Below are 144179 nucleotides of genomic sequence, written 5' to 3' on the forward strand. Positions count from 1 at the left end.
GTGTGATTATGCAATACGAAGAAAACCCATTGTGATGCCTCTGACAGTTGAATAGCATGTTAGCACTGTTTAGTGTTGCTTCATAATTCAGTGAGCACAGTTGGCTGGCTGGTTTGCAATGCACAGTGATGCCACCAGTACAGATTCAGTTGAGGTCACCATGAAGACTCTGTCTTCTCAGTCTCACCTATTGCCTGTGGTGTGCTGACCCTTAGGTTAAACTCACCACCCATTCTCCCTCTCCAACAACAGAGCACTCTCTGGTCAGATGCATGTCATTTATACCTGCCCCACGTGAGCTCCTTTATATCATGTTACCCTGTCGATTTAACCTTCCATTGTGGGATATTTAAGAACAGCTTTCAGCTTTATTTTACTTGTCTTTCAACAGCAATTTTACTGACTATTAAATAGACAGTTAGAATTATGTGTAATTTTACATCAGAAAGTTGTACAATGTTGATAAATTACAGAGGGCAGTGCCAGGCCTTTGTTTTTGAGGGCTATGTAGGCACAGAGACAAGAGACTCAGCACTCACATGTAATGCTATTTTTCACAAATACACTCACCCAATATAAAGCCTTAAATGTCAGTAAATATTATAAATAGTTATGAGGTCAAAGGACTGTATAGTTGGATTCTCGATTTGGGTTTCAACACCACGGGGAAATGCATACTTGTAAATTTTGCACTAAGCAGTTAAAATTAATGTGCCTGCAAACTTGTAAGTATTCCTTCAGCCGTACAGATTTTGATCAGGTACGAATGCTAAAGGGCAGCATTTTCCAAACACCCAAGCCCACGAGCACAAATAGGATTATGTTGCCTGGCTTTGAAGGCCAGCTTGTTAGGTCATGGGCCTGCAGTTCAGACACCCTTGTGTTGTAGTTTTGTTAATAAAATCTCCAAGCAGCTGTGTGCACCACCAAGCTCATCCTTGCTCTCTTGCTCTCCTCTTGTTACACCTGTCGACTGCACTCCTGTTCCCACGTGTCGAGACCCCTGCTCCCCTCTGTGTTTTCCACCTTGCAAACAATATTTGTTGGTGACCTGGGATCAAAGCATTTGACACCTTTAAATCTCCCTGGGGAGTCAATTAACTGAGGGTCCTTGTGCCTTCATCACCTCTCCATATAGTTTATAGTTTAGGGCAGTCACAGGAGCGGAATGCATTACAGCTTCCTGTCATTTCCTCGACTTCTGCTGTAGGCATCCACCAAGCTGATCAGACCCGTAATTGCTGGTACATAATTCATCCCAAAATATAGCCAACATTGACTTTATAGTTTTATAACTTACAGAGTGTTTCTAATGTAATAAATCTGCCAGAATTAAGATAAAAGGGGAGTGGGGGGGGGTGAAGGGAGTGAGTTGTGGGATTGGCAATTGCTGGCAAATGGCATTGAGGACAAGGATGATGGAAAATGCTTAGAATGCAACCATTCCCGATTGCAAAGTACTGCAAGATGTGGAGTTCAAACGAAAAAGGTAAAGTCACTACAGCCCCACCAAACCATAGGGCTGGTCTCTCATTAGAGAGAGAGATGACTGGTGGTTGTTTAATCTGAGGACTACCATGCCTCAGGCAAGGGGAGAGTTTGAGAAGGAGAATCCATTGTGGTTACCTCAGCCAGTGTGGGAATTGAACCCACACTATTGGTGTTTCTCTCTGTAGAGAATAGCCCAAGTGTGTTAGGTAAGTATTTCTGCTATTTTGAGAGTTTTGGTGTTGCTGGAGTTAAGGTTGGCGACAAAGCCACCCTTAGCGATAAACTGAATGTAGTAATATGTAATTCGGTTCATGTCAAAACCATTTCTTTCTTTGTCCGCCTTTCTCCTCCTAAACAATGATGAAGTATCCAACATCTTATTCTATCCTATAATTTCTGTAATGGAAGCTTTAATGGAGGGAAGGAAAGCACTGTCCTCAGTCAATATCCCACATCCATCTGAGCAAGAAGTGAGTGACACCATCCAGGGCAAGCAGCCCACTTAATTGGCACCACATCCACAAACATTCACTCCCTTCATCATAGACCCTCAGTAGCAGCATTCTGTACTGCCTACGAGTTGGACTGCAAAATTCACCAAGCCTCCTTAGACAGCACCTTCCAAACCCATGACTACTTCCATCTAGAAGAACAAGGGAAGCAGATACATGGGAAGACCACCACTTGTAATTTCCCCTGCAAGCCACTCACCATCCTGACTTGGAAATATGTCACCGTTCCTTCGCTGTTGCTGGGTCAAAATCCTGGGACCCCTTGGATTGAAGGCAGGAAGTCATATGGTGAAACGTCCAGGAATGCCTTCAACCACAACTGGCTACATTAGCCGAGATACTGTTGGAAGGCCCAGTTAAACTCTATCCCATATACCATTATTTATGTGGGAGGTGAAAAATCTATAAGAAGCCCCTTTTTTTTTTAGTTAAACCAACTTCTCAGGTCATAAATTGGGAAGGGGGTCCAGATCTAACTCTTTATGAACTATTATCATTCACCTTTGTAGCAAAGCTGTCACACAGTGTTGCATACATAGCTCTCCTCTTGGACAGGCATGTTGTTATTTTCAATCTATCAGTAAGCTTCTTTCAGATTTCTTGCTGATAATCACATTCTGTCTATGCTGCTGCCTTCTCATCTGTTCCATTTGCCTGCAGTCTATCCTGGCTGGGTCACGGTATGTTAATAATCAATAACCCTTTCAACATCACCCACTACTTGTTCTGCCTTCCACAGGCGATAGCATCTCCCACTGTAAACACCAGAACAGGCACTTCATAAATAGATGCACACTCTAGAAATTGTCAGCAGACTGACAGCAACTTAACTCTTTGGGTGCTGTAGGTAAAATAATAACAATTTCGCATTGGGATTCAGGGGAAATGAGAATGTTAATGCTGGGGAAGGGAATCTTGATTTTGTTTAAGTCTCACCTGGTCCCTCAACACCAGCTTCATTGCCAAGAAAGCCCAGCAGCATTTCTATTTTCTGTGTAGGTTGAGGAAAGCCCACCTCCCACCCCCCCATCCTCACCACATTCCACAGAGGTTTCGTTGAGAGTACCCTGGTTCAGGAATTGCATTGTCTCAGACCGTCAACAGATACTGAGGACCATCGGGGGATCATCGGGGTCTCTCTTCCCTCGTTACAGACATTTACTCCACACGCTGCATCTGAAAGACTAAGATCGTTGTGGAAGACCCCACACAGCCCTCACTCAAACTCTTCTCCCTCCCACCATCTGGCAGAAGATACCGGATCATTCAGTCTCTCACGGCCAGACTGTGCAACAGTTTTTTCCCCTCTGGCCATCAAGCTCGTTAGCACTGTATGATCAAACTCTATTCCATCTGAAACTCTTTGCATGACTTTGAATTGCTGTTAGACCAATGTTTTATTAATTATGATTCCTTTATTACACTGTCATTTGTACACCTCTGTGCCTATTGCATAGACATGTCAGGAATTACTGAGCTATCTTGTGTGTTTTGAACTTCTTATGCATTTCATGCTGCACTGCATATGATCATGTAGTTTGTGCTGTCCATGTAGCACCTTGGTCCTGGAGGAATGCTGTCTCATTCTTACATATGTCTCAGTTCTATATGGTAGAAATGACAAATAAAGCTACTCTTAACTCGACTGGACTCTTGAGTCAGGTATGTGATGTCTTCGCTGTAAGTAAGGGGTCTTCAGGTAGCCTTGAGCAGTGGGTAATGCTTTTGCCTTTGAGTCAGTAGGTTGTGACTGCAAGACACCTTCCTGCGACTCGATCACAAATTCTACATTTGAATTACAATGCACTATTGGGCGCTGCATTTCTGGAAAGTGCTGCTGTTTGGATGAGATATTAAACTGAGGCCCAGCCTTCCATCTTAGTTGAACATAAGAAGGCACAATTTGAACAAAGAAGACAAGAGTTCTACCCAGTGTCCTATTAAGGGATTAGGGGTTACAGGGAGAATGAAGTAAAGAAACATATCAGCCACGATTGAATGACAGAACAGACACGAGGGGCTGAATGGCCTAAATCTGCTCCTTATCATCTTATTGTACAGTTTAATGGTCAATATGTATCCCCCATACTAGCTAACATCATTACTGCATTGTTTTTTTGTGAGATCTTGCTTTGAGTTAATTGGCTGTTGCTTTTCCTACATTACGACGATGACTGTACTTCAAAAATGATTACCGACTACCCATTTCCCAAGCTAAAAGCTTTTTGGTGTGGTTACCAATGGCCTGATTATTGGTGGGTTGCTGCTGATTGGCAGGCAGCTGGTAGATGGCTTGTGATTGCCATTCGCCCCGTTTCACTGGTGGTATCCTGTGATCTCATAGGAAACTTAGGATGGGATACTGGGAGAAATCACTATTGAATGACTGCTAATTATGTTTTAGACCTAGTAACCAGGGTTGGCTTCTCTCGGTGTGATCTCAGGAGTGAAGACTGACCTGGAGGATAATGCACAGGAGGATGACTGTTTTTTTGTGGAACCATCATTGGAGCATAAGTCAGCATTTTAATGAATGGAAAAGAACAACTCATCTCAGAACGTTTCAATTACTGGGGGATCTTGAACAATGTTCTATTCCAAGCTGAATGTAGACACTCCAACAAGATACCAGGATTACTAGTTCGTTTATAAAACCAAGACACATCAGCTAGAGAGGGAATTATATGGGAATATTATTCAGTGTCTGGGGGAAGGACCACCCAGCATGAGATATGTATAGGGAAATTGAGCTGGCTGGATGTAAAAATATGTTTTCCTGAATCCTGCATCTAAGTGATTGCATCTTGCACTGAAAGGTTCACTCCCACTGTCTCCTGATGTGACCCATCAGCTGCAATGTACCATCTTAACAAACTAGCAGAGCCTAAAAAAAGGTTCACTCCTGCCAATTTCTGAACACAGGTGGTGATGGCCAGTAAAATGCCAACCTCACCAGTGTGATCCAGATAGTGAGAATTCATTTAAAGAAGGGTGAAAAATACTCTTACCGTGGAATCAAATGTGATGGAGAACCTGTAGAATCGTATTAAAAATGAGCAATACTGTTCAAACATGCCCCTTCCCAGCTTCTACATGATCAACATGTTCCCTTTAATGTATTCTTTTGGCCATGAGCAGTTTGAACAGGGAATTGGATTGAAATGGATATCTCCAGCTTTGACAGATACAGTGAGGCAAGTGGCCTGTTTCTCTGCTGTAACTGCAGTGACTTTACATAGAAACCTAGAAAATATGAGCAGGAGTAGGCCGTTTGGCCCTTTGAAGCTGTTCCACAACTCATTATAATCGTTGCTGATCATCCAACTCAATAGCCTGTTCCTGCTTTTCTCCCATATCCTTTGTGGTTCTTTTAGCCCCGAGTGCTATATCCAACTCCTTCTTAAAATTGTACAGTGTTTTGCACTTGACTACTTTTTGTGGTAACAAATACCACAGGTCACCACTCTCTGGGTGAAGACATTTCTCTTCATCTCAGTCCTAAATGGTTTATTCCATCTACTGTCCATTGGACAGGCTGAGTGAGTGGGCAAATGCATGGCAGATGCAGTATAATGTGGATAAATGTGAGGTTATCCACACTGGGAGCAAAAAGCAGAAAGAAGGATTATTATCTGAGTGGTTATAAATTGAAAGAGGAGGATGTGCAATGATACCTGAGTGCTCCTGTACAACAGTAAGCATGCAGGTGGTGGAGAAGGCAAACGGCATGTTGGTCTTCATAGCAAGAGGATTCAGGAGCCGGGGTGTCTTGCTGCAATTGTACAGGGCCTTGCTGAGACCACACCTTGACTTTGTGATCTCTAAACGTCCTCCTCCTGACTACAGATGTAATCCACCAGAAACAATGCTTGAAATATATATCCTGGTTGCATGTACTTGAATTACTGCTACATTTGATTAAAAGTGTAAGGAACTGACTGACTGGAAGTCTTCATCCTGTCTCATCAAGCTGTTCATTTTCCTCTGTACTCTGATCAACAGCAGGGACAACCTAGTAAAACATCATTAACCAGAAGAGCTGTTATAATAAACCGATTGTACAAAATGTTGATTCCAGGAACATTCCTCACATTTTTATTTTCTTTCTTTCTCTCTATTACCTCATATTTATGTATTTTTCTTTACCAGACAGCTGGCTGGAAGAGTTGGAACTGGCTTTGAGTCAACTGTCAAACATTAATCGCATCCCAGAGCATCAGATGTATGAGGTATTTCGGCAGAATCTGTTTGAAACTTTCATTCATATTTACACAATGAGTGTATATGAATGAACACTGGGAGGATTATAACACTCCTGAGACCCTCGACGTTACCAATCCTATGTTCAGCTGCCATGATTTAGTCATTCTCTTTGTGACGGTTAGTCTAAAAGAAAGTACTCAGGTGTAACACCTGAAGTATAACGGTTGTGCAAAATGATTTCCTTCTCTCCTGGATGAACATGGTGTTATACACAGGGGTAACTCTCAGGTGCAGGTGTGGTTATACCACAACAACAACTTCCATTTATATATCACCTTTAACAAAACAAACTATCGCATGCAATAAAGACTATTAAGCGGGAAGAGGTTTGTTGTGGAACAGAGATCTCTGAACTTCATGTAGAATGCTACAAGGGTATAATATTTATTAGGATGTGCTCTAAGGAGGGTTCAGTAAAATAGATCAAATAAAACACTACCTCGATTTTTGATAAACTGCATTCAGTCTTGGTTCCTTCCGCATAAGGCCCAGGAAAAAGTTTAGTGGTAGATTAGAGGGGGGGTGCTCAATTGATAATTACAGCGAAATTGCAATGAGTCAAATGCGGATAACTCCAAACTCTTGTTGTGATAAAGTTTCTGTTTGCCATCAGAAAGGGAAATTCAATAATAGGATGCCCCTGATAAATCATAGTTCCACATTGCGAACACCAGGGTAATCTAACTTATTTATACTTGTCATTTGACCATACCTACCAGTTGAGCGGAATTAGGCTGTGGTCGAACATAAAATCATGAGCAAGCCATCATTTGACATTGAGATTTTACTGTGAAAGGACATTCCAATCCATTCCAACACTCTGCAATTCAAGCAGAGAATGACCCTGTCTTTGGTCCAAATCTGCAGGAAATGGGAGTTGCCCTGCCAAAGAGGCTGGCCCACAGGCAGTTCACCGACAGAATGATGCAGAGACGTGGGCTAAATGCACAACAGAATGGCACCAAGGATCTGACAGACCAGACAAAAGGAGATATGCTGCATTCCTCAACTGAGGAGCCCAAGGAAGCTGATGACCCTGGAAGCTCTGATGAATAGCTGCTGCTCACGCACCTTCTTCCCCAGCTGAAGTTGCAAAGATTGTAGAGATGCTCCAGGATTTCACTGCAGCATGAAGACAGGGAGAAGATGTCTCAATACTTTGATGATCTGGTAGACCATAACCCTCTTGTCGAAAGACAGCGTTCTCAGTGGAGAAAGATTACAGAGTTTCCTGGATTTAACTCTGATGTCTTACTGTACAAGATTAGGCCATTATAATGTGTGAAGAAATTAATAAAAAAAAGACATTTTCACATACTTTTGCTGGAAAGGTACAAACCATCGCTTAAGCCACAACTAGAGTATTGCGTGCAGTTCTGGAATCCACTTTACAGGAGGGATGTGATAGCACTGGAGAGAGTGCAGAAACAATTTACAGGATGTTACCTGGACTGGAGAGTTTACATTACTAGATCAGATTCCCTACAGTGTGGAAACAGGCCCTTCGGCCCAACCAGTTCACACCGACCCTCCGAAGACTAACACACCTAGACCCATTTCCCTTTGACTACTGCCCCTAACACTATGTGCAATTTAGCATGGCCAGTTCACCTGACCTGTACATCTTTGGACTGTGGGAGGAAACTGGAGGAAACCCACGCAGACACGGGAAGAATGTGTAAACTCCACACAGACAGTTGCCCGAGCCTGGAATCGAACCTGGGTTCCTGGTGCTGTGAGGCATCAGTGCCAACCACTGAGCCACCATGCCATTATGAAGAGAGATTGGACACACTGGGGTTGTTTTCCTTAGAGCAGAGGAGACTGAGAGGGGACAAGATTAAGATGTATAAAGATGTATAAAATTATGAGGGGCATAAATTATGAAGGTAAGGGATGTAAATGTGAGGACAAAATTTTTTCCTGGGGATTTGGAAATCTGGAACTCATTGCCCATAAGGATGATGGAGGCAGAAACTCTCATATTATTTAAATATTTAGGTGTCCCCTTGCAATGCCAAGGTATACAGGGCTATAAGGCCAAATGCTGGAAGACAGGATTAGAATAGTTAGATGGCTTTTTTTGCTTGATGGGCTGAAGGGCCTTTTTTGTGCTCGATGGCTCTATTTACTGTGTCTCTGTGTTTGTATTTGTTTTTACTCTGAGGTGGTGTGTGTTTGTAGGTGAATCATGTCACATAGGCAACTCCGTAGCTATCCTAAAGCTCCACGTAACACAGGTTTGTGGAAGGCCCCCATGATTCAATTTATCGCAATCTTACTGGAACTTAAAGTGCTTTCATTCCCACTCCCAGTCAGAGAGCCATTTTGTTTCAGCTGATAGAACTGGAATATTTGATTGAGATCTTTAACATAATGAAGGGGGAATTAGACTGTAACCTCATGGATGAATAAAACCTGAAAGAACTGCGGATGATGTAAAGCAGAAACTGGAACAGAAATGACTGGAAAAGCTCAACAGATCTGGCAGTGTCTGTGGAGAGAAATCAGAGTTAACATCTTGGGCCCAGTGTCCCTTCCTCAGAAGTGATTATAGCTAGGAAAGTGTAGCAGAAGATAGGGCATAAGGAGTAAAGAATAGGTGGGAATAGAGCCCTGAGAGGGAGAGAGGAACAGTTGGACAGACAAAGAAGTGTGTAACGATCAGGCTAGGAGGGTGAATGGCTGTTAATGGGGACTGATAGTGGCTAACAATGGATTGTGTGTAATAGCAGACTACCTGGTGTGTGGGAGTTGGGGTAAGGATATGGGAAAGATCAACGCCAGAACGACTCAGGCGACTGACTGTGTGGAGTTTGCACGTTCTCCCCGTGTCTGCGTGGGTTTCCTCCGAGTGCTCCGGTTTCCTCCCACAGTCCAAAGATGTGCAGGTCAGGTGAACTGGCCGTGCTAAATTGCCCATAGTGTTAGGTGAAGGGGTAAATGTAGGGGTATGGGTGGGTTGCGCTTCGGCGGGGCGGTGTGGACTTGTTGGGTCAAAGGGCCTGTTTCCACACTGTAAGTAATCTAATCTAAACTTTAATCTAAACTTTAAATTGCTGAATTCGATATTGAGTCCAGAAGGCTGGAGGGTTCCCAAGTGGAAAATGAGGTGCTGTTTCTCCAGCTTACGCTGAGCTTCACTGGAACACTGCAGCAAACCTGAGACAGAGATGTTGGCCAGGGAACAGGGTGGGGTGTTGAAGTGGCAGGCAACTGGAAGCTCAGGATCTTTTTTGCAGACAGAGCATGGGTGTTCTGCAAAGCAATCACCCAGTCTATCCTTATCCTTATGGATAAACTAATTGAATCCACTGTTAGTAAGAACCAGGAGAGTGCACATAGGTCAGGTGTGCACAGGACTTGGTTACATATTAGAAAACATTTCTTTTGTTGGAAGATCATCGATCTTTGGCATCATTCATCAGTATGATATCATTTGGTTTGGTGCCACACTCTGTGTTTGGGTTCTTTACAGACTGGTCAAGGAGAAGCGAGATTCACTGTTTTCAGGCTTAGGCTTCAAAGTAATGCTATGTACTTTCCACTAAGGCTTAATGCTGCGATAGCGACTGACATATCAGGTTCTGGATTATGGTTGCATTAGGATTAATCTCCCTTCTTATGTGCTTGTCCATGTGCTGTCTGTTTCTTCGAGTGAGACTAACTTTACCTCCTTCTCAAACAGATCCTTCTAGTCACAGTACAGTATTCTATTATTGCAGTGTTGCAATCTTCTTACAGTGTTCTAACTCTGCGCATATTGTGATATTTATATTCAGTGATGTGCAGCTGTGTGACACCATCACAATGTTCCTAACTTTTTACAGGACAATCAGTTCATTCATAGGGTATGCATTTGCTACAAATGTACAAACAAAAACTCAAAAAAGTTTCCAAATATGACTAACATCACACTATAAAAGGATTCTGGGGCAATGTGCCTCAAGTTTGCTATGGTTCAATTGACCTTGTTTGATCATCCTTATGGGTAAGGGATTTGCCAATTATTTCCCCCTCTGTAAATTGGCCAGGAGATGTTTTCCCTGATTTATGCTTCTCTCCACAGTTGCTGGATTGATTAGCGAGAGTGTGGTGTGTTCAGGATCAGAATACTCAGATGCATCAAGACCATAAAGAAGGGGTGCTGTTGATTTTGAAGGTTAGTGCTGTCAGTTACTTAATATAGACAATTCAATGATTTATAGCAACTTTCTGATAGTTTTGCAACTCATCACGTGCTACCCACCCCCTGCTCCCCCAACCCAATCCCACCCCCATCTTGTACCCTCCCTAAATCTGATCTCATCCCAAATCCTATGTCCTTATCCTAACCCATACTGAGTTCAGTTCACCCATTACCCATACACTACATAGCCTATGTTAGCTCCAGGTCCATTAATGCCTCAAATGTAGAAATCTAATTCTAGTATACAAATGCCCCATGTCCTCACTCTCTTTCACTGTAATCTCCTTTGGCCGAATGCCTCTGATTCTGGCTGAATATCTATCTCAGTCTCCTTCACTCACGGACACTGGTGGCTATCCCTTCCAAAACCTATTTGCCTCTTTACTGCTTTCTCCTCCTTAAAACCTACTTTCTTGTCCCAGCTTTTATCTACCTGTCCTAATATTGCCTTTGAAAATCAATGTTAATTTTGCTTGACTGATTACATTCCTGTGAACAAGAGAACGATAATTTTAAAATGGAAATGCTAACATCTAGGAACCAAAGAGCACAGGTATGAAGGAATAATAAAGTACAAAAGAGCATGAAGTATGAGGAGGAAACCAAATTTAAAACCGTTATTCATATAAGAAAATGAGAGCATGGTGAATGCATTAAGCATAGAGTCATAGAGATGTACAACATAGAAACAGACCCTCTGGTTTAAATTCATTCTTCCAGAGGTACACAGGGTAGTGAAGAAGACATTGGTACGCTTGCCTTCATCAGTCAGAACTGAAAAGTATGGTGCTGGAAAAGCACAGCAAGTCAGGCAGCATCCGAGGAGCAGGAGAATTAACTTTTTGGGCATAAGCCCTTCATCAGGAATGTGTCAGAGCTTTGAGTACAGGAGTTAAGATGCTGTGTTACAGCTGAACAAGACAATAAGGCCACATTTGGAGTACTGCATACATTTCTGGTCACCCAGCTATAGGAAGGATGTTATGAAACTGGAAAGGATGCAAAATAGATTTACGAGACGTTATTGAGACTGGAGGGTTTGAGTTATGAGGAAAGGCTGAATAGGTTGCGACTTTTTCCCTGGAGAATAGGAGGATGAGGGGTCATCTTACAGAGATTTATAAAATCATGAGGGCCATAGATAAAGTGATTAGTCAAAGTCTTTTTCCCATGGTAGCAGAGTCCAAAACCAGAGGGAGAGAGGGGTGGTAAAGGTGAGAGGGGAATGATTTAAAAGGGGGATTCGGCCAAAGGAGATTACAGAGAAAGAGAGTGAGGAGCAACATTTTCATATAAAATGTGGTGCATGTACGGAACAAACTACTAGTGGAAGTAGTAGAGGTGGGTACAATCACAATATTTTAAAGACATTTAGACAGGTACATGGATAGTAAAAGTTCAGAGGGATATGGGCCAAATGTGGGCAAATGGGATTAGTTTACGCCAGGTTTGTGAAGGTTTGTAGCTCAGGTTGAGGTTTAGGGTGTAGGTTTGCTCGCTGAGCTGTAAGTTTGATATCCAGACGTTTCATTACCTGGTTAGGTAACATCATCAGTGGCGACCTCCAAGTGAAGTGAAGCTGTTGTCTCCTGCTTTCTATTTATATCTTTCTCCTGGATGGGGTTCCTGGGGTTTGTGGTGATGTCATTTAGATTAGATTAGATTAGATTACTTACAGTATGGAAACAGGGCCTTCGGCCCAACAAGTCCACACCGCCCCGCCGAAGCGCAACCCACCCATACCCCTACCTTTACCCCTTACCTTACACTACGGGCAATTTAGCATGGCCAATTCACCTGACCTGCACATCTTTGGACTGTGGGAGGAAACCGGAGCACCCGGAGGAAACCCACGCAGACACGGGAAGAACATGCAAACTCCACACAGTTAGTCGCCTGAGGCGGGAATTGAACCCGGATCTCTGGCGCTGTGAGGCAACAGTGCTAACCACTGTGCCACCGTGCCGCCCACAAACCTATTCGTTTTCCTGTTCGTTTTCTGAGGGGTTGATAGATGGCATCTAGATCTACGTGCTTGTGTATTGGCGTTGTGGTTGGAGTGCCAGGCCTCTAGGAATTCTCTGGCATGTCTTTGCTTAGCCTGTCCCAGGATAGATGTGTTGTCCCAGTCAAAATGGTGGTTTTTTTCATCCGTGTGTAGGGCTATGAGGGAGAGGGGGCCGTGACTTTTTGTGGCTAGCTGGTGTTCGTGTATCCTGGTGGCTAACTTTCTTCCTGTTTGTCCTAGGTAGTGTTTGTGGCAGTCCTTGCATGGAATTTTTTAGATGACTTTGGTTTTGTCCATGGGTTGTACTGGGTCTTTTAAGTTTGTTAGTTTTTGTTTGAGAGTGTTGGTGGGTTTGTGTGCTACTAGGATTCTGAGGGGTCTCAGTAGTCTGGCTGTCATTTCTGAAACTTCTTTGATATATGGTAAGGTGGTTAGGGTTTCTGGTTGTGTTTTGTCGGCTTGTTGTGGTTTGTTCTTGAGGAATCTGTGCACTGTGTCTTTTGAGTATCCGTTCTTCTTGAATACGTCGTATAGGTGGTTCTCCTCTGTTTTTCGAAGTTCGTCTGTGCTGCAGTGTGTGGTGGCTCGTTGGAATAGTGTTCTGATACAGCTTTGTTTGTGTGTGTTGGGATGGTTGCTGGTGTAGTTGAGTATTTGGTCAGTGTTTGTTGGTTTTCTGTATACGCAGGTTTGTAATTTTCCCTTGCCCTTTCTTTCTACTGTGACATCCAGGAATGCGAGTTTGTTGTCAGTTTCTTCCTTAGTTTAGTTTGGGAAACCTGGACGAGTTAGGCCAAAGGGTCTGATTCCATGCTGTATGACTCTATCTAAGCATCAGAGACAAGATCAGCATGAATTATTAGTCTCCAATTGTCTTTGAGAAGGTGAATGTAACTGTTATCTTGGACAGTCCCAAGTAGTGTATATATACCCATCACGTTGTTAGAAAGAGAGCTTTAACCCATTAATGGTGAATTTGTTTTGAATACTGATTGTGTGTGACTTGAAGGAGAATAAGTGTGTGAGTGGTGTTCCTTTCCTTGTGCTACCCTTGTTCATTTAGTGTTAGAAACTGTTGGTTTGCAGGATGCTAATGAAGTGCAAGTTTGGCTGCAGAGCATCTTGAGGGTGACAGACATTGCTTCCCCCATCCATGTGGAGGGTGTTCCATCACACTCCTGCCTTTGGACAGCCTTTGGAGAGTCAGGAGGTGAGCTACTCAACACAGAATTTCAGACTTGCCTTTAGAGCCCTGGTAGTTAGATGGATGGTTCCATTTCTGGCCAATGGTAACCTTCAGTGCACTATTGGGGAGTGTGGGTTCAGTGCTGGCAATACCATTCAATTTCAAGCCAGTTTCATTCTTAGATAGTGCTAGCAGAAACAAAGATCATTCAGTTGCAACTGACATCCAGATATAAAGGTAAAGTTGGAATGAAATGAATTAATGCTTTAATACCCGAGATTGCTTTCTACAGGATTCTCTTATTGGTGGTTTTGTCAGTTAGTGTGATGGAAGTGTAATCGAACAATGTGGGATAAGATTTCCAGATTAAATGCATGAACCTTGACTTTCCACTGTGACAATTTTCAGTTTACTATATTCTGCAGTCATTCAGTAAACCACAGTGTTGTCAACTCCCATTTGAAGTCATCAGGCTGGTGTCCTGAAACTGTAGACACATGATGAAACCCATGTATTTTATCATCCTACTGCCAAAAGATCAGAGATTGAGTCTCACTTTTCAATGCTTATGCCTTGTGCTCCTCTCCTCCTTTAGTAGGGGGAAATCAGTGAGTGAACTAAGTGAAACATAATGGGGGTTCCTGCAGCTGCTGGCAACATAGCAATCTCAAGTTCAGGAAGATTTTTTAAAATATAAAATTGAATCATGAGATATGCAGCATTCACTGCCCAGAGGACAATCAGAAGTCAACCACATTGCCATGGATCTGGAGTCACATGTAGGTCAGACCACATAAGGATAGAGGGTTCCTTCTCCTAAAGGACGTGAGTGAACCAGATAGGTTTTGATGACAATTGACAGCAGACAGAAAGTTTACCATTAGACTAGCTTTTTATTCCAAGTTTTTACTGAATTCAAATTCACTGACTACCTTGGTGGGATTCAGACCCATGTCCCCACAACATTAACATGTGGTTCTAGATTGCTAGCCCAGTGACATTTGAATGAATGATCGATTGTCACATTTATCTAGAGAGATACAGTGAAAAGTGTTCTGTCGCCACATTCTAGCGCCATTTTGACATACAAAAGAATGAAAATGAAGTACTTAAATATTGAGTTGATTTTCGTCTGCCAGGATCCCAAACATAACTCCAGGACTTTGGCAAGGTCTACACCCAGTGTATAATAAAGAAGGGAAAGAAAATGATGGTGTCTTTCATGACATCAGGACATTTAAAAATGCATAAGAACTTGAAGAATTGGAATCCAGGAGCTAATTTGCATATAGCAGGTGCAAATCTTTCGTTTAGTGATGTCACTTGAGGAACAAATGTTGACCAGGTTAGCAGGGTGATCTCCAATGCTCTTTTTTCAAACAGTCACAATTGCATCTTCTGCATCCATCTGAGAAAGCATGCTGTGCAAGAGCCTAACATTATATTTGGAAATTGACACTTCCGAGAGTGAATCATTTCCTCAGTGCTGCACTGAGTGTTGTCCACATGTCTCAGAGGTGGTAATGTTAACAACCGAGACATCAGGGACATCGAATGAGAAGGTAGAAATTGTGAGACAGATACATTAATTGTATTTGTCCAAATGACAAAAACGACCACACGGCTGCACTAAAAATTTAAATCCATATTATATTACTTGCTGTTTCTGCATCCATTTCTAAGCATAGGTTGAACAAAAACTCTTTCAATTAAATATTAAGAAAACCATGCTCATTGCTGAAAAAGCTCCCCAGAGGCTGATGTCCTATCACCAAGTCACTCTTTACTCACAAGTGGAGGGACCTTGACACTAATCCACCTTCCTCAGATCCAGCTCTCAGAGTGAACAGAACCTCTGACACTCCTGTTTATATCTGTCCGGCAGCATGTAATGGACAGTAACTCGCCTCTTGTCTCCGGAGTGTCTCAGAAGAAATTCATTTTCTTGTTCAGCCATTAAGGCAGTGACATCTGCTATGTCCATCTTGGATTCTGAAATATTTTCAATGCTTGATAGAGAGAACCTACGGGTTCCAAAACAGTTGGAAAGGCAGTTGAGGAGCCAAGTACGTTTTGCTCCTACACCGTTTGCGAGTTTGCGGTTTTCATATGTTCCAAGTGTTTGCTCAGGACCATCGTGACTACCTGAACTTTATGTGTCACTGGACCTGACCTCACATGAATCAAGCCTCTTCCCCACACAGGACCATTCCCATGGTTCCTACATCAAACTTCATCCCCTGAGGTAAACTGTCTCTCTCGCTTAGCAGAGTCTCATGTCCGGCATTGGTGTTACCGATGCTATCTCACCCTCACGTCCAGGTCTGGGAAGATCAATAAACAATCCAAATCAAGCGGTTTATCTGAGAACAAGGCATCTGACACTCCTGTTTATATCTGCCCTTCTATTCTGTGCATCTTTAATTTTTATTGGAAAGCCCTGCTTTCAGGTACATGCCATAAGCTCTTGAATTCCCTCTCTAAAACTGTCTATCTCTCTTTCTACAAGGGGTGCTTTATAACTTATCTTTCATACTTTAGATGGCTCTGTGTCAAATGTTTGACAAAATCCCTGTGAGTGACCTTTTCTACTGCATTTAGGCCACTGTTACGTACGGGTATCAGTCAAGGTGGGCAAATTACAACCTTAGAGATACTTGGAACAGTGGCACTATACGACGTTTAAATGCACCTGTTGCAAGCCTTGCATTCTTAAGGCCAACCCATAATCCATGTGGTCACCATACAGATCTGAAAAGAAACCTCAGAAGACTAAATTGTTTACAGATGGGACTAAGCAGTGCCAAGGACGCTGACAATAAGCTCTGTATCAAGTGTCTGGATAAAACACTAAGCAAAGAAATGGGCATCACTGCAGAAAACCACCCAAAAGACTCCCGGAAAATTGAAACTCATCTTTTCTATATTGATAACTGTTTTGCTCCCTCAGCCCTGCCTCTGTCTTAAAGACCATTGGGAGCCAACATATTGAAAAATAAAACAAATGCTTGCATTTGCAATTGCAGTATTATCGATTGCAGGTTTATTAAATGCAGGCCTTGTGTATTTCCTCAGACTGACCCACATCAACAGGACAGAGATTAAAACTGTCTCTAAGCAGCTGTTACCACTGGACCACAGCAACATACATTTAATTTAATCATTCAACCAACCTTAATGTCAGAGTGGTAAAACTTCACTGCTTCATCACATACTGAACCTCATTCAACTGAACATTTTAAAGCCCAAATTAAGACAGACTTTAAAAAAAAAATTATTGTTTTCTTTTGCAGGAATGTGGGTTGAAAGCAGTATGCGGAGCCATTCCTGAGGAACAGCTTATGCCCAAAATGTAGATTCTCCTGCTCCTTGGACGCTGCCTAACCTGTTGTGCTTTTCCAGCACCACAGTCTCAACTCTGGTCTCCAGCATCTGCAGTCCTCACTTTGTTCTACGCAGAGTTAGGTCACAGACTAGTCGTACTTACAGTGCAGGTCAGCCTGAGACTCAGTTGGTAAACTCTACCCTCAAAATCATAAGATTACAGGCTCAAATCCGACTCAAGGGCAAAATCCTTGAGTCACAGTCATGACAATTTTCATTACAATGTCACATGGGGAACCCCAAATGATTATACTTTCTTAAGCACCAGTCCAAACCCCCTCAAAATATTTTAAGGTAGTCCAGACTCTATTTTTTTCTTATTTTAAAAGGTAGATGTGAAGTGCCATTTCCAGATGCAATGCAACTGGTCAAACTACTCGACATTAAACAAAACACAATTAATTAAAAAACTACAATTAAAATACAAACTAAAGAAAGAGGAACTTAGAATAACTTAACTATTGGAAAACTTAACCGATAATAGATACAGTACCCATTACTAATTAACTGTTCCAATATGGTAACATCCCATAAACACACCCCTTGGCAAAAAGGCAAATTCAGACAATTTTCACATGCAGTTTTCCAATTGAGGAGGAAAAAAAACATTGAGAGAAAATTCAGAGAAAGTAGCCGCTAGGACACATTCACTGAAGCTCCCAACTCTTTTGAGACTCCAATAAAAACCTAAAAACTAAAAAAAACTAGGAAGCCTGGTTTGTGAGAGCTGGCCACACCCAGTCTGCTTCCATTGTTCCAACTTTAAAGAAGTCTCCAAAGCCTCATCAATTGTTTACTTTCTTAGAGACAGCTCACTACTGCCGCCTTACAACCTTTCTTCAAAAAGAGAAAGGACAAAATAACCTCTGAAAGTGACAGCATCTTCACATATTCCCATGGTAGATGTATGAACACCGTCCCTGCCCCGCTTACATAACCCTTCTCCCTTAGTTAGTCACATTAAGATTTTTTCAAAAGGATCTTTCCCCTGTAGATATTTTTCTAATCCCAAATATTTTAAGGTGAGACAATATAACCAGACTTTGTTCAGTTAAGATTAGAGTGGTGCTGGAAAAGCACAGCAGGTCAGGCAGCATCTGAGGAGTAGGAAAATTGACGTCTCGGGGAAAGACCCTTCATCAGGACTGAAGCTTCAGTTAAGAAAGAGTAAGTATATTAGCAACCAAAATACAAGAAAAGAAAAGAAAATCCAACATGTACACACAAATTAGAAGAAGTGAAAATTAAGTGGAAAAAGTAAAAACAAAACACCAATCAATTTATGACTTCTGCGTGCCGCGTAGTTGTGAAACATTCTGGCTTTTAAGGTGGTGCTGATCTTAGAAGTTGGGTAGTTGTTTGAAGAACCTTGGTTCTGCAATGAACTGAAAGGAGTCCAGGAGAAAGTGAGGACTGCAGATGCTGGAGATCAGAGTCGAGAGAGTGATGCTGGTAAAGCACAGCAGGTCAGGCAGCATCCGAGGGGCAGGAGAGTCGACATTTTGGGCATAGGTCCATCATCAGGAATGAGGCTTGTGGGTCAGGGATGAGAGATTAATGGGGGAGGGGTGTGGGGGGGAGGGGGGAAGGTAGCTGAGAACATGGACATACATGGAATAGTGTAGGTTAGTTGGGCTTCAGATTGGTATGACAGGTCGGCGCAACATTGAGGGCTAAAGGGCTGGTACTGCGCTGTAATGTTCTATGTTCTAGAAAGTGATAGGTGAATGAAGGTGAGGGAGAAGGTGATAGGTCAGAGGGACAGTGATGGATGGGTCTGGAGGGCGGTGCCGAGTTGGAGGCTTGGGACTGGGATAATGTGGGGGGAGTGGAAATGAGGAAGTTGTTGAAATTCACATTGATCCCGTGTGGTTGCAGGGTCCCAAGGCGGAATATGAGGTGTTTCTCCTCCAGGCATCAGATGGTAATGGTTTGGTGGTGGAAGAGGCCCAGGACCTGTATGTCCTTGATGGAGCGAGAGGGGGACTTGAAGTCCTCAGCCATGGGGCAGTGGGGTTGGTGGGTGTGGGTGTCCCAAAGATGTTCTCTGAAATGATTGGCAAGATTCAGATGTAGAGGAGACCACACTAGGTGCAATGGTTGCAGTAGATCTCATTAGTAGAGATACAGGTAAATTTCTGATGGATGTGGAAGGATCCCTTGGGGTGTGGGTGTGGGTTCGGGTGTGGGTGCAGGTTTTGCACTTTCTATGGTGGCAGGGAGAGATGCCAGGAGTAGGGCGTGGGCTGGTGGGGGTGTGGACCTGATGAGAGAGCCGCAGAGGGAATGGTCTTTTAGGAACACTGATAGAGTGGGAGGGAAATATATCTCGGGTGGTGGGGTCCGTTTGGAGGTGGCAAAAGTGGCGGGGGATGATCCATTGTATGAGGAGATTGGTGGGGTGGAAGGTGAGGACCAGGTGGGTTCTGTCCTTGTTGCGTTAGAGGGTTGGGGTTCAAGGGCAGTGATGTGTGAAGTGGAGGGCATCGTCAACCACGTGGGAAGGGAAGTTGTGATCGCAGAAGGAGGAGGTCATCTGGAACTTTTTGAGGTGGAATTGGTCATCCTGGGAACAGATGCAGCAAAGGCGGAAGAATTGAGAATAAGGGATGGCATTTTTACAGGAGGTAGGGTGGGAGGCGGTATAGTCTAGGTAGCTCTGGGAGTTGGTGGGCTTATAGAATATATCTGAGGTTCGTCGGTCACCAGAGATGGTGATGGAGAGGTCCGGAAAGGTGAGGGTGGTTTCCTAGATGGTCCAGGTGAATTTGAGGTCAGAGTGGAAGGTGTTGGTAAAGTTGATGAACTGTTCAACCTCTTCATGGGAGCACGAGGTGGCACCAATACAGTCATCGATGTAGCGGAGGGAGAGGTGGGGGTGTGGTGCCAGTGTAACAGCGGAAGCTGGACTGTTCCACATATGCGAAAAACAGTCAGGCATAGCTGGGTCCCATGCGGGTGCCCATGGCTACCCCTTTGGTTTGGAGGAAGTGGGAGAATTGGAAGAAGTTGTTGAGGGTGAGGACCACTTCAGACAGGTGGATGAGGGTATCAGTGGAAGGGTACTGGTCGGGATGGCGTGAGAGCAAGAAACGGAGAGCTTTGTCATGGTGGGTCGATGTGTACAGCAACTGGATGTTTATGGTGAAGAGGAGGCATTGGGGGCCGGTGAAATGAAAATGTTTGAGGAGGTGAAGGGCATAGGTGCTGTCATGAATGTAGGTGGAGAGTTCCTGGACTAAGGAGGACAGGACAGTGGCGTGGTAGGAAGAGATGAGTTCGGTAGAACAAGTGCAGGCTAAGACAATGGGTCGACCAGGTCTGTGAATCTTAGGAAGGAGATAGAATCAGGCAGTGCGGGGTCAAGGACAATGAGGTTGGAGGCTGTGCATGGGAGATCCCCAGAGATGATGAGGTTGTAGATGGTCTAGGAGACGATGGTTTGGTGATGGGAGGCGAGGTCATGATCGAGAAGGCAGTAGGAGGAGGTGCCTATGAGTTGGCGTCTGGCTTCAGCTGTGTAGAGATCGGTGAGCCACACTACTACTGCACCCCTTTGTGTGTGTGGGTTTGATGGTGAGCTTGGGGTTGGAGTGGAAGGCTATGTGTTGTGAGGATGGGAGGTTGGAGTGGTTGAGGCAGTCAATGTCACGGCGGCAGTTTGAAATGAAGAGATCAAGGCCGGATAACAGGCCGGCACAGGGTGTCCAGGTTATTGGTGCATGTTGAAGGCGGGAGAAGGGGTCCTCGGTAGGTGGGCAGATGTCTTGGTTGAAAATGTGGGCAAAGAGTCGCAGGAAGAAACGTTCAAGGTCGCAGTGTGTGTCGAACTCATTAATCTGGGACTATAGAGAAAGGAGTCTGTCCAGTTTCCCTCAAAAGCATCTTTGCTAATGAGCTGTTTTCAACAATCAGAGAGATATTATTCCTTTTACCTGCACATGCAACAATGTCTGATGGACCAATCTCAGTACACTCTATCACAATGGAACCACAAGCTAGAATACTAACAACCTAGCATGCCTGCTCTCTCAAATACTAACACACTAACACCAGAGTTGTAGTTGGTTCCTTACCTCCTTTCCTGTGTATTCCCAGAAAGATAAAACACAAACATTGCCTAAAATGGTCTTTCTTCCAATCATGCCAACAGTTGGGACACAGCCCACAGAAGATCATGATTTTATTTTTATGCTTAAAAACTAGAAGTTTTGGAAATGCTTGGACATTTTCTGGATTGAAAAGAATGTTAATCATATGGTTTCTTGAAAAGTGAGGTCAGCAGCTTAATGTGTGCGATAATTTAGACAGGAAGATCAATGACTTTGGAGAAAAAGGCAAGCAAATCTTTTAGGGAGATAAGATATGGGGGTTTATGGCCCCTAACTAGTGGAAAACCAAGCTGTGGAAAAAATGTGAGTCCAACAATGTTTATTGGACTTGATTTTTGTTTTCAAAAGAATTAGGTGGTCAGTAAGGAAGGAAACCTCGGAAGCTGCAAGTCTATTTCTTTCCCTCTATCAATAGAAGTTTTTGGGAAACTGATAAAGTTTTCAAGTATCAGCATTTTTGACTAACTTACAAACCCTGAAAATATAAACTGTCATCACCTTCAAAGACAAGGATCCAGCTTGATTTCGACCTGAACTGAAGATCATCCATCGGCTTATGGCTGTCAGCAATTCAATTTCATCAACAAGATATCTGTGGACTGTGAGAAATCATCACAATTTTTTTTTCAGACCCTTCACCAACTGAACCACCCTGGAGAGTTAGTGTCATGTGAATGTATCTGTTTGAAGTTATGGGGAGATAGTTATAATTCTGGATTATAGTTTGATGTTAACCAGGGTTTGCCACTTGTTTTAAGAATAAGTTTTTTGTTACAGTAAGTGGATTATTTTGAAGTGAATTAAAGGAAATGGTGAAATTCCCTTTTATTCTGGATTGTAGGATAAAAGGGAATCAATTGACCGTTTTGATTCTGAAAATGGATCACTGAAATGTTAACTGCTTTCTCTCCACAGATGCTGCCAGACCTGTTGAGTTTCTCCAACTATTTTGGTTTTTGTTTCTGATCTCCAGCATCCGCAGCTCTTTTTTTTTGACTATTTTGATGATTGGATGAACGTTTTTATACTAATTGTGAAACAAATGGAATAGTGGGTTTACATAAAACTGTTCCTCCCATCATGGATTTAACAAAATCAAGAACCATAATTTTGCCACGTCCCTGAAACTGGGGGATATCAAGAATGAGAAGGTATAGTCTTAAAGTGAAGGTGAAATTAAGAAGACTTTTTGTCTCCCTCTTTCTCTGTCGAAGACCCCTATTAAAGCAGGAGCACCTCTCTCTCGCTCTCTGTCAGGGACCCTTGTTTTATTTTATTATTTTCATGGGATATGGGCATCACCACTGGGCCAGCTGTTATTGCCCATCTCTATTGCCCTTGAGAAGGTGGTGTTGAGCATTCATTGACTGCTGCTGTCCCTGTGGTGTAGGTATATTGACAGTGCTGTTAGAAAGAAAGTTTCAAGAATTTAAACTAGCAACAGGGAAGGATAGCAATATAATGATTTGAATGTGTACAGAGGATGTATGGCTGGTTAGCTGCAGATCATTCCAAAATTGGTGATGTAGTGGATAGTGAAAAAGATTATCTCCAAATACAACAGGACCATGATCAGATGAGACAATGGGCAGATGAATGGCAGAAGGAGTTTAATTTAGATTAATGTGAGGTGTTGAAGTTTGGTAAGGCAAACCAGGGCAGGACTTATACAGTCAATGGTGGGGCTCTGGGGAGTGTTGCCTGAACAAAGAAACCTAGGGGTGCACGTGCATAGTTCCTTGAAAGTGGAGTTACAGGCAGGCAGGATGGTGAGGAAGGTGTTTGGCACACTTGCCTTCATTGGTCATAACATTGAGTATAGGAGTTGGGATATCACATTACAGCTGTGTACAGGATATTAGTAAGGCCACTTTTGGAATACTGATCCACGTGCTAACAGTTCCGTAAGTCACTGCCTTGCATGGAACTTGGAGATTCAAACGGAGGGGCAGGTAGAATTGGACCACCATCAACTTGCAAGTTCCTCTGCAAGCAATGCACCATTCTGATTTATAGATTCATAGAGTCATAGAGCCTGGAAAAAGACTCTTTACTCCAACCCGTCTATACTGACCAGTCATCCCAATCTGACCTAGTCCCATGTGCTAGCATGCAATTCTATTTGCCCTTCTATACCTTGTTAAACCTGAAAAGGTGCATAAAAGATTTACAACAATGTTGTCAGGGTTGAAGGATTTCAGCTATAGGAAGAGGCTGGATGGGTTGAGGCTTTCTTCCCTGGAGCATCGGAGGCTGAGGGGGTGACCTTATAGAGATTTATAAAATCATGAGAGACATGGATAGGGTGAATAGTCAAGGTCTTTACCCTAAGATGGGGTAGTCCAAAACTAGGGGGACAGGTTTAGGGTGAGAAGGGAAAAGTTTAAAAAGGATCTGAGGGATAACTTTTTCCACAGAGGTTCAAATCCACCCTTGGGCAACTGTCTGTAGAGTTTGCACTTTCGCGCTATGTCTGCCTGGGTTTCCTTGCACAGTTCAAAGATGTGCAGGTTGGGTGGATTGACCACAGGAAACACGGGGTTACAGGGATAGGATAGTGGGTCTCGGTAGGCAGTCTTTGGGTTGGGTAAAAACAATGACTGCAGATGCTGAAAACCAAATACTGGATTGGTGGTGCTGGAAGAGCACAGCAGTTCAGGCAGCATCCAACGAGCAGCGAAATCGACTTTATTCCTGATGAAGGGCTTTTGCCCAAAATGTTGATTTCGCTGCTCGTTGGATGCTGCCTGAACTGCTGTGCTCTTCCAGCACCACCAATCCAGTCTTTGGGTTGGTTCAAACTTGATGGGCCAAATGGCCTGCATCCACACAGTAGAGATTTTGTGATTCTAAAAGTGTCCATTCAAATATTTTTAAAGGATTCTCATCTAATTGGCAGCATCTTCAACACTGTCGAACAGAGGCGTTCTAACCAGAGTCTAAAGCAAAAGCGCAGGTGGGCTATGAACACAGGTTGCTACTGAAACCAAGCTACTGACAACAAAATGGCTGAGATATTGTGTGCACTCAGGTCGTGCTTGGTCCAGACAGATGCTCATGATATGGAGCCACAGCCTTGTCATTATTGGACCACTGACCCAAATAAACTGAATAAGGTTCCTCCTGTGTGCTGAAGAGGAGACTGAAAGATTGAACCATTGCTTCAGCAGCTTTCAGGTAAGCCTAGAATGAAGACCGAAGGGCAGCTGCAAGCCAAGGCAGTAACACCCACATACCCACTGGCTGCAGAAGGCAATCCAATATTACAGAGTGGGAATTCAACTTCTTATTAAAATGTACAAAGGAGCTAAGGTAACTTACAGGAGTGAAGCCAACACAGCTACCATCTTAGAATGAGCATTTGTTTCCCGGTTGCTGTAATGGAAGATTAAAGGTAAAATACTGGAGATGCTGGAAATCTCAAACAAACATAGAGAATACTAGAGAAATTCAGCAAGGCCTGGCAGCATCTGTGCAGAGAGAAACACAGTTAACATCTCCTGTCCAGTTCTGAAGAAGAGTCACACCCAACTCAAGACGTTAACTCTATTTCTCTCGGATGCCACCAGACCTGCTGAGTTTCTCCAGCATTCTCTGTGTTTGTAATGGAGGATCAGTTGCTAGCTTAAAAGAAAGGGCCAGCCCCATCAATTTCCAGACCTATAACTCGCTGCAAGTCACACAAAAGAAAAATGCACAACCAGAGCAAGGTACAGCAAGTATAACATTCAAAAAATATTTTCCTAAGGAAAAGACACTGCAGCATTTTGTGGTATGAGACACATCAAGTGGATTCTCTGAGAACTGAGGAGAGCTAAGCTGAGGTGGGTGTGTGTGGCGCTGTAAAATCAATTTCTTCATTTTTGCTCTATTTCTTCCAACCGCACATTCCGCTTGGTTAGGAAGAGCCTGGGCAACTCATGCCTTGAGCCTCTCCTCAAAAGGGACCACCAACGATGTGGGGATGGGATTTGGCTGGGCAAGCAGTGTGAGTTGGGCTCAGCCCGAGTCACATTTTCCCTTTCAGGTGGCGAAGCCAACTTGCTCCCACAATGGCAGCCACTCAGCATTACCACCCACAGCCAGGTGTGGTCAGGTGAAGGCTGGTGAGGGCAAAGGAGGGAGTGGGAGTCGAGGGCTGTGATTCGAGGTTGGGGGTTGGAGGGGGAAGACTCTCTTCCTGTTTGGAGCCGCTCTGCCCCATTGACATATCCCGGTATCAGCAGCACAGGGCCATAAAGAGCGATACTGTCTCCCCAAAGGTAATCAAACATTGTTCAGCAAAAATCATTCAACGTCAAGCAAATGGTGAGGAACACCGACCAACAGCTGCACAGCGCAGTGGCTATTACTCTTGTCTTTCACTGTCGAGTACAGAAAAGTGCCTATTAGACATGTACTCTCCTCAGTGTAAATAAATTGAAAGCATGTCATTTTCACAAGGAAGTAATATTGACTCTCATCTGCCCTAAACATTGCTCGATGGGGGTGGCCAGGCTGGGTGTGCTTTTCTTGGCTCGTGGCTTTGTGGATCTAGTAGACCCCACAAAAACTCTTCTAGAGAAACACAAATAATCGACTTCAAGATGTAGTTTTGTGCTGAGCTCCTGCTGGACTTGAAGTCTAACATATACTTTTTTGTACAGTGCGGCTGCAGAATACAAAGCCGTCTCTTCTTTCCCCCGAGTTTGTTTAAACAGGTGCAGAGACTATCCCGCCTCCTCCACACCCTACTGCACCCCTCCACCCCCCACCGTCAGCTTTCTACCTACAGATACCCACTAAACTATAGGTGGCTCAGTCTCAAATCCTTCCATTTTCTTCATGAAGTCAAAAGCGGCCAATTATTTCAGAGGAAGAAGAGGCAAATTCATATCTGCTTGACGGTTATTTTGCAAACTTTTACTGAATTAATTGCTCACTTTAAGACAGAAAGGCAACTTCTTTCCAATCAGCCCTGTGTGTGCAATGTATCTCAGTACAAGCAGGAGACAGCCTGAGCAAACAAGGACCTTGAAAAGAATAGCCTGTTAATGAGATTACACACAGATCAATCACTTCATTAGGCCCCTGCTAACAGTGTGCAGAGATGGGATATACAAAGCTAGCTACTGCCTTGCAAAAAGATGTCCATGGTCACAGTGTACCCAGTGCGGTTTGTATAAAAAAAGCTGTTTCTCTGTTGGTTTTGACGTATTGAGGGTAGGGCTAGCAAACTGTCAAAAATAGCAATCGTACACAAATAAAAATTCAGATAAGGTCTTCCTAGCACCCTCTTTATATTAGAGTTATAAAGATTTTACAGCACGGGGGAAAGATCCTTCGGCCCATTGTATCTATCCATTTATCCCAATCCTATTTTCCAATGTAGCCTGTGTACTATGGCATTTCAAGCACTCATTTAAATACTTCTGAAAAGTCTTGAGAGTTTCTGTCTCCACCAGTTTTTTATGCAGTGACTTCCAGATACCCATCACCCATCTGGGTATTTCCTCAAATCACCTTACCTTAAAACTGTACCCCCTGGTTATTGGGCCCTCTAATAATGCATTGTCGGACTCTACTCTACTCATTGCAATCCAGCTGCCCCTGTCCCTTTTACACTGGTAGATACATGGTCTGGCAATAACAAGTTCAATAACTTGCATTTGTATAGTACCCTTAACAAAAATGGAAAAAAAATCCCAAAGTATTCTATTGGAGTGTAATGTGACAAAAATGGACACTCAGGTTCATAAGGAGACTTTAGTAAATAGAAAATGCTGGGGTTGTAAAGGTGAGTCATATAAGGCTTGAAACATTAATACTGTTTCTCTCTCTTTTCACAGATACTGAGTTCTTCTGAGTTTCTACATTTATTTTAGATTTCCAGAATCCACAATATTTTACTTCTGTAAGGAGACATTAGGGCAGGCAAGCAAAAGACTCAACAAAGGAGAACGGTTGCAAAGAAAGAAAGATTTAAATAAATAGTGCTTTTCATAATCTCAGGACATGCCACAGTGCTTTACATACAATAAAATACTTTGCAAGTGTAATCACTGTTGTAGGTCAGGAAATGAGACAATCCATTTGTGTACTGTCGACCTAATATGACTGAAGAGCGAGATTTAGGAGAGGAATTCCAGTACAACAGCACAGAATGGTAAAGTCAAGGACCAAGAATAAACTGCCTGTGCACAAACCCACTGGGGTAGTGTTGCAACATCACAATGAAGTCACAGAGACATGGTATGGACCAGACCAGACCAAACCCCCTCAAAATATTTTAAGAAGATAGCCTAACTTTTCTTATTTTAAAAGGTAGACGTGAAGTGCTGTGTTCCAGATGCAATGCAACTAGTCAAACTATTCAACATTATACAAAACACAATTTATTTAAACACGAGAGTTAAAATACAAACAAAAGAAAGAGGAATTTAGAATAATAGATACAGTACCCACCACTAATTAATTGTTCCAATTATAGTAACATCCCAAAAACATACCCCTTGACAAAAAGGCAAATTCATACTCAGATTCTCACATGCAGTTCTCCAATCCAGGGAAAAAAAACTGATAAAAAATTCAGAGAAAGTAGCAGCTAGGAGACATTCACTGAAGCTTCCAACTCTTTTGAGACCCCAAAGGCTTCTGCTTAAAACTAAACCTAAAAACTAAAAAATCAGGAAAGCCTGATCTGTGAGAGCTAGCCACACCCAGGCTGCTTCCATTGATCCAACTTTTTAAAAGTCCCCAAGGCCTCACAAGTTGTTTACTTTCTTAGAGACAGCTTGCTACCTCTGCCTTACATCCAGGACAAAATAACCTCTTAAGGTTACAGCATCATCACATACATTGTCCATTTCTGGCTGAGCTACTTCAGAGCATCACTTTTACTTTGAACATCTCACATGCTGACTCTCACTGCAAACTTACCCATGGTGACTACTCACAAGAATTAAGAGGGTTCTTGGCATCAGTGGAAAGGTAGCACAGTCTTTGCTGGTTCCTTTTGGCAGAGACGGGGAGAGAGTGGAGAGAGGAGGCAGGTGGGAAATATTTGACTCACTTCTCATTTGAAGGTGGAACTGACTTCAATTCAGGTCACAAAGGAAATATTCCTTTAAGGAGACAAATTGGTGGCACATATTGTGCATATTAGAAGCTTCATCAAGATAGTGGCCTCCCACACTGAAACAGGGTGGGCTCCTCCCTAATTCTGCCTGAAAACTGCATTGGGAGGTTCTTAGACAGCAATTGAATTTTCATCCCCCTCACCCAGTGTAACCAATGAAGTACACCTGAAGTGTAAGTACTGTTGCAATTGAGTATACAAGGCAGTCAATTGACACACAGCAAGGTCCAACAACGAGCATTGTGATAATAAAACAAAGAACTGCGGTTGCTGGCCATCTGAAACAGAAAAAGAAATTGCTGGAGCGGGTGGCACAGTGTCTCAGTGGTTAGCACTGCTGCCTCACAGCACCAGGGATTCCAGCTTTGGGCGACTGTCTGTGTGGAGTTTGCACATTCTCCCCGTTTCTGCATGGGTTTCCTCCCACACTCCAAAGATGTGCAGGTCAGGTGAATTGGCCATGCTAAATCACCCATAGTGCCAGGTGCATTGGTCAGAGGGGAAATGGGTCTAGGTGGGTTACTCTTTCAGGGGTCTGGTGTGGACTTGTTGGGCCAAAGGGCCTGTTTCCACACTGTAGGTAATCTAATCTAAAAACTAAGCAGGCCAGGCAGCACTTGTGGGAAGAAAGCAGAGTTAACGTTTCGAGTCCAGTGACTCTTCATCGGAACGGGACTGCATAAGCAGTGTGAAAATGACTAGCTATCCTGTTTGTGTGAGATTGGTTGGGGAATAAATATTGGTCAGGTTATTCCCCAGTATCATGGTTTCTTTAAACTTCAGTGTGGGGGTGGGGGGAAGGAGGTGAACTATGAAAAGGGTGCAGAGATACTTCAGTGTGATTTGGACAGGTTGAGTGGGCAAATGCATGACAAATGGAAGTATAATGAGGTTATCTGCTTGAGTAGTATAAACAGGAAGGCACATTATTATCTAAATGGCGAGACGTCGGAAAAGGGGGAGGTACAATGAGAGCTGAGTGTCCTTGTGCACCAGTAAGCGTACAAATGTAGCTGGCAGTGAAGTTGGCAAATGGTGTGTTAGCTTTCATAGCAACAGGATTTTAATACAGGAGAAGGGATGTCTTGCTGCAAATATACAGGGTCTTGGTGAGACCACACTTGGGAGTACTCTGTGCAGTTTTGGTTTCCTTATCTGGGGGAGGAATTTTCTCATTTTGGAGGAATTGCAACAAAGGTTTACCAGATTGATTCCTGGTATGGCAGGAGTGCTGTATGAACTGGATCCGTTCAGCACTATATCACTGGAGTTGAGAAGATTGAGGGAGGGTCTCATTGAAACATATAAAATTCCAACAGGCTGAGACAGGGGAAACATGGGACATTCCCAATAACTAGGGATTCCAGAACTAGGGGTCACAGTCTAAGGAGAGTGTGAACCAGGAAAACACTCTGCCATGGAAAGCAGTTGAGGCCAAAACACTGAATGTTTTCAAGAAGGAGTTAGATATAATTCTTAGGGCTAAAGGCATCAATAGGTATGGGGAGAAAGCATGAGCAGGGGATTGAATTGGATGATGAGCCAATTTAAATCTTTGATCGGGAAAACCAAAAATAAAAATAATAAAGCAAAGCTCACTACTCCATGCCCTGACTAGACTTTGGGGCAAGATCAATTGTTGACAAGCCATGCTGAAACATTCAGGTTCAGGTTCAGTGCTGACCATTTGCAGTGCTATGAGAGAGATGTGGGTAAACTGGTATCCAGGACATGTTTTATTCAAAGTTCATGTCATCTCAATGCACATTCTTCTGTTAATTGGTTTAAGCTACACATAACAAAACATAGAATAATCCATTTACGATTGAAGTTTTGCCTCAAGTATTTTAATTATCTATTACGTATATGCACCAGCTTGTAAATTGTTCAGCTATAATTTAAAGATAGTGCTTGTATTAATTTGATACCCTGTCGCATTGTTGAAATGGGCACAGACCTTTTGGACTGCAAATAATGCCTGTAGCATCCAACGAGCAGGAAAATCAAACTTTCGGGCAAAAGCCCATCCTGATGAAGGGCTTTTGCCAGAAACATTGATCCTCCTGCTCCTCGGATGCTGCCTGACCTGCTGTGCTTTTCCAGAACCACACTCTCTACTCTAATCTCCAGGTAGATAGGATGGTGAAGAATGCATTTGGAACACTTGCTTTCATTGGTCAGAACATGGAGTATAAGAGCTTCATGTTGCAGCTGTGCAGGATATTGGTGAGGTCACCTTTAGAGTACTGCATACAATTCTGGTTGTCCTTCTGTAGGAAGAATGTTACTGTGACTGGAGGGTTTGAGCTATAAAGTGAGGCTGAGGCTTTCTTCTCTGGAGCATCAAAGGTTATGGGGTGACCTTGTAGAGGTTTATAAAATTATGAGGTGCACGGAAAGGGTAAATAGCCAAAGTCTTTTTGGTAGGGTGGTGGAGTCCAAAATTAGAGGGCATAGGTTTAAGTGAGAGGGAAAAGTTTTAAAAAGGATGTGAGGGGTAACTTCTTCATGCAGAGGATGGTGCATGTATGGAACGAGCTACCAGAGGAAATGGTGGAATCAGGTACAATTACAACATTTATAAGGCATCTGGATGGGTATATGAACAGGAAGGGTTTAGAGGGATATTGCTCAAATGCTGGCAAACGGGGCTAGGTCAAACTGGGATGTCTGGTCGGAAATAGCTCTTTCAGAAAACAGATGCAGTTACCTCCTGATAGAAAACAGCACCCTATTCTACAGCATAGTTTTACTTCCTTGTTCTCTAAACGTGCCAGCATTTTGAATCTCAATCTGAGATTCAACTCTAACTCACTTATATGTTAAGGAGGTGGTGGTGTAGCACTAATGTCACTGGTCCAGTAATGCAGAACCACAGCTAACGTCCTATAGGATATAGGCTCAAGTCAAATTATAACATAGGAATGCAAGAAACAGGATTAGAATTGAACCTGGATAAGTGTGAGATAATATATTTACTAACGTCTAACAAGGGATTACACACAAATGGTTGAACCCTGGGAAAGGATAGTTGAAGATCAGAGAGCTGTGTGTATCCACAATAGAATGTGGGGAAATAAATAGTGAAATCTTGAAAAAGATGTCCATATGACAGAGAAGGAGGTGCTGGATATCTTAAAACACAAAGATGGATAAAACCTCAGGACCTGAACCGGTGTACCCTAGAACTCTGTGGGAAGCTAGGGAAGTGATTGCTGGGCGCCTTGCTGAGATATTTGTATCATCAATAGTCACAAGTGGAGGTGCAGGAAGACTGGAGGTTAGCTAACGTTGAGCTTCTATTTAAGAAAGGCAGGAAGGAAAAGCAGAAAAACGATAGACTGGTGAGCCTGAAACTGGGACAGGATTTACATGTATTTGGAAAGGCAAGAACCGATCAGGGGTAGTCAACATGACTTTATGAGTGGGGAGTTGTATCTCACGATCTTGATTGAGTTTTTTGAAGTAACCAAGAGGATCGTTGAGGGCAGAGCAGTGAATGTGATCTATATGGACTTCAGTAAGGCGTTCGACAATGTTTCTCATGGTAGACTGGTTAGCAAGATTAGATCACATTGAATACAGGGAGAACTGGCTTGAAGGTAGAAGACAGAGGGTGATGGTGGAGGGTTGCTTTTCACACTGGAGGCCTGTGACCATCAGTGTGTCACAAGGATCAGTGCTGGATTCTCTGCTTTCTGTCATTTATATAAATGATTTGGATGTGAACACCAGATGTATGGTTTGTAGGTTTGCAGATGACACTAAAGTCGGAGGTATAGTGGACAGTGGAGAAGGTTCTCAGAGTATAACAGGATCTTGGTCAGATGGGCCAATGGGCTGAAGAGTGGCAGATGGAGTTTAATTTAGATAAACGTGAGGTGCTGCATTTTGGAAAGGCAAATCAGGGCAGGGCTTATACACTGAATGATAAGGTCCTGGGGAATATTGTTGAAGAAAGAGAATGCAGTTTCATAGTTCCTTGAAAGTGGAGTTGCAGGTAGATAGGATAGTGAAGGTGGTGTTTGGTACGCTTGCCCTTATTGGTCAGTTCACTGAGCATAGGAGTTGAGACATCATGTTGCCGCTGTACAGGACTTTGGTTTGGCCACTTTTGGAGTATTGCGTTCAATCCTGGTCTCCCTCCAATCAAAAGGATGTTGTGAAACTTGAAAGAGTTCAGGAAAGGATGTTGCCAGGTTTTGAGGGTTTGAGCTATTGGAAGAGGCTGAATGGGCTGGGGCTATTTTCCCTATAACATCGGAGGCTGAGGGGTGACCTTATAAAATGTGGTTGTAAAATAATGAAAGGCATGGGTAGGTAAATAGGCAAGGTCTTTTGCCTGGGGTGGAGTACAAAACTAGAGAGCATAGGTTTAAGGTAAGAGGTTGAAAGATATAAAAAGGATCTAAGGGGCAATTTTTTCACACAGAATGGTGTATGTATGGAATGAGCTGCCAGAAGAAGTGGAGGAGGCTGGTACAATTACAACATTTAAAAGGCATCTGTCTAGATACATGAATAGAAAGGGTTTAGAGGGATATGGGCCAAATGCTAGGCAAAAGAAATATTTGCCTTATTAGCCAAGTCATTGAATACAGTGCAAGGAGGTAGTGATGGAACTGTATAAAATGCTGGTTAAGCCACAGCTGGAGTACTATGTGTAGTTCTGGTGACCACAATTTGGGAAAGAGGTGATTGGCCTAATGAAGGGGCAGAGGAAATTTAGCAAGATGTGGGCTTTTGGTGGGGGAAGAGGTTGCTGTAGTCTGGGCTTTGAGGAAAGATTAGAGAGGCACACAAGAATGTGCAGGGGAAAGACAGGAGTATGACACGAAGTAAAAATGCTTAGAGTTACAACACAGACACGATGGGCTAAATGGCCTCCTTCTACACTGTGACAATTTTATGACGCTGGGGCTAATCTCTTTGAAAAGTAGGTAGCTGATAGAGGTATGGAAGTTCGTGAGGGGGCTGGATGGGAAACCACTATTTAATTAGTAAAGGGTCAACAACTAGGGATCATAGCCTTCTACCTCTTACCTTGAATCTAAGAGGAGAGAAGAGGATACATTTTTTTCCCCCAGAGCGTGATGGGTGTGCAGAACTGGCTTCCTAAAAGAGTGGTTGAATCAGAAAGTCTTGTAAAATTTCAGCAGTGTTTAGATATTCACTTCTGTTGACATTTGTTAACACACAGCAGGCAGAGTTGTAATTAATCATCATCAATCCTGATGACAGACAGTGAGATTTGAATTCAAGAAAAGCAGGAGTTAATAGCTGGCCCAATGATAACTCTGTTGATTGTCAGATAAAGATGTTTGGCTCACTAAAGTGTTTAGGGAAGGAAATATTTCATTCTCAACTGCTCTGGTCTACAAGTGACTCCAAACCTGCAGTTAGAAGGTCGACTCTTAGCTGCCCTCTGAAATGGCAAGAAAACCAGTCAGTTCAAGGACAATTGGGGATAGTCAACAAACGTTGCCCTTGCCAGTTACACCCACATCCCATACACAAATGAGAAAAGAAGACGTACTCAACAGACCCAATAAAGAAGCTGACAGATTGATCTTTAATCCTGACATGGAATTAGATTTGGAACCATTCAAACTGGTGAAGATCATTGGTGTTTGTGACTCAATAGACCTACTTGATTTCCATCAATAATGGCCACCCACTTACATAAATCACTAATTCCATGTGGAAATTGCCCTACAGGTTTCTTTTCAAATAAATTCTCAAGATGTGAGTTAAAATGTTTGATAAACAGCCACTGAGATAGCATGAAAAAATCTTTTTTAAAGAAACGCAGTATGTAGTTAGAGCCTGAAATGCCTTGTCAGAAAAGGCAATGGAGGCTGAGGCAGATACAACACTGGCTTTCAGAAAGAAATTGGATTCAAAAGCATTTGTCGGTGAAAAATAGCAGGGATTTGGTAAAAGTTTATAAGAGTAGGAATAAATGAGCACCCTATGATCTGTACATCCTTGCGTACTATGATCTGCCTGCACTTCTCACAAACAAAGCTTTTCACTGTACTTAGGTACACATGACTACAATAAATCAAATCACATCTCGAAGAACAACAGTTTTCTTTCCCCAAAGGATATTAGTAAACCAGTTGCATCTTTAGATATTTTGTAATCAACCTATTCAGAACTACAGTTACAGTTTTATAACAATCTGACAACTTCATGGCCAATTTAATAGATAGCAGCACTTTTTCCAGTTTCGAACTAGTTCAAATTCTCAAAGTGGTATATGAACTTATGTTTTTCGTGATTGTTAGTCCATTAGATTTTGACCTGACTACCAACAATGTAGAATGAAATGGGAATAGATGAGTTGCTTTTGCAGTGAGCCTCCACAAGTACAACGTGCCAAATTGCCTCCTTCTATGCTGTGACTATGATTCTGTGCATTGGCACTGGCTCAAATGAAATTTTCCATACTGTTACTGAGCATAGAGTCATACAGATGTACAGGACGGACCACCCTCTGCGTGAAAAAAGTTGCCCCTTTGGTCTCTTTTATATCTTTCCCCTCTCATCCTAAACCTATATCCTCTAGTTCTGGTCTCCCCCACCCCATGAAAAAGACTTTGACTATTTATCCTATCCATGCCCCTCATGATTTTGTAAACCTCTATAAGGTCACCCCTCAGCCTCCAACGCTCCAGGAATAACAGCCGCAGCATGTTCAGCCTCTCCCTATAGCTTAAATCCTCCGACCCTGGCAACATCCTTGTAGATCTTTTCTGAACCCTTTCAAGTTTCACAACATCTTTCCGATAGGAAGGAGAACAGAATTGCGTGCAATATTCCAAAATTTGTCGAACCAATGTCCCACAACACAACCTCCCAACTCCTGTACTCAATACTCTGACCAATAAAGGAAAGCATACCAAATACCTTCTTCACTATCCTATCTACCTGTGACTCCACTTTCAAGGAGCGATGAATCTGCACTTTAAGGTCTCTTTGTTCAGCAACACTCCCTAGGACCTTATCATTAAGTGTATAAATCCTGCTAAGATTTGCTTTCCCAAAATGCAGCACCTTGCATTTATCTGAATTAGAAATCCATCTGCCACTTCTCAGCCCACTGGCCCATCTGGTCAAGATCCCATTGTAATCTGAGATAACCTTCTTCACTGTCCTCTACTCGTCCAATTTTGGTGTCATTTGCAACTTTACTAACTACACCTCTTATACACAAATTCAAATCATTTATATAAATTAAACTCCATCGGCCACTCCTCAGCCTATTGGCCCATCTGATCAAGATCCCATTGTAATCAGAAGTAGCCTCCTTCACTGTCCACTTGTGGCATTCCACTAGTCACAGGCTTCCAGTCTGAAAAATAACCCTCCACCACCCTCTGTCTTCTACTTTTGAGCCAGTTATGTATCCAAATGGCTAGTTCCCTGTATTCCATGAGATCTAACCTTGCTAACCAGTCTCCCATAGGGAACCTTGTGGAAAGCCTTACTGAAGTCCATATAGATCACATCTACCGCTCTGCCCTCATCAATCTTCTTTGTTACTTCTTCAAAAAACTCAAATCAATTTTGTGAGACATGATTTCCCATGCACAAAGCCATGTTGACTATCCCTAATCAATCCTTGCCTTTCCAAACACATGTACATCCTGTCCCTCAGGATTCCCTCCAACACGTTGCCCACCAGTGACATCAGGTTCACTGGTCTATAGTTCCCTGGCTTGTCCTTACCACCTTTCTGAAGAATTGTAACCACGTTAGCCAACCTTCAGTCTTCTGGCAATTCCAGCAGTTAACTACTGTTTCACCAGCAGTTAAAGCAGCTGTTTAAAGTACAACCAAAGTGTTCACCACTGTCCACCATTTCCCCTTTCACCTCTGACCCCTTCATATATTATAGGCTTCTCCTCATACTCTGGAGAAGGAAAGTGGAATTCTCAGGTCATATTAATTCTCTGGAGCAGCATCGTGGTTCAGTGATTAGCACTACTACCTCAGCCCCAGGTTTCAAGTTCATCCTCAGAAGACGGTCTACACAGAGTTTGCACATTCTCCGTGTCTGTGTGGGCTTTCTCCAGGTGCTCCTCACAATCCAAAGGTTAGATGGATTAGCATGATAAATTGCACATAGTATCTAAAGTGGGGTGATGGGGTAGGTCTGAGTGGTATGTTCTTTGCGGGATAGGTATGGGCTGAATGGCCTGCTTTCACACAGTAGGGATTCTATGGTTCAAGATAGTATTAAATTCTAACATTAGCCACAAGTGAGCTCGAATTCCCTGCAAATTTTAACTTTTAGTAAAAGAGGACATTGAACAGTGACAAGTCAACCTTGCCCCCACCTGCGGATCCCCAGCATATTTCCTTTCCAGCAGAGGTCACTGATTAGTGATCAGCACCAGGAACCCCTCTCTCCTGTATACTAATACCAACTGCAACGCCGCTACTGCCACCTGGAGCTCAGATTTATCAACACAGCGAAGACTGGGGATCCAACCGGTTAGCTGACTTTCACGTTTTGGCGGGCTAATGTAACAAATCAATGGTGCATTGACTCAATTAATCAATGGGTGTCCTAAAAAGAAAACTTCTGCTATAAGATACTCCCTTTGGAACAGGCAGTAATGTTTTATTTGACTGAGATTGAGAATTTTATAGTATTTCACTGTTTTTTGGCTTACGTTTTTAAAATGAATTTCCACGCCATATATGGGATGACATTAAACTGAAAGCCCATCGTTTCTGTTAGAATAGTAGAAGCAGATTTATTATTCAAATTAACAGGAAGTACTTTTCTCTAAAACTGAAACAGAATAACTGGTCATTCGCCTAACTTGCTCTTTGAGGATTAGTCAAAGTTAAAACCGTACATCTAAAATAGTTGCACACAGCAACTACAGGCATGAAATAGGAGCAATGTTAACCATTTTAATAGAGATCTGCAACGGTGTTCGGGCAACTGCTCACTTCTTCAAAGACTTTTTCCAGCAACTCCTTGCAACGAGGCCAGATTTCGGAATGAGACGACTAGGCGGAGCTTCAACTCATTTCATTCTGTCCCATCACTTCTGAATTGCGCGCCTGTGGTAGAGCCTGTCAAAACAAGACCCCGGGAGGTGAGCTGCATTGAGGTATCTCCAGCTCGCTAAAGTGAAGAGGAACGGGAGCGAAGACCAATCTTGGACGGTCCTAAAACCTCCCAGGTTCTGCGCTACCTCACTGGCGCAAGAATCAAGTGCAAATGGGTGGGTATAGAACTTGTACCTTGTGAAGAGTTAGTGGAAGAGAGGTAGAGATGCGACCATACTGTGCAGGTGGTGTAACTTCCATTAGAAAACATTTAACAGAGGTATCGGAAGAATTAGGAATAGGCTTCGCCAGCCTGCTGCTCCATTCAGTTCGATCAGAGCTGATCATGTAGAATAGTGAAGATAATCAAGGGATATGCAACTAGTGGAGAGGTAGCAAGTTAGACTAAATAGGTCAAATGGGAGGGGAAAATGGGAGAACGTAAAGGCTCCTTCTGTTTCTGGATTGAACTAGCAATGTCCCACAGGGTACAGATCTGCAACTGTTTTAGTTAACCGCAATCAATAATTTGACAGACTCACATTTAAATAATGCAAGTCAATGACCACTTATCGCAGAGCACACTGCAGCCAATTAGAGTCACTGATATACAGCACTGAAACAAATCCTTCGGTCCAACTCGTTCCATTTGCCAGCATTTAGCCCATATACCTCTAAACCTTTCCTATTCGTATATCCATCCAGATTCCTTTTAAATGCTGTAATTGTACAAGCCTCTATCACCTGTGTGGTAATTCATTCCATACACGCACCAGCCTCCGTGAGCAAGTTTCCCCTTAGGTCCCTTTCTGAATCTTCCCCCGCCCCCACCTTAAATCTATACCCTCTAGTTCTGGATTTCCCCCACACAAAGACTTAATGCTGTCCATACTCCTGTCAATTTTGCAAACGTCTATAAAAAGTCACCCCTCAGGTTCTGATGCTCCAGGGAAAATAGCCCCAGCCTATTCAGCCTCTCCAGTAGCTCAAACTCTAACTGGCAACATCCTTGTAAATCTTTTCTGAACCCTTTCAAGTTTCACAACATCCTTCCTATATGCCAAAAGTGGCCTAACCAATATCCTGTACAGCCACATCATGACCTCCCAACTCCTACACAAAAGAGTTAATGCTGAAGTTACTTTCTGATGTCACTCTTTGGGTACCATTGAAGAGCTCAACTCTTCCCACACAAAAGGTTCTATGCAGCTGCCATAGGCTCTCTAGTAATATACCCAGCAAGTTAATGTAAACTGTACCTATCGCTAGTATGCAGTAAACATCACCTATCACTAGGTGCAAGAGAAGCACCTCCTCTGTTTAAAGTCACCAGAGATCTATTCTCCACCACTGATAGTCAGGCCCTAGCCACAATATGAAAGAGGAGAATTAGTGGCATCCAACCACCCAAACTAGAACACAACACTAATGATATATTAAGTATAGCTACTATTCCCATGGAGGAAGCACAGCACGCCATTTATGCACAAATTAGTGCCATGGACTTATATCTATCAGGTGGCTGACCTGTCTTCTGGTTAATGCCCCATCTGGGTAGGGGCTTGTTTAGATTGTGAAACTGGATGAAAAAAGTGGCAGTGGAATTCAATTTTGGGATTTGCTCATTGATAATATCAAGGATTGTGGATTTCAATTATATTGAAGAGTAGCACAAGTTCATCAGACATTAAATTCTTTAAAGCAACACCTCAAGAACATAAGACTGAGAAAAATCTATTTGAATATTAGAAACAAGTAGAATGTTGGACAAACTCCACAGGCATGGAGAGAGAAACCAAGTTGCTGTTGAGTCTAATATATTAACTTCAATATAAGAAAATGTCAAATTTAATAGTAAGAGACATAAAGTATAAAAACTGAGATCTAATGGAAAATCTACAAAGTCTTCAGGCCAAATTGAAGACTGGATAGTTTTAAGACTCCATACTGTATGAAACAACTGAGGTACCACAGATTCACTATGCCCCTCTTATTGGGATGGCACCTAGCATGAGAAGATGTAACTTTAAAATGAAACTGAAAAGGTATTGCTCTTCTAATTAGACCAGAGCAGTTCAAAGATTGCTTCCTTCCCCTACAAATCTTAAAAGATCTCCTCACAGACATCCTGGTCCATTCTTCCATCACCATTGTACAGCACCAGCTCATGAAAACACCAGAGATTCTAAAGTTACACTTTTGGACTTCGGTTTCCAGTATTCATGATCCCTAATTACTCCTTTCCAGCTGAAAGAAAAAAAATTACTTCTACATATTTTGATTTAGTACACTATATTCATCTCCTCTAGCCTAGGCTACATGCAAATTGGTGGAACGTGTCTGTGGACCAAAGAGATACAACTTAGTTTGTGTTATTTTAATTCTTCACCCTACTCCCATCTGACTGTCCTATCTCCTATGCTGACGCACCAGCTTAACAGAACCTTGCAGGCTAGCATATCATCTTCCAATTAAGACATTTACAATTTGACAGTTTAACAGAAGTAGGAACTGAACTTGTTATGTACAGTTTCTTCCAAGCAAAACAGGAATGATTCCTATAATTACCATTAGCACTACTTTGAGACTTTTGTTTTTAACTTCTTTACTGTTTCCCATTAACATCCTGTTCATCATCTTGTGTCATTTAATCTCTGTCTCCCTTTTTGTTCTTGCACTACCTTCTACTTTTCCCTGTCCTTAATTACATCTTTCAATTCAGAATTTGCAATATTGACCTCATTTCTCTCCATCAGTACTGCATTTTGCTTTTATCTAGAGATTAAACAGGAGTTACTTGGCAGAAGTTTTAAAAATTCTGAAACAGTGGGGTACATAAAAACAAATTGGTTTCAGTGGTGGTGGTGGTGGTGGTGGTGGTGGTGGTTGGTGTCGGGGGGAGAAGAGGAGGAAACAGTATACACCAACAAGACAATTCAACATGGCATGATTCATTTGAAGAATGTGGGATTAGGATAATTGACATGGAAGATAATACTGGTTGAATTGAGCAATTCTGAGTTCTCAATACTGATAAACTAAAATAAAGTGGTTTGTACAATGGGTGGCTAATATGACATCTGTAACCTGACACCAATTTAAAATCTATCCGATAACTTCTATGTAAGGGATGCTACATTTGTGTGTAGGAACAACTATATTATTTGCATATGATACACTGTCAGCAAAAGGATCTACAATGTTCCTGAGAAGTAAAACATGAAATGCACATTAACTTCACATGGACTGTGATACAAGCTACAAAGGAATAAGCAAAACAAATTTAAATCAAAGTACACACATGGAGTAAAACGTTTTCCAGAGTGTTTCCTGTATTCCATGTATTGGTAGAGCTGTCAATGGTTAATAATGAGCAGTATTCACCCCCTAATTTTTTTTTGGACTGTGAGGCCAGAGTTCACACATGCACCTGTATATCAGAGACCAAACAACACGTTGCTGTCAATAGGGATCAAACAAGTTGAAAGTCATGCACTCGACAACAAGGCCAAATGCCTCTAAACATGGTTTAAAGCTCTTTGCTTGCAGCATTGAACACAAATATTCCTTTTGAAATCATTCTTCATCAGGCTAGCCAGCTGGCTTAGAGTTTCACCTTTCCCAACACCCAACAAATAGCTGCTGAGCTTTGTTTCTTCAACAACCTTACATACATTCTTAAGGCTGCTCTCATTACCGCCACCCACGTCACAACTGAAAGATATCTGATCTGTAAGCGCCATCTCCTGTCTGATGGCTACATCTGCTTCCCAGGGAGGGAGTGCCATCTTTTGGATGAAGTTAAAAATCACAACTCATTACACTGTTTCAAAGATCAATAGAAGAGATCACTATATCACATCATCCTACTAATTTTGGTTCAGAATAAATCGTAAGATCAGGTCATTCGCACATGGCTGTTGTGGGACCTTGCTAACGAAGAGGCCATATCTATCACGTTAAGGCAGTAACTTTAAAGCATTTGTGGCACCTCAAAATGCAAATCTTCTTGGCTCCAGTTTGTCAGAATTTAAACCAGGGGTATCTTCAGCATGTCCCAAGTGCAAGATCTGCACGGGCACTCTTACCTATTGTCTTTGGTCTTGCAATAGGCTTCAAACATTTTGGAGTGCTGTGGCAGGCACAATGGACAGGGTTTTGGGTGTAAGGGTGGAGAAGGACCCTAATCTCTCTCCTTTTGGGCCTACCCACTGTATTTCCTGCAGACATGCATAAGAAAAAAAAACTTTTCAATAGTCTCACGTTCTGTGCAAGAAAGAATATCTTGCTAGGTTGGATATCCGAAAAAAACCCGAGGCCTGTGGGGTTGGCAGAAGATAGTTCTGGAGCATATTCCTCTGGATTTTTTTACAAATATGGTACACCATAAAAGTGACAATTTTTACAATACATGGCAGCCCTTTTTGCAATACCTTGACACAGATTTATCTGCCACACTAACAAGGACTTTTATATAGCTGTAACAATTGGCTGTTGGACTCTTAAGCACAGAGAGGAGAAACTGTGAATGTATGAGCGTTTTGTATGCCTGGGCTGAGTTATTACTATTTGTTTGTTGTTGGTTATTTATTTACCAAGTTAAATTGCTAGTTTAGGTTTTTGTTTAAATTTTATATTTTTCTATATATATGTTAATACAGTTGTACATAAGGGAGGGTTGGGGATTTTATTATTATTTTGGTTTTTTGTACTGTTTTGAATTGCATTGTTTTATACTTGTAATATTAAGAAATATTTTTTCAGTAAAATATTAAAAATGCTAGTCTTAAATCTAGCAGGCAGGGCATTACAAACTGTTAAGAACTGGGCAGCAGCACTTCATTAGAGATACTAAGGTAGGGAGCAAGCAGGAACCATAACTGATACCAACTGAAGGTGTGTAATATGTCCAGGCAGGTTGATTCAGAATGTAAGGACTTTATTCTTGGCAGTATCCCTGCTTCTGGACCATAAAGATCAATCAGATCTGTTCTCCTAATCAGCTTGTTCAAAAGTGCTATTACTGTACACACTTCTGGACAAGGTGGGACTTAAACCTGATTCTCCCAGTTCAGAGATACAGAGACCACCATTGCACCACAAAAGCCCTTGGAACAAGAGCTGATTTTTCTTTTTCTTCCTTCCAAGGGTAGGAACACTACCACTGTTCCACAAGAGGGAAGCGGAGTTTGCTTTATTAATTTATTTAACCTAAATTTCTTATCAACCTGTTCAGAGATCCTATTGCACAACGCTGGTGGAGATGGGACTTAAACTCCAACCTCTAGGCTTGGGTGAGGGACACTACCACAACAGCCCTCAGAACAAGAACATCCCATGAAACTCTCTCCACCTGGGTGGGGGGGGGGAAAAAAAAAAAAGAGTAGGACAAAGACTGAAAAAAAAAGTTCATGAATAGGTCCAAGTCTTGAATTTAATGTAATTGAGTCAAGGAACTATGAAAATCCAGGTTCTTAAAATGTTTTAGAAATTAGTGGGAGTGAGGAATTGAGATCATTTAGATTTGATTCCCTACAGTTTAAGGTAAATCAAGAGTGTTTAATCAGTGATAGCCTAGGAGAAGCAAAAGGAATTTACAAGACTAGTACACAATTACTAAGGAAGGCCATGTGATGTCAACCGTGGGGGTTCAACTCCCACATGGGAGGTTACCATGAAGGACTCCCTTCCTTAATCTCTCCTCCTGCCTGAGCCTCATGTTAAGCCAGTCATTTCTTTCTCCATTGAGAGCAACTGTGTGGGTTGATAGGACTATGGCAACTTTACCTCTTATACATTGTGAAATGCTTAGGCTCATGCACAGATCCCTCAGACTCCACTCACCCTGCCAATCAGAGAAAGACCAATTTATCCCTGCTTTCTGCCAGCCAGCTAGTCTTCCATTCGTGCCCATATGTTACCCCATAGACCATAATGTGTACTTGATGCAATAATACACTTATGCTACTTGGATTTCCAAAAGCACTGCACATGTACACATCTTTTATGAACACTATACTCCTTCAAATAACTGATTTTCCTTTCACAAAACCATGCTGACTCTTCCCAATTTCCAAGATTTTAAGTGTGCAACTATAGATATGTTCTAAACAACCTGGTAGGAGGTTTTATTAATTAATACTAACACATCTACTACCTCAGTCCCCACTTCAGAGACCCTTAGATGAAATCTCAGATCCCAGAGATGTCTCATTCTAAATCTCCACCAGTTGGCTCAGTACTATTTTTCTCATGAAATTTCACCAAGTTCCTTGTTTCCTTCCACAATTTAGTTATTTCTGGATTACTGTTCACACCCACTATTGTGAAATAAAATTTGTTCATTTCATAGACAATAAAAAGTTTGCATATCAGTTCCTCAATTGCACTGTCTAGACGGCTAATGCTTTATACACATTATACACTCATACATCCCAAGCATTAAGATTCCCCTTTAAATATCTGCCACTGCTTCTCAAATGATCTATTCCTAGTATTTGATTTCACTTGACTTCAGTTAGCTCAGCTTTCACATCCACATGATCCTCTTTAAGTAATCTAAAATACTAAGCTTAGGTTCATTCTTTTCCCTTTCAACTGGATGTAAAATTCAAATATCACAGGTACTGCTATTTGGGGATGCCTTTAATTGGGAGGTCATTAAGCCAGTTACATTACTAATGTTATAGTATTGCATAGTCTTTATGAGTTGATTCCACAATATGCCACTAAGAAATTCTCTTAGGCAGTCTATGAACCCTATTCTGGGATACCATTACAAACCCAATTTCTCCCATTATTAAAAATTATGCACGATTACTATCCTAAGTGCAGAATTTTTTCCTATACCTCATCATGCATTGATAGAGGGTCTGTAAGCCCACCCTACCAGTTCCTTTCATTAACCATTCAACACCCTTATTTCCTGCACAAGATCACTTACAACTGTTGCAGCAATACCATCTGTGATTAACAGTACTGCATCTCCACGTGGCTTCTAAAATATCATATGCCTCAATATTTAAGAGGCAATTATTGTCATCCTGTAGCCATATCTCCATAATGGCCAACTGATTGTTTACTTCAAAACATGCAATTTACTTTGTAACATATGCTATGAATAATAAATAAAATTAAATGCTCTTATCTTTCTTAGATTAGCCTGGACCATGAGTTTATAATTTACTTTAGCTTCCCTCATCTATTGTTTAGTTAAAACCCTACTTCCCTAGTTATAGTTGAGAAAAAATGCAGGTGCAGATCATCCCAACAATATAGCCCCCCACTTCCTAATACTGATACAAATTTTCCATGAATCAAAACACTTTGAGCCACATACTTATTCAGTGATCCTATCTGCCCTCAACACCATAACAGATGGGTAAAATGGCTATTTATGATAGAGAGTCCACTCTACCTTTCAATCATAGCCAAAATGTTTCTCAACCCCATCCTCCTGCCTTCTCCTATAATTCTTGATCCCTATACCAAACAAGTGCATAACTGCCTTAAATACTCCCAAAGACTTGGTTTCCATGGCCTTCTGCAACAATGAGTTCCACAGATTAAACACCCTCTGGCTGAAAAAATTCATCATCCCAGTTCTAAAGGGCAGTCCTTCACTCTGGAGTCTGTGCCCTTGGGTCCTTGTCTCTGCTAGTCATGGAAACATGATCTCCATGTTCCACTTTATCAAGGCCTCTGTATTCTGAAAGTTTCAGTTTCAGGAGCCCCCCTCCACTAAAAAAATGTCCAACCTAGAGTACTGAACCCTGCTCATACAAGTCTTTCAACCCAGCGATCATTCTTTTAAAACCCCTTTGAATCCACAAAGCCAACATATCTTTCCTTAGGTATGGGGCCCAAAATTGCTCAATATTCCAAATGCAGTATCTCCAGACTTAACCAGTAATATATCATGCTCTTGTACTTAGCCCTTTCAAAATGAACACTAACATTGTGTTTGCCTTCCTAGCTGCCAAATGAATTTGCATGTTAACCTTGAGAATCTGAAGTAGGATTCCAACGTCCCTTCTTGCTTCAGATTTCTGAACTTTCCCCATATAGAAAATAGTCTACACCTCTATTCTTCCTACCAAGAATATTAGGCTCACTTAGCCACATTGCATCCCATCAGCCATTTCTTTATTCTCCTAGCTCATCCATTCCCTGGTAGCCTCATTTCCTCAACACTACCTACCCTTCCACCTATCTTTGTGTCACCTGCATATGTTGCAATAATGCCATCAGTTTCTTCATCCAGATCATTAATGTATAAATGCTAGTAATTGTGATCCCAATACTGACCGTTGCAGGTCTTCGCTATTCACCAGATGCCATCCTGCAGAATAACCTTGAATTTCCACTCTGCCTTCTCCCACCCAGCTAATCCTCTAACCATGCCAGTACCTTGCCTCTCACACCATGAGTTGGTCTTATTGAGCAAACTCTTGTGTTGCACTGTGTTCAAGTGCTTCTGAAAGTGCAAATGGATCACATCCAGTAGCTCTCCTTAGTCTAACATGCTCGTTACAGCTCCAAGGAATTTGAAAAGGTTAGTCAGATATTACCTCCCATTGACAAACCGGTGCTGACTCAGCCCACAATCACATCAAGAGATTGTAACATTTTACCAGTGAGCACGCAGGATAACCAGCCTATCATTTGTCTCCCTTCTTAGTCAGAAGCATTGCATTATATTATTTATTTTCCAGTTCTCTGGAGTTTTCCGTGACTGAGTGCAGTGGACATTGCAGAAAACACCATTCTCTCAAAGTACTGGTATGCCTGTAGTATCTTCCACTATGAAGAGTGATGCAAAGTAGCTATTCAGTTCTCATATTTTTAGATCCCAATCACTACCTCTGCACTCATTTTTCCAGCAGTCTAAAGTCCACCCTTGCCTCTCTTACCATATGCAATCTAAAAAAGCCTCTGCAATTTTAGAAAATATTAGCTAGCTTACTCTGACATCTCAATCTCCTCACACTGCTTTTATTTGTTGTCCTCTAGTTTATTTAAAAGGCTTTCCATTCATCCTGCTTTTATCTTGTCCTCGATTTCTAGTCAGCTATGGTCAAGCCCGCTTTCCTTTAGAATGTTGCTGCTCTTGGTTTTCTGCTATGCCTCCCAAATTACCCCCAGAAACTGCTGCCATAGCTGCTCTATTGTCTTCCTTGTTCACTCCTAAACAACGCAGGTCAACACCTACCTCATGTATTTGGCTCAGGTAATAAGCCAGACAAAAATCTATAAAATATCTAAAATGCAAGTTACAATTGAACAGGAAGAGGATGGCAAGACAAGTGATGCTCCAAGATGTATTGTGTGAACACCCAGATTCCAGGCAGTTTTCAGCTGGTTTGGATGAAATGAATGAACTGCAGGATGGACAAGTTTGCTGGCAGCATGATAAACCAATCCTGTCACGTGTTGGGGAACATGAAGGAACATAGTGAGTGTAAGGACAACAGTAAAATAGTTGGAAGGTTGTTACACTGCTCTCTACAGCAGGAGTGTCCAGACATCTGGGTTTCCTGGTGCCAATGCTAGTCACATCTGCTCTATTTCCTCAGTTCCAATTGCCCTGGTAATTGTTCTCATTAAAACAATACAAAAGAACTTCAAATCTGTCGAACAACTATAAAAAGTTTGTTGCTCCTTCATTTCTGGCTGAATCCCCTTACCCGCATCACTAGCAGTCATACACTTTCCCTGACCACAACTTAAAAAGGTCCTAACCTTCTGGTATAAAACATCCAAGAAACGGCTGTCTTATGCAGTCACAACAATTGCATTTCAGGGCCCAGCTCAAACTGACCCAGTTCTCAAACTGTAAACAATGAGCTGTGTCTGTCCTGCATTACACTGCCATCCAGGAGGGACTATAATCTAACGCCATGACAAATCACCTGTCTGCCACCTTGAACATTCATATTCAAACTAAAATTTAAATCTTAAATAATTTGTTGACCCACACCATCCAGTTTCTGTACTATTAAGTGTTAAAAAGACAGCCAAATGAAACAGCTTGTGCTTTTTTATAATTTTTTTTTTCCAAAGTTTTCACTCACTTTTCCACTCTAAATAAGTTTCCTGAGACGATTCTCGCCAATCATTTGAGCTCCAGTTTGAGGTCACTGTATTTTGTCCAGAATTCACCTTTGTGCAAGTTTTCAATTCCCACAGCTGACAAAGATACAGGGAAACAAAGCACATCCCTCCCTCAAACTCTCAATTGCACTCTTCGTTAAACTATGCAGACTCTGATGGACAACTTCCCAATGACAAACCAGTTAGGCTTACATGTAATTCCCTACTTTCTGCCCCCCTCCCTTTGAGGAAGAACATCCTATTCATACTTTTCCATACCACTGGAACATTTCACACATCCAAGGAATTTTAGAGTATTAAAACCAACAGATTCATAATGTTATTTCACGGGCCTCGGATATAGGCCACCAGAATGCTATAATCACTTTTCCCAACAGGATCCTTTATTATTGATTAAAGGATTGTACTCAAAATAGCTTGAAAACTGGTAGTTTTTTTCCCCCAAACTGTAGTAAAACCAGTCTAATACATTCAACGTACTCTATCTCAAGGAGATGATCCTACACAGACTGGATTATTCCAGTTGTGAATGGTAAATTCATCCATAAATATTGCTGTACTTTGAGAAAGCTGGCAAACCAATCAGCTTATCTTTTTTGGCAAGGGGAAACCATTCAACTACTTAAGCTACCTCAGTGGGATTGAATTCATTTTTGCTCTATTAGTGGATGATGCCTCTGGATTCTGCACTATTGGAAACAGCTGTGGTTGTAATTCCTTTGTTGGCATTGGAGTTCACCAGAGCTCCACTGTTGCTCCCATGGCCTGAAAAAAACAATTCGCCATAAGGGTAATTTAACCCAAATCAAGAAATTCTTACTGATAAAAAACCTGATGGAAAGGATCACTAAGACATTGAATGATCAACTCAATACACAAAAGGCCAAGAATGACAACACCGCTTGCAGAAAAGCTAGTTATATTCAAGGAATGCACAGGGAGATGTTGGTATCCTAGGTGACAAATACATTGTTTAAAAGCCTTTTGAAAATCAATGGTCTTTGCTGTATTGAACTCTGGGATTGTCAGGCAAACAGTATTAAGAGGGCAGTAGAAACTAGTCATTAATGTACTAACAGAGCAGACTTGAGGGGGTGAATGATCTACCCATGTCTGCTTGTATTTTAGTACTGAGTTTCAATTGCAGTGTTCCATTAAGTCTTAAGGATTAAAAATAATACAAAGTCTATGCACTCAGTTTAGTCTGCGGATTCCTGCCTTTCATTGAAAAAAAAAAGAACTTTGCTCTCATTGAAAAATTTTGCATGCCTCAAACTCTCAACTTTGTGTACATTAATGCCACCTAAATAAGACAGCATTCAGATATCAATAAGCTGGAGGCTTCAAGCCCCTTGCTAAAACTCAAACATCCCAAGTCTAGCCCTTGCACAATTTACTGAAGGATATACAGAGTTCAAGGTGCAAAATTAAAATAATTTCGGGATCTAATTGGCTCAAACACTACCAAAATAAGTTAGTGATGGTGGACTTTCACTAGTTACAGCTGTTCAGCCTGTTAGAGCACTTCATTGACATCAAGTCAACCACACAGATTGGAAGCTAGAGTTCCCCAGCAGGAAAAACCAGAGCAGATAAGATGGTTTCCCTGTTTACAAAAGTAGAGCAAGTCGTTATTTTTAAATGACTGAAATGGAAAAATAGCTTATTAGAAAGTAAAAGGATTACTGAAGCTTTTAAAAGCAATAGTGCTCAATGTGTCCAATTACTTACACAATTGCTTTTCCAAGCAATCATTAAAGCTTTACTGCAGCCAATCTAGAGCTGAAGGGTTGTGTTCATATGGTTGGCACAAGTAACTGACTGGCCTGTGGACTTGTGACCAGTTACTGACAATAAAGGCCTTCTACCTGCCAACTGTGAAACTGGTTAACAGATAGGACATCTTGGGGCTAGGACTACAATACCAAAAAACCACCCAAAATTGCCAGAGGAGCCACTTCAAATGGATGAAAACCATTTTTCACCCCATACAGTCACTAAGCTGACTTACAGCCTCTACAGAAGGCCAGAGCAGTGTTCTGACTAGCAAGGACCTCAGGAACCACTAACTGCCTTCCCAACCTTTCCCTCCATTCCTATCAAGTCTTCCCTATCTTCAGTGTTTGTGCTGTGCATGTGTCATTATATACTAATTGCTTATAGTCATTTACCTATAAGGAGAATCATTTCTTGTAATACAGCCATTTGTCAAGTACAGAAACCCCTGGTCCATGCTGTAAATTTGGATCAAAACAGAAATAGGGGAATTGCTTTTTTTGGGAAAAAAAGGTGGTGACTCTAGGATACTGGACTCAATTTCTAGCATGGTTTTCTAGGGAGGTGTAACAATTAAGAATTTTAAAACAGATTCAGCTACCCAATAATGAAATCAATAATGCAGATATGACTGAAGTAAAGGTTTTTGCAGTAGCTTTCCATGTCCCAGGTTTACCACTTTCACCGTGCCATTCAAATCCCTAGCCGCAAATCTTAAAATTGGTCAAGACCAGATATGATTAGATTTTTTTTAGATTAGATTACTTACAGTGTGGAAACAGGCCCTTCGGCCCAACAAGTCCACACCGCCCCGCCGAAGCGTAACCCACCCATACCCCTACATCTACATCTTACCTAACACTACGGGCAATTTAGCATGGCCAATTCACCTGACCTGCACATCTTTGGAGTGTGGGAGGAAACCGGAGCACCCGGAGGAAACCCACGCAGACACGGGGAGAACGTGCAAACTCCACACAGTCAGTCGCCTGAGGCGGGAATTGAACCCGGGTCTCCGGCGCTGCGAGGCAGCAGTGCTAACCACTGTGCCACTGTGATTGAAACCTAAGTAAATGGTTCCAATTGGAATACAATGCTGTATCAACTCATCCAAATTCATTCAACAGGTTGAGATTTTGAAAACTCCATATGGCTCCAACTCAATGAAATCTTGAGATTTTTCAAAAGATACTTAGAAGTACAATCACTGTGGTTCTTCTTCTGGGTTTCATTTGAAAAAGTGAATAGCATCTGCTGAATAAAAATTAAAACCTACAGTGTGGTTAGCTTCAGGATTTATGGTGCAGCGGTCAAAAAGTCAATCTCAGCACTGGATCTTGTATGGCTAAAATCACTGCATATCAGAAAATCCAACTATACAGGTGAACATTTTAAATCTGTTCTGCAGGATTAATGCAGGGAACTCCATTAAGCCGTATCTCATGGCTGTCGATCAGCAAAGCATTCAGAAATGTTCACTGTATTCGATGGCTGAGCTTACAAAAACCCAAGTGGTAACTCTAAAAACCTGTGTCCCAACTAAAAGAAAAAAAATTTCAAGACCGATCGAGAAACGACAACACAAGATTTCTTGTCTTTTTGTTTAATCATCTTCCTTGTGAAAACCCTTTTTTCTACATCAAAGAATTTAGCTGGATAAAATAATTCCAGAATAATATTCCAGTGAATATAAAGGGCTACATTTCAGTTCTTTAAGTACATTGCTGATGCAAATGTAGGCATGAAAAAGCTTGATGCAATACAAAGGGTGCAGAGAAATACAGTTTTAAAATCAAACAGTATTTGCCTTCTGTGCGAAGCAATTTGATGCCTACCTTGGCAGTGGTTTAAGTATTCTCAACTACTGATGATACAGTACACATACATTAATGCAATAGCTGACACTTTTGCTAAACATGTAAACCTGTATGTGCTTTTTAAAAACATTTAAACCAGCCCAGCAAACTGAAGAGAATGGGGAGGAAAAAAAGTATCCAAAAGGAAAAATCTTAAAACAAAGGTTAGGCTTCCAAAAGTGCCCAACACATCTATGTTGTGCCAGCAAATACCTGTGCGTTTTCCTTGTCGACAACGGCCAAGTCTACCTGTCATTTTAGATGTTACAGTAAATACACAAACTTTGGTTTGACCTAATGTAGTCAGGAGACATGGTGATAATTTTGCTCAACTGAGTGCAGAGTGGATCAGAACTACTACCAGATTCTATTAAAAAAGGATGCAACAACAGAAATATAGGAGTATTGCAGTTCAAATAAGTTTCTATGGCATCAGTGCTGGCTTATTGAATTTCAGTAAGTTGACCTCCTCTCACGGTGGTGTTTGCTAATGAAGTACTTGAAGAACTCATACACAGACCAGGCAATAGCTGTGGATGGCATCTGATAGATAACTCTGGCCTGAACTCCCTTAAAATATGCTGGGATACCACCCAGCCGGTAAACCGTCCTGAAGGCATTTGCCATGCCAGAAAGATGTCCACTGATGTTGAGGGAGTTTAGAGCCAGGGATTCCTGCGTGTTTAGTAGTGTTTTGCAAACGTCCAGTGGTGTTGTTACTGCTGCTGAGACAGCCCCGGCCATAGCCCCAGAGAGAACATGTGAGGAGGGGTTGTATTGTCTGTGCGGATTCAATTTCTCCTGCAGGAACTCATAAGTCATGAAATGAACTGCTTGGAAGGGGATGTTCATAGTCAGTTGGGTGGTGTAGCTCCGATAGAATGCTCCAGCCCCTTCAGTTTTCCACACTGTCCTCATGCAGTCCAAGACTCGTTTGTAGGGAGAGTTGTACATCTGCATCCTTTGTTTCACCACTACGCAGTTCAACAGGTTTAAAGGTTCCAGTTTGAAGACAATGGGAGCGGAGACAGGGTTTCCATGGCATCCCAGGTCACGTGCAGGCCATGTCAAAGAGAGATGGGTTAGAGCAACAAAAGCAGAACATTAAAACAAAGGGAGAAAATGGAAAACAAGTTAGTGAAACACATTTCAGCAATTTCTTTCCCCTACCCACCAGCCAGCTCAAAAACTGATCAATTTCTTTGGTTTCCAAATGTGAAGTTTCTCATCTTTTTTCGGATTAGTCTAGTTTATTACTTTTAGCCAAAACCGTTAGTGTGCAAAAGCAATGTACAATAAAAATTCAAATTAGAAATGCAGGAGCATAAGTAATTTAGTTCCTTCAGCCTATTTAGTTTAATAAAATATCTTTTGTGACCTATAATAAAATTCATGCCTTTACCAACATCCTTCAATAGCTTAGCTAACCAAAAATGCCTTACTGGTCTAGCACAAATCATAATTTGAATTCTGAAAGTACACGAACAAGCCATACTTGGCAGTCCTCAGCCTCAACTGTAAGCATAATTTCCCAGTTGGGTAGAAGCAGAGAAGTTGATTAAATAAAGTGTTCTTAAAAAAAGTAATACAAGAGATATTTTAGAAACAACCAGTTTGGAGATACATACCTGTGGAGCAGGTGGGAACTTGAATCTGGGTCTCCTGCCCAGAAGTAGGACACTACCACCATGCCACACGAACCCCTAAGGAGTTAATACATGCACTACCCTGAAATTGGCTTCATCTGTTGGTACCATGACAGATTTGCTTCCAAGCTGCAAATACTCTACCTTATTCACTTTGCCTCCTCTCCACGTTTAAATCCAATCAAAAACCCCGATTTGCCCCACTGTTGCACTTAAACTTTGATATAGGTCATACCCAAAATACTGCACTTTGAATTTTCATCTTAGACTTCAGGTAAAAGCTTCTGGTGCAAGCATTTCAAGTTACAAATGTTAACAGATGAAGCTGCCAACAGAAGCTCCTATTTCAACAGGAATAAGACAGTACCAGGGAAAGGAAGAGGAGAAACCAGTTAATTCAGCTGCTAATCTAGAGTTTTTAAAACAATGGAGGTAGTGGTCAAGCTTAAATCAATTTTAAAAATGATTTAAGCTGACTACAGGAGTTGGCAAACTTTGGGCAAATTTAAAAATGTCAACAGAAGTGCTGTTAATGACATGCTATCGGATTAATGCCAAACACTCCAGTCTCTTTTGAAGAGGACAAATCCAAAGCAATTAATTTTAAAATAGAAGAAAACAAATCCAAAAAAGAAAAGGAGTTCAAATATTTCTGTAATTAACACAGAAGCATGATACAGGTACAAAATCTACCAGTAACTGGTAAAAAGTCTACAGCTGTATGTAACATTTTAAACCCAGCCTGGCTTTCTATGCCTTTAGCAGCTGATCTCAAATACAGCAAGATGTTATACCTGTTATGGAGGGGATAACAAAGTTCAGCAACTATTAATGTCAAAGGATGGGGCAAGATTTGCTTGAGAAAGACAGTAATGCTCATGGCAAAAGTTCAAAGCCCTGCAGAAATCCTAACTTAAAATTTTTTATAAAATGACAAACTATTTGCAGAAGGCTCTTTTGCTCAACTGGCAAGAGTTTGCCCATTCATAGTCTGGTCAACAGCCAATGCAAAAGTAGATTATCCAGTGACAGATTTTTAAAAACATACATTTAGCAATTAAGAATTTAAGTTTAACAACAAACGCGTAACAGAGATGCTGCTGCTACATGTCACAATGTATGATGGACTTTGCAATTTAGTTCCCTAGTTACTAGTAGCTTTAAAAAGGTACTTCTTCCAAAGGGCAACTCATCAATTTGAAATTCCAGGCATACCAACCTCAATCCTTGGAATTGCCCAGCATTGTTGGACAGACTTCCAGCACAAAGCAGACAGTGTTCTTTCTGCAATCTTGTTCCTACAAACTGATCCAGTGCTATTATTTGTATTGCTCTTACATAAAATTGATTAACACTTCAGACTTATCAAAGCTGGAAAGGCTCCTGATTAGCTGTATAATCTGTACTACCAAGCCAATGGGTTTCCCCCACTAAGCCATAAGGGGGCTTTTTGTTTTAAAATAACTTATTCTAGCTTGCAGTATTTTGAAAGCTGCAAATACCTTTCAAAATAATTAATGACAGATTTGCTTTCTGGAAATAAAAATCCCAAAACACTTGACAATTATGGAACTAAAATTTGACAAGCCAACGAGGGAGATATTAAGTCATGAGTTTGTAAAAGAAATTGCTTTTTAAAAGAATTCTTTTGAAGAATGGGAGCTAGACCAAGAAACAAAGAGAGAATGATAGTGGTTATATTAGCTGTACGCATGATTGTTCATGGTAGATTCACTTTTCTGTTAAATTACTTGGGTAGTATTTGAATGGCTCCTGCAATCTGCAGATAGGAGCATGCCTGCCCATGACCCTCTTGGCTGTGTTACAATGACTTGAAGGACAATTAACACTTGTGTCAACAAAACATGAAGCTCAGTCAACTGCAATAAGTCTCATGCTCTTAAGAAAACTTTGGAATGATCAAGAGGTTTTGTTTGCAGAGACAACACATTCAGTAAATTCTTAAAACATTTATCTTTTCAAAATAACTGAGGGACTTTGCCTGTAAAGACAGTCAAATTAGAGCCAAGTTTCACGCTAATCTTCAGAAACTCTCCATGTGATGTTCTGAGGCTTTAAAATGATTTACCTCAAATCTTTCAGAGTAAACCACACATCTTTATTCATCTTAATGTACATAAGCTCTTGACGATTAGCATGCTAAATGCAGCAACCACTACATAGTTTTTTTTATAAGGCCTGATGTGTTAGGCCTAAACATGTTGCATATTTCAAAATGCAGGCAATTTCCAGTTTATTAAAAATTCACTATTTTGAAAGCTAAACAAAATTCTGAAAACAGGTCAGAATTTGTGAACATGTGACTTGTGGCATGCCTATTAGAATTGATGTGAGGAGTCACTTTAGGTTTGTCAGCTTAAAAATATTATTTCGAGTGCATTGCATAAATTTGAGACTGTACAGTTTGCTTACAAGCTAGACACACAACACCTGCCTCTTACAAAAGAGAATCTCAAACCATAATATCCAACGCTGTCACTCGGTTCTTGATAATAAGATTGCTATTCAATGCCAACATTAAGTATTCTGCTTCAGCTTACGCACATTTTTGTTTCAAGTACTGAAATGGCTGATAACTGGATCAGTGATCAAAAGAATTTTCAAACAAAATTCCTCACTCCAAATCATTTAAGGTTGTGAATGATACAACATAGGTGCATAAGACCATGGCCACATTCAGTGGTTGGGCTTGTATACCAACTTCCACAAGCCTATATGTTTGTGAAACATCAGAACAAACTTCCAAGACAGTAAGACTCATTAGAATAGAAAGCATTCAAAGTCAAATCAGTGAAACATGTCAGTTATAACAGATACTCATGCATGATATTTTAATTTGAGAAAAAGACAATTTAATCCAATAACATAAGGAAGGAGAACCAAGAAGTGGCCAGAATTAAATTGCAGACATTGTTGAAGTTTGTACCTGAGGAAATTTGATCCATCCAGTAAAATACAATTTACTTGAATGAGAACATTTTCACAACTGAAATTTCAGGGAAAAAAAAAGTAATAAGGGAGCCCCCCCTCTAAAATCAGTTTATTTACCTCTGCTGACAAACACTTGAATAGATAGTGGAGCAGAGCAATTATTGTGCCCTTCACAGCTGATCAGCCTATTAGCATGTACACTTAGGCACCTACATTGGGGGTGGGGGTGGGGGGTGGGGGGTGGGGGAAGGGAAGGTAAAAAAAAATCAGCAGATACATCAAAAGCATGCATGCAGCCAAGTCATTTGAAGTCAGGACAGCAAAGTGCTGTTTACATACTAAAGCAGAAATGGTTAGTAAAATAGAGGAAAAAGCTTTAGTTTTCTTCAAGATGAGTAGTGAATGTTAAAATATAGCTCAACTTGATCTAATTTCACAAGCAGTTGCAAAATCCCAAAAACCTACCTTTCCCCAAAGCTGCACCGAGGTTGAAGTGCCTTCACACAAAAGGACCTTTCTTTTACCAGCTGCACATTCCCTTCACCAGGTAACACTAAGCTATTTAAGAAGTGATCTTTTCTTTAAAAAGCTTGCTTTCTGAAGCCTTCTGCAACTTAACACCAATTTCCACTCATTTCAGCACCTGGTCATTACCTTGAACTTTTACTTTTTTTTAAAATTCCAGACAAATAAGGGAACACAAACTCAAGATTGCAATCCAACAAGCCACTTATGCTGAAATCTTGGTAAAATTAAAAAGGTGAACAAAGTGTTGGTCAGTGGAATGTATCTGCCAACACTGCAAAGTGTCAGTTTATGTTCTGCCTCTAGATGGAGCACTGAGTTACAGACTGAACTCAACAGTAGCAGCAAGCCAGACAAGCTGAAGTCAAAAATTCATTTCATCTACTGACCTGGTGTGAACCATGTCAGTTTTAGCTAAGTCAGCTTAACATTTAAAATTACAAAAGGAAACAACTTGGCAGACAGGCAAACTACAACAATTCATCTGCCTCACCCACAAAAAGTTACAATTTCATTCCCACGCACAGTTCAGTCTGACAGCTAACTTGTTCTTAAGCCTTTACGTGTACTCCCTACATTGGCAGAGATACCCATGTTAACTCCGTTCTTGAACGAATGCACATTTGATTGTGCTGCATTGTACAAAGGCCATTAACTTTGTACATTTACAATCGCCAAACAGAAAAGGATATCCATTAGGATAATTTCTTGGCAGAGACAGAAATACCAATATCCAAGAGCTTCAAAATACATTGAAATAAGGTGGATAGAATTTTTAAAAACTAGTTAAAACCTTTCCTATGAATATCAACTAGGCTGCAAGTTGCAATTTGACAAGATCTATTAACCAATGACAGCTGGTAAGAAAACTAACCACAAATACAATAGCTTTGTGGCAACAAACCTGCTTAGTACAAGTTGAGGGAGTTGGAGGTTTAAAAAAAACTACAAAATTGTCAAATACTTCAACAATTACTATACTGTCATGTAAAACTAAAATTCAACTAACAGAAGGCTGCAAATACAATTAAGTCATACAAGACATGCTCCTGCAACTCAAGTTGCCTGCAGAAAACCAAAGGGCATAAATAATTCAATAATCCTATCCTAACAATCAAATGCAAATTCAAAATACCAAAGTCTCAGTCTCATTTTTAAGTAGTGTTATTTTTGGCGAATAAATGCTTAAATGGCATGAACTGCCAAATTAGAACGATGTTAAATCAGAAAGAAAGAAAAAAAAAATCACTTCGGATAGGACTGAAGGATATACATTGCGCATGAGCCACTTCGGAATAGAACTGGAGAAAGCACAGGAAATGAATCAAAATCTTTACTGCTCTGATGGAAAGGGGAGAGCACAGATTAAACAGCGCCTCGACTACTATTAGATTCCCTAAAACCAACTGCAAAATGTAGGAAGTGGAGTGAAAGAAAAAGGCAGTAGAATGCAGCAGATGCAAAACACATTTTTAGCTTAGATGGCAAGTCATAAAAATAGACTTTACCTTACTGCTTCTAATGCCTGACGAAGCCCAATGCACCAGGTACCCCTTGAATGATTTTGAAAACTCTTTAAAAGGGACCTCAATCTAGAAACTTTAGTTACAAATCCTGAAAAAGGACTCCATTTCCTCTTTTCAGAAGTTTGCTTTAAACAGTGAGCACATGACAGAGGTACAGATCTGAATGGGTTTTGTGGACCATTGGTTTAAATGTTTGCCACAGATTACCAATGTCTCTTTAGGTCATAGTTTTACACAGTGTATTCAACTGAAGACATCACACATTTAAAATTTGAAGTAGCCCATTTATTAATCAGTAAATGAACCAGAAACAGTGGCGTAGCAGTCATGTCACAAGATGAATAATCCGGAGGCCCAAAATAATGCTGTGGGACAAGTGTTGCAATCTCAGCGGAGCAACTAATGGGAGTTTAACTTCAATTAATTGTACAATTGGAAGTTTCTCAGTAATGGAGGAGATCAAAAACTAAGCAACTGCCATGAAATGAATCTTGTTCACTGAAGTCCTTCCGGCAATGAAATCTGCCATCTTTAAAGTATGGCCTACACCAGACTCCAGACCAACAGCAATGTGGTTGGCCCAAAACTGTCCTCTGAAATAGAGTCAGGTCATACAGCATGGAAACTGACATGTCCAACTAGTCCACACTGACCATATTCACAAACGACTGCCACTTGCCTGAGCTTGGCCAATATCCCTCCAAATCTTTACTATTCATGCATTTATCCAAATGACTTCAACGCCATAACTAACTGCATCCATCACTCCCCTTGACAGTTCATTCCATACAAACCACTAAAAAGTTGCCCTTCTCACTTTTAATTATGCCCCCTAGTTTTCAACTCCCCTTAAGGTGAATAGCAAAGTCTTTTCTCTATGCCCCTTTGATGTTATAAGCCTCCAAAAGGTCACATCTCAACCTCCTAATCATGGGGAGCTGGGGGGGGGGGGGGGGGGAACCCCCCAAACTCTTTACCTCAAACCCTCTGTTCCCAACATCCAGGGAAATCTTACCTGAAACACTTTCCAATTTAATACCATCCTTCCTATAACAGTGCAACTAGAACTGCATGCAGTACTGCAGAAAAGGCCTCCCAACGTCCTGCATAACCTGAACAAGACAACTCAACTCTGATACTTACAAATCAGAGAGCAATACAGAAAGCACCAAATGATTTAACTACCCTGTCTGCCTGTAATACATATTTCACATTGTGTACCTAAACCCACAGGGGCCTACCATTAATTGTACAAGTCCTGCCCTTGTTTGTTTGATCAAATTTTAATACCTCACATTTATCCAAATTAAACTCCAAATGCCACTCCTCAACCCACTGACCCAATCAAGATCTCTTTTAATCTTGATAACAAACTTCATTGTCCACTATAAATAACCAATTTTGGTGTCACCTGCAAACTTAGTAACCAAGCCTCCTACATTCTACATGTACTTGCACTCTACAAATGCTGACTTGCCAGTGATACTTAATCCCAGGAAAAGGTTAAATCAAACTTCAGGGAGCAATTTAAGTGATTGAATAAGAGCCTTTCACAACATCCCAAAGCATTTTACGGCCAGTCCAGCATATAAAGTGCAAATCACTGAAGTACAGAAAACTCAGCTTCAATTTGTGCACACAAGCTCCTACAGACTAAGTTAGGTTGTAGGATGTAAAACTTGGTCAGAACACTCCAATTCTTTGAATGATTACAAGATCTTATGCTGACCAGAGGGGCCATACAGTTAGATTTATTACTTTGTGCAAAAGATGGACCTCTGTCATGAATATTCCCTCAGTACTTAACTGTAAGGTCAGTCTTGATTTTTTTTGCACTCCAATCTTAAGTCTGGCTTGAAACCATAACCTAACAAAAGCAGGAATACGACCAAATGAGCCATGGTTGACAATGGCAAAGGGGCAAAAAGGGCATGAAAATAGCTCCAGTATATAAGAGTTAGCTTCATTACACTTTTCAAAATCAAGAATTGCACCCATGCAATGTTACTAGAAAGAAAACCACCCACATTTCTTGCTCCAAAAAGACAATTAGCCAGGAACACACTGCAATGTCAGCCAATTAATTGCAAGCGGTCTTGGTAAATTCTGAAATATGCAGAAGTACAAGTTGGTTTTACATTCAACGTACCTGCGCCATATTTAAGTCAAAAGCAATAGCAGAAAATCTTACAGTTAGACTTTTTAACCTTGTTAACATTACCTTCAGCAGGGTTCATGGCTGCATCATGAAACAAAGTCGCCACACATCCTGCTGCACCTGCAAAAGAAACTCCACACGTGAGTATGGGTGAAGGTCACCCAGAGCTAATGAGACTACCGGGGAAAACTGCACCCTCAACATCAAGAGTGCAAAATAAGATTACAGCAACTTCAACCAGGTGAAAACATGTTGAGTACACACCAGACTTTAATACAGGCGACAAGAAATGTTACTATTTTGATCACAGTTGGGTGCATCAAATCCAAGCATTTCCTTTCTGATATCCATACATTAGGAAACTGTTCACAACTGTGAGCAGTAACCTCACCCATAGATCCATCCTAGTAGAGAGGAACAGGATAGGGGAGAAATATTTGATTAAGTTTAATTTTAGTAACTACATCTACAAAACTCCCAATTAAAAATTTAAAATTTACTGATGAATAACTCAGTTAACCTTTTCTCTTCACCTGCAACACTTGTCAGTGAACTTGCATGAGCTGTCAACAGCACACACAGCAATTCAAACAGGGTAAAAACAATAACTGCAGATGCTGGAAACCAAATTCTGGATTAGTGGTGCTGGAAGAGCACAGCAGTTCAGGCAGCATCCAAGGAGCAGCGAAATCAATGCTGCCTGAACTGCTGTGCTCTTCCAGCACCACTAACCCAGCAATTCAAACATGCCAATTTTTAATACCATGCATCTAATTTCTATAAAGTACCCTGTGAAGAGGAACATACTTCCGGCCAAGCAGAGGAACATACTGCAGTTCCCATTGCGCCGGTTGGATTTCTGAATCCAAGAACTGGGTAACCTCAAGTTATGAGGTAATGAACTTGGAAAGCATCCGTTTCATCAACTGACTGGTAGCAATTTCCAAATAAAGTGACAGCAGCTGATGCTCTAAGATGATGGAGATCAACACCACCAGGTAGATGAATAGTCATGTCCGAGTTGCATGTGCAGACATGCACATGCAAATGGGATGGAGAGGAGGGGAGGGAAAGATGAGCTCTCTGGACCTTGATCATTAACCTGCTGGATGTTTGAGAGAATGAGGACATGTGTCAAATAAATAGCCATTGGAGAGTCTGCCCAATGACAGCCAGAACTCACTTTGCATCAAGGCAGATTTAACTGAGACGAGCAAAACACTCACTTCTGCTTAACATTAGGAATCTTGTTATTAGATATTTGCTACATTCTATTCAAAATTTACATTACAACATTAGCAAAGGATGAGAACTATTCAATGGAGTGCATCAGGCTCAACTTTAGAACCTTGGTCCAAAGCTGAAAGTAGCCATGGTTCATTCTCCAACAGTTGTAAGTGGCTCACAAGTGCAAATGTGTTCTGGTAGTTATCAGCAGCTCCCAGTTAACCAGTGGTTTGGAAAAAGAACTCCAAATACCAGAACTTCAGGAGTCAGAAACATCTGATATGAGGAGCTTAAAGATCTTGCTGTCCCAGTTTAAAATATCATTGTATGAGATTAGCTTTCCCATAGCCCAGCAAGAAAATACACACCTAAAAATTACATGACATGATTACATGTCCAATAGAGTTAGCATTTAAATGTTCAAAGCAGCCCCTCAAAGTTAGGGCTCTGAAGATTCTCCAGTTAAATCCACTGATCTTGGAAAAAGATATCAAACAAGAAACCATCAGTGCTTTACTTACCAAACATTATAACCTGAAAAATTAAAATATGGACAAGGAGGGATGGGAGAGTAAGAGCAACTCAATATGAAATGCTAATAGTTATAGCAAGACACAAATATAAGTTTATGCAAGGACCAGACTACATTGTGAAATATTAATATGCAAGGTTTATTTGCTCCTCCCATTTAGAAAATGTCTAATTATTGCAGATTATGTTAGCAAGCAAAGACAAGATAACAGAGTGCAGGATGCATAGAATTTTAATATTATGGGAGGTTGAAAATTTAGAAACTTAAGTCAGCCAGAGTATTGAGGGAAACAATGATAAAAAACATGGGGGGGGAAAAAAAAGTGTTATTTTTGGACAGATGGATGAGTGGGTGGAATGAAGATCTACATACGAGGGTACATGTTACATAGGGCAACATCACACTTGACTCATGGGGTACTGAACTACAGGAACACAGCCGGTTAGTTAATGAGCAATGCAGAAACTCAAGACAGCATGCCAAAGACCATTCTAAAACTTCATTGCTCAAGACAACTTTCACAAAAAGGACTTTAAAAGAAAGGATGCACCACTAGATGGGAGCATAGCTTATTCTACAAGTCTTAAATTTACTTATAATGATCTGCTCTGGAGAAAGCATGCTTGGGATATCAAGGAAAAAAGGAAGGAGACAGGGAGGAAAAGAAAACTGAAGGGAAATGGGGGCAAGGAGAAGTGAGAGAGATCACCTATTTGTCGACTAGAATTCAAGTAATTAATACAAAGAGATATGCACTGCCTCTATAGCCAAAAAAAGGTTAGAGGCAAATAAAAGGGTAGCATTTAAGTTGGTAAAAGTTGATATAGTAAAACCAAATCATTGTTTGACCAGAATTTAATGACTGAATTAACACAGATGGGGTAAGAGCACAGAATAGCACAAGTGATCATCCTCAGACTAACTCATTTTTCTTGACAAGTCAAATCTGCTCTATAAAATGGAAAAAACATGCAGAGTTTCCACTCCAATAATTTATCCAACTTCACCTTTTCTACTGTGTACTTAAGTCACGAGTTAGTAAAAAAAAAACAAATCTGTAATATAAAGTTCATTCGTAAACTAGAGTGCTTAGATTGCTACTGTACCCAAATTATGAACACTTGATTTTTACCAAGAGGATAGTGAATATTGTGAAGTGTCAAAAGCAATACAACATTATGAACGCAGTCACGACCATGAATATAAAATATGAACTATGGCACAGAGGTTTTTAAACTACATAGATTCAATTTTGCTTTAACCTCAATTTCCTAAACTGAATGACCATTTGGCCTAACTTACGTTCCACTTGAGCCTCCAACCACCTTGATTAATCTCACCCCAACATATACACTTCATACTCCCTCATGGAGTTAAGCAGTCCCCTACATTGTATCTGTCTCACTGCCAAGCAGAAGCGAGTTTCACATGACATGGTCACATTTTTCTTTTCAAAAACTTTACACTTTGGGCCATTACTCAAGACATGAAAATATCCAAATAAATCATTTGGGCTGTTGGCAGGAAACATATCATGGACACAAGTTCTCTAATATATAGCATAGTGAACAAAAGACATTGTAGAGGTAAACTAGAATCACAAATAGCACAACATCAAGTAGTGCACTATGTTTGGCTGAATTCTAATTGGGCCCCAACACTTATTCCCTGTTCAGAGACAAGTGTTAAACTAAGTTACATCACAGCAATGAACTTAAAGCAAGGCTAGAAAAAGACTAACATGCTTACAGGAAAGCAGATTAGAAGATTTAAAACCAGGACAGCAAAAGTAGTTTTCAGCATTAGGTGAACATTCTGGTCAAGGCACCTGCACAGAGTATTAAGAGATTACATGAAAGAAACAAATGGGAAGAAGGGGCACAAGGATGCTTAACTGTAGAAGAATCACTGAAGTAGTAATTAATACCATTAGCTATGTGACTATTGCCACCTGGATGGATGGTATCACTCAGTGTCTTTTTAATTTTTTCATAGCACGCAAAGTAGAGGGCATGTGCCGGCCCTGCACCAGTGGCAGTCACATTTAATCCCCTCATTGGCCTCCAAAATCCTTCAGTGCGGACAATCCTCTTCAACGCATCCATTACATTCCTATACCGGGCAGCAGGATCTGGCTGTAGGCTCTGCATTCGTGTCTGAAATCAAAAAGAAGAAATGTTTAAAGCAACTGCAAAACCAAACATGTCTGAACTACAGCAGAAATGTCTTAAAATAAAGTAGAAACAACTCCGCATTAGCTACTGATCTGATGGAATAAACAAGTTTTGACAGTATTTAGAACTATTCAGACTTTGAAAGAACAAAAATCTTTCCAACAAAATAAATTTGATGTTCACCAATCTGGTGCTCAGACAGAGCCTACTTATTCAAGTTTTTTTTAAATTTACATTTTGCAAATTTTCCCATGTTCTCCACCGGCAGTAAAGAAACAAATTGCATACATCAGCGTCAACAGAAATCTAGCCTAAAACAAAATTAACACACTTCAGAGGCCAGAAATTTGTAGTTAAAAAAAAAAACCATGAAATAAAAAAACGTAGTAGCCATGGAGATGATACAGAACTGGTTAAAGATCGGATTTGAAACACTTCATAGAGACAGTGCTTGAGCTACGAGTATTTCCAGTATTAACTGTTTATATTTAGAGTAATAGAGTTTAGTTACATATTTCAGTTCCCCAAAGAGAAGTTTTGAACACAAATTCTTTGTTTCCTGCTCACCAGAAAATAAAGAAACTCCCAGTTCAAAAGATTAGAGTATCTTGCCAAGCATGTTTAAATCTAGGCAAACTGTTGAGTGGATAGAGGAATATTCTACTGATGCGTGCACGTGTGGTTAACCAGAGCCTGGAAAACTTGAGGATTGTCCTGTATTCACTGTTGTAATACAGACTGAGTATTTTTTTTTGAAGAGTAAAAAAAATCCCAATGGCAATGGAAGGAGCTTGTTAGGCTCTTGCCCTACATCAGATGGAAACGCAGTACTTGCCATAGGAGAAATTAAAAACAAGTGCTTTGAGCCAACCAAGTAATAATTACTCCAGCTTTAAACAGTCATGTACATAACAATCAACATACTAGTTTGTTATACTGGATCTGTAGGCACTTGGTTAATCTTGACTACACAGGTATGATTTGCAACATGTTTGTTCTCCATGTGAATTGTCTTACCTGAGCCATCACTTTTCATGTAATCCTAACAGGCAAATGTGGCAACGTTAGTCAAAAAAAGAGCATGCACCAATGCAAGCTAGGTGTGTGTAAATAAAGGAAAAAGATCCATTGACAGATAATGTTCCAGCTATGACTTTGCAAGCAAAAAGCAAGCAGAAGTAGTGACAACAATGGTCAATTCATCCTCAAACAAAGCACAAAATCTAGCTCCCTGGCTGTTGCTCAGATGATTTTTGGCTTCAATGATTAGTTGAAGCCCAAGCCTCTATAGACTGCATAATACCACACTGCCTCAGCTTTTTTCAATCAAGTACCTTAAAATATAATACTAATGTGCACAAGTCACACTTACAAAATGAAAAGTTTTGTTAAATTCTTTGCAAACTATTCATCACACATCCTTAACAGAAAAATCACAACATTAGGTGACAAAATACAGTTCCTACATTTGAGAAATTATGATTCAAGAATTGTATTGGTGTAGCAATTAAATCTTTCACATTGCTATCTTTTCCATCACTACACAATTTATTCCAACTTGGTGGCCCCAAATCCAAACCTAATTACTTGGCTCAAACTGCATTTTAAGTGGCAATAAAAATCATTGATCATACTTGGCTTCATCTTATCTTAACTCCATATTCAAGTTCTATAGAGTATATTCAAGTAATATTCTCAATTCACAAAACAATCATGCTACCCCATGACACTTCCAGAACATTAAAGCAATGGAACTGGTTCTTTTAAGAATCATGCAGGTTTTTGACGATAATAGAACTTAAGTCATCTTAAAAGGTATGTAGTTTTTGATCATTCCAAGGAATCTCCATTTCAATTATAATTTGATTAAAGTCACAAGATCTTTGTTTCTGTTGCACTCAGACAGAAAACACACCAAACATCCCAACCAAAAAACAGGTGTGTTGGCTTTGAGTGAAGTGATAGGGCAAAGAAAAAAAAGTCAAGGTAGATAACACAAGGTGGTAGGCAAAAGTGGGTAATGTAGATACTGGAAATTAGAGTCAAGATTAGTGGTGCAGGAAAAGCACAGGTCAGACAGCATCCGCTGAGCAGGAAAGAAAAAAAGTGACGTTGCGGACAAAAGCCCTTCATCAGGAAAGGTGGTAGTCAACAAGAATACACAAAAAACCATGAACTGCAGGACACCAATGACTTCTACAAGCATGTAAAATAAATAACCAGTTTAAGCTTATTTTATTTTTGTGGTTCAAGGCAATACCCACACTTACAGAAACAATAAGCTAATAGGTCAGTTCTGCTATAACATGGTAGTTGCATTCCCATTCAAAACCAGTGTTAAGAAAAATCACATAATAGCAACACCATTTAAAACGCATGGGGCTGAAATTACATTCTAACTAACACTTTAAAAAGTTCATACTATAGAAACCTACAAGATATCAAGCCTACAGCTCAGCAAGCAAACCTACACCCTACCACTATAGAAACATTGTTCCCAATTTATTGTTATAGCGTATTCACATCAATGAAATGGATGTTATAGCGGAATAACCTGAATCAATTTTAACAGAGCATGCAACTTTTGTCCCTATTACTAAAACTGCATTTTCTACACAGTAGTTCATGGTTTTGTTAAGAAAAAAAAAAAACAGAATCCAATAAGCCACAGGGGTACAAGAGCCCTCTGCTGCTAATGGCCACTTTTCTGCCTTGAGTTTTTGTTTTTTGATCACCGAAACTCAAACTCAAGATTTGTTTTCTTGCCACAAATATTTAGCAAGGCTAGTGATAGCTGTATTAGCTGATTTAAAAGTTAAAACTTGAATATTGCAGGAAAAAGACAGACATGTCAAACCTTGTACTCAGTCTAGACAAGAATGCAAACGTACAAATAAAAGCATGCAGACTAGTTGGCAAAACAAGGCAGCATCCAAGGAGTAGAGTATGCCCGAAACGTCGATTCTCCTGCTCCATGGATGCTGCCTGACCTGCTGCGCTTTTCCAGCTCTGATCTCCAGCATCTGCAGTCCTCACTTTCTCCTAGTTGGCAAATCAACTCTGACTACCTATGGAAATAAAAACCATTAGTTTTTTTTTTAAAAACTAAAATCTATGAAACTTTTGCCCAAACTGTGGCAAAGTACTTTCTAACTTAATTAATGCAACTTCAGACTAAATTAGATTCAACCTACAATAAATGCAAAGAGTCAACAATACAAATAAACTTGACTGAATTAATTTTGAAAAGCCAGGGCTTACAAGCTTGTTTCTTAATTTAAGCTGTGCCAAGATCATACTTTCTTCCTGCATCACTGTCCATTTTTCTGTTGACAAAGGATTTCACATCTATGATTTTGCTATCTGTGGCTTTAGTTGCAGAATAAATTGTAGGTAAGCCATTGAGTTAGTAATACAAAGTAACTGAATGAGACAATACACAAGAATATTAACAAAACAAAATCAGGAGAACTGAGTCTATATAAAATAACTATGCAATTTAAGATGAGTTGCTGAATCAACTGGGTAAATCACCATAGACATACAAGCCCACCAACTCCCACAACTACCTAAACAACCTCCCATCTAACCTTTAAAAATGCTATCCCTTATTCCCAATTCCTCAGCCACATCTGGTCCCAGGGAGACCATTTCCACCTTAAAGTCCCAGAAGTCCTTTTTCCATGATTACAGCTTCCCTTCCCATTTGGCCAAACGTGCCTCCAGCACATCTCCACTTCACACACCACTGCCCTTTTAATCCCACCCCTCCCAATGCAACAAGGACCGAAATCCCCACCCAACCCCAGTCTTCACCTTCCACCCCAACCTCCACATACATTGTATTATCCTCCACCACCTCGAAACAGACCCCACCAAAAGATATATTTCCCTCCCCACCCCTATCAACATTCCAGAAAGACCATGGCCTCAGACCCCCGACAGTTCCACCCCCCCACCACAACCCATTCCTGGCACAATTCCCTGCCAGCATAGGAAGTGCAAAACCTGCACCACTACTCCCCTCACCTCTGTCCAAGGCCCCAAAAGGGATCCTTCCACAGCAGTCAGGATGCCTTCTGGCGGATGGAACATCTCTGGTACACACACCCACCAACCCTATTGCCCTGTGGCTGAACACTTCAATTCCTCCTCCCAAATCAGTCAAGGCCATGCACGTCCTGGGACTCCTCCGCCGTTACCAGCTGACACCTGGAAGAATGCTGCATATTCCACCTCAGAACCCTGCAACCACACGTGGATTTCAACAGCTTCATCATTTTCCCTCCCCCACATTACCCCAGTCACAAGCCCCCAATTCAGCACAGCCCTCCAGACCTATCCACCACTACTCCACGCACCGCTCTCCTCCCCCCAACTTTCTCCCTCACCTTCATCCATCTATCGCTCACTCAGGTACCTTCCCACCAACCCTACCATTTATCCCTCAGCCCTGGTTCACAGGCCTCATTGCTGATGAAAGGCTTACGCCCAAAACAGGTTCTCCTGCTTCTCTCATACTGCCTGACCTGCTGTGCTTTCCCAGCAACACCCTCGGCTAAAGGACAAAAGGATACATTTTACAAATTAACAGCTCTTTATTTCAATTAAGTCACTTCAAATTAATCCTGTTGTACAAAAATCAAATCAACTCACTAAGAACCCAGAGCAGTCAGACAGCAAATGAGCACAAGGCAAAAATTTATGAAGTAGACTGTGCCTCTTTAAGGCCTGTCTTACTTTTTATAGTTATGTAGTCAGAATGATAGAAGAATAAGAAACTGCATTCAGTTTAGGGCAAGGTGTGATACTGTAATGGTTTGGTGTTACCTTATAACACCTAACCAGCTGACAGAAGTATAAGCTTGTGCCACAGCTTTGAAAGCCCACTTCGCCTGAAACCCCAAAGAAAACCTTGACTCCTTTCCTAAACTGAAGGCAAATGTCTTAAATTTGAAGTGGCTTGACAGCAAAGTGATTTCTTCTGCTTTCAGAGGAAAGCAAGGCATAGCCCAAAAATAAAGGCTTGATCATTTACAATGAAGATGAGAATTTCCTCAAATCCAAGGGGTGCAATTCTCCACTACTTCCAATATTAGGGGTTATACATGCTCCATTCCTTGAGCATGATTAAAGCTGAGACACTGATTATTGGTGTCTTAAGGAAGCACAAGACACAGTGAATGGGAAAGGGGAATTGAGGCAGACCATTAGCCATGTTTGTATGAAACGGTGGAACAAGCTGGAGGGTGTACAGTTCAATCCTGAGCAGTAGGAAATGAACCTACAAGCTATAACTAGCAGTTTGAAAAGTATGCAAAGTACCATATGCTAGCAAGACTTAACAGTTAGAAATCTGAAAATACGAACACCTCCATTGTATGGAATGAAGACCCAAATGTAAATGTTACAATGAATGATGCTTACCCAGTGCTTCTGAAGTTTTTTTTTTAATTTTAAACTTTATGGTTGTTTTCCCAAACACAGAAGTATTAGTTTGACTGAGCCAACAGCACAATCACTTAAGGAGCATTCCTGGTCCAGAGTACATGATCAGGCTAATATTTCAGGGGTGCTGTCTTTCAGGCAAGGTGTAAAAATAAAGCTTATTCTCCACCTGCTGAAATAGATTTGCAAGAAGCCATGGTACTACTATCTGAAGAGGAATTATTAGTTCCACAGAAATCGTTTCATGACGCTTGAAACAGCAATGCTGCAATAAATACAAGTGGACTGAAATGTTTGGCAACTGCATAGAATGAAGGAATGAAAACGTACAAAAATAGTGGCTGACCCTAATTTTTATTTTTAAATTCAGACTTTAGCAGTTGCACTATTAGGCTTTTGTTTACATGAAAAAGCAGTCATCTACTGCAAAACCTTAACAGCTTTCTGACTGTGCACTTATGCATCCAACAGTAACTGCATCAGAAGTACCTGACTTTTCCTTGGGAAGTGTTCGGAAGTACTGAGTTGCATTCATAAGTACACAAATTACACGTAGGAACGCAAGAGGGGTTGTGCCAAGAATGGAAATGTTCACTGGCTGAAAGATCAACGAGATATGTTTGATCACGTTTTTTGAAATCAAATGAGGTAGCAAGACAAAAGAGGTATAGGGAAAACTGCAGAATCAACTGACAAACACTCAATAGCACTAGATTTAAAACATGATTGTTTAAACCTGATGGACAAGTTGTACCTTCTGAAACAATTGCAGTTCAGAGTTCCGTACAATCACTGGTTCAGTGATATCCCATTTCAACAGGTACTCAGTAACATTGGTAACCTTTAAATCACTTGCACATATTTCAGATCATGACCTCTCTGTAACACATTAATGTGGCGCCGGGTTATGAGACATACACAGGCAGAACCCAATCATCTTTGGATAGTCCGTTTATACAGGCTGCAGTCCAAAGCCCTTACAAAAACATGAATAAACTTTTAATATTTTTGTTTACAACAACTGTGGAAATCCATCATAAACAAAAGAGTCTGAAAGGCCATATCCTCCCACTGGAAGGGAAATTACTCTGAAAGCCTCTGATAAGCTTTTGGAATTAGTCCACTCTAAATTTAGTGATTTCTGAAAGTTAAGGCTCCCATGAATGCAGGTTTCTCCAAATTATGTTCAAGGATAATCTTTTTCTCATTAGAAATTGAAACAAAGCTTTTGATTACACATTTGATATGCAAGTGCAAAATAAAAATCACTAGTCAAACAATTCTATCAACCCCTTGTATTCTCCAGTCAGTTGCAAAGTAAGTTTCTATCCCACATTTAGAGTTGCAATCTAACTGTTCACTTTTAAAAACTGTCTACTCAAATTAAAAACATACTTTCCCTACCTAATGAGCTGATGAATCACTGCTTTATTAAAACAACAAACTTGTTGGTCAGGCACAAAGAGGCCTCCAACTGAAGTTAGAATTTTGCAAAATGACATTACCACAATACAAACTCTAATGTTGAATAAGCTTCAACCAAATTTTTTTATGCCAATTACATGCTCAGAGTCACTGCTGCAATAATTCACTACCGAACACCAAATTATTACCCTATCCCAGTCTCTTTTTCCCCCACCCCACAATATTTACATAAACCAAAAGGGAACGTGTTATAACTAGAAAGGTCTAAAGTCAGGACTAATCTCTAATTTGAAATGAGTTTTCCTATCTTTTTAGGTAGATAGGTCTGCCTACAAACACATACAAGGTCTAACAGCAAAAGTCTCTACTCTAGCCTCAAGCTACCTTCCCTCATCAGCACATGAGCTCACAAGGGAAAGTCTAAAAAATTTGCAAAATTTCTATTACAAAACATGCAAAAGTAATTTTTTTGATTTAGTTCACATCTGGGCTCAGCTCATCTCAGCAATACCAGTAAACTTTTCACGCACACGTGCATTTGTTGTGACCGATAAGGGATACAATTTTAACCACATGTAAACAAGATAATTCCCAGATAAGTGCAAAAAAAAATGAGCTCCCGGAGAATCAGACATGCATTCCTGAAGGGCAAGAATTATGTCATGAACCTGCAATAAGCATGTTTTCTTTTTAAAAAGACCACCCCATTGCTATCTTATATTAACTTTTACAGTCCTACCATAGCACAAAAATCCAACTCACCCAAGCAGTTCTAAAATTTATCACAATTCCCTACAGGAAGGTCAGTAATAACCAATTTAACTACTCAATTACAGCCTTCAGTAACATGCAATTGCCAAATGAAGCTCACGCTAAAATCCATCCAAGCTGGGGGAAACGTTAACAGTACCAATTAGAGATTTTATCCTTCCAAATGTGGTCTGTGCAGCTATGATAGAATCCCATGAGGAAAAAAAAAGTGTTTCAAGTGCTGATAATGGGAATAGTTTGAAGTGGTGAATTGGCAGAGTGTCAATTACATTAATGTGGCCTCAATACACTAATTTTTGGTTAGTGTATGGAACTTAAACATCTACAGTACTTCACATCTAAGAAAATAGGCCATGCTGGTCATTCATTGAAAGCCCATGCTTTTGCAAAGTTACAAATCACAACACCAGGTTATAGTCCAACAGGTTTAATTAGAAGAACTAACTTTCTGAGGACTGCTCCTTCATCAGGTGGCTGTGGCTTTTGCAGGCTTCATGAAGGAGGATTTACACCCTCCTCCCCAGAGTGCAAAGTGGTTCTCCATTTTACTTTGACGGACCCTTTTCAAATGGAGGAGTAATCACAACCAGTCCCCAAGCCCAATTCAATTATGAAAGCATTGCACGTGCAATGTTTAAATGCTTTTTAGGAGGCTGCTGGTGGTGCAGTGGTAGTGTCATTACCTGCAAGCCAGGAGACCTGGGTTCAAGTCCCATGTGTTCCAGAAGTGTGTAATGAAGATCTGAGTAAGTCAATTTAAATGCTTTTTAGGAAAACAGGTGTTCATATTTAATGTGGTGTGTCACTTCTCACTGCAAAATGTGACTATTGTTCACAGGAATGGAGTTGGCAGAAACAACAGTACTGGGAGGTTCAGAGAAGAGCGGGAGCTTTTAAAAAAGCCAACTATGCTCAGACTGCTGCTCCTTTGTTTTCTCTTGACCATGCTGCCTGAGGAAACTCTTCAAGGAGAAAGTGAGGACTGCAGATGCTGGAGATCAGAGCTGAAAACGTGTTGGTGGAAAAGCGTAGGTCAGGCAGCATCCAAGGAGCAGGAGAAATCGACATTTCAGGCATGAGCCCTTCTTCAGCAATGAGGACAGTGCCCAGCAGGCTAAGATGAAAGGTAGGGAGGAGGGACATTGGAAATGCGATAGGTGGGAGGTGGTTACGGTGAGGTCAGGAAGATGATTGCAGGTTAAAAAGGTGGTGCTGAGTTCGAGGGTTGGGATTGAGACAAGATTTGGGGGGGGGGGGGGGGGAGAAAGAAGAGAAAAGGAAGGAAGGATGAGGAAGCTGGAGAAATCTGAGTTCATCTCTTATGGTTGGAGGGTTCCTAGGTGGAAGAGGAGGCACTCAGATTTCTCCAGTTTCCTCATTTCCCCTCCCCCCCACCTTGTCTCAGTCCCAACTCTCGAAATCAGCACCATCTTCCTAACCTGCAATCTTCTTCCTGACCCCTCTGCCCCCACCCCGGCCTATCACCCTCACCTTTACCTCCTTCCACTTATCACGTTCGCAACGCCCCTCCCCCAAGTCCCTCCTCCCTACCTTTTATCTTAGCCTGCTTGGCACACTCTCCTCATTCCTGAAGGGCTCATGCGCGAAACGTTGATTCTCCTGCTCCTTGGATGCTGCCTGAGGAAATGGCCCATTTCACTTACCTACAGTCCTGAAAAAGTATTTTTGGGCCCAATTTGAGATCCACCGGAGGCCAGGTCCAGAGCAAATAAAAAGGCAATTGACACCAAGTCATTACAGTTTTACAACATCCAGGTGGACAGATTAAACGGTGAATGTTTGCAGTGAACAGTCAAGCCTGCAACTCCAAGATCACTTCAGGTGAGAACTTTATTCCACCTTTGAAAAAAGGTACTTGGCCATTGGTAGGATGGTCTCACTAGCTCAAGGTAATGAAAAAGACTTACTACAGAGGAACCCCAATTATCCAAACGACAGTGGTGGCAAGTAGTTTGTTTGGATAATTGGATGTCAGGTAACAGTTTAGCCAAGCATCAGGGCCTTGCAATCTTGTTTGGATAGTTAAATTCAGACAAAAATAAAACCGACATTTGGATAAATCAAGGTTCCTCCGTACATCATAATCCTGTTTAGCAATCCAACTGCCACAGACTATTTCAAAGCTAGCAATTTTCATCCTGCAATGAAGCCCAAAAGCCAGGACCAGAAACAGTTTGGAATCTCAATTTCATCAAGTCAATAAACAGCCTTAAATGACAGATGCTAGAACTAATTCACTGTCAATAGATGGGTGGGCAGGCAGACAGCAAGAGCAAAGGAACAGGGAAAAACAGGATATGAAACAGAAAACAGGGCTGACATACAATTAAAATCAGATTGCCTTGCCTAGAGTTTTGGCAGGCACCCACTTGAGAATGCAACAGCAGGACCAATCCAAAGTTTTCACTTCAAGTGAGAAAAACTCATCACTACATCACCTGACTACAGTGTCAAACCAAAAACTTTGCTTGCTGTAACATCTACAGAAAATAGATAAGTTTGATGGTCAATGAAAAATGTAGACATTTATTGCTGGCTCAGCATCAATGCACCAGGCATATCTGAAAGTTTAACCATAGTTATGTGCCAAATTGAACAAGGTGGCTCATTTAATCTCAAGTCAGATGCCATTGCCCCTTTTGAGAAAGGGGAATGCTTGAAGTGAATAAAGCAAGCATTAGATATGGAAACAGTTTTACTTCCATTTTTCCATCAAATGTGGTTACCACATCTTGAAAGATGCAGCTGTGGGTTATCCTGTCCAAGATAAGGCCTTGCATTAAGATTGCCATCCACTTAGCACAAATGTCTCATTTAAAGAAATAGAAAACCAGTTTCTATGCTTTTGGTGGCATGTCAGTTTTTCATACAGTCCCTACAGTGTGGAAACAGGCCCTTCAGCCCAACAAGTTCATACAGACCCTCCGAAGAATATCCCATCCAGACCTATTCCCCTACATTTCTCCTGACTAATGCACCTAGTCTACACATAAGCAATTATGCATTATGAGCACTATGGGCAATTTAGCATGGCCAATTCACTTAAAATGCACATCTTTGGACTGCAAGGGGAAACCAGAGCACCTGGAAGAAACCCATGACAACACCAGGAAAATGCGTTTGTGTGGAGTTTGCACAGTCAACCAAGACGGAAATTGAACCCAGGTCACTGGCGCTGTGAGGCAGCAGTGCTAACCACTGAGCTGCTGTCTTAAAACCAATTAAGAACCAGTAACTGAGAAATAGCCACTTTTCAAGTAGAGGCAAGAAACTTAAGGTGAGAGTGACTTGGCAAATCAATAAACATCTGTTTCAGAGCAGCAACAATGAGCAAAATAGTCAGATTAATTATTGGTGGGAGAGATTGAAAATGTAAATATTTTACATGCTTAAAATTTCACTAGCTTCTGCTTGAAAAAAAATCAATCCCACAACTACGAAGCAAGGAAAGGAGAATAGTTCTTTTCTTCCAATTCCTGGAAACAGTTTTGTTTCAGTTTTGTTACCAGAACTTGGATAAATCTGTCTGGAATTCAACAGTTATGCCAGGCTGGCAACTTTTTAGACTAAGTCAACACCATGTGATATGACGTCATTTCCAAAAAAACACTTGCACACATGCCCAAAGATAAATCAGGAAAATTTCCCTCAAACCTAGATTAGTTGAGGGCAATTAATCTCACCATATTGAATCTCACAGTTATCAATTGTGCACTATTTGCTCATAGCTTTAGGATAACCATTTGCCCTTAAAGTTGATGCAAGCCAGCTGTAGAGTAACAACTGAGGGGAGTATGGTTAGCTTACAAGGGGGGGGCGGGGGGAAGAGGAAGAGGAATTCAGACAATGGAGGTGGGAGCTGGTGGTAGACATCAGGAAAAAAAAGATTCAAGGTCTTATGTGTAGCTAAGATGACCCAGTTGGCCTTTACACGTGACCAAGTGACTATAGGATAGATGTTACAATCGCTCATAATCTGCAGTGCCGCAAGGTTCTTTTCTCTGGGTTCTTTGCTCGCACACGAGATACAATTTGCACACACCAACGGCAGGATGAGATCACCCTTGGAGATCATGCAAATGCCAATGCCCCAGTCCTTAGGAATCATTATGCAGACAATTTCTTGACTAATTCCCCAAGTCAATGTGACTTACCTCTAGCAAGAATGCATTTCTGAATGGAAGAGATTGAATGATAGTTTAACTTGACAAGAGCAAGGGAGTAGTAGCTAATGACTGTAAATGAAGTGTAAATTATAATGGACTGTCATTGGCATTCTTTCATGATTGTCACCCACACCCAAGACAGTGCAGTTTAACCCTTTAATACATTAATGTCCAGAGAGATATTCCCATTTAATCTTAACATTATAGTACCATATTGCATACATTCTTAGGGCGGATCAGGCATAAAGAGTTAGTCATGGAGATACTCAATAGGATTCCACAAAGTTAGCCAAAGTTACCAAGGGAATGTTCAAAGTTTCAGTTTGCAATGGGCAATTCCCCACTACCCAGGATCCTCTACGAAAGTCTTATAGTTACCCAGGACAAGACAGCATCAAAACCTAGTTACCCAAGATTTACTGAAGTGACACTGCAAGCAACTCTCACCAAGCCTTCCTATCAGACATCCATTCCCAACTCTTCTCTCTTTCCCCTCAACCACCGCCCCCCCCCACCCCCACCTCCCAAGGGTAGAGTCATCCAAAAGTAGAGGGGACACAGGTTTAAAAAGGTGAGGGGGGGGGGGGGTTGAGAGGACGCAATGGGTGCCTTTTTCACAAAAAAGGGCGGCATGTGTAAGGAACAAGCTTCCAGACAAAGTGGAGGTAGCATTTACGATTACAACATTTAGAAAAGGTATGCTGGCAAACAGGACTAGGTCAAATTACAAATTCTGGTCAGTGAGCACAAGGGTTTGTTTCCACGCCACAAGGCCACATAGTCTTCTGCCCACTCCACACCACTCCCCCCCCCCCCCCCCCCCCCCCCCCCCCCACCCCACCCTTGCTAGATTCGTGTGCCCCTAAACTAATAATGTTAGTTCATACTTTGTATGCTTTCAAGCGTGAACTATTTCACTAAAATCAAGTGACTGCAAGGATCAAAACTTTCACTATCTGCAACACTGTTTAAAAAATACAATTTATAGAAATAGGAGCCCCTTTGACACTGCGTTCTAAATTTGAAGTAAGCCTCCCTTAAATGTTAAGACAGCATTTGACATTTAGGAATAATTAAACACAATTTGGGCTCCAAGTCATTGAAACCTTAAAGGTAAATTGTTGTAGGTCAGAGGACACACTGAAGAATGAACTGAATTAAAAGTACAGGGAATTTTTAACAATCAAAATCCTGGTTTTTGCAAGCTTAAAAAAAACTTTCCACAACCCAACGTTAACTTTACTGTTGTCCAACCAAGATTGTAAAGGAACATCAAATGTACCAGAATTTTCATGCAAGGTGGTTATAGGGTGAAGTTTCACCACACCTTAATCATGGATTGCTCTATAGCTTCCAACATTCATCCAATATCTCGTCCAATTAGTTATTCAGTCCAAAAGGGTCTAATTTCTATTGCAGAGGTTTTTTTATTTCAGTGGCATTACCTTGTATGATTACTCTCCCACAGATCTAATTAACAGAACAGATTTTCCGATTGCAAAATTCAAGCTTCACAAATCATTACGTAATTCCAGTGGTTGAATTTAAACAAATTTTTACATTTAAACATGCATTGAAATGCAGACTGTTGTCAAAAAAAAAAAGGCCAGGTGTGGTACTCTGACTAAAATGCTAGCCAAAGTAATCTATGGAATCAAGAGCTGCATAATTGTGGAACTGCATCCAAGAGTACTGCTGGATTTTGTGGGATATATGGCTGTTCTATTAAATAATTTATAGGTTAAAAATTCTAACGGCTTGAAAGTTTTATTTCAAAACTACTAGCAGGGATCAAGTTAAATCACCTGCTACAAAAATGAAAACCTAAACAGCACCTTCGCTTGTGTAGACCTGGCGTTTTGGAATATCAAAAAGCTTAGGACTAGAGGTTCAGTCAGTATTTAACTAATATATTCAGAGTACAGTAATACAATGTCAAAAATCTAACCAAAGTGTAGTTGATGTTCATTAATTACAGAACAGTACACACCACTGTCTTCTGTTTTGCATGACAAGTGCACAATGAGCCTCATGTATTTATGCTGTCAAGAGAGATAACATGGAAAATAAAAATTTATATCATGCATCCAGTCAGCTTTCTAGGTAAAGACAGATCTGCCAATAGAAAATACTCAAGCTAAGTCCAAGTGAAAGCATTTTAAACTAACCACGAGTGGATGCTCATTACTAGACAAACCATGCATCTTCAAAACTGAGGTGTGCGACAAGATTCCCCATGGGAGACTGGTTAGCAGGGTTAGATCTCACTGAATACAGAACTGGCTCAAAAAGGTAGAAGACAGAGTGGTGATGGTTTTTCAGAATGTGACCAGTGGAATGCCACAAATGGACTGAAGGAGGCTACCTCATTAAAAAGGGGATCTTGATCACATGGGCCAATGGGCTGAGAAGTGGCAGATGGAGTTTAATTCAGATAAATGTGAGGTGCTACATTTTGGAAAACAAATCTTAGCAGAACATATACACTTAATGGTAAGATCCTAGGGAGTGTTGCTGAACAAAGAGACCTTGGAGTGCAGGTTCATAGCTCCTTGAAAAGGGAGTCACAGGCAGATAAGACAGAAAAGACGACATTTGGTATGCTTTCCTTTATTGGATAGAGTATTGAGTAAAGGAGTTGGGCGGTCATGTTGCAGCTGTACAGGACACTGGTTAGGCCACTTTTAGAATACTGCATACTAATCAGGTCTCCACTCCTAACGGAAAGATGTTGCGAAACTTGAAAGGGTTCAGAAAAGATTTACAAGGATGTTGCCAGGGTTCGAGAGTTTGAGCTATAAAGGAGGTTGAATAAGCTAGAGCAGTTTTCCCTGGAGCAGAGGCTGACCTTATAAAATCATGAGGGGCATGGATAGGGCAAGTAGACATGGTCTTTTCTCTGGGCTGGGTGAGTCCAGAACTAGAGGGCGTAGGGTGAGCATGGAAAGATACAAAAAAGGGACCTAAATGGCAACTTTTTCATGCAGAGGGGGAGAAGTGTGTGGAATAGGCTGCCAGAGGAAGTGGTGGAGGCTGGTACAATTACAACATTTAAAAAGGCATCTGGATAGGCATATGAATAGGAAAGGTTGGGAGATTTGGACTGGGTGCTGGCAGGTGGGACTAGATTGGGTTGGGATATCTGGTCAGTGTGGACAAGTTGGACCAGAGGGTCTGTCTGTTTCTGTGCTGTACATTTATGACGAATGATTAATAGCTATTTTACATCTTGCACATGTTCCAACTTGCACACAAATTGACTTCAAAATGGACTCCGAAGCAGAACCGGTTTGCAACCTAGGGAATGTAGGTAACATCTGCAAGACAGAGGGAAGGGAGAATATTCATATCCAAAAGATTAGCTGAACAGTATTCATGGGCTCTAAAGCTAAGGATGAAATTCGAAGGTACAATTTTTAAAATTGGTAAATACCTCTTGCATCCATAGGCAGTGTGCATTCAAAAAGCTATTTACAATTCCAAAGAATGGACTATAGAAAGGCACATAACAGTGAACTTCATTGTATACTCAATGAATTGTTTTAAACATCAGATACATTCAATTACATGTGCACACTTGGAAGCATTACAGGTCACAGAAAAAGGACATCATATAACTTCACTCAAATCAAGTTGCATCACTAAACAGTTAAGCTTCTATCTATTGTGGTTCAGTTGGTAGCACTCGTGCCTGAATCAAAAAGGTAAATCACTCAAGATCTGTTCCAGAGACTTGAGCACAAGTAATTTGTGATGGAGGGAATGTGGACTGTTACAGGAGATGCTAAACTCAGGTGACAATTTGTTCTCAATTAAAATATCCAATGGCACTATGCAAATGAGTTTGAACATTCATACCACTATTTATCCCAACAAACTAGATTATCCAATACTGTATTACTGTCCATGAGATCTTGTTGTGTATTAAGTGACTATCATGGCTCCTCAATGCCTATTTACACAATATGCTGTAGTGTGCTTTGGCTGTCCCAGGGTCATGAAAGGCACACATGAGTCCTCATTGTTCATGACTTATAAAAGGAAACAATGTTCAAATATAGCTAAAATAGAGGTTGCTGGAAATCTAAAACAAGCACAGAATGCTGGAGAAAGTCAGGTCAAGCAGCATGTGTGCTAAGGAAAACATGTAGTTAATGTCAAGTCCCGAATAAAATTGACAATTACTAAATATTAACTGGGATATTCTAAACTGGCACTGAAGTACTCTTGTGCTATACTGTGCAATGCATATTTAGTTACAGCATGTTTTACAGTCCAGTCGCATCATCTAAACACTAAAAATGGTGGAAAACAAAATAAAAGTCATGCTTTGATACAAATCTGTAGGAAGATCAGTGTAGACATCTCTTCCATTCTTACCTGCTTTGCCTCAACCAATATTGTATCCACACAAAGTGTGCCTTAATCTGGCATGTTGCAACTTTACCATACTTTTGGTAGATGCAGTAAAGTGCCATGTAAGTCCATATCCACAAACTATCTTAACAGATTTTGCAGTGAACCAATGAAAAAGATGGTCAGACACCAAGACCCCACACAATTCTGACTTGGAACTACATTGGTGTTCCCTCACTTTTGCAAGGCCAAACTTTGGAGGGGAGGAGTTTGGAAGTGTCATATTGGATTTTACACATTAATTCTCTCTATACATATTGCAAGATCTAATTACCCCAAACTCGTCGTTTTGCACGAAAAAACTCTAATTAGAACTCAGATGAACACAAGTACACTTTGCAGTTTTAATCAAACACTATTACAGTAGAATCTGCAATATGAATTTTAAAACAATTGTCTGTGGGAGTTCTAGAGATAATATTATCATTCTAGAGATAATATTATCAATAGTAAACAATAATACTACACTTTTGTTGAAAAATATAAAAGTTTGCAAGGAGAACACTGTTCCTTCATCAAAACATTACAATACCATGGTTTAAACATACACAAGAAATGACTTGCAGTGTTATAACATTGTAGTATCCTCAACACTAATTTGCACTTAACCAAAACAAAATTATTCAGCAGTCATTGTTTTGATTGTCTTTCATGCGATAGCAGCACTACTACCAAGGCCAGTAATTGTTATTCATCCCTTTTAGACAACTCTTCAGGTTAAGTATATAGTGCATAAGGTCACTCAACTGCCATTACTTTTAGATTGACTTATTTTTAACAAGTACGGTTAATTGGTCATGTTGTCAGTGAACATTTGTGTAGTTCCAAAGTCAAAGGATGTAATAAAAAAGGACAAACCTCTAAGATTAAGGCAGGGACTGAAAGGAATCCTGCACAACGGTCTTAGAAAGTACCCATTTTATGTCCAAATTGAGGAATAAGCAAAACCCAGTCCATTGATAATTCACATCTAAAAAATACAAATATACAACTCAATCATGACAAAAACATACAACTACTGCTACTGGGTCTCCTGGGAAAGGACTTCTGTTGGTCCAATTCATTACATTGCTGTAGTAGTATTGAATGTATGATACTAAGTTTACTGCAGGACATCTTTCACTGAAGAAAATTTAGCTTTTTAACAGCAAGATTAAAAATAAATGCAAAACCTGTCAATTTATCTCCTCTCACCTCAGCACCCATAGTGCCAAATACCTTTGATCAAGTAGCAAGTCAATTGTGTTTTTTCCCCACTTCAACATAGTCATCACCATTCATTATGCAGTATCTGCTAAACTGGGGCTACTGAACAAACTGCATGGTGACTTTGCAGAACACTAACTCATTGTGGGTGTGTTATCAAGCTTTTCGTGGTTGCCATTTTAAATACACCGTCTTGCTCTCATTGTTCTCTGCTTGGTTTACTGATTGAGCTTATAAGTGTTTTCCAAGCAGGTGCTTAGATCTGGGATTTCAGAAAGTTATATTTCAGAATTAATCTTGTCCCCAATTTTGCTTCTTTTTCTAAAAGATGCTAGTTTGAGACTTTTTTCAAGTGTGACAGGTTTTTGAAATTTACATAGTATTTTATGCAATTTCTTCACTGCAATCACTACCACTCCCTTTGCCTTACGCTCCATAACTTGGTTTCATTTAGAGCCAGAGATGTACAGCACAGAAAACAGACCCTTTGGTCCAACTCACATGCTGACCAGATATCCTAAACTAGTTGCATTTGCCAGTGCTTGGCACATATCCGTCTAAACCTTGCCATTCATACTCATCCAGATGCCTTTTAAATGCTGTTGATCTCTCCCACCCGGTCCTCTATCTTAGGGCCTTCCCTCTATCCTCATACTGAAAAATAAATATTGCCCTCTCCAAAAGAACTGCCAAACTTGAGCACTTTCACCACTTTTAAAAAAAACATCTCTCTGCTTCTCCCATTGCTTTCCTTAACCTCCTGTAGAGCCAGAAAACGTTCAGATGCAAGGGATTGAATATTATGAACAGAAAAAACCCTTCGTTTTAAAATGTGACAGTCTTGACTCAATGGCACTTACTTGCAAATGCCTGAGAAATCACAGAAATAAGGCTCATTAGCAGAATACTAATGACATTTTAGCACAGGACTAAGGATTATTGGTACTGGAATACACTTGTTCAACGTGCTAAATATAGTCCTGCAGTCACTAGATATCAAGATCCTAATAAACTAAAAGGAAATCTATCCTGGATCTACCTCAGAAGTCTGGGTTGTCAAGTCATAAAATTTGCAAATGAACAGGGTGGAAACAAAAAAAAGGGTAACTTTTGAAGAAATTAGTAACAGCCTACCTCCCAAAAAAGGTGACAGAACCAGATTCATCATGGGTACTTATTTCTCAGCAAAAGGATAAAAGAAGGAATTTAGAGTGTTGAATTAGGTGGAGAACTCCTTCAGAGACTGCACAGGTAACATATGGGTACAATACTGAATACATTTCTCTAGTAAAGAGCTAACCAGAGATTTAGGTTAACTTCTATACTTGCAGTTGTAATTGCATTTTCTTAAAAGATTTTCCTGTCATCTTCAAAAGGTTTATGTGTACCTCAATGGTTTTGCAGGCTATTCAAAACTAATACATAACTGCCAGTATTCTTCCTTAAAGGATCATGCACTGCGTTGTTATTGACATCTGCCCGTTTTGGACAGTGAGGACTGCAGATGCTGGATATCAGAGTTCAGTGTAGTGCTGGAAAAACCACAGGTCAGGTAAAAATCGGAGGAAGGAGAGTTGACACTTCTGGCATAGGGCCCCTTCATCAGCAATGGGGGGGGGGAAAGAAAGAGTGCGCAAGGGGGCAGAGAATGAAATAGGTGGGGGGGGGGGGGGGGGGGGGGAGGAACGACAGGTAGCTGGGACTGCAATAAATACATGAAAAAAGGTGGGGGGGTTGATGGTGATAGGTCAGAGAGGGTGGAGCAGATAGGTGAAGAGGAGAGATGGACAGGCAGGATAGTTTCTGTACCGACTTGGAAGGTTGGATCTGGATAAGGTGGGGAGGGGAAAAATGAGGGAACTGGTAAAATCCACATTGATCCCAGGTGGTTGGAGGGTCCCAAGACAGAAGATGAGGCCTGCTTCCTCCAAGCATCAGGTGGCTAGCGTTTGGTGGTGGCGGAGGCCACTTCCTGGACCTCCATCTCCATTTCTAATGCCTGACTCAACATGAACATATCCTTCAAACCCACCAGCTCCCACAGCTACTTTGACTACACTTCACCCCATCCTGCCTCCATCAAAAAAACACTATCCCTCACTCCCAATTCATCCATCTCATCTGCTCCCAGGAGGACCAATTCCACCACAACATCCCAGATGGCCTCCTTTCATTTCCCCTTCCACGTGGTGGACAATACCCTCCAATTCCACACGACCACTCTTGAACCCTACATCTCCAATCACAACAAGGACAGAACCTGCTGGTCCTCATCTTCCACCCCAACCTCCAAATACAAACACCTAATCCTCTGCCATTTTTGCCACCTACAAAACAGACCCCACCAATTGCCCTCCCCAATCTGCATTCTAAAGAGACATTCCCTCTGATTACCTTTAGATGCACACACCCCATCCTCCACTCCCAGCACCTTCCCCTACCACTGCAAAACCTGCACTCACACCTCCAAGGCCCCAAAAGGATCCTTCCACAGAAATTTACCTGTACTTCCACACATCATTTATGTCCATTGCATTCTACACTGGATAGACAGGACACCACTTGCTGTACAGTTCAGAGAACATCTCTGGGGGGCATGCACCGATCAACTGCACCACCCTGTGGCCAACCACTTAAACTTCCCCACCACTCTGCCAAGGACATGCAAGTTCTTGGCCTCCTCCACCACTGAACTCTAGCCACCTGGAGGAAGAATGCCTTGGGACTGCCAATCACATGGGATCAATGTGGGTTTCTACAGTTCCCCTGCCCCGTCTTATCCCAGATCCAACCCTCCAAACTCATCATCTCCCTCTTGAACGATCCTGTCTGTCTATCTCCCACCTATGCACGCCATCCTCCTCAACCTATCACCATCACCCCCCACTTTCATCTGTCTATTGCATTCCCAGCTACCTATCACCCCCAGCCCCACCCCTTCCCCTTTCTCAAATCCCTCAGGGCCCTCCTCATTCTTGAGGAAAGAATATGCCTGAAACAGACTCCCCCGCTCGACCAGCTGTGCTTTTCCAACACCATACCTGGACTACTTACTAATGTGGCAAGTTTTGATTTTTTCTGCATCTGTGGCACTTGATCACTTTTCAACAGTCCACAAACATCAGGCACATTTAAGGTGTTTTGTACTGGACCAATAATAGGTGGTCAGAGGCTTGCAATTCCTCTCCAAGACAGAATGGCGCATGGCTTGGATGTATGTTGCCATTCCTTCACTTTTGCTGTGGCTAAGTAGTAATACAAACAAGTCTGAGACAACAACAACTAAGTGATGGGAGTTGGGTCTTTCCCTATCTGTAAGTAAGGATACTAGTTAGAGAGGGTCATGTCCATTTTGTGGCTAGTTAATGTTCATGTATCCTGGTGGGTAGTTTTCAGTTGTCACAGTCCTGGTTTTAAAAAAAAGTGGAAGGACTGGAGGCCCACTGAAGGATTACCTAATAGTGTGATGAAACGTCTGGAAATGAACCTTCCAGCTCAGCGAGCAAAGCTACATCCAAATGTGGGGGACAAGTTGTTAAAACTACTATTCCAAGTTTATTACATATCCTAGGGTAATCACATTCATTAACCTGAAAGTGAGGTTGTGTCATCCCAAAATTGCTAATGGAAAATGGACTCGTTTTAAGCTGGTTTGTTGCTTGGACAGAAATGGTCCTGTCATAAAATCCCGAGTGTCCTTTAAAAGATGGCATCTTCAAAAAAGGTAAGCACAGATTATGCTCTCTTCAACATTGGTGAAATTTTCAGGCACATGCCTGGGGTAATAAAGACTGAGGCCAACTGTAAGTTAGAAAAGCAAACCTTTCATCTCCAAATAGACTTGTCAAATTCCTTTCCTGTATCTAGAACCGTTAGAACCATACCAGGCCCCAATCATTCCATATTTGGACCTATTACCTACAAAACAAATAGTTCACTTGAACTTAGGCACCTTGAAGTCTTTGAAGTACAAGATGCATCATTCCAGGCCAAAAATTAATGGTAGACATTTTGCTCTGAAATTTGAGCTACTCAAATCACCTTTGCCAAGAAAACCGGACTTGTACACCAATTTTTCCAAGCTTGCCTTTCAACTGGGAAATAATTCAAGGTCTGAAAACAACAATGCAGTACCTATTGATACTAAGAAATTTCACCTTCCAAATACATTCCTGAAATTATACAGGATGTTAAATTGATTTATACAATGTAGACATTTGAAAAATCAGATTTGCAAAAGCAGTTTTAACTACAATTGCATTACCAGCTTTGGTCATATCCTGAAGCAAGCTCTGCATACTTTATCCCCCCCCCAAAAAAGCTCAAGGTCATCTCTTTGGGGAATGACCCAATTACAACAAATATCTTATCCTCATCTGCTCCAGGGTCCAACAGCTGGGGAATTCATGCATTAGGATATGCAGGAATAAGATTAGGAAAGGAAACTAAATGAAAATGAGCACGTGTTCTAACAAGTGACCATACCAAGCAAACCTCCAATTAAACTACGGGATTTCACCACCTGTGGTTCTACCAAATGTTTCACCTGCGAAAAAAAAACACACTAAACGTTAATTCAAACATTTTTGAAGTGGATTTTGTAGAGGCCTGGAAGCAGGCTGCCAGAGTGACAAGGTAATTAATTCAACAGACCAAAGGGTCAAAACCAAATCTTTCTTAGGTGTAGCTGTACACTCCAACATGCCTGTAAGCCTACTAGCCAAAGAAATGTGCAAGTGTTAAGGCCAGATCCACTTTAAAACACTATCACAATGGTTTAACCCGACAGAGTACCACAATGAAATAGAGCATTTCATTAAGCCTTCTCTGCAATGCTACTTGGGACATTTAATCCCAAAAGCACAATGCAGTTTAGAATGTAAACGAGTAGAAATTATGATGGCACAGTGCAAAATGTTTTCTGAAACTCAGTGTACTCTTCCAACTCGACTTCATAAAAGTGGAGAATACTCAATTGTCTGAAACAAAAATTCCAGTGTTAACATCACTTACTATCAAGAACCTGAGCCTATTGTCCACAATATTCAGAGACAAACAAATCTTAGAATGTATACACTTAACGCCAAGGTCCTAGAGCATATTGCTGAACAAAGACGGCAGAGTGCAGGTTCATAGCTCCTTGAAAGTGGAGTCGCAGGTAGATAGGATAGTGAAGGTAGTGTTTGGTATGCTTTCCTTTATTGGTCAGAGTATTGAGTACAGGAGTTAGGAGGTCATGTTGAGTCTGTTCAGAACATTGGCTAAGCCACTGTTGGAATATTGCATGCAATTCTGGTCATCTTATTAGAAGGATGTTGTGAAACTTGAAAGGGTTTAGAAAACGTTTAAAAAGGATGCTGCCAGAGTTGGAGCATTTGAGCTATACAGAGAGGCTGAACAGGCTAGGGATCGTTTCCCTGGAGCGCTGAGGGGGTCACCTTATAGAAGTTTAAATCCATATTTTGGGTAAAAGCTCATCAGGTTTGAGGTTTTGCCTGAAACGTCAATTTTCCTGCTCTTCTGATGCTGCCTGACCTGCTGCGCTTTTCCAGCACCATTCTAATCTAGACTGATTTCCAGCATCTGCAGTACCCACTTATGCCTTATAGAAGTTTATACAATCTAACAGGCATGGACAGGATAAACAGACAATATTGTTTTCTTGGGAGGGTGTGTCCAGAACTAGAGGCTTTAGGTTGAGGACAAGAGGGGAATATATATAAAGGGACCCAAGGGGAAACTTTTTCCGGGCAGAGGTTGGTGCTCGTATGGAATGACCTGCCAGAAGAAATGGAGGCTGCTACAGTTACAGCATTAAAAAGGCATCTGAATGGGTACATTGCTACGAAGGGTTTAGGGCCAAGTGCTGGCTAAATGGGATTAGATTAGATGAGGATATTTGGTCAGCATGGATGAGCTGCAATAAAAAAAGGGTCTGTGTGCTGTACATTGGTTGTATTGTCATATAATCAAAGTCTAAATTACTTTTAAGTTTAGAAAATAAGTTGCATTGCTCATAGATGGAGAGCCGTGTGAAGTCACCAAATAAGAAATTTCCAAAACAAGACCATGAAACAAAGGGGGAAATCTGAGCATTTGCCTGGTCAGAAAATTAACTATACTGCATATTGTACAACTTATTGTACATACAAGGTGCCCACTTAAAAGAAATTTCAGTTTCGAAAGGATTATTGCAAAGAAAAGTTAATTTTGAATGCTTCCACCTTCTTAGCAAAAGGGCACCACATACAGTACTTGTTTCCAGATGGGTACACCTCTGTCACCATCTAATGCTCCCAGAATCTAGGACGGTGATAGCAATTTGTTGCTGGCAATGGTTACCAGGGAAACCAAAATTTTTGGGATGGGGCTGTGTCAGAGGGACTAGGTAAAAATGCACCTATCAAGCCAATATCTTGATTTAACAAGGTCTTCAAAACATTAAGGCTATTAAATAGGCAGTCACTAATATACATTGGTGTAACATGATTAAAACTGGTTTGTTTTCACAAATCAGCTTTTCAAATTGAGAAAAATTAACATACAAGTCATTGCCAAGTAAAATCAAACTCTAAATTGCAATTTTCCGTAAATGTCTTCTGTAGCTTGCTCGTAGCAGTTTGCGAAGTCATGCATTAAAATTTAAAGAAACAGCTGACAATGCAACTTAGAGGAAAAAAGTCAAGTAAAACTTAAAGTCACTGTAGACCACAGGCAATATTTCTATCTTTAAATTGCAATAAACTTCAACTGATCTGTGCAGTAAATAATTTACCAGTAATCCAAGAGCTGCAGAAAAAATGTTAAACCAATAGCTCATGAACCAGCACACTTGATAAACCAGCAAGAATTGTTTTTAACCAAAAGTTGAGAAAAAAATCTAATTGGATAGAATAATACAACATAAATATACTTAATCAAATGGCCACATCAAATTAAATATCAATAGTTGATTCAGAGTCAATTTCTCCTCAAATATTGCAATCTACCACAATGTCTGGAATAGTCAGTTGAAGGTGTGAACAAGGAGGCTTTCTACTGTTAGGTTTTACAGCAAGGCTGCATTATAGTATAAATCAGTTTAATAAAATATAATAATGATGTATATATATATATCCTGTATTAAGTTTCTATTGCTGTGCAATTTTAAATTCAGTGTGGACTAATCGGTGCCAGGTTAACAAAATGTTTGCTGTTATGTCTTCAGCTGAAAGAAAGGCAGTTGCAACTTCTAGGAGTGCAAGTCTTTTAGATAATGGATAAAAAAATTCAGAAAAATTAAAGAGGCAATAGTGTACTTTTGCTCCTCTCACCTACCAACTGTAGCAATTGAGGATTACTTTTTAAAGAATCAACTTATACTGCAAGGGGAAAATGATCACTTGGTCACAATTACTGATCTGTAGACCAGGAACTTAATGCTTTTCTACACAGGAAAAAGTTTAACTGCAAATAAATAAACTGCCCAGCTGATAGCCAGTGGTAAAGCAGCAGTGAAGATGGCTGGCAAGCCCAGCTGGTTGTTAGTAAAGCCTGGCTGGTGGTTAGTGCGATCAGGTATGAAACAGCTTACAAATGAAGCAGCAGTCAGTGCTGTACAGTTGACACACCTTGGGAGGACTTGTGTGGCAAGCCCAGTGTGTTGGCCTATGGCTTAAGGTCGGTCCGTAATGCTTAAGTTTTAACTCCATTATTATACTAAGAACTACAGTGAACTTAAATTTTTTCCTATTTTTAGATCTAAGTATCTTTGTACTTAAGATGGCACTAGGAAGACTAAGTGCCATATTGTACACTTCATCGTACTCCTATAGTTTAGTACAGGCGACAAAAAAACCTAAACCAGAATCAATGTAAAATTTAAAAAAACACTAGAGTTGTGTATGTAACCTCATCCTAATTCATAGTTACCAAGAGAATTAAAAAGTTAGACTGATTTTCAAGATGGCGGCAGCAGCAGGGTTCCTGGTTGCATCTGCTCCCAAGCACCAGGCCAGTCACATCCTTTTTTGTCCTTTTCATTCTGTTAGTCGGTACCAATGGAGGAAAGCAGCATCAATGGCTGTGGTGGGCATAGAACAGTGGCTCCTATTCGCAGCAATGACAGCAGCATTGTAATGGGCCCTGGGCCCGGAGACCCCAGTAAAGAAACCAGAACCCAGGTAGACAGAACCTGGCTGATGTCAAGCAGAGCAGAGGAAGAACAGAAGACATTACATAAAGATTAACTCTTTCAGTATTTAGTTAAAAAATGGTGCCAGAAACCATGGCAACAATTAACTTTAAGAAAGTACTTGCAACAATAAATAATTCAATTCAATACAGTACAGCAAATTCCAACAATCATACAACAATGGCAAAGGTCAACAGCTAGGCCTTCAGCCAGTTAACCAGTCGTATTATCAATTGACTCATATCATTCACCCTGTGAATATATCAAAGTTTGCTCATTCCACAAGAAAGCAAAATCATTTTGCATGATAGTATTTGCAGCTTCTTGAAGCATTGCTGGCAAGAAGAATGACAATAAGAAAACATTTAAAATCTTTCACCTGAATCCCTCATACCCCAATTACATTCACTTTAACATAATGTTAAGGGATGAACATGTGGATACAATGATCACTTCACCACGATACACAACTCGAGAATGAGAGAAATTTAGCAAAATGGCGCATGAGATGCTGATAGTTGATGTGTGCTTGTACAATGTTAAATAGAAAATCAACATTGTGAAGTGGAGTCTGTTTTGTAGCTTTTAGAAGATCTTACTCCATTTCCAAAGCAGGAGTACTTTTGATCTGCAGCCGGATTTTTTTGATGAATTCAGGAGTGAATGCAATCCTGTAGTAACATTCTGCAGCTCTCTCATTTAGTGTGAGAGATTTATGTCTTGTGCTTTCCTTTTATTTCTAAACCACCCATTAGTCATTAATTTGGTGACATGACCAGCACGTGTGCAATTTTGCAAATTTAAACAGCAAACTCACAAAAAAAAATAAAAAAAAAAAAATTCGGTCGAATTCCTGATTTGGGCAATGCAGCACTAAAATGACTGAACCTTGAGTGAAACGGTTTAAAAAAATTTAAGTCCAGCTTGTATTGGATAAGTAGAGATTCCAATTTATGAGCTGGCCTGGCTAGTGTTTTATTGATCAGGAACACAAGGTTCAACTCATTCTGTAATTCAGATCATCGATTTTAAATCCTTAAAAACAAAATGCTATGACTGACAAAACATCAGTCTCTTAGCCCCAAGTACCATTGAGCCCCAAGGCCTTATCCAAACGTTAGGTCTTATTCCTGTTACTGCTATGCATAATTTGCAATTTCTTAAAAAAAAGTGTTCATCTTCCTTTTGTACTTCAAATCAGGTATAAAAGAGAAAAACCACTGAAATTGATGAGAATGCAAAAAAATGACTTATCCCACTTTCCAGACCAGACCCTAGATGAGACCATGGAATTGCTGAATTAGTTTTTAAATCTTATATTCAAAAACTTTCTTCTTGAAGACTACTGAAGTAGGAAAAGAGTTGGATGAGTGAATGCAAAAGTCAGATATGGTAGCTTGTACCAAGAGGTTCATCATGATGTGCAATATTGCAGGAAGGTAACTGTCTTTTAGATAATGTTACTCAGATAGCTAGCTTGGGCTGGTTATTGCCAGTACTATACACAAGTGAGCGCAAGGACAGAATAACGAGTGCTGACCCGAAGTCATGGCATAGTGCTATTATTGCTAGGTAGATAGTTATACCACAGTAATGTCGATTATCCTGCTCCTCAGAGTTGCCTGATTTGTTGTACTTTTCCAACACCTCGCCACTAATATACAAAAGACCTGGGTTCAAATCCTTCTATGGAAGATGGAGGACTTTGAATTCAAAAACAAATCTGAAAGATTCTAATGATGATTATGAAACCATTGTTGAATTGGATTCAGTGCCTTTAGTGCCATCCCTATTTGGTAAAGTACTTGCGACTCCGGACCCACACAATGTAATTGACTCTTACCTGCCTACTGGCCAATTAGGCATGTGCAATAAGTGCAACCCAACCAGTGACACGCACATGAATAACTCCTGGATTATTCTTTGGAGCCTACACAGGCCGAGTGACTGCGATCCACAAGGCACAATACTATTCCTAGCCTATTCACGACTGGGAAAGGCATTTTTAAAACTTACACAAGTTACTTCTGTTCTAAAACCAGGTTTAATTCGTTAATCTACTGCATAGAGCTAAATTCACTGTAATGAGACGATCAGTGACAGCATTTCCGCAAAATAAAACAAACTGAAGATTTTCCCTTCCCAAGCACTGCTGCAACCGGCTATGTCTGCTTTCATACAATTCAGATCAGCACTTCAGTTACTCCATCCCCACTCCCACATAAGTGGCTATACTGGCAACAACAAGCCCAAACTAGCTATCTAACTCAGCACTGCCACATTTTCTACAACAGTCAACACCCTAAGATATCAAAATTGCAAGTCATGATGAATCTCATGGTACAAGCTGAACATTCAATTGCACACACTGCTCACCAAAGACATGTAAGCTTCACACAAGCTTTCACTTGTAGACATTATAATGTACAAACTATCTTGCCTCAAGTAAAACAATTCTGACTAGTATAAGTATTTTCTGCAGCTAACATGCAAGACCAAGTACAACAGCAACTCTCACCCTGTTCCAAAGGCACTAAACCATTTTGGCCTCTCCTTCCTCTATTTAAGATCCAGCAAGTGGTGGTGGCACCAGAATCCTAAGGAATTTTTATTCAAGCCTGAAGACTAAGTATACTGCAGTTATTAGCACACTATGCATCAAGACATAGCAGTGACATCTCACAGGTGTAAAGGAATGCAAGATAGAAAATATGGCAGACAATTGAGTCCAGCAAGACTCAAGTAACTATCAGATAGTCTGTTTTAATGATGGCAGTTGAGGCTCAAGCATGAACAGATTACTAAGTTACAGAATAGCCAATATGCAGAGGATTAATACACAATTGTTAAGTATTTTAAAAATATCATTCAAACCAGCAAAATAAACCCCAATCATGTTAACTTGTCCTATTGCCACTATTTTACACATTGGTGTCTACCAAACTCAGCTGTTCTGAAGGGAATCCACATGGTAATTAAAATTCTGGCTACAGGACCTCAGACACATTTGAGTTACAGTTTACTTCTGTTGATGTACACAAACAAGCACTATCTGCCCAACAGCAGATTTTCCATCTTTGGTTAACTGTCTGTAAATAGGGGAACAGTATATGCATCGCACATACAACCACTACGGATTGAACATATTCTGACAAAATAATGTACACCTTCAGTTTGAAAAAGGTGAATACTTCTAGCAGGACCGCAACCATAATTCAGCTGACTATCATTTTGTGCATTAGATCACCAACCTTACATTGGAGGCCAAGAGAGTTCATTGAGTAAACAGCTTCTTTAAGTACAGTGTTATGCTCCCATGGTTGCTTATTTTCCATGCCACAGAAGGCTTAGTATTCACTTTTTTTGCCCAACATGCTGCCATTGAACCTCACTCCCCTGTAAAAACAACCACGGCTGGGGTGGGGATGTCAAACGCCACAAATCAGATGCACACAGGCAATATAATCAATTCCAAAATCGAGCTAATCTCTCAGAACAATACAAACGTAATTGACTTTGAAAAATCACACCACTAGGTTATAATCCAACAGGTTTAAACAGAAGCACTAGGTTTGGAGCACTGCTCCTTTATCAGGTGGTAACATTCAGTGAGCCACTTCCTGCATGGTTTATACAAGACTGTTTTTGGGTCAGGTACTCCCACAATTTGTAACTTTTATGCTCAGCCTTACTAGGTTTGCATAGCCACTTAAAGCAACTGCTCAATAAAAGATATACAATAGCCATGACTGGAAAAATTCAAGCCCTAGTTAAATACCAAAATATCTTTGGCGGGGGGGGGGGGCTGAATTGCTAGACTCTTCAAACCCTAATGGGGCCTTAATACTTCAGCATTCACGCAGAAATGCCAGCCAAATACCTTTAACATTCTTCCACTTCAAACAAATCAAAGTATTCACTACCTCAACAGCATTATCTAAGTATCCCAAAACCATGTCGTTAATTTGCAGGTGAAAAAAGTATACAAGCCTAATTAAGTTCTAAAATATGACAATATTTGCCTAAATAACCTTAAAAACACTGCTACATATACAACTACTATATCTTTGAAGCATAAAAAGGCACTGCCAGGACAGGATGTACTCAGCATATCTCCTCATCAGTCAACAAACAGAGCAAATCCATTAAATATTCACACAAACCTACAGTACAGTGTTCATGTAACATCAACATTCCTTGTACAAACTAAAGAAATAGTCTGTTAGTTATCAGTATTATACTAACAGAACTGCTTCACGACATTAAGATGACTGAGTAATCCCTCTTACTAAAGTAGGCTTTTGGACAGTAAGCTGATTTGGTAAAATAAAAAATAAACAGTATAATGAAAATAAATCATCAGCTCCTTCTCAAGGACTTAAATACAGGTTTCATTGGGAGAGAAATTACAATGAGGAAGACTTAAACAGTTAAGTGTAGCACTTCAAAAGGCACAGCAGGTCAGGCAGTGCCCAAAGAGCAAGAGAATTGACTTTTTGGGTCTAAGCCCTTCACTGATGTCGGGGACACTGACAGATAGGAGGGTGGGGATGGGGTTGGGGAAAGATAGCTGAGAAAACGATAGGTAGATTTAAAACAGATCCCATTTAAAAACAAAATCTCAAATACAGAACTGACGTAATGAGAACTAGACCAAAACAAAAGAATCCTCAATACTTTTTAAAGATAGATTTAAGCTGCACTGTCAATAGAAAGACCACAAACTGAAGAATGTTGTTTCTACATGGTGTTTTAAGGGTTTCAACACTTCAAAAGATGAGATGAGGTTTATATGCTGTTGACCAGACACTCAATGGAATTTTCTCCAAACTTCTTTAACCTACATATCAGTTAAAAGTTAGTACAGCTGTTCAGTTAGTTTTCCCCTTGCTTATAACATGACATTTGCTAGGATTCTCATATCTTTCAATTTTCCTTGTTCTAAACACATTAAAAAACTCAAGTCAGCAACTCACCTCGAAGAACTCAACAATTCTCCAAGTCTCAACTGTTCAATAAAAAATTCTACTTTCATTCTTCACACAATACTTACAGAGGATGCTAAGTTTACTTTAAGTTCTAATCTTTCCAGCAATATTTACTAAAAAAAGTGAAAATGCAGTATTTCAGTTCTCTCAAGCTTTATTTAGAAGTTCACCACAAAATTAGACAGCAAAACAGACTGATGCGTAGTTATGGCTAACTTGTTCCCTCCCTTCAATTTGTACTTTTAGATAGAACTACTTCAATCTGTGCAACCCTAAAATCAGAACAGAATGCACCTGGTGTCCTCACTCAGTTATCAAGTACAGCTTCAGAGAAGACAAAAAGAAATTCTGACCAAGAGTGAAATTTATTGAACACTCCATTCAGAGGGAAACTTACAAGTTCAAGCCTCATCATTAAAATAAAACTTGGCTACAGTCAGTGGTAAAAATGTGTTGCTGGAAAAGCGCAGGTCAGGCAGCATCCAAGGAACAGGAGAATTGACGTTTCGGGTATAAGCCTTTCTCCAGGAATTCCTGAAGGGCTTATGCCCGAAACGTCGATTCTCCTGTTCCTTGGATGCTGCCTGACCTGCTGCACTTTTCCAGCAACACATTTTCAGCTCTGATCTCCAGCATCTGCAGTCCTCACTTTCTCCTACAGTCAGTGATATTCAACCCACTTAACTCTGTAACTTTAAATTAAAAAAATTACACTCCAGATCGTGATTTTCAAAGAAATAAAACATACGTCGAGACAGATGTTGATGCCTTCCTTGAACTAGGAGTTAAAATGAGGAACTAATTGTCGGGAATTGATCTCACCCGAGGGATAAAACTGGAAATACCAGCGTTTTGCAGTTTCCTGGTGAAAAGTTGGTGCTGTCCATGCAAGCTTTACAAATAGACAGAGACAGACAGATAAAGAAGGGTGAAAGTCGCTCCACAAGGTGCACAGCTCTAGGCTTTCTTGACAAATACACAGAGAAATAAATGCAAAGGAATTGTAATCGATATCTTCGGCTCCCCACCCCCACCCCATTCGGTCAGGCTGCATGGTGAGGAGAAGGAGGGGAGGGGAGGGAAGGGGGGAGCCTGATACCTTGACGCAGTCGATCGGGTACATCACGCAGTGCTCCAGGACACCGGCCACCGCTCCGGCGATCATGTGGGTGGAGGTGGAAGCGGTCTCGGGAAGGCTCTCGTACTCTACCTCACTGCTGCTGCTGCTATTATTATTCTTCTCATCCGAGAAATTGTCCATAATATTTAAAAAACGGCTGGGCGGGGACGGTGGCTTCACCAAGATGTGGAAGAGAGCTGGCGGGGAGGCGAGGGCTGGCGAGCCGGCCGCGATGCTGCTCGGGCTGTTGGCCTTGCCGTTACCGTTGGCGATCGCTTCAGGCCGCTCCGGTACTTCGATCCTCACTCCATCATTTTCAAATTCCATCGGGAAATAAAAGAAAATAAGACGTTTTGTTTTCTTTCGCCTTTATTTCTCGTCCTGTCTCTTGGATTTTTTTTTTGCTCCCTCACCTGTCTCACGTCGACTTACTCACTCACTCGACGCTCCGGCCTTTTATAAGTAGCCACCACTATCCTCCTCCCTCACGGTCGCCATCCTCGCCTTGGCCGGACTTGCAGCGGGACGGAGGTAAAATGGGGGCCGAGGCCCTGTGACGTACCTCCGATTTCTCAACCCCACCCCACCACACCGCGTACCCGCCCCTTATCCCGCCTCCCCAACTCCGGTTGGACCAGAACGTTGATGGACATCTACTTGCCCTTTTCCAATGGCGACGGCCTCCGTCCATTATCTCCCTTAGCCCCGCCTCCTCACCTACCGTGTCGAGTGGGAGGGTTTCTCTCGCCAACCCGCGTGCGCTCTCTATCGAACTTGGTGGCCTTCCCTCCCTCCGCCACTCCGAGACCTCTGCGCCAGGGATTGGACACTTGTACTGTCTTCCGGTCATCTTTCCAGCATGGATTGGCTTATCTGACTGTCACTCAGGTCAGCGGGTTAGGTTGCGAAGGCGGCATGGGTTCACGAGGCAGATATTCCAATCAGTGGCGGGAAAGCCTGTCACATGACTCCCTGCCGCCTGCTGGTGTTGCAATAAGTCTCCAAGCCGCTTCCTAGCAAGGACAACGGGGAAAGGTCATTCATTGCACTTTTTTTGAAGGAATGTTGATATCTCGGTATTTCTCGTCTTCATCAATGCAAAAATCCCAGACATATGCAACAATTTGCAATGACGCAACTAGTTTTGAAATCACCTAAAACGGATTTCCTTTCCAATTTTCTGAATCTAAATGAATGCATTTCCGATGTAACACTTTTAAAATAAAATGCAATAATCTTTTGCCAGGTGACGAAATGAGAGGATTGTTTGAGAATGTCACAATTGCGTACCAGTTGGTTATCGTTTAAGAATAGACTATGGTACAACAGATGAGGGTTACTGTCTCTGAGTTACAATTTCAAAAGTGTAAATTAGACACTTAATATACTATGTGCCGACACTCATTATATAGAATGTCAATAGTTACTTTGTGTTCTTTATTGTGTCCACTTGTGGGGCATGAACGTTGGCTATTAAAATGTCTGCACTTAAGCCAGGCCGCCAACCCTGTTCAATGAAAATTCTTCGTTTAACCATAATATTTACAGAATTAAAGTTATAGGATCACTTAATATTGCAATAAGGAGATAATTCAACTCATTCTGCAGGTCTTTTCAAGAGTAATCCGTGAAGTCGCTCCCCAGTTTTGGCGTGGAGAATGGAAAAACATCCATGATCGCAACCACAAAATGTCATGGAAGGTGAAATAATTTATAATCAAGTTTATAGGCAAAGGAAAGGGTTCCAACATTTTGATAGCTACAGGTCACAAACCGAGGAAAAATTCACTGAACACAATTTTAAAAAATAATTGCAAAAATTATCCAGCTGATAGTGCAATTTACTAAAAATAGAAATCTAGATTAGAGTGGTGCTGGAAAAGCACAGCAGGTCAGGCAGCATCCGAGGAGCAGGAAAATCGACGTTGAGGACAAAAGCCCTTCATATCTATTCCTAATGAAGGGCTTTTGCCTGAAACATTGATTTTCCTGCTCCTTGGATGCTGTTTGACCTGCTGTGCTTTTCCAGCACCACTCTAATCTAGACTCTGGTTTCCAGCATCTGCAGTCCTTGTTTTTACCTAAGAAAAATGGGAATTGTGTACCACTGAACCTAAATTTGGTGAAAGTGTACATAAAGGTGAAGCAAGTCAGTGAGGTCAATGTTCACCATAAAAAGATTTTTAAAACTGTTTTAAAACTATTTTTAACTGTTACTTTAATAGAGAGCAAGAGAGACTGCATAATGCCAAACCAATGATGATTCTGGGTATATGAAACACAAAATGTGAACATGCAGGTACAGCAAGTAATTGAAAATGCAAACAAAATGCTGGCCTTTATTTCAAGGAGGATGGAATACAAAACTAGCAAATTCTTGTTAGAATTGTACAATTGGTGACACTGCACCTCAAACACATATTCAGTATAAGTCTTGACTTAAGAAGGGATACACTTGGTTTGAAGGCAATTCACACGGCTCAGATTAAGGGGTTATCCTATAAGGTTGACAGATTTGTCCTACACTCATTAGCATTTGGAAGAATGAGAGGTCATCTTATGATGGAACTTAATAGGGTAGATGCTTAGAAAATATGACCCCTTACGAGGGGAATCAAGAACTAAGGAGTGTAGTTTCAGAATAAGGAATTGCCCATGCAAACTGAAGATGAGGAGGTTGTATCAGGGGGTGATAGATCTTTGGAATTCTCTCCCTCAAAGAGGTATGGACACTGCCTCATCGAATATATTCAAGGCTGAGATAGATATATTTTGAACAATAGGAGAATCAAGAGCAATAGGGAACAGATAGGAAGGGGAATTGAGTTCAGAATCTAATTGAATTGCAGAGCAGATTTAAGGAGCCCGTTGGCCTACTCCGTCTATTTCTTAAGTTCCATATTGTTTTGTCAACTCTTTCCCATATCTTTGCAGGACCTTTTTATTTCAGATATTTGTTAGGTTTCCTTTTGAAAGAACATAAAAACTAGGAGCAGGAATAGGCAATTCAGTCCCTCAAGCCTGTTCTAGCCGTTTGATACAATCATGGCTGATCTCATCTCAGCCTCAAATTCATTTTCCTGCCTGCTCTCTATAATCCTCAACCCATACTAATTAAAAATCTGTCTATCTCCTCCTCAAATTTACTCAATGTCCCAGTGTCAACTGTGCTGTGGGGTAATGAATTCCAGAGATACATTTGAGAGAAGTAATCCCTCCTCATTCTTGTTTCAAATCTACCCCTTTTCTTAAAACTATGACCTCTCATTTAGAATGCCACACAAGAGGAAACATCATTTCTACATCTACTTTATCAATCCCCTTTAACATCTTGCTTAACCTAATAAAATTTCTTATTCTGCTAAACTCCAGAAAGTAGACACTAAAGTGCTTCAGAAGGCAACCTCTCACCTCTGGAATGAATTTAGTGAACCTCCTCTGAACTGCTTCCAATACAACTACATTCCTTCCTAAGTAAAATTCTATGCAAGGCTTCAAATGCAGTTTCACTGATGCTTTGCACAGTTTCAGCTACACTTCTCTTCTTTTATACCCTATATTCTTTTAGCAATAAATGCCAAAATTGCATTTACCTTTCTTATTATCTCAGAGTTCTCTGTGATCCATGCACAAGACGACCCAAGTACCTCTGCACCAAAGTATTCTGAAGTCTCTCTCCATTTAGATAATTAGTTGCTTTTCTATTCCACTGACGAGAATTAATAACTTCACACTTATCCAAATCTTGTCAAATCTTGACCCATTCACCTAACCTGTCCATATCCATTTGTATATTTCTTTTTTCTTCATTGCAACTTTGGCATTCGTACTTTCTACCCCACATCCAGGTCATGAATATAATTTGTAAATAGTTTGGGCCTGAGGCACCCTATTGGTTACATCTCGCTAACCAGAAAGAGAGCCATTTATCCTAACTCTCAGCTTTCTATTGATTAGCCAATCCTCTATCTATGCTAATAAAGTACCTCGAGCATATGTGATCTTATTTTAGGTATTAACCTTTCATGTGGCACCTTACCAAATGCCTTCTGGAAGTTCAGATATATGACATCTACAGGATCCCCGTTATCCATATTGCTTTTTATATCTTTAAAGAACTCTAGCAAATTAGGCAAATGTGATTTATCCTTTATAAAACATACTGACTCTGGTGGATTGCATTTTCCAAATGTTCTGTTATTACTTCCTTAATATTGAATTCTAACAATTTCCTAAAAACACATGTTAAACTAACTGGTTGGTAATTTCCTACTTTCTGCCTCCCTTTTTGAAGAAGCGTGTCACATTAACCTTTTTCCAATCCACTTGAATCTTTACTGCATCCAGAGAATTTTAGAATATTAAAACCAACGAATCCACTGTCTCTGCTAGAACTTCCTTTAAGATCCTAGGATTTGGGGCATTAAGCCCTGGGATTTGTCGCACTCAACCTCATTAGTTTGCTCAGTACTTATTTACTAGTGATGATTATTGATTTAAGTTCCTCTCATTCTATAACCTTAGCATTGCCTGGTACTATTGGGATAGAACTAGTGTTTTTCACATGAAAACTGAAGCAAAATTTAGTAACTGTGCCATTTCTGTGTTCCCCAGTCCCTAATTCCCCAGTCTCATCCTTCAAGGGATCAACATTCACTTTAGTTATTCTCTTCCCTTTCATATGTATATAGAGGCTTTTGCTGATTCATATTTTTATATTTTGTGCTATTTGCTACAGTATATACTCATGTAAAAGTCAGATTATTTAGACTACTTTTTAAGATTATATCAGTGGGGTTGACTATTAGATGGATACTACTGTTGAGGGGCTGAAATGAATGCTACAGTCCAAAATACCATAACATTAGCAGAAACCCAATTGATTTCTAAATGAATAAAGTAAAAAAAAACACGAGTTACAGTCATTCCATGAGCGCTACAGGGAAACTGAGCTCAGCTGAGCTGCATACAAAGAAATGACTGCAGATGCTGGAAACCAGATCCTGGATTAGTGGTGCTGGGAGAGCACAGCAGTTCAGACAGCATCTGAGGAGCAGTAAAATCGACGTTTCAGGCAAAAGCCCTTCATCAGGAATAAAGGCAGAGAGCCTGAAGCGTGGAGAGATAAACTAGAGGAGGGTGGGGGAGGGGAGAAAGTAAATGACCTGGGAGTTGCAGTGGGAGAGGGACTCCCTGAGATTCTTGTAGAGAGAGGAGGAAAACTTCTTCAAGGCAGGCATCCTTGTAAGTGGATTCGCAGTTCAAGGCAGGCATACTGCGAATCCTCTTGCAAGGATGCCTGCCTTGAAGAAGTTTTCCTCCTCTCTCTACAAGAATCTCAGGGAGTCCCTTCCAGGTCATTTACTTTCTCCCCACCCCCACCCTCCTCTCGCTTATCTCTCCATGCTTCAGGCTCTCTGCCTTTATTCCTGATGAAGGGTTTTTTGCCCGAAACGTCGATTTTACTGCTTCATGGATGCTGCCTGAACTGCTTTGCTCTCCCAGCACCATTAATCCAGAATGCATACAAAGGAAGGTTGCCACCTGACTCTGACCTGATGCATCTTAAATTGCGCACCAAATTCTTCCATTTCCTTCCATTTTCTCTCGCCCACGGTTTTTTTAGTTTCTCAAACTGAGATTTTAAGTTTTTACTTCTGAGAAGAATTTTATCAGATATTTGACTCTCATACAGTATCACCAATCACGGTAGTCATGAGAAATTGTCAACAGCTACGTGGTAATTAGAGTGAAGTAAATGCATATAGGTAAAAACAATAACTGCAGATGCTGAAAACCAAATACTGGATTAGTGGTGCTGGAAGAGCACAGCAGTTCAGGCAGCATCCAACGAGCAGCGAAATCAACGTTTCGGGCAAAAGCCCTTCATCAGGAATAAAGGCAGTGAGCCTGAAGCGTGGAGAGATAAGCTAGAGGAGGGTGGGGTGGGGAGAGAGTAGCATAGAGTACAATGGGTGAGTGGGGGAGGAGATGAAGGTAATAGGTCAAGGAGGAGAGGATGGAGTGGATAGGTGGAAAAGAAGATAGGCAGGTCGGACAAGTCAAGGAGACAGTGCTGAGCTGGAAGTTTGAAACTAGGATGAGGTGGGGGAAGGGGAAATGAGGAAGCTGTTGAAGTCCACATTGATGCCCTGTGGTTGAAGTGTTCCGAGGAGGAAGATGAGGCGTTCTTCCTCCAGGCGTCTGGTGGTGAGGGAGCGGTGGTGAAGGAGGCCCAGGACCTCCATGTCCTCGGCAGAGTGGGAGGGGGAGTTGAAATGTTGGGCCACGGGGCGGTTTGGTTGATTGGTGCGGGTGTCCCGAAGATGTTCCCTAAAGCACTCTGCTAGGAGGCGCCCAGTCTCCCCAGTGTAGAGGAGACCACATTGGGAGCAACGGATACAATAAATGATATTAGTGGATGTACAGGTAAAACTTTGATGGATGTGGAAGGCTCCTTTAGGGCCTTGGATAGAGGTGAGGGAGGAGGTGTGAGCACAGGTTTTACAGTTCCTGCGGTGGCAGGGGAAAGTGCCAGAATGGGAGGGTGGGTCGTAGTGGGGTGTGGACCTGACCAAGTAGTCACGGAGGGAACGGTCTTTGCGGAAGGCGGAAAGGGGTGGGGAGGGAAATATATCCCTGGTGGTGGGGTCTTTTTGGAGGTGGCTGGAATGTCGGCTTCTGGCTCACTGCCTTTATTCCTGATGAAGGGCTTTTGCCCAAAACGTCGATTTCGCTGCTCGTTGGATGCTGCCTGAACTGCTGTGCTCTTCCAGCACCACTAATCCAGTAAATGCATATAGGCCTATCTTATCTATGAAGTGATGGTGTGATAAACTTTGTATCACAAAACTTATACCAGTTATTGTGGTTGTTCAATAATGAACTTGAGAAATCTTTAGCCTAATGTTGGTGTTAATTGTACACCAAAACACAAAATAGCATGAAAAACAAAATTCATTTCCTCATCGTAATGAGAAAGTGTATAAGGTATGAGCATGTCGGGAAAGAGTTTAAGTTTTGGGTTGTGTAACAAAGGCTCAGCTAGCATGACTTTGACCAGATAAGAACAGTGAGGTGTTGGAGGCAAGGGTACTGGGTTAACGAGGTGAAAAGCATCCATTATGTAATGCCAGTTAATAAGGTTAAGAACATCCATTATTTCATGCCAGATGGCTTAATCTTTACTGTTGACGGTTGCTGATTGTAAAGGTCACCCAATCACTACAAATGTTGCCTTATTTGGATGCTGCTCCGTGTAAGTGACTATATAATTCCATAAGAATCTATTGTTCGAGAGAAGACCAAGAACTCATGTCTCTGTGCACATGGGCGATTGTTCTCTCTCCCTCCAAGGCCCGGAAAAAGATGAAGGAGGTAAAGTCATACTGTGTCTCTGAAAGTTTGCTTCGACTGATAGGGGGATAGAGAAACGGGACGACAATATGGCGTTGTCAGCAGGATTCCAAATGAATAGTTACGATCGGACGGTGTCAGTGTTCGCCCGAAACATTGGTATTTCAAGACAGACGGGCCCACAACGTAAGATTTTAAACCTTGTCCCTCTTGATATTCCTGTGTGTCAGAAACAGTCCCTTCATTCAATTGCTTTATATTCTAAGGACTTCTAGAACAGTAGTTAGTTCAATCGAGAGGGACAGTTTTGTAAACACACTGACAAACAGGGGTTCAGGTCCCCTGGGCTGAATTGGGGTTCAACTCCCCTAGGTTTAATTGGGATTTGAGTCCCCCAGCTATAATTGGGGTTTGAGCTCCCTGTGTTTAATCAGGGTTCGAGTTCCCTGTGTTTAATTGGGGTTCACATCCCCTATGTTTAATAGGGGTTCGGGTTCCCTGGGTTTGATTGGGGTTTGAGTCCGCTGTGTTTGGTTGGAGTTGGAGTCCCCTATGTTTGATTGGGGTTCGAGTCCCTGGGTTTGATTGGGATTCAAGTCGCCTATGTTTAATCAGGGTTCAAGTTCCCTGCGTTTAATTGGGGTTCACATCCCCTGTGTTTAATAGGGGTTCGGGTCCCCAGGGTTTGATTGGGTTTCACATCCCCTGTGTTTAATTGGGGTTCAAGTCCCGTGTGTTTGGGAATTCATGTCTCTGCACAAGTGGGTGATTGTCCTCTTCCCCTCCAAGAGGAGGTAAAGCCAAACTGTGTCATTCAGTGTTTGCTTCGACTGATACAGGGATAGGGAAATGGGACAACAGCAACATTTATGCGCAGGATAATACCTTGACTCGCAAATGCTGATCTGTCACCTGTGAAGAACTAGGGTTGACTTTTACACAAAATATATGGAAAATTCCAGACTTGGTGGCCAAAAATAGGGTAGGGATTTTTGCAAGATTGACTTTTACTGAAGCATATACAGTATTTATTATTTATGTTGGTTCTTTTCATTACCCATTTTTAGTAACCCGTCATTGACCTTTAAAAGTTTCCTAATCTTCCAGCCTGCCACTTGCTTTTGGAATATGGTATGCCTTAGTTTTTGTCTTTATATTATCTAACTTCCTTGCTGATCCTCCTACAATCTTTCTTCCTTTCTTCAATATATTTTAGCGAAAAGGAATTGTGTATTTCCTTAAACATCTGCCACTGCTCATCAACTTTCAGTCTTCCCAGGGCCAGACCTGCCCCCATGCCTATGTGATTATCTTTGTTTAACACCAGAACACTAGTGTGGGACTCCAGTTTCTCACCCTCCAATTGAATTTGAAATTCTAATATGATGTGATCACTTTTCTTGAGAGGATCCTTTACCATGAGATCTTTAGTTCATCTCATCTTATTACACAGTACCAATTTCAGGATAGTCTGCTCCCTGATTGTTTCCACAACATATTACTCCAAAAAACAATCTCTCCTACATTCAATGAACTCTCCCTCAAGGCTGAATGGTCTTCCTCTGCACCGTAACAATTCCGTGAAATATCACATTTAAACTTCGGTTCCAAATACAATGACTATAGTATTGAGAATATTACAAGCAATCTACAGTGGGTTGGCAAGCATTTTATCACTCATTGACTTTTCTCTTCCATTTTTCAAAGAAGTGTAATAGTGTGTCTGTGAAAGTCCAGGACATCAATGTTTTCTTGACATAATCTTTGATTCACTACTGTTTGTCACACAACCATGTTATATACCAAGGAAGTAGACTTCAATGAGGTTACTTCAAGACACACAAGGAAACCGGGAATTGGATACACCAGGAATTTTCCATATATTTTGTGTAAAAGTCAACCCTAGTTCTTCACAGGTAACAGATCAGCATTTGCGAGTCAAGGTATTATCCTGCGCATAAATGTTGCTGTTGTCCCATTTCCCTATCCCTGTATCAGTCGAAGCAAACACTGAATGACACAGTTTGGCTTTACCTCCTCTTGGAGGGGAAGAGGACAATCACCCACATGTGCAGAGACATGAATTCCCAAACACACGGGACTCGAACCCCAATTAAACACAGGGGATGTGAAACCCAATCAAACCCTGGGGACCCGAACCCCTATTAAACACAGGGGATGTGAACCCCAATTAAACGCAGGGAACTTGAACGCTGATTAAACATAGGGGACTTGAATCCCAATCAAACCCAGGGACTTGAACCCCAATTAAACACAGGGGACACGAACCCCAATCAAACACAGGGGACTCCAACTCCAACCAAACACAGGAATTCGAGATTTGCCTTTCCCTGTTATGTATGATCCATTGGCTGAGCAAATCCAATGTTTGAGGATGACTAAACAGCACACCCACAATGTTGCGAAAAGTTCAGAGGAATTTCAAAGTGACCTTAAGGTAGTTAAACATCCCAAGGAGCTACAAAAGTGCAAATTTTGATACTGAGACATGTAAGGACTTATTTAGCTGAAGATGTAGTCTCTTGAAGGAGGCCAGAAAGGAAGAGAGATTTAGGAGGGAAATCCAGAGTATACAGTCCAGATGCATGATAGAAAGGCACCAATTCCAAGGCAAAGAGTATCTAAGCTGCAAAATGAGCAGAGGAGGAAACAGGCAATGAGCGGGAATTGGGAAAGAGATTAGTCATGGTGACCTGTAGACTAGTTGAAGGGATCAGTTTGGAGGAGAAGTTTGAGAGCTAGGAAGGCAATTATTGGTGTTGATATGGAGAATTTTACAATGCGAGACACACTGGCATTGGTGTTGAAATAAATACAAGAATGAGCAGAATGGGTGAGAAATGGATGATTGGAAGGAGGTGTTTGCTGGGGAATGTGGGAAGAGTCCTTGCAGGGACTTGTAAAAGAGTTTAGAAGATTTTGAAATGCATGCACTGATTGATAAGAAGCTGGTGGAGGTTAGCAAGAACAAGTAATGGTGAATGGACTGGGAAGTAGGATAGGAAGTATGTGGTAGGGTTTTGGAGAGATAAGAATTCCTTTAGGATTGAGTTTTAGAGTCCATCAATAAGAGCAATGTAAAAACTGGATCTTCTTGGTCAAAGTCTCCATAGATTTGAAACTAATTTGAGAAGCAGACAGGCCATCCTGTGGTTATAATTTAAACAAGATACCAGCACCTACATTTCAGAGTGAGCATTTGATGGTCCTCAATTCTGCCTTTAATTCTCCAGTCCCCTCATTGGTCCATTCCTGGAGTTAGTAAATTTTATTGAGGTATAGTTCTACTGGGGCTGGTTACCCTGCAATTCCACGTAAAAATGTGTAAGTTATGTATGGACCCAAGTCAGTGACTGCCAGTAGGCTGTTCAACAAGCAGAGCATCATAAAAGAGCTTAATGCCTACATGTATGCACTTTCTGTACCAAAACCACTGGAATCTGTTTTTGTTTGTCTGAGTTTTGAATACTATCATTTATATTCTGCCAACATTTCCATGGGTAGTGCTGGATAAACCAGACACGATCTGATGCGATGGTCAACCTGATAACGTAAACCCTCTAGACAATAGCCTAGAGATAGGTTTTGAAAACTTCAAGTGATGGGGCTGTGATTATTTTCTTTGTTCAACAGTGGAACTCTTGGTAAATGTTGTTAAGGCCATTTGTAGATCCTTTACCGCAAGTTTGGACTTGGCATAGACTGGAAAACCTGACACATTCATAGCCTTTGTGACTCAGTTCCACATTGGGAAAGGCACTCGCTTCTCACTCATCTGAGAGGCTCTCTGATGTCAACCAGCCAAGAGGGACATTTCCTCTTTGGCAATGTAACAAAGTTCAGAAACCTGTAAACCAACACTTTCTGCTCTGCTGCACTTTGTCCACCCCAGTCCAACACTGGCACCTCCAAATCACAATTATCAGAGTTTGGCAATGAGAGATTAGTGCCCATAGTACTGACCCACTGCTGGCCCCAGGGAATGTTTGAGCTGGAGGGAGGGACAAGTTCCTCATACAGCCAAACTTTCTTTTCAGTTTACTGGCAGAAGACTTGATGACGCAAATTAGATTGAAATGACATTGTGAAAGAAAATGTCATGTGCCAGTCACTCCATTTATAAATAGTAGTTTTGCCAAAGGCATATTCATTTTTTATCAACCTGACACAATGTCATACACTTAATTTTTAAATACATATGCCTTTTGCCTATAATTGTTTCAGATATTTGAATGAAATTTCACTGTCTACAGTTTACATAGAGTCATAGAATCATAGAGGTCTCCAGCACAAAAACAGACCCTTCAGTCCAACTCGTCCAGGCCAACCATATAAAATTTCATAATTTTATAGCTAAACTGTACAGCATAATTTCAAAGTCTATGATATATAAGATAATAAATATGTTCTAGGGCTATGTTGGACTCAAAATGTGAACTCTGTTTTCTCTCCACAGATGCTGCCAGACCTGCTGAGTTTCTCCACTACTTTCTGTGTTTATTTCACATTTCCAGAATCTACAGTATTTTTCTTTTATAGCATAGAAATAGGCCCTATGCTCACCATATCTAAGCTAACCAATGAACACCAAACTATACTAATCCCATTAACCTGCACTTCATCCATAAGTTACTGTGCCCTTGCATTTGAAGTCCTCATTCAGATGCTGAAAGAAACAGACCTTTGTGGGCAAAGTGTATCCCTTAATGAAAATCACTGAAAACAAATGACCTGGCCTTTATCACATTGCTGTTTGTGAGAGCTTGCTGTGAACAAATTGGCTGCCATGTTATCTACCTTACAACAGTGACTGCAACAGACTGGAAAGTGCCTTGGGACATCCTGAGGTGGTGAAAAACATTTTACAAGTTCATAAGAAGTTCTCAATTTCTTTAAACTCTTTGACACCCATTTGCCTTGATGCTAGTCTAACATCCCAGCCTTCAGGGTACTGCTCAAGCTTTGAGCATGAAAAGCCAGCTTCCTGAGGTAAGGAGTGAGTTAGGGAGTGTGGGAAGCATCAATACTGCCAGTTAGAGCCCCACCATTCAAGTTACCTGTCCTTGTATGGCTCTCTAATTGAAGGATTCAGGGATGTCAGGCTGTGGGAAATTAGGTATAGAAGAACATGAGATAACATAAAGTTGTCTCTTTCTATGAAACCAGCATGGAATCTGTCTTAGCAAAGGCTTGTCAGAGTTCCAAACCAGGCTGGCATGTTGATGCTGCTCTCAATATCCTTGGGCCAAAGGGGTGGGGAGAAGAGAGAGAGAGAGAGAGAGAGAGAGAGGATTATTATCCAAAGATTTACAACTGAAAGGTTAGGAATGTTACATGGAAGTAAGAACAGGTCATTCAGCTCCTTGAGTCTGCTCCGTCATTGCTTCCCAAACATTTGTCCACTGTGACCCCATTTTGAGCTTGAAAATCACTGCCGCCTCTGACTGCGAATTCTGAGAATGGGGATAGGGGGTTGGGGGTTCCAGGGACCGGGAGCCTATTAGAGGATTGCACTTGTAACCCGTTCAGAGCTCAACAGCAGCCATAACTGGCTTAGAAATCCTGGCCCCAAACCTTCAGCTGGTGACCCAACATGGAGTCCCGACCTCTACTTTGGGCAACTCTGAATTAGATCATGGCTGATCATTGTCTTAACCCGATCTCTGCAGCTCAGTTCTATAACTCTTAATAACTTTGTCAAGCAAAATCTGTCTATCGCTGTTTCAAAAGATAAAACCAATCTCCTGCCACTGCATTGTTTTTGGGAAGAATTCCGGACACCCACGATACTTTACACAAAGGAAGTATTTTCTGATATCACCCCATGAATGTCCTCACTGTCATGATAAGGTTGTGCTGGATTCCCCCCCCCCCCCAACAAAGGAAATAGCTTCTCCCTATCTATCTTAGCAAATCCTTTAATCATCTTAACAGCCACAATTAGATCAGTCCTTTATCTTTTATACTCAAGGAAACCCAAGCCTAGTCCGTGCAACCTGTCCTCATTATTTAACCCATTTAACCCAAGTACCATTGCAATAAATCTGCACTTAACTCTTCTAAACCCCATATATCTTTCTGAGGTGCAGTGTGCTAGGACAAAATGTACCACTGCAAGTGAAAACTTTAGCAAAGCTTTATGCAACAAAAACACAGCTTCCATGTAGATATCAGGTGAATTGGATAGGGCTGTTATCCCCCAAATCAGAAAAATGGGGCAGTTCTGGGAAAGGATCAATGGACCCGAAACATTAATTCTATTTCTCTCCACAGATGCTACCAGACGTGCTGAGCTTTTCTAGCAATTTCTGTTTTTGGGCAGAAATGAGTGCCTTTATATGAAAGAATTTCACAGACTATTGACAATGAGGTTATTCCTCCATCTGCTGCCCTCTGTATAGGAACACACCAATCGTCAGCCCCACTCTTAGGGTGTCTCTCAAGACTGAGGGTGACTCGCTTCCACTCCAGTTCGATGGGTTCTCAGGCGGCTGATCAGTCCAATGCACAATCTTCAGATTCTTCCACATGCAGGGCAGATGACTCTCGGAGGGTTGAGTAGATGTTTGGAAGTTATGTGTTCCCTCCAAAGCTTTGCCTCTGCAAATTCCTAATGAAATCTCCTGATGTACGTCCTTCCTTTTTAAATAAACCTTCTCCATTTTGGTCGAACATAGGTGGTTTTCCATGATGTTTGACCTCTTGAGGAATGCTTTGTGGATGTTTATCTACTGTCCTCCTCGACCAGTTTCTGGTTACAGGCATTGCGTCTGGTGTCAGGCACATGAACAATGTGTGCTGTCCCGCAGAGTAGGTTTTGAGTGATTATCATTTCAATGTTGGTCAAGTTGGCTTGGTAGAGAAAGCTCCTGTTGGATTACCTGCTGTTGAATACAGAGGTGGTGGCCTAGTGGTAATATTATTAAGATAATAATCCAAAATCTCAAAGTAAAGTTCGGGGATTGTGGATTTGAAACCCATCATGGCAGATGGTAAAATTTAAACTAAAACCAAATATCTTGTACGATAAAATAATTGGCCCAGTGGCGAATATGTAACCACTATTGATTGTTGTAGAATCCCATCTGATCCCTTAATTCAGGGAAGGAAATCTGCTGTCCTTACTTGGTCTTGCCTACATGTGAATCCTGATAGAGGGCTTATGCCCGAAATGTTAATTCTCCTGCTCCTCGAATGCTGTCTTGACCTTCTGTGTTTTTCCAGCACCACATTCTTGGCTAGATGTGAATACAGACCCACATCAACGTGACTGAATCTTAGCTGCACTCCCAGCAATTTTGGATGAGCAATAAATGCTGGCCTAGCATTTGGAATAAAACAAAATCTTTCTAGCTGCCAGATTTGGAGGATACTGTGAAAAACAATGTCCATGATAGTTCTAAAGCGATGGGAAGAACGTGCTGTAGGTTGAGTAATTGACAGTATTGCAAACTGATGGAAAAGTTGGTCTGCAAGATTCCAAACAATTGACCTGAAGCCCCACGGTGAAACCCATCAAAGTTTTCAGTGGCAATAGAAGTGCTTCAGGCAGGCATAACATTCCGGGAAGCCACGACACAGATGAACCCTGCTACACCCAACAATTAACTCTTCAATGGTTGCCGACTCTGACTAGCAAGGCTGGTTTAAAATCTACCATGAAAGTAAACACGCCTCACACACAGAAATTAATCCCCGCATTTTTACTTTCTCCCCAACCTGACCGAAACTGGTTTAAACATGCTGTCAAATAGTTGTTCGATCCAGAAGATCTGAGAATGTTTGCCTTCTACTTCTAACACCATGGGCGGCAGGGTGGCTCAGTGGTTAGCTCTGCTGCCTCACAGCACCAGGGACCCGGATTTGATTCCGTCCTCTGGTGACTGTGTCGAGTTTGCATGTTCTCCCCATGTCTGGGTGCTCCGGTTTCCTCCCACATTCCAAAAGATGTGCAGGTCAGCTGAATTGGCCATGTTAAATTGCCCATAGTGTTAGGTGCATCAGTCAGGGGGAAATGGGTCTGTGTGGGTAACTCTTCGGAGGGTCGGTGTGGACTGGTTGGGCTGAAGGGCCTGTTTCCACACTATAAGGAATCTAGTCTAAACGTGCCTAATATTCATTATTCTGAATATTCAAAATGTAGAATATGCAACTGCACACCGGGTTGAGATGAATCACATTGGTGACATTTCTGAGAAGGCTACATAATTAGATAAGGGAATAAGAAATTGAAAGATATGCGGATGTGAGAGATGAAGGAATTTGAGAATAGGTTTTCTTGGAACATAAGGAGCAGCACAAACTGAATGGCTTGGTTCTGTATTACAAACTCAATTTAAAATGGCAGTCTCACTGCCAACTTAGTTCCTGTAGATTTCTTCCGCACTTTGTTGAGATGTATGCCATTTGCAAGAATTCTTTTGACAATCTTTCACTGGGGCACAATCCACCAGGCTGCCTACGCAAAAATGATAAACGCTATACCATTACAGGCTGCAGAATAACAATGAAGGGAGGAAAGGCTCATTTATTGTTTAATGACATAGAGTCATAGAGCGGTACAGCACGGTACCAGACCCTTCGGACCAACTCATCCATGTGGACCAGATATCCTAGTGACATTTGCCAGCATTTGGCCCGTATTCCACCAAACCCTTCCTTCCTATTCATATATTCATCCAGATGCCTTTTAAATGTTGTAATTGTACCAGCCTCCACTACTTTCTCTCCTTTAGGAACACTTCAAAGAATTTCATGCAAATTGTTCCTTTGGGGTTGTTCATTCAAGTCCCCTCCCAATGATATATTTTCAGAGGTACTGTATTCAGATGACATGAGATGGGGAGACATTATTTCACACAGGGAGTAGTGAGCCACAGAATGTATTTGAGATTATAACACTGAAGGCTTTCAAGAAAGAGTTAGATATAGTTAATAGGGCTAAAGTAACCAAAGGGTATGTGGAGAAAACAGGAGCAGGGGACTGAGCCATGATCATATTGAATGGCACAGCAGTTTCAAAGGGCTGAATGGTTTCTGTGAGACAATGGAAAATGAAAACATTTCTTGTATGATGCATCTTCCACTTCTTGGGGCTGCTTTAAAGATTCCACTTTTTGAAGAAGAGTTGAGAGCTTTCCTAAAATGCTGAGCAACATCCCTCTCAATTCCAGCTTGTAAATGCTGCTTCTGATTGTATTGTGGCATTGCAGGCTGTTGTTTCAAGTGCAAATCCAAGTGTATGTTAAGTGCTCAGCATTGTGCTGAAATGTATAGTGACAGGCTATTCTTCTTCAGAAAAGTCTAATTGGGTTATTAGTATTGGTTTGATGTCATAGAGACACAGGGATGTACAGCACTAAAACAGACCCTTTGGTCCAACGCGTCCAAACATAGAAGATATCCTAAGTATTCCCAATGATTTCACATCGCCTCCCTCCAACCATGCTGCCCAGTCATGATCTTCCTTCTTTCTAACAAAAATGTTTTTACTAAATAAGCAATAGTCTCATGTCACTGTGAGAGGAATCCATAGATCAAGATCAATCATCCAGATCCATTAGGTTAAATTCCACGATGACGGTTGGGAAGCTTGAATTCGGCTAATTAATTATTGTGAAAGTAATGAAGCAAGCATCGCTGATAGGGATCACAAAACTATCTGCCTGCTGCAAAAACCTGTCTGGTTCAGTAAGATCCTTTGTGGAAGGATATTTGCCATCCTTTCCTGGTCTGATCTACAAAGCCTAGAGCAGTTGGTTCAATAGTTGGCTTGAAATGCAGAGCATGGGTTCAATTCCTGCGCCGGTTGAGATTACAATGAAGGAATTTACTTCTCAACCTCTTCCCTTGTCTGAGGTGTGGTGACCCTCAGATTAAACCACCACCAGTCTTTTCTCTCTAATGGGAGAGCGGGAGTATGGTGATTTTGCCCTTTATATTCCAGAGCCAAAGCAATGTGATTGTCCTCTGAAAATCCTTGGTGGGCCATTAAGTTACATAAAGATGGCTAATAAAAGTTGGCCTTGCCATTGATATGATAGCATCCTGTGAATGAGTGAATTAAAAGTTTCTGAGGGAAGGAAACACATTTTTCTCCTGGAGTTGCTCATAATCGTATCCAGGTATTTAACTCTGAGGTACACTCCAGGTCAATCCTATGAATGGTTGGCAATCCTACTGATGAGATGGCTAGATTGCACCTCTAGAAAGGATGTGATGACAGGAGTCACTTTAAGGGAATGAATAATGAAACTTGTTTATGAGAATTAACTGCAATGCTGGATGAAGCAATCCTGACTAGCCTGTGGCTTACAATAAATAAAACGTTGAGGAAATTGGCAGGCCTGATGCAATTAAGGGAAACCCAGAGATTTCAATTTCTTTCTGACTGTTGAAGTTGTTCTTGTTTTTAAATATTTGCATAATGACTGACTGTAGACTCCACAATGAGGGGACTTGCTGCTCCTGCCCTCACAAAGATCATTCTCAGCTCATTCAATTCTCTACTTTGCTATGTGGTAATGCTTTGGTGTCGGGTCTTTATGTGTTTCATAGGGTGAGGGTATCTATCATAAAACCAACAGTGCTTTAAACTTTCCTTATTAGATACCATTTTGTCTTAAAATGTCACCCTTTCAAGAAAAAAGCCCAAAGCCAATTAATTGGCAGCTGTCAAGATCCAAGCAGGAACGGGACTTTAATGGAGGACTATCATTTTATGTTCACTATCATTGTCCTGTTTACAAAAGATAGGTCCATAGTATAATAACTCAGGAAGCCTGACTGGAAAGGAACATTGTTGATGATTGAACACCAAAGTAGAGCCACACCTCATGGCATACATAGGCTAGTGTCAAAAAGCGTGGTGCTGGAAAAGCACAGGCGATCAGGCAGCATCCGAGGAGCAGGAGAGTCGACGTTTTGAGCATAAGCTCTTCATCAGTCGCAAACTGGGATAGACAGTTTTGCAGACCTATCCCTGGGCCTGCTTTATGTGTTTTTTAAATTAACCTGTTCAGAAATGTTATTATACAGATCTGCAGCAGGTGGGATTTGAACACAGGTCTCCTGGCTGAGAGTTAGGGATGTTACTGCTGTGCTTACCAGAGTCTTCTGGGTCTACTTTATATTTTCAAATCAATCTGTTTCTGGATATTATTGCCCACCTCTGGAATGGACAGAGACTTGAATCCAAGACATCTAGCTCAGAAGTGGGGACACTACCACTGCACCACAAGAGCCCCGTCAGGGACTGCTTCAATTTTTTCCCTTTTTCTTTTTTTTTATATATCTAGAATGCTAACACACACAACTGAGCGATTTTCCCATTGCCAAAATGACTGACTTTTTTTTGTGTTTTGCTTTCCTTTTCTATCTCACACCAGTAATCACTGCGTAGCCAACTAAGTATTTACAGGCAAAGGGCAATGTAAACCATCAAAAGTGAGGAGGTGATAGGGAGAGAGGCACTGAGAGCATTGGGGAACACTGTATGCCCCCTCTCCATGGGGAAGTGTTGGGAAAATATTTTCACACAGGGTGGTGGGTGCCTGGAATGCACTGCCAGTGGAGGAGATGGAAGCAGGCACATTAGCAACATTAAGGTATATCTTGATAGACATATGAACGGGAGGTGAATAGAGGAATAAAAACTGTATTCTGAGGATCCTTGATTATCCGAACGAGATGGGCGGGCACTATTTTGTTCAGATAATTGATTATTCGGTTAATTGATTCAGTACCTCTCCTCTGAGGCTCAGAGTTTTCTAAAGTTTCCTTTTTCCTCGCTCTGCCTGCCTTGCTCCCTCTGTCTGTCTCAGGGTTTGTTTCTGAGCAGACACACACTTGTGTGTAACGGACCTACACCATTACTGAAGCCTCCCACATCAACCCCCTTAACAATTCAATGGGATTGACACAGCAAGCGCTTACTAAGTCTGCTCCCCATTCAGGAGATTAGGCAGCAGCACACCACGCATGCGCCCCTGCCCTTCCTGTCTGCTCCCCCAATCCTGCCCCCCAACCCTGCCCCCATCCCACATCGCTACCCCCCCCCACCCCTCAGTCCACCTCCATCTACTGTCCGCCACCTCACTCCCTCTGGGGTAGTCAGACCAGACACAAACAGTAAGACTGCTGCTGCCTTTGGGGGGGTGGGTGAGTCTCAAAATAGCACGCACGCACAACTCTTTACTGCAATCTTTTGACAGGTTCCACCTTTGCCTGTACAGGACAATGTTGGAAAGATTATCTGGGGAAGGGGGCGTTTAGGGTACACCCTTGTGTAGAACTCCATGGAAAATGTGGGGAGAGGGAGAGAGAGAGCGCGGGTGGTCAGTCCACCCTACAAACCTTCGCATCAACCAAATCATCCACCGACATTTCCGCCACCTCCAAAAAGACCCCACCACCAGGGATATATTTCCCTCCCCACCCCTTTCCGCCTTCCGCAAAGACCGTTCCCTCCGTGACTACCTGGTCAGGTCCACACCCCCCTACGACCCACCCTCCCATTCTGGCACTTTCCCCTGCCACCGCAGGAACTGTAAAACCTGTGCCCACACCTCCTCCCTCACCTCTATCCAAGGCCCTAAAGGAGCCTTCCACATCCATCAAAGTTTCACCTGCACATCCACCAATATCATTTATTGTATCCGTTGCTCCCGATGTGGTCTCCTCTACATCGGGGAGACTGGGCGCCTCCTAGCAGAGCGCTTTAGGGAACATCTCTGAGACACCCGCACCAATCAACCAAACCGCCCCGTGGCCCAACATTTCAACTCCCCCTCCCACTCTGCCGAGGACATGGAGGTCCTGGGCCTCCTTCACCGCCGCTCCCTCACCACCAGACGCCTGGAGGAAGAACGCCTCATCTTCCGCCTCGGAACACTTCAACCCCAGGGCATCAATGTGGACTTCAACAGCTTCCTCATTTCCCCTTCCCCCACCTCATCCTAGTTTCAAACTTCCAGCTCACTTACTGTCTCCTTGACTTGTCCGACCTGCCTATCTTCTTTTCCACCTATCCACTCCACCCTCTTCTCTTTGACCAATCACCTTCATCTCCTCCCCCACTCACCCATTGTACTCTATGCTACTCTCTCCCCACCCCCACCCTCATCTAGCTTATCTCTCCACGCTTCAGGCTCACTGCCTTTATTCCTGATGAAGGGCTTTTGCCCGAAACGTTGATTTCGCTGCTCGTTGGATGCTGCCTGAACTGCTGTGCTCTTCCAGCACCACTAATCCAGTATTTGATTTTCAGCATCTGCAGTCATTGTTTTTACCTATTTGGAAACGGTGCCTGGGCTCCCATCAATGTCCAGGACTGATCTGGACAGAATTTCAGTAAGCCGGGTTCGTTTTTAATCATTGTAAACAAAAGATACGATCAGTGTTGAAACACCTCTTTAATGTAATGTTGCGATTGGGACCTTGGGATTTTCTTTGGATAATCCAAAATTCAGATCATTGATATTTGGATAATCGAGGTTCCTCTGTACAGGCAAGAGTTAGTGGGTCTAAATAAGGACTAGAAATTGGCACAGGCTTAGTGGGCCAAAGGCCTGTTCCTGTGCTGTATTGTTTGTTCTTTGATACCTGGGCACAAGTGTAACTGTGGAAGAGAGGCAGACAATTGGCAGAGATGACTCCACCACAGCCAGCTGCCTGGAACTATTTACAGCCAGCCTAGCCAGGCCTATGAGGAGTTCCTCTGACCTGCCCACACCCTTCTGCACTGAGGTAGTCTGCTTTAGTTTTTTAAAAATTTAACCTATTTTCTAATCAACCAGTTCTGCAATGTTATTAAATCCCTCTGGTGAAGGTGGGACTAGAACTGCTGAACATTACCTGGTACCAAGGAAACTCATAGTCAATGAGCTCCATAGGGAGATTAATTAATGATACCCCATGGATCTCGTAGGGGTTGTCACACATGTATAAGCCTGACCCTCAAATCTTTGATTTAGTACTGCATCTGGTGCCACATTTGCATTTTAAAAGATCAGCTGAGATATGTGAAACTTATTTTACTTTGGCAGATAGAGTGAAGGAGAATCCAAAGGGTTATTACAAATACATTAAGGACAAAGGGTAACTAGGGAAAGAATAGGGCCCCTCAAAGATCAGGAAGGTAACCTTTGTGTGGAACTGCAGGAGATGGGGGAGATACTTAATGGGTATTTTGTATCAGTGTTTACTGTGGAGAAGAACATGGAAGACATGCACACAGTGGCACAGTGGTTAGCACTGCTGTCTCACAGCGCCAGAGACCCGGGTTCAATTCCCACCTCAGGCACTGTCTGTGTGGAGTTTCCACATCCTCCCCGTGTCTGCATGGGTTTCCTTTGGGTTCTGGTGAATTGGCCATGCTAAATTGCCTGTGGTGTTAAGTGTAGGGGAATGGGTCTGGGTGGGTTGCTCTTTGTAGGGTTGGTATGGACTTGTTGGGCTGAAGTAATCTAACCTAGAATGTAGGGAAATAGATGATGGCATCTTGAAAAATTTCCATATTACAGAGGAGGAAGTGCTGGATGTCTTGCAGCGCATAAAAGTGGGTAAATCCTCAGCATCTGATCAGGTGCACCCTAGAACTCTGTGGGAAGTGAGGGAATTGATTGCTGGGCCCCTTGCTGAGATATTTGTATCATCCATAGTCACAGGTTAGACTGGAGGTTGGCTAATGTGGTGCCACTGTTTAAAAAAGGTGGTAAGGACAAGCCAGGAAACTATAGACCGGTGAGCCTGACGTCAGTAGTGGGCAAGTTGTTGGAGGGAATTGCAGGATAGGATAGACATGTATTTGGAAAGGCAAGGACTAATTAGAAACAGTCAACATAGCTTTGTGCGTGGGAAATCATGACTCACAAACTTTATTGAGTTTTTTGAAGAAGTAGCAAAGAGGATTGATGAGAGCAGAGTGGTAGACGTGATCTACATGGACTTCAGTAAGGCGTTTGACTTGGTTCCCCATGGGAGATTGGTTCCAAGGTTAGATCTCACGGAATACAGGAAGAACTAGCCATTTGGATACAGAACTGGCTCAAAGGTAGAAGACAGAGGGTGGTGGTAGAGGGTTGTTTTTCAGACTGGAGGTCTGTGACCAGTGCAGTGCCACAAGAATCTGGGTCCACTATTTTTCGTCTTTATATAAATGATTTGGATGTGAGCATAACAGGTATAGTTAGTAATTTTGCAGATGACACTAAAATTGGAGGTGTAGTAGACAGCAAAGAAGGTTACCTCAGATTACAATGGGATCTTGATCAGATGGGCTAATGGGCTGAGGAGTGCAGATGGAGTTTAATTTAGATAAATGCTAGGTGCTGCATCTAGGGAAAGTAATTCTTAGCAGGCCATATACATTTAATGGTAAGGTAAGAGACCTTGGAGTGCAGGTTCATAGCACCTTGAAAGTAGAGTTGTAGGTAGTTATTATAATGAAGAAGGTGTTTGGTATGTTTTCCTTTATTGGACAGAGTATTGAGTATAGGAGTTGGGTGGTCATGTTGCAGCTGTACAGGACATTGGTTAGGCCACTTTTGGAATAGTGCATGCAATTCTGGTCTCCTTCTTATCAGAAGAATGTTGTGAAACTTGAAAGGGTTCAGAAAAGATTTACAAGTGTTGTGGAGAAAATCAATAGCCTCGGAGTCAGAGTTGGGGTTCAATGAGAGAGTTTATTGTACAAGGAAATACCGGAGCTCTGGGGAGAGAAAGACACCAACAGCACAGTGGTCAGCTGCGATTCTTCTCTCAACCCGGAGCACATGTCAAGAAACTTTTATACATTTTCTAATGATCAGTCAGTGATGAGGTTATTGTCTCTGTAACAGAGTTTGTTTATTGTAAAATTGCAGAGTCGTTGACAGTTTCGATGCAGTCTTTGTCAGTTTCAGTGCAGCTTTTGTTAATTTCAGTGCAGTCATTGTCAGTTTCAGCTCAGACATTGTCAGTTTCAATGTCTACGCGGAAGTGCATTGCTGTCGTAATGGGTGCTAATTGCTCTTCATGAGCAGGACAATTACTGCAGCGCTGGCTATTTTCACTCTGTATTGAGTCTGTATCAGACTGTTAGCATTTCTATCAAAGGTGTTGGCTGGACCCAGACACTTCGGTGAGCAGTATACGCTACTCATGTGTAGTCTCTCCCCCAACCACCTTAAACTAATCAACTAGGTTGTGAGTGCATTGTGCTGGCATTCTGGTGGCCCCAGGCAGTGTCTGTGTTTCCTCTGCTGTCTCTCTCCATATTGTGGTCCAGCGGCCATCTTGTGCATCAAATGGCCAATTTATGGTTCAGTGGCCATCTTGTGTGTCCGTGTGCCTGGTGTCACCCTGCTCCATGCCATCTCCCACTTCACAAGGATGTTGCCAGGATTGGAGGATTTGAGCTATAGGGAGAGGTTGAATAGGCTGGGGCTGTTTTCCCTGGAATTTCAGAGGCTGAGGGGTGACATTATAGAGGTTTATAAAATCATGAGAGGCATGGATAGGATAAATAGACAAAACCTTTTCCCTGGGTTGTATAGTCCAAAACTCGATGGCGTAGGTTTAGGGTAAGAGGGGAAAGATATAAAAGGGACCTGAGAGGCAACTTTTTCACTTAGAGGGTGATACATGTATGGAATGAGCTGCCAGAGGAAGTGGTGGAAGCTGGTACAATTGCAATGTTTAAAAGACATTTGGATGGGTATATGAATAGGAAGGGTTTGGAGGGATATGGGCCGAATGCTGGCAAGTGGGGCTAGATTAGGTTGGGATATCTGGTCGGCATGGACAAGTTGGACTGAAGGGTCTGTTTCTGTGCTGTACATCTCTATGACTCTATGCCCAAATGGGTTGATCTTGCCCATTTCTAATGTTTACTCTCTCAGATTGCTGAATTAATTCTGATTCAACAACTTTAAAAGAACTGTTGTACTATTTCCTAACCTGAAAATGCTCCCGATGTTAATGCACGCAGTCACAAGAATGAAATGCCCTGCGGTGCATTATGTGCGCTGCCAATTTTGTTTTGGGCACGCTGCATACATATTTAAGGAAGTGACCCAGTCTGGCTGGTACCCATCTGAGCTAGCAAGAGATAAAGACCCCAGAAAGCTGAACTTAACCGCAGTTCCTTATTATCGTCTTTATGTTTCATTTCTAATCCGGAAGCTGTCCAAATTGTCAGTCTGGGCCATCAGCCAGGAGTTAAATCTAGCACAGGAGGTCAACAAGTTTGTAACTGGGGTTTAGGGGAAGATTTAGACCAAGAGGCTGGATATGATTGGTAGAGGAGTACAAAGATTTCCTTACAGGACCACAGTGGGGACAAGGAGCAATGGGGAGAACACTCCTGCATCTTTGAGGAGTGCTATTGGGCGGCACGGTGGCACAGTGGTTAGCACTGCTGCCTCACAGCGCCAGAGACCCGGGTTCAATTCCCGCCTCAGGCGACTGTGTGGAGTTTGTACGTTCTCCCCGTGTCTGCGTGGGTTCCCTCCGGGTGCTCCAGTTTCCTCCCACAGTCCAAAGATGTGCAGACCAGGTGAACTGGCCATGCTAAATTGTCCGTAGTGTTAGGTAAGGGGTAAATGTAGGGGTATGGGTGGGTTGCGCTTCGGCGGGTCGGTGTGGACTTGTTGGGCCGAAGGGCCTGTTTCCACACTGTAATGTAATCTAATCTATTAAAGTATTTACCCTGTGGAATTACCAGCTCCTGTTTCCAACTTACTGCTGAAGGTCCCAATCCCTTGGGAAATGAAATGACAGCAAGTTCTAAGTTAGTATGACTTAAAGGGAAACTTCAAAGTGGTGGTGTTCTCTTGCTCTTCTGGCCTTACACTACTTAGGTGGTCGGTGTTATGGGTTCGGAAGATGCTATTGACACAGCCATGGCGGCCTGCAGTGCATCTTCTAGAAGGTGCGCATCACTGCCACTGTGTTTTTACGGTGGACGGAGTGGATATTTGCGAGCTGCTGTAAGGCATCCTAACAAGTCAACTGATCTTAGAGTTACAATCAAATTTTATGCGAATAATTTGGTCATGCAAAATCAGACAGCGGTCCTATTCCTGAAGACTATTCAGTGGTTTCAGCTTGAAAGTCATTGCGTCTGGAGGATGAATGTAGATGGGATTTAATTCTAAAGTGATGAGCTAAAGTGTCATATTGCCCATTGATATTCCCATAGCTCACATGCTTCAGACAGCTCCTAAATGAAAATAGTGGAGGACTGGGGCAAGCTGTGATTATGCAGCCCCAGGAACAAGTAAGGCAGAAATCACAGAAAAGGAAAAGGGACCATTTGCCAAGTCCATTTATCAAGTACATGCCGATCAATGTCACGGATTTTCAGGTCCTTCTTTGAACTGAAGAAGTCTGTGTTTGTAATTTGCTGTCAGTTACATTACATAATTGGCTACAAGAAAAGTCATTTAACTTCATTTAAACTTTGCATTTGCATCCAGGCCACAGTAATGTAGTATATCACTCCTTTTGCATTGAGCCTAGACATTAAAACCCCATCCACTGGGGGAATGAACTAACAAGCTAGAGATTTCTGCTCATGTAACATTTTACATTCTCCTTCCTCACCTAAAGAAAGACAAGGCTGGGCTTCAATCCAACTCTCTCAACTTCAACAGCACCTCTGTTCTTTTCCCTTTAATGAATAAGCTTTGATTTTGATTTTTATGACCATGCCCTGGTTGCCCTTGACCTTGCAGATGTCTTGCTGTGGCTGGCCTAATGGGTGGCAACAGTTTAAAACCAAAGATGAGAGAGGCCCAAGATACAATGTCTGGTCCATATTGGGTTGCCTTACTTTATTCCAATTGGTTCTATAACTATTTTCAAGTGACAGAAAAAGGTTATAATGTGACGTCTAGTTTGTCCATTGTTTCAATTGCCTCCAGAGATGTCGAGTGGGGAAATGAGATGCCTTTTACAGCAGATCTTAATGAGCAAAGTATTCCATAATCTGGAACTCATGGGCCACAATCCATTTTGCTGCCTTTCCCCCATAACTCTTGATTCCCTTACTGATTAAAAATCTACCTCAGCCTTGAATATACTTAATGACCCAAACTCCACAGCTGCCTGCAGAGTCATTCCTCCTCATCTCTGTCTTAAATGGGTGACCCCTTAATCTGAGTTATGTCCTGTAGTCCTAGACTCCCCCACAAGAGGAAACAACGTCTCTGTATCTACTCTGTCAAGACCCCTAAGAATCTTATATTCCAAAAAAAAAGCCAAATCTACTCAACCTCGCTTCAAAAGTCAGTCCCTCCACACCTGATAAGCCTCCCTTAGATAAGAGGGCCAAGACTGTTCACAGTATCCCAGCTCTGCCTTGTATAGTTTTAGCAAAATATCCCAACTTTTACATTACCCTCCTTTTGAAATAAAGGCCAATATTCCCTTTTACCCACTGAACTCAGATGTTTGCTTTTTGTGATTCATGCTTGAGGACTGTAGCTTTCTGCCACCTTTCTCCAGTTAAATAATATCTGTTTTTATTTACCTGTCCAAGTGCATAACCTCACATTATACTCCAAGTTGAACAATACAAACGCGAATTCGTGGTAACGCAATTCTCCTGCCCGTTGCCCAGAAACCTCAGCACCCAGAACAGGCAGTTCTTGTATAACTTGATGGTTGTGTTCATATGCAATCCCATGTTATAGAAAAATTGTGCTTTAGAAACAGAGCTTAAAGTCTGTCAAGTTTTTGCCCACTTGCGTAACCTGTCCATATCCCTCTGTCGACTCTTTGTGGCATCCTCACCGCGTTTTCCCAGCTACTTTTGTGTCATCCGCAGACTTGGCAATAATACATTCATTTTCTTCATCCAAGTCATTCACAATTTGTTAAGAAATTGTGGGCCCGGCACTGATCCTTGTTGGGCAACCACTTGTTGTGGAAAGAGAGTCCCGACAAAGACTTCATGTGGGCTTACAGCTCAACATATTAAGAGGAAAACCTTGCCCAAATTTATATTATCGAGTTTGGATGGAGTACTGGTTAAAACTGAAACGCAAGACAATGCAATTTTAAGTTAACCCACATGTTGGAAAATTGATGAGGTTCGGTCCCATGTCATACTTAACTCTCACATGAGTTCGATGGGATGTATACCTCTCATTCCTAACAGTTGATCACGAGTAAGGTTATTATTCAACCAGAAATGCAGATTACAGCATTAGAACATACAAAGTAGGTGCAGGGGTTGGCCATTCGATCCTTGGACCTTTCCTGCCACTCAATAGCATCATGGTTGATCTGAATATAGCTTTAATTTCACTCTCCTGCCATTTGCCCAGAACACTTCAGCACCCAGAACTATCACTCGATGGTTGTGTTCATGTGCAATCCCATGTTATTGAAAAACTGTGCTTTAGAAACAGTGCTTAAAGTGTTGGCGATGTAATTGTATTACAGCCAACACGTTTTAAAAGTTCGCACTTTAGAAACAGTGCCCCCAACTCAGCAATTGCGTTACAGCAAATTTGTGTTTGTATTGTTCAAAAATTGATCTCAGCTTTGAATATATACAATGACCCAGTCCTCACAATTCATGTGGAAAAGAACTCTAAAGATTCATGACTCCCTGAGAGTAGAAACTTCTTCTCATCTCCATCTAAACCTGAGACCCTTTCTTCTGGAACTGTGGTTCTGGACTTCCACATGAAGGGAGACATCCTCCAGTATCAACTCTGCCAAGTCCGCTCAGAATCTTATGTTTAAATAAGATTACTCTTCTACTCTTCAGGATTTTAGCACCTCATTCAATGAAAATGTTTCCTGAGGCTGAACAATAAAAGATTGAGTCTAGTGTGGGGGGAGAGATTGTGGTGAAAGGTCAGCACGGAATGACTGCAGGCCCATGGCTGAAGAAGAACTGTACTTTGGAACTTGTAACTTAATTTCTTATTTACTTTTTTATACTGAGAAGATCTGCAATGTTGAATTTTTAACTTTTTTCTACTTTTTAATTTAAGATTTTGTACTTAGGTACCTTGTACCTAAGATGGCACTATGAATGGTGACATTATAAACTTTTCGCTGTACCCCTGTACCTGAGTACATGTGAGAATAAAACCCAATTCTAATTCTAAACTCCAATGAGTTTTGGTTACTCTTCCTCCAACTTTTCTCAAATGAAAACCCTTTCATGCCAGGAGACGGTGCATGAATTCCGTCTGAACTGGCTCCAATGTAAATATAATCCCTCCAGTCAGGAGGCCAATACTGTATGTGGACTCATGAAGACCCTGCACAGTTGTAACAAGATATCTCTACATTCACAACCCATCCCCCTTTGTAATGATGCCAACATTCCATTCAAAAGCAAAATACTGCAGACACTGGAAATCTGAAACAAACACAAAGAATGCAAGAGAAACACAGAGCATTGGAGAAACTCAGCAGGTCTGGCAGCATCTGCGGAGAGAGAAACAGTTAATGCTTACTCACATTCAGTGGTAAGTTCTGAAGAAGGGTCATTCCATACTTGAAACATTCACTCTATTTCTGTCTTCATAGATGATGCCAGACCTGCTGAGTTTCTCCAACATTCTCTGTGTTTAGACCACATTCCATTTGCCTTCCTAATTGTTTGCTGGGCTGTATACCAAGCTTGATGAAATTATGAATCATAAATACACTTTGGTTGAAATCAAACAACAATGACTGGATGTGTTTCATCAGACATCCCACAACACGCAATAAGCAAAGGCAAACAGACTCAAAAATAATTCTCATTTTCTTACAGCAGAAATAAATTACACATGTATGTCCATTGTTGTATTCCCTATTTAGCCTACACAAGTCATTTCAGAAAAACTACTTTCCTTTCCAAAATTGAGAACTATAAGGAAATTCCCTTTGAGAGTGATCATTTACTTTAAGACTTTTGGGCTGCTTCTATTTGATTGTTGGAATTGAATTATCCATGTATTATTAACGGAATAATAGAAGCCTGGATGCTTGTTACATGCTGCAAAATGGAAGTGATAGATGTCACTATTGACAATAATACAGCTAAGGGTTTTCAATTTCCTCATGTGTTGTGGAAATTGCAGTTCAAGTGGCTTGTACAGGTTACCTGAACCCTGAGATTGTGTTACTACCTTGAGCTCCTTGCTACCTATTCAATTAATTAGCAAATTCCAGTCTTGACCTGTATATGTGTTTCTTAGACATGCTTGTATACTTGTGCATGGATCGTCGAGAGTATATGTGTCTCCGCATCTGTGGGTGTGTCTGTGCATGTAAACATATCTCTGTCTGTGAGTGCGGTCGTCCTGTTGCGGATATTTTTACACACCCCTGTTGAGCTGTCATCTTACTTTAGTTCCCAGTCAAGCAATGTCTAGATTTTAAAATACTCATGCTTGTTTCCAAATCACTCCCACCTCCCCCCCACCCCCGCTGATCTCTGTAAGCTGCTCCAGTCCCACAACCCTCACCCTCTGAGATCACTGCACTCCAATTCTAGCCTCTTGAGCAACTGCTGTGGTGCATGGTGGATATGCATTTAGCTGCTAGTGGCCTACAGTCTGGTCCTCCTCTTTTAAACCTCACTGCCTGTTGACCACACTTTCCCTCCTTCAGGAAGCTGCTTAAAGCCAATCTCTTTGACCAAGTTTTTGGCCAACAGCCATAGTATCAGCTTACAATAGCTTAGTGTCAAATTTTGTTTTACAGTGCTCCTATGAAGCACCTTGGAATGTATTATTGTTAAGGGTGCTAAAAAAAAGAGAAATTGTTGTTTTCTGCAAGTGTGGCTATTAATGCATATGTGTGTTGTTCATAATTTAATTTTGGAATTCTCAGATTCTTGATTTGGAGATCATTGACTGCAGTGGATGACATCAGTCTTTGTGATAAAAGAGAACATTTGCGACAGAATCACATGATGAGTAGAAGTTTGCCAACTCCACAATATGCGACTGGGGTTTGGTATTTCTTGTTGCAAAAGGGAGAGACATTGAAATGATCTAACTCATGCCTTGTGGCTATAAAAGGGTTTGCCAGATTTGATCCTGAAAAACTATTTCTTTGATGAAATGCTTTGGATACACTGAGACCAAAGTTAAATATGCTTTCCAAAAAGTAATAGAGTAGACTCTTATAGGGGCCTGACTGATGTGGGCTATGGTGAGATTTGTGGCAGAGTTGTGTAAGGTCTGGCGAGGTCCTCCTCGATGTCAGAGGCAACTTGCTGCAGCTTTTGTGCATTTGCTGAGTCTCAAGACAAGATTCTCACCAGGCTCTTGTGGGTTATTAATTAAAGGACTTCTTATAAGATTTGTTATAACTTGGTATTTAAAAAAACGTAATTATGCCACAATTCACCTCATTAATATGCAGTGTCTTACCTTATCAAAAGTGCTAAAAAAGCTAGATATTAAGAACTGTCAGCATGGACATTCAAGTGGGTACCTGGCAACCTGGAGGCTGGTACAATTGCAACATTTAAAAGGCATCTGGATGGGTATATGAATAGAAAGGGTTTGGAGGGATATGGGCCAGTGCTGACAAGGGGGACTAGGTTGGGTTGGGATATCTGTTCGGCATGGACGAGTTGGACCGAAGGGTCTGCTTCCGTGCTGTACATCTCTATGACTCTATGATATCAGCTCACCTCTGACTGCAAGGAGCCTCCAAGCTGCTGAGCATCAAATAATCCGTGGGCACCAGCCCCATGCAGCCCTTGATATTGGCAGTTGATATTTGTCAATCCCCGACAAACCTCATGGTACCTTTCTGATTCACTTCCAGGATGTTTCAGAAGCACAGGATTGCACTGCAGGGCGCACCAGCAATTCGTGTTGAAAGGCTGTTGCAAGTACACTCTTGCACAAGTGACCCAGCTCACGGATTGGACCAGCGGCATCTTAGGGTTGCTTGCTTGCTCACTTAGCACCTACCTGCATCTTTACAGCATCGCTGCCTTGCCAATTAGTAAAGTCACATAACCAGGCAAATTGCTTTGCTGCTCAGTAGTCCCCAGTCAAAGAGATGGACATCTTGCTGCACAGCAGTCTCACACCTACATCACATACCAGCAGCTCATGTAGCAAACATGCGGTGTGTCCAGAAGGTCTTAAAGTCCTCACCAATGTCCATGGAGGGCCTTGTCAGTCAAGAGTTCCTGGCACAGTCAACAGAATTAGCCATGCTCAGGTGTCTGGTTAGGGATTTCTCGGTGTGCAGTCCAGGGAGTGGGTAACAGTCAGTCCCATGGCTCTATAGTAGTTAATCTGGGGGCAGATAGTGGGTGGATGTACAGTCATCAGTCAGGGATCTGGCCACTGCACATTCTCGGGCTCTCTGGTTTAGGTCATTCTAGGGGATGGGCCAGAGTCAGTCTAGTTGATCCATCCACAGAAACTAAGGAGGATGAGGGAGACAAAGAAGGGGGACAGGAAGCTACCACAGCTAGGAGACTCAGGAACCTACTTTTCAGAATTGAGGGTTGCATGGGTGCTGAAGGGGCATTACAATCATGAAGTGAATGGCAAGGGTTATCTTTTTGAGGAGCGATATGGCGAAGAATGAAGAGATTATCAGTGGAATGAAGAATGGGACTTATTCAGCTAGAAGAACAAGGATCTCTTGGCATCTCCCCTAGAGCATTCCTGGTCTTCTCCTGCAATGTTCTGGGATCCATGCCTCTAGGGACATGAGGAGTCTGATGTTGGGAATGCCTCCAACTATCCAGGTCTTTTCTCCCCTGTTCTGAGCTGTTTCCATTGGAATAAAAGAAAGGGAGGCATTGTGTGAGCTGAGGGTGGGGTGGGGTGGGGTGGGGTGGGGCGGGTTTGCACAGCTGTTAGTGCTGATGCAGGTGGTCAAAAGGTGCTGAAGTCATCTGAGGTAGTGAGTATGCAACACAGAGGACATACAGGATTAGTATTGGCATGGGTTGGGTGAAAGTGAGGGAGGGTATTGCAGGCGATAGTGATAGTGGAAGAGCATGAGCCCTGATGGAGGCAGGTGTAGTAACAGAGATAGAGTGAGTGTGAGGTGACAAAGAGAAGAGAGTGGCACTTACCCTGGTGGAGTGGAGAAGGTCCTACAACATTGCTGACACCTTCTCATGACACTGTTGACTGTTTATCTGTGCCATGGAGACAGCACTGACCTAGGTAGCCTCTGAGGCCAGGCTGCAAAGATCTAGGTGTCATGGCCTCTTCCATTGATCATGGAGGAAGAGGATGCCCCTCCTAAGCACCACCCCCTCCACCAGGACCTTCAGGTATCTGTCGGAGAATCGGAGTGCCATCTTCCTCTTCTCAGGTATGTTCACAACGTACCCATCACCAAACAGGACAGCTTTTAAATGTCAGTACCTGTCTTGGCAGCCTCGCGAAGTTGGTGAGGGTCCTATGGATGCTGATGTTTCAATGGACATCCGGTGAGAGGTGACTTTACCTGTGATAAACTGAGGCTGCAATCAGGTCTGAGGGATACCATAGTGGCTCAGCATGTAGTTCATGAGGTGTGTTTCCTAAGATACAGTGAGAAATTTCCCTCAACCTTGTCGTAAAAGACCTTGTGACTATTGAACATACTGGACAAAATCTTGCTGAGGTGATCAGTTGTCTTGTCTGCCTGTTGGAGCCAGTTGCCTGTTTTTAGGAAGATCTGCCAAGTGAATCAGGCAGTGGCAAGACCAGGTGAGGTACTCCCACCCAGAGAAATTTTAAGTCTAAGCTGTTCTGAGGTCTTGGCCGATGCCATAACAGTATTCACCGGAGTCCCAGGACTGAGAAATGACCCAGGCCTATGTTAACTTTAAACAAGTTCACCTCTAAGAGCTCCATGTCTCCATACAATGCTGTGACTCCACCTCGTTGTTTGTCTGCATTGGGTTTTCCAGCTACGATCACAGAAATAATTTGGCTTGCTGTAATGTCTGCTTCATAACTTGTAATGTGCTTTACTATTTTAAATAAACTAACCTAAGGAGTTAACCACTTCTTGATGAGCTATTCATTCATAGACCATTATCATTAATACGTCCTGTGGAATAGTGTTGGGAAACATCGCATTGATGAGGCTGATCATGCTCAAAGAGTCAGTAAACAAGTTAATCTACAGGTCAAAAACATAAGTGGGCAGTCTTAAACTGTGCTAAAATGCATGAGACACGCTCAATGTCTTTGTTCATTAAAGTGTCAGAAGGTGTTGGAAACACAGTGGCTCACTGGTTAGCACTGCTATCTCACAGCGCTAGGGACCCGGATTCAATTCCCACCTCGGGCAACTGTCTGTGTGGAGTTTGCACATCCTCCCTGTGTCCGCGTGGGTTTCCTCCCACAGTCCAAAGATGTGCAGGTTAGGTGAATTGGCCATGCTAAATTCCCTGGAGTGTTAGGGGCATTAGTCAGGGGCAAATATAGGGGAATGGGTCTGGGTGGGTTGCTCTTCGGAGGGTCTTGTTGGGCTGAAGGGCCTGTTTCCACACTGTAGGAAATCTAACCTAAGTAAATCTGTACTCTATTGAGATACCAGTTTAGCTCACTTGTGAAAAGCATGTGATCAGGGTGTGTGCTGTGTCAATAGCAAGAAAGAGAAGGTCAAAAAGACTTATTGTTAGAATGTTCCTGGTTTAAATTGTGACACAGCAGACCTCCTAATTAAAAGTGAAGTGTTTAAACAGCATTCAGAGCTCTGGATTCTATTTTTGGGTGTGTCTGAGGCAGAAAAAAGGCATTAAGATTTGCTTAAAACACAGGTCTACACGGACTCAACCATTGGTCTTCTGAAGACTAATTTAGGGACAAATTAAACTTCCACATACATCCACTCAAATTCACGTCATTTAGAGTGAAGCATACAGACTTCATTGACCACTTTGTTAGCAGATGCCAAGAAAAGGGTTCATGATGTGATGTTTCAGATGAGGAAGGAGGAAATGGAATTGTTGAGTTGATGATTGCATCCACCTCCTTGGAATGATTTGGACGTGCTGGTGTTGGACTGGGATGTGCAAAGTTAAAAATCACACAACGGGGAGATTCAAGATGGCGGCGACCCAGCAAGTCTGAGTCTGTCGTGCTCTGCCCAAGACTCAGGCAAAGTGGGGTGCCCACCTCCACCACATCCTCTAAAACATTTAAAATAACTTTTACCCAGCATATTTAGTCATTTTGCACCAAACCTGAACAGTTTGGTGCTGTGCTTAAAATGACTAAAGGAAAAAAATGCCCGCAACTCGCAACAGGCAGGGACCCCTCCCCACCCCGTCCCGCAGCAGTGGAGACGTCCACAGTCGCCTCAGGGGACTTACCTGCGGAGGTGAGCCTGGTCTCCGTGATTAACAAGCTGCAGGAGAGGATTGACACCTTCGTCAAAGGAACCAGGAGCAGGTGGGAGTCACTCTTGGTCGCGCTGCAAAAGCACGACCGAGAAATTGAAAAGCTTGAACATCGCGTTGGAGGGGCGGATCTGAAGGCCGCGATCTCGGAGACAGCTGCTGAATCGACCGTGGGCCAGGTCCGGGCTCTCGAGCAGTGAGTCTGGACCTTGGAGGAGCACATCGACGATAATCGAGCTTGTCGAAAAAATATTCGGTTGCTGGGCCTTCCCGAACGGGAAGAGAAAGGCCAGCTGGCAGTTTATTTGGAGCAATAGCTCCCTGAAATATTAAAGCTGGAGTCCGGATCAGGCCAGGTACGGGTAGAGTGGACCCACTGGGTTGCTATACGCAGGCCTGGGTCGGACCAGCGCCTCTACCCGATCCTGTTCCGGCTCTAATGCTACAGAGAGAAACAGAAGCTCCAGGAAGCCTCTAAAATCCTGGGGAAAGATCCCGAGGCCATGGTGTACAGGGGCTTTAGGATTGTGCTATTCCAGGACTTTTCTCCAGCTGTGGTCCACAAAAGGAGGGCATTTGATGAGGCGAAGAAGCGTCTGAGAGACTTAAACATCCAATATTCCTTGCGTTATCCAGCAATGCTGTGCTTCAGCCATGAAGGATCCATTTATAACTTGGGGTCACCAGAGAAGGCTAAGGGAGGCTAAGGAATTTTTGGACTCTCTTAAATAGACTGTAAGAATTAAACTGTATGGCTAATGATGCTATTTTGTCCCCTCCTTCCCCCGGTTTACCTTTTCTTTCTTTTTTCATCCCCTTTATTGTTTAATATCGTCTCCAGGGAGCAGGGAGGGGGGGCTTATTTATTTGTTACCTACTATGTGATTTTCTTATTGTTTACAGGCCGGGCAGCTTAGTTGATTCATGTGGGGGGGAAGCATTCGCTCTGTCCTACCTCAAATTTGTTTTTCAGAGCAGGGTTCTTTTTTCTTCTTCTGTTATTATACTTAGTTATCTATTAATGGCTGGGATTGTAACTTTATAGTTTTATATGTTTATACTTTGTATTATCTTTACTAAACATATTCAAGTGTTTGATTTAATAGTACACAAGAATTTATTCACTTTATTATGTGGTGCCTGGGTCGAGGGCAGGGTGCTGGTTGGGAAAGGATACGGTGGGTTTATTGATAGGTAGTGATGCCCCTGGGAACAAGGGGGAAAATCTCCTTTTAAATGTGTTTTATACTTTTCTTATTTAGAATAGGTTTTAACTATAATGGCATTAATATATTAAAGAATTTCTACTTTTGTGAATTTTCTACGGTCTGTGCTCGGGGTGTTTTGGGTGGGGTTCCTACTCCCGGGGGGGTTTGGACTTGCCTGGACAATCATGGTTAGTCATTCGATTAGGTGGTGCACCTGGCATGTCAAGGGGAGTAATTCTCCAATCAAAACAAAGCAAATACTATCAAACCTCAAAAAAGAAAGGGTTGATATAGACCTCTTATAGGAGACACACTTACTGGATAAACAACACTTAAAATTACAACAAGGAGGATTCGATCAGGCCTTCTTTTCATCTTTTAGTTCCAAAGGTAGGGGAGTAGTCATTCTCATTCGGAAGAACCTTCCTTTCAAAATCTTAAATCAGATAAAAAATGAATCTGGATGGTATATACTGATCAAAGCCCTCATAAATGGAGAGGAGTATGGAATTTTGAATCTTTATTGTCCCTTGGCACACCCTTTCAAATTTATAACGGAAGCGTTCTCCAAGTTGATGGCTTTTAGGGCTTGTCACACAATTATAGGAGGAGATTTTAATTGTACTATGGACCCAGAGATAGACAGGATACCCAAGAGTACTGCGGGTATATCTCCTAGATCCAGACAATTGGCAGATTTGAATAAAGAGCTAGGGCTAGTACATGTGTGGAGGTGCCTTCATTCGCAGGGCAGAGACTTTACTTTAGACTCTAAGCCACGTAAGTGTCATACTAGAATTGATATGTTTTTTGCTCCCTCGCCCTTTTTGAACTCCATATTATCCTGAAAAATAGGTAATATAATAATCTCTGACCATGCTCCAGTATATACGGAAGTTAAGACTAGGGATGATGAGATAAGCCACCGACATTGGCGTATGGAGTCCTTCTTCATGAAGGATAATAAAGTCGTAAAATATTTCTCTCAAGAGTTAAAACACTTTTGGAAATTAACTTAGGCACAGCCAGTAACCCGTCGATGATATGGGACAGCATTAAGGCCTATGCGCAAGGTCTCATTATTTCATACTCGGCAACACAGAAAAAACAAAAGGGAGAACAGCAGCATCTACTCAAGGCTCGCTTGAAGGCAGCTGAGAAAGCATATGTTGATAGGCCCTCTATTGCTAAATTACAAAGGATTACAGCCTTGAGTACCGCACTTATCCAAACAGCAAAGAGGGAAATATTATTTGCAAAACAAAGATGATATGAATACGGTGATAAGCCTGGTAGATACCTAGCATATCTCGCAAGGAGAAAAAAAGCCCCTCAAGCTATCACATCCATTAGGGAAAGTGCTGGTACTCTGGCTCATGACCGCAAAAGGATCAATACAGCCTTCAGAAAGTTTTATGCTGATCTGTATAAATCACAGGATTGTGAAGATAGAGCTAAGAAGATGGGGTCCTTTTTTAAAAGCCTGGCCTCTCCGGACTTAACCCTGGAACAGGTTTGATCCTGAATGCTCCCCTGACAACCCAGGAAGTACTTGATGCAATTAGGCAGTTTCAGAGTGGTAAAGCACCTGGCCCAGATGGATTCTAGGCTGAATTCTACAAAGCGATTATAGGGGTACCGGCTGGTCCACTTATAGACATGTCTCCTGCCTTCAATGTGAGGAGCAAATATTTCTCTCATCCTTAAAAAAGGAAAGGCCCCAGAAGATTGCACATCATACAGGTCAATATCTTTGCTAAATGTAGATTTTAAAATTCTTTCTAAGGCTAGAGAAACCATACGTTATAAAAGAGGATCAGACGGGGTTTATCAAGGGCCACAGATCATCTAATAATATTAGAAGGGTTTTAAATGTGATTCAAGTCTGTCATCAGGAAAGAATATCGGGAATAGTAGTCTCTTTAGACGTGGAGAAGGCATTCGATTGGGTTGAATGATTATATCTGTTTTTTACACTGGAAAAGTTCGGTGTCGGAGAGGTATTCACCAAATGGGTCTCAATACTGTACAATGATCCCAAAGCGGCCATAATTACTAATGGTGTAGGCTCGGATAGCTTCAGTGTGGGTAGGGGCTGTCCTCTCTCACCGTTATTATTCACACTAATAATTGAACCACTAGCAGAAGCTTACGGGCTGATTCTGATATAATAGCAAAAAGGTAAAAACAATGACTGCAGATGCTGGAATCTGATATAGTGGCTCCAAAGGTTGCTTCAGCTAAACTAAAATTACTCTTTATGCAGACAATGTTCTCCTTTTTCTTAGTAATCCTTTGATATCAGTGCCCCGCTTGATCCAAGTAATTAATTTATTCAGTGCGTTCTCAGGCTACAAAATCAATTTCACAAAATCAGAGGCCATGCCGGTGGTTGGCTTCGCTAGTATGTCTAATTTATCGGACGGGTCTTGCTTTCCCTTTCGGTGGTCTCTGGAGGGTTTTTTTATATTTAGGGATTTTTATCATCTCAGTTTTTGGTCAGCTGTACAAAGCCAACTTTTGTACAGTATCTCTTCTCCTGGGCCTTCCGAACCTGCCTTCCTTGGACGTACATGTGAGGAAATTATTTTCCATTCTCTCCTTTTGTGCAAGGAAAAATATCTTAGTATCTTGGGTAGCTGAGGACCCTCCAGGACTTTCGAATTGGCACACGTTAATCATGGAATGTATTCCCCTTGACCTCCTTACAAATACAGTGCACCAAAAAACTGAATTATTCTATAAAATATGGCAGCCCTTCCTGAACTATATAGATACAGATATTTCAGCTATATTGTCAAGGGCTTTTATCTAGTTGTAGTAGTGGTTCTGGCTGGTCTAGGGGCCCCCGGGGGGAGAAATCCCGTATGAATACGGGTTTTATTATGTCTTGATGTTAATTCACTCTGAGCATGTACTTCATTATTTATTTACTATGTTATCTCTGTTTTTTGAGTAACATAAGATATTCTATTATATGATTTGGTTATTGGTAAGTTAGATTAGTTCTTAGTTGAGTGGTTTTTTTCTCTTTCTTTTTGTGTCTGTTTTGTTTTGGTTATTATTTATTGAATATTTAATGGTATATTAGTGTTACATTTGTTTGTGTTATTTTATAAGTCTGTAAAAAATGTTTTAAAAAATTTCCTTTTTCTATATAAAAAAAATCACACAACACCAGGTTATAGTCCAATAGGTTTATCTGGAAGCACTAACTTTTGGAGCGCTGCTCCTTCATTACAACCACCCGATGAAGGAGCAACACTCTGAAACTGAGTGCTTCCAAATAAACCTGTTGGACTATAACCTGGTGTTGTGTGATTTTTAACTTTGCAACCTCCTTGGAAGCTTACCAGAAAGATCTTCAGGACAAATTGAAGTCTTATAGCATTAAAGACCTCTTAAAAGATGGATGTGATTGTCAAAGCGATCATCATGGATTGACAAAGATTTAGAGGGCCTAAATACAAAATGCAATGGTTGTCCCAATCACACAAACTTCCAAACATAGCAAGATATGTGGAAAGTGCGGCCTTTGTCATGCATCAAGGAAATACCCAGCTTTTAATCAATACTGTCAAGGCAAGTTGCAGAAAAGGCCATCTACTGAAGTTGTGCAGTAGCGCAAAGCCTGATGCAACTACAAAGAGCACCAACCCAAACAGACCATACTTAAGTTGTACTGTCCAGCTACAATAAAGACCATATGGTATCCCACCAAAGGCATTCCCATGAAGTGATTGACAACCCAGAATCTGGTGATGTGCAGCTTAAGACAAAGAGTGCTGAATACAAGGCTCACACTGTTAGCCCTGGGGAAACTGACAGTGTATTCACATCTTCTGAAGATTGGTGCTGATTTGTTATTGGCTAAAATTGATACAAGGGCAAGTGTCAATATTCTATTTCTGCAAATTCCAAAATACATGTATCCGTAGACATGAGAAGCCATGACAAAACCTACAAATGTAAAACTTTCAGTTTCCAAGGTTCACATATCTTCCGTGTACAGGATCAAGAGTGCTGGACTGTAATTCCAATCAGTCTGCTTGGTCATTCTACATCATGGACACTGCTGAACCAGTGGTTGCTGGTATAACAGCACGTCTGACCTTGTGCTGGTCACAATCCAAGGAAGCAGTCAAACATCAGAGACACAACAGAAATTGGAGAAAACATTTCAAGAAACACTTGTGGAACTGAGTATGAAAGAAGAATGGAACAATGTACTCTCTTCTGAATAAGTGGAGTTGAAATTTCAGCTGTCTGCTGTGGGGAGAAAAGTGAAGAGATAAAGGCAGAGCAACTACTTTAGGATGAACCCAAACTTGAGAAGACCATCTTTGAGATGATGAAGTCTTTAAAGAATCCTTGTGCTGAGCTCACAAAAGATGAATGGTGAGTTGAAAGAGAAAGAGCAGAAGAAGGATGAACTATAGTTCGCTTTTATCAATCTAATGAACAGGTTGTCAGTTTACAGAAAACCTCTTGAGTAAATCCAACTTGGTAATGTAGGTTGCTTTACCTAGGCTCTCCATGCAACCTTCCAGCTGAGTTACCAGTTAAGAGTTGGTTCAAGTCACTGCATTAATTTTTTGGCACTCAATGCAGAAACGTGTGGAGCTGTCCAATTTTAGTTTGAGCACAGCTAGAGAGCTGCAATTGCTGATGCTAGGCTCTATCACTTAGTGTTCCAACATGTAGTTAATCTGTCTCAAACTTGGTCCAGCCTTTCTGGGCATAGCAGATAGGAAAATTGCCTTATTGGAGGGGCCTCTCCCATATCTTCATCATGTTGAACTAGAGTGGTGCAGCCTGTCTTATCTCCATATACGCCCTATGAGCAGCCTTGTTCAATCTATCTTGCTACTTTTATGTTCACAGTTTCCATTTAAAAAGTAGTGGCACCTTGGATCATCCTGAGGGGTAACCTTATAAAGGTTTATAAAGTCACGAGGATTATGGATAAGGTTAATAGCTAAAGTCTTTTTCCCAGGGTAGGCAAGTCTAAAACTAGACAGCATAGATTTAAGGTGAGAGGGGAAAGATTTAAAAGGGACCTGAAGGGCAACTTTTTCACGCAGAGGGTGGTGCGTGTATGGAATGAGTTGCCAGAGGAAGTGGTGGAGGTTAGTACAGTTGCAACATTTAAAAGGCATCTGGATGGGTATATGAATAGAAAGGGTTTGGAAGGATATGGGCCAACTGCTGGCAAATGGGATTGGATCAGTTTAGAATATCTGATCAGCATGGACAAGTTGGATCAAATGGGCTATTTCCATGCTATAAAACTCTATTACTCTATAAGTTTTTGAGTTTCCTGATTTTCAAGTGAAATCCTAATCCTAAGTGCCTTGCTAAATATTTTAACCATGTGAGAGATGGATCTTTTAATTCTTAAAAAGCAATTTCCCCTAATTCTGCTCGGAGTGTCCTGGCACTGATATCTCCATACTGGAACAAGGCAAACTCAAGGAAGTCTTTTGCTGTTTCTTTTTAAAAAGCTGCTTTCAAAGTGATAATTTACGCACATTAATTTATTTTGTATGTGCGTTGAAATAATGCACAAACTTCCAGTTTGTTATGATGATACCCTGGATGAGGTTCCCCAATTTATCATGATTTTGGATGGGATACCTCAAACTGTTAAGCTTCCTGGTAAAGAGGGATGAACTATCTCCCCTTGGTTATCAAATGCTCTCTTGGTTGGTCATAACAAGGTTACTTTTAAAGGGTCCTTTCCTTTGTAGATATCTTTCTCCCAGATCCAAATGAACTTATTTTTTGACATGAGCCAATTGAATTTGACTTAACAAAAAGTGAATTTATTAATTACAAAACAGAAGGAGAAGTAGTTACACAAGTCACAGACAGACAGATTAGAGATCAGATGTGAGTGCATAAAGACAGATGCTTAAAGTAAATGGGTCTCTGAGCTGCTCATGCAGAATAGTTAAATGTTGCACCATTGCAGTGGAGGCTACATTTGAAGTTGACAGTTAAAAGCCAGATTCCTGGCTTTGCAGGTCGACTGAAACACTTCTGTCCTCATTCCTTTCTGCAGTGGCTGACTGGTAGGCTTCAGAGTGAGAGACAGCCTTCCCTTTTTCTTTTACCTGCAACACAGGGATATTTAAATGGTTGTTCTGTGATCCTCACAGCTCACTAATCCACACACTAGGATGGTAGTTCACTAACAAGCAGACTCATGTTTCAGTCACTTTTTTCTTATATTCCTAGAAGACCAAAACGTAAACATTTTGCAAGAGGTGGCTTTCTGCTGAGAAGAGTGAGCTATTCATTCCCCCTTATTACATACATCTACCTATTTAAGTTTTTCTGACACTCTACAGGAGCAATATTCAATGTGTCCAAAATAGACCTCTTCCAGGCAGCTATTGAATATATATCAGCAGGCATTACTTTGGCTGTGGCATACTTGTTTAGAAAACACATTTTGGAATTAAAAGTTAATAATGTTCATGGCATCTTGGGGTTTTGATCCATTGTTGGGACACTGCTGAGGGTTTTCTTCAGAATAGTGATCAGAGCTCAATCTACATATTTATAGATGCTCCTTGGATGCTGCCTAACTGGCTGTGCACTTCCAGCGCCATACATCTTTTGACTCTGATCTCCAGCATCCTCAGTCCTTGCTTTCTCCATATTTATGGAAACACCCCAGCGTCTCATGTCAAGTGCCTGTCTTTTGATAAACCAGGAACAGAGTAGAATTCTGGATAAGATAATAGGACAAACAAAAAAAGAAGTGCGAATGCTGGAAGTCAGAAACAAAACCAAAAATTACTGGTAAAACCCAGCAGGCTTGGCAGCATCTGTGCAGAGAGAGAGAGAGAGAGAGAGAGAGTGCGCAGAATCTAAATCCAGTGACCCTTCTTCAATATATAGACAAACTGATAATAAGACTTTGGCACATTAGTCCAAGGGGCACTTTTAACAATCCGTAAGTCCAATTTTTGACAAGTGAGTGAGTTAAAACTGGTTCTATGTAAATTCAAAATGACCTTGAGATGTTAGAAAATGAAGGGGCTTATATTTCGCAATCTTAGGACGTCCCCAACTCTTTAGAGACTTTATAGATTTGTAAAATCATGAGGTGCATGAATAGGGTGAATAACCAAAGTCTTTTCCCTGGGGTGAGAGTCCAAAACTAGAGGGAATAGATTAAGATGAGAGGAGAAATATTTAAAAAGGACCTGAGGGGATAACTTTCACGCAGAGGGTAGTATGTGTATGGAATGAGCTGCCAGAGGAAGTAGGGGAGACTGATACAATTGCAACATTTAAAAGGTACCTGGATGGGTACATAAATAGGAAGAGTTTAGAGGGATATAGATAAAGTGCTGGTAGATGGGACTAGGTCAGATGGGTTGTCTGTTTGATGCAGATAAATTGGACCGAAGGGTCTGTTTCTGTATGATTCTATGCCCATTTTGGGCACAGCCAGTTCCCATAAACAATAATGTGATGATGGTTGAGGAATAAGTATTGGCTTGGGGAGAAACTGCATCCCATCTTCCCCTAACAGTGACATAGACTTCACTGAATGGACTTGGCAGCCAGATATAAAGACAGCACCTTGCTGAGCATTGGATAGCAGTGTAAGAGGGAGAAGGACGAACAAATAAAAAGAAAAGCACTGAAGGAAAAGAAAAGTGTAAGTGGAAAGGCAGTCAGTAGAGAGCGAGAGAACGATTTCAAGAAAAATGAATGAATACAAGACGAAATAAAAGCAGTCTTATCAAATATAGACAAGAGATAGCAGCAGTAAAAACAAAGCAGAGAGACAATCAGTTGTTTAGTTATTTTTGTAACCTTGGGTAAATGTCTTAGGTACAGAAATGTTTGCAAGAACTTGGGTTATTGGAGGAATTTATCTTTGTTGTTTCCTTAGTTGCTCTTTTTAGCTTGGCGATTTGCACAGGTCAGATGGGGTTTTGACTTATGGAGCCATTGGTGCTCCCTGTACAGGAGGGTGACCCCATACAGATCTGCTTTAGTTCACACAGTGGACACAGAGAGGAAGGGAAAGGATTTTAGGCCTTTCTGTGGCCACGTACAGAGGCAGGTGAGAGCTAAAATTAACGCTGCCTACCCATTCCCCAATTAGATCCACCAACAGGAAAATGGCCTGCAAGTAGAGGGAATTGAAATAATAAAATGTATATTGAGACTTGTCATCAGAAGCGAACTGGGATTTCCAGTTGGTGGGTGCGGGTTGGGGGTGCGCCTGGTTGAGAGCAGGGGAGGGTTGAGAGCATGAAAGGGCTGGTTCAGATGGTGGGATGGGAGAGTGGAAGGTAAGTTAAGGCATTGAGCAGTCAGTGCTCTAGGCAGACTTAAGGGCTGACATACTTGCTTATATTCAGTCCCAGAGAACTGTGATGGTAGCCTGGTGACCGAGTCTATTTTTAATTTTAAATTTGAACTTGTTGGAAACAGTGTGTCTCTATTTTGGATGTTACGCCATCCTGCTCCTGTTTACAAACTCTGCACTGGGTGGCCAGCCACATATTGACCAGTGAGTGACTGTATCTCAGACGGGTCCAGGTAGTTGAATCCTGTTTAAGCCTCTCGACCAAATTCAGGAGCCTCCAATAAAATCCTGCCCAAAAAAGTTTCCATTAGTTTTGAAAAGGTCATCATTTATGTGTTAGTCACCTATAAACAACAATTAGAATTTAGAAGGATGTTCAGTAGCCAGTGAGTAGTGAGAATGTGTAACTCACTTGCAGAGGGAGTGGTTGAGATGAACAGTAAGGGGAGTTCAGATAAGCATTAAAAGGAGAATAGGTGGAGGGTTTTTGCTGATAGTGTTGGCTGAAGAAGCATTAAGAGGGATTGTGTGAAACATAACCACTGGTTAGGACTGATTAGGCTGAACAGTTTGTTTGTGTACTGTAAATTCTAAGTAAAACGAATCCAGCCATGATTCTACGAACATAAACTCATGTAGGAAGAAAGTAGGAAAACTAACATTTTGAGCAAGTAAAATGAGTTATCAGAATGGTTTTATGACTATCTTTTGTGATAAGTTCATTCTTTTTCAAAATTTTCTTCCTTCACTGTCACCCCATTTTGAGGTTTGAAAATTGTATGACACCTCAGTGAGAGCAAGGAGGGGGGAGAAACAAGAAGTACGGGTATATTACACCCAAATGAGAGCTTCAAGAGGTTGGTACCTCAGACCCATGATCCCAAATTCACTGCCCACAATCCACTGATCCCTGTTTTGAGAAACCCTGGACATTTAGGAAAAACAAAGTTAAACATATCCTTATCGCACATGAACTTGCTGAGAGCTAGTTAACTTGGCAGCAATTTGTCTGTTGTTCCTTCCTTTAATGAAAGGCTCATGTTCAATCAGCTGACTTCATCCAAAAGATTGTCACACAAAAATCCACTTTGCTCACGAGAATTGTTGTTTGCGGTAAGGTTATCCCTTTTTGGATGACCAGTGTTTGGAAGAATCTGTTAATGTCTGTCTACTTTACTGGAATCTGAAATTGAAAGTATTTTGCTTTGCAATGTGTTTTGAGAGTGTTGTGAAGTGACTTGAATTTCCTGTAAATGAGCACTTTCAAAAGCCATTGACTGTTCCAGGCCAGGATAGAACTGCCTGTGTTATGTAATCCTATTTATTACTGTAAAGCATGAATGCCAAGTGCTGTTTGCCACATGCTGAGTAAATGTGTTGACACACTTCACCACTCAGTTACAGACTTTGAAGTATAAAGCCCTAATACACTGAGATTAATAATGGCTTGACCAATGTCTGAGGCAGTTGCCAAAGCTGTTGGCTTTAAGGGCTAGTGTCGACCTCATGAGCTTTGAATCGCCTTCTGGGTAAGGATTGTTGGTTCAGCACATTTGCATCAAATTCTGCACAAGGGTCATGATAGACCTGTGAGGGAGAATGAAGTGCAGTTACAGAGTCGAGAGTGTGTTGCTGGAAAAGCACAGCAGGTCAGGCAGCATCTGAGGAGCAGGAACATCAATGTTTTGGGCCGGAGCCCTTCATCACGAATGAGGCCTGACCTGCTGTGCTTTTTCAGCAACACACTCTCAACTCTGATCTCCAGCATCTGCAGTCCTCACTGTCTGCAGTTACAGTGTCCCCACCTCTGTGCCAGAAGGCCTGGATTCAGGTCCCACCTGCTCCTGTAATTGACACTGGTGACACAGGGACTAGTCCACCATCTTTAGCGAGCACACAAGTAGACAGTTAGGAAGCCGATGAGCAGGACCCACTGTTGGCATGTGCAAGTTTGGGACCTAAATTTTCCCACAATGCATTAGGTTCACCTCATGATCTTCTCAATGCAGGAAGTTCCTGTACTGAGAATCCCTTTTGTCCTTCCTTCCCACTTGCCCATGAAATAAACAAATAACTTGCATTTCTAATTTCTATAGCACCTGTCAAAACCTTGGGCTAACCCAAGGTGGTTTTTCTGAAGAGCTGTTCAGTGCTTCTTTGCTGCTTCTAAGTCAGAAGTTGCCTTCTACACAATGAGCAGCAAACCGTCTGGTAAAGGACTGATCCTGCCCAAATTTCTAAGCCTGGCACTCCCATTATCCAATGGTTAATGGATGTTATGTAAACGAGCTAGGCTTGCGCTATCAGGTAAGGTCATCGCATTTGAATATCGACAAAGCTCTACCCTGATTGAAATGACAGGGCAATAAGTCAGGCAGTCCTATAGGTAAAAGGACAGAAAGCTAGCACAACATGCCAAAGACCAATCCCTTTTAAAATTCTTTAACAAACAGGGGAGTGTTAAAACTATTCATTTCAGCAATGTTTTGAAAACACTATTAATGATATGATTGTACCTTATAACTATGAGCTCTGTAAGTAATAGTTTATTCACAAAAATGTGACTGATCTCCCTGGAGAAGAACACACATGGTTCTTTTGCCTTGCTGCTTTGAAATGTTTTCTTATCAACTTGTTCAGAAATATTATTACACACTGCTAGAGGAGATGGGATTGAAACTAGGCCTCCTCAGCTAAAGGTGGGGAAACTAGCTTGGTCGATTGGGAATTTTGTTCCATAAAGGGACATGGGGTCCTTGTACAGCAGTCACTGAAAGCATGCATGCAGATTGGAAGGCAATTGGTATTATATTTATCAACTTCTGGGGTACAGTGGTAATTGAATGTAGACCTTCTGGCCCAGAGTTAAAGGGTTGGTTATACATGTACATGTTCTTTTGTAGCTGGTGGATTATTATGGTGATGTGGGAGTGTCCATGCCTCTGCATTAGGAGGCCTGGGTTCAAGTCCCAACTGCACCACACGTGTTTTGCTTTAAAATTCAAACCTGCTACACACCTCTGAAGTAGATGGGACTTGAACACATGCCTCCTATCTCAGAGGGAACAATATTATCATTCCACTAAAACAGCCCTCAGTGCTACATCCGAATAGGTTGTTAGGAAAGATTAGTTGTGTCTTCTTTGGGATGGACAGCTGAAAATCCTCTCCACATCCTCCAAGATCTTAATTATCAAGAGTGGCCCCTCCACCTTCCTTCCATTTATTTTCTAGTTTTGCTCTTAGAGATACTGGTGATATGTTTAATCTCTTCCATGACCCTCTCCTCACCCAGTTCCAACAATGAAGTCCTCCTGCTGCTGGTCTAAACAATCCCCTTTGTACATCTACCAAGTGCCAACAGTGTATAGGGGAGAGAAAAATCAGTCAAAATTTCATCAGAGAAAAGCAGCTCACCCAAGTGCAATCCTATTCTTCTCTCATGATTCATTATATTTCCATCTTAATTTGGAGTCGCCTCATAATGACCAGGAATTGTAACACACCATCCTCTCTTCCATAAACCATAGGCTTTGAGTCTACTTGCATTGATATATCTAGAGATGTAGTTCAAATCTATTCAAACAGCAGGGAATAGGAAAACCAACCCAGGGTTGCTCCACTGTTCAGTGTGTGTGCTTTAACATAACATTTAGAATATAAAAATAGACAATTCAGAGCAACTTGTTCATACTATTACTTATGCTTCACACAAGTCTCACTGCATATCTTTTTATCTCACCTTCTCCTGTATGGGGGAAATGCTGGCTTAATGATATCACTCGGCCTGGTAATGCTGATCGTCCAGGAACAGGGGATTCAAAACATCTTCTTACCCCATACAGAATTTAAATACAATGAATGAATGAATGAAGCTGGAATTGGCAATGACCAGGATGCCATCACTGAGTGCTCTAAAAACTCATGTCTGGTCTAGAGTTAGGTCTTGATCCACAGCAACGAAATCTCTGAAATGGTCTTAAAAGTCCTCTCAGATTGTACTTTCTTTCTACAGAATTGGTAATTCTGGAGGCTGGTTCAGCCCCCTTTCTTGAGGATAATTAGGGACAGGCAACAAATGCTGAACTTGCCAGTGGTGTCCATATGCAATTAAAAAAATCATTTTTCTTATGTGTGTTTATCTGTCTAGCTTTCCCTTACATGTTTCTCATATTTAAAAACATAAGTTGCTGGAGGAACTGAGCAGGTCTGGCAGTATTTGTCATGAGAAATCAGAGTTAATGTTACTGGGATCCACAACGTTAACTCAGATTTCTCTTTGCAGATGCTGCTAGACCTGTTGAGCTTTTCCCAGCAACTTCTGTTTTTGTTTCTCTTTTGCAGCACCCACAGTTCTTTCAATTTTTATTATGTATCAAATAGT

The 144179-nt window shown here is 41.5% G+C and overlaps 1 protein-coding gene and 1 long non-coding RNA gene across 2 annotated transcripts; one reads left to right on the forward strand and one right to left on the reverse strand.

Annotated features, from left to right (window-relative positions):
* Positions 1-50810: 50810 nt before the first annotated feature.
* On the reverse strand, positions 50811-96080 carry slc25a28 (solute carrier family 25 member 28). Its single transcript, XM_072557127.1, has 4 exons — positions 95533-96080; positions 63573-63801; positions 59950-60006; positions 50811-52053 (listed from the first exon to the last, which is right to left on the reverse strand). The coding sequence occupies exons 1-4, from the start codon at positions 95878-95880 to the stop codon at positions 51533-51535; spliced, it is 1155 nt and encodes a 384-aa protein (XP_072413228.1). The 5' UTR covers positions 95881-96080; the 3' UTR covers positions 50811-51532.
* Positions 96081-96099: 19 nt separating this feature from the next.
* LOC140463328 (uncharacterized) lies at positions 96100-109604 on the forward strand. Its single transcript, XR_011954658.1, has 3 exons — positions 96100-96588; positions 97162-97254; positions 109204-109604. It is a non-coding gene; the product is annotated as an uncharacterized lncRNA (long non-coding RNA).
* The last annotated feature ends 34575 nt before the right edge of the window (positions 109605-144179 follow it).

The sequence above is a fragment of the Chiloscyllium punctatum genome, chromosome 38 (assembly GCF_047496795.1).
Source record: "Chiloscyllium punctatum isolate Juve2018m chromosome 38, sChiPun1.3, whole genome shotgun sequence".
Taxonomy (NCBI): Eukaryota; Metazoa; Chordata; class Chondrichthyes; order Orectolobiformes; family Hemiscylliidae; genus Chiloscyllium; species Chiloscyllium punctatum.

Coding starts and splice junctions, on each gene's coding strand:
- slc25a28 (XM_072557127.1), bottom strand. CDS start 95,880: ATGGAATTTGAAAATGATGGAGTGAGGATCGAAGTACCGGAGCGGCCT. Junction 63,802..95,532: donor ACCCGATCGACTGCGTCAAG/GTATCAGGCTCC, acceptor TTTTGATTTCAG/ACACGAATGCAGAGCCTACA. Junction 52,054..59,949: donor AGCCATGAACCCTGCTGAAG/GTAATGTTAACA, acceptor TGAACTGCGTAG/TGGTGAAACAAAGGATGCAG.